Consider the following 144179-nt stretch of genomic DNA (forward strand, 5'->3'; position numbering starts at 1 on the left):
AGGTTTTTTCAGTTATTTATTTACATAATCATTCATTCAGAAAATATTGATGGAACTCATTAAATACTGGGCACCATTTCTGAATCCCAGCAAAAGTGAAGTCATGTTTTTGGTTTTCAAAAACATAACTAGCCGTCTAATGGTGTTAGTACAGGGTTACTTTTACAATGTAATAGGTGATCAAAGGAATTTATACAAGATTTTAGATGTAGACACAGAAGAGGCACTTAATGTGGAAGCATTTTGGAAACAGATAAGAGTTAGGCAGGCATGAGGAGAAAAGTAATGCTGGCATGGGGCAGGAGAGAGTGGGTGCAGGGGACTAGCACAGGCTGTTCAGTAAAGCTACAGAAGAGCTGCTAATGATGACAATGGGTTGATAGTGAAGGCCTTGCATATGTTGCTCAAGAACTTGGAATATTATTCTCAGGGCAATCACATACAATTGATAGTTTTAAGCAGGGAAATGACAGGGTAGTCTTGGTATAATCACGTTTTTTTAAAAGGGAAGGATGGATTGGTGATCATATTGAAGGCAGGGAAAGAGGCCAGTTAGGAGGCTTTGGCAAATAGCCAGGTAAAAGATGAAGATGGCAGTGATTATGGTGGCATAGCAGTGATTTTGATAGAAATTCTTCAAATAAAATATAGTCATTCCTCGGTACCCTTGGGGGATTGGTTCCAGAACTCCCCTGCAGATATAAAAATCCTTGCATACTTGAGTGTCCCATCATCCCTGTGGAACTCAAGCAAGTGAAAAGTCAGCCCTCCTTGTCTGAGGGTTTTGCATCTTGCAATACTCTATTTTGGATCCAGTTTGGTGGATACAGAAGGCTAACTGTATTTATTGAAAAAACATCTGAGTATAAGTGGACTGTGCAGTTCAACCTCGTGTTCAAGGTTCAACCATAAATTCTAATTAAGATATAAAGTAACATTTTTTGAGAAAATAATAATAATAAAGATGTAGAATTGATAAAAAATCTTAGAGTCCCTGTTTTAAAGAATTGAGGCCAAATACAGTCTTACAATCAATGGAAGGGTGAAAAGTACATGCATTAATTATTGTATTTATAACACACATATCCTGTAATTGATAGAAAATTCACTGATTAAAAAAAATGTTTTTGGATTGGACAACTTGGTTGGTTTTCATATACATAGCCAAGTCTTCATCCTACTGAAGTCACAGGAAACAATGAGATGGGAAGCTACTGAGAGACCATTTAGTTCAACTCTTTCATTAGAAAGAAAACCGAGAACCCAAGATTAAACCCTTTGCACGAGGGGATACACCTCAATAATGGCAATGCTGAGACTGGAATCAGTTGCTTGGCTTCTAGGGCAGGGCTTTTTTCACTACATTCCAATGATTTCCCAAGAAAGGCATCAAAATAAATTAATGGGATGTGGATGATTATCAAAAAGATGAATTTTTAAAAGTTCCTTGAAACTATAAGGAACATTTAAAAAAGCCAAGCACCTGCTTTATTATTGGAGGTTGATCATTTTTCCAGATGAACTGAAAAGAAAATGTGTGCCAACATCAGCAACTAGTCTTCACATACTCACTTTCCAAAAATAATTTTGGACTCTAGTCGAGCTTCATGGCACAGGTATCTAAGTACATGTGATTTATATTGTTACTTTCTTATTTAAAAAAAAATTGGAAACAGAAATTTCAGTTTATTTAGGATTAGCAAGAAAAGACTTTATAAAAAAGAGGAAATACGGTGAGTTTATGAATAGGCTATTTTATACTATTCATCAAATGATAGAAAATTTCTATGGAATCTCTTTTAGTGCTAGGAAAACAAAGAATTCAACTACTAATCTAATAATTAAAAAATACATTTCTGAATAAGCAATAACTCATGTATTATTTATTTAAAGTTTTTAATAAGGTAAAAGTAAGTTTGAAAAGGTTCTTATAGATCAGTTCCATATTTACTGTAATAAAAGCAATATATACATTTGTAGGTTTTTAGAAAATTTATTATGAATTCTGAGGCAGTCTGCTCATCATATACCTCCCCCAGCCCCAAATAAAAGAAACAACATATTTGTCCATAAAGCCTGGGTTTACTTGGTACAAAATGTGAGTCTTTGAAAAAAATAGTTAACGGAAAATCTCAATAAAAATTCATTTTGAAAGTAACCAGTACTGTTCAGAAATAATAAAATCACATGTTAGTTGTTAGAAGTCACACAGTTTTATTACAGAACTAGGTATACATGTTTTGCGTTTAAAACTTGCTATTTGAAAAGATAGAAGCTCATAATTTATTAAAATAGATATTTTATTAAAATATTTCTGGTTTATCCAAATGTTTAAAAAATGTTTTAAAATACAAGACATAACTATAAAGTCATGAGACTGATTGACCTTTTAAGCTAACATAATAAAATCTGTATGGTCAAAATGAGTGGTGATGCTTTAAGGTAATGATTATGTGTTCCACCTAAGGATGTTACAATGACTTAGGGCAGTTTTGAAATGTCTCTTTTGCAATTACCTTCAAAAGGATATGAGCTTCATAATTGAATCATTCATTTGATTTGGTCCCCAATAGTATTCCAGTTTAATCATCATTTATATTCACCAGTCCCATCAATTTTGAAAAATCTTATTAATCTTATTTGTCACTTATAAGGGTATTCAAAGAAAAGTCAATTCAAGTTCTGATGGCAATTCTGAAATTTAAGCATATATGCACTTTTAAGATGTGTAAAATTTAGTAACTACTCACATTATAGACTTTTTTTGGTATATGTCTATCATTTTGAAATGAGATTTTTCAAAGCAACAGTGATTCATCACACTGAAATAGGACTCTACAGCTCAAAATGCCAAGAACTATATCCTGTGTTATATATGCATATTAGAGAACATCTTAAAAGTTTGTAGCTGTTAGTTTTTAGTTTATGCATGTAGCTCAGTAGCCTAACAAGTTGACAACTTTCCTGTCTCTCTGTGTGAATCACTGTAGTTGAAATTGTACTAAAGTATCAGAAGTAGCCTTTACTGTAAAATGTTAAATAGCACCAATATTACTAGAAAGTAAAGTGAAACATTAATAGGAATGCAGACACAGGTTTAATTTCTAACTACTAGAAAGAAAGCATCTCCTAGACCAAATAATATTTAGATATGAATTATTTTAAAAGCACAACCAGATAAATGTCAGTCATAAATATTTCAGATTTTTCTCGGAAAATTTAGAAAAGAAAGCTTTGTGTATTGCTCTTTTATATTTTACTTTCAGAGAAGATATATAAATGCTTACATAATCAAAACAGTGCAATCTTACCAATGAAGTTTACCTTGTGGGAACTAAATTTACTTATTTCATATATTAGTTCAACAACATAAATATAATAAAAATGCTTTTAAGCAATCTGATGAGAGCAACATTTATATTAAGTACAAAATATACAGTAAAATGAAACATCTTGTTAAATAGGCCTGTAGAAAAACAATAAAGGAATACATTTTCAAGAATCTACTTTCACATTTATTTGTTTTATTGTATCTGATAGTTACTACAATCACGGTGTGCTTTTATTACTGCAATTTCCAGGATCATTGTATATTCTAAGTTTACTAGTGACTATATCTGTAAAGGTAATTTAAAAAGGTTTACTCCTAAAGTAAAAACAAACACACAAATAAGAAATCTCATTTTTTATGGGAAGTTGTGCATAAAACTATTGTAGTGTTTTGATAGCAATGTCCCTCAATTATTATAAATTCATCATTATAAAATGTGTACTATTGTACTAAAGCAAAAACTGTCTGCCTTTAAATCTAAGTGTTGTCAACTTACGGTATAATTCTGGTTACAAAGTTAGGTATGAAATCTTTGGCTATTAATTAGAAAAGCATTATTTGAAAAGATCTGCCAATAAACATTTCTAAATGTGGTTGCTCATCTTAATAGTTTTCTTAATTAGAACAGCTAGGAAATGAAGAGAACAGTGGTGCTTTTATGTTATAACAACAAAGAAGTATTACAGTATCCAAATCTCCAGACTTGGGGTCCAAGTATTCAGTCCTGGCTCAGTTGCAGGCTGACAGAAGAGAAGCTTCGTCCTATGCTCGTACACAATGGAGCAACGATAGCGTCTGTCACACTCTTCCATATTGTCTGCACCGAAGGCAGAACCATTAGGCAGGTCTTTACAAAAGGCATTATAATCCTGGAATGAAGGAAGTGAGATGTGTGAGGATTGTTGCTGTTACCAATTAAGGTCTCTGACTCTTTAAAATGTGTGAAAAGATACAATAATGACCCAATTCACTTAAATTTGGTTGAGTGTTTGAAACAAATAAATAAACAGTGATCACTGATAATGATTTGGAATTTTTGTCCCCCTGACTCTCATGTTGAAATGTAGTCCCCAGTGTTGGAGATGGCGCTGAGTGGGAATAATTGGATCATGGGGGTAGATCCCTTATGAATAGCTTAGTGCCATCCCCTTGGGAATGTGAGTTCTCACTCTGTTAGTTTGCATGAGATCTGGTTATTTAAAAGGGTCTGGGACCTCCCCACTTCTCTCTCTTGCTCCCTTTCTTGCCACGTGACGTGGCTGCTCCTCCTTCACCTTCCACCATGAGTGGAAGCTTCCTGAGGTCCTTGCCTAAAGTAGATGCTGGCACTGTGCTTCCTACACAGCCTGCAGAACTGTGAGCAAAAATAAAGCCCTTTTCTTTATAAATTACCCACTCTCGGGCATTCCTTCATAGTAATGCAAATGGACTAACACAACCAATTTAGTGATAAGATGCACAAAAGATATGTTGCTTAAAAAATATAGTCATGTAGATAATAAATACTAATATTCTTTCTATTGGTGGCATGCTATCTGAAACAGTAAAACAAACAGAAATAAAAGCATATCTTTATCTACCTGGTCTCTGCCAGTTAACATTAACCTGCTTAAGTCTTCACATTTCCCTGAGGTTTTACTTCCTGATTGCCTTTCCTGTTGCCTCAGTCTGCTTCCCTTTTCCTGGACCAGGCTGGATCGGATACTCCCTCATTGTATTTCTAAAGTGAAATACTGAAACAAACTTCTTAATCTTCACATGTATCAAAAGGTATCATAAATAGATGCTACATTTCTGTCTTTCCTACTAGAGTTTAAGTTTTTTTAAACAGTGAGGCCATCCTTGACCTTTAGTAAATGTTTGGGCTAACATAAATTTATCATTCTTTTATGCCTTATGTTATTAACTATGCTTTATATTTTTAATTTTTCACAGTAATCACACACATTGAAAAGGGCTGTATGATATAGTTGAAAGAGTGATGCAATTGATGTTAGAACTTATTTTATTTATTTATTTTTAATTTTTTTTCTTTCATAAAGATGGGGTTTCACCATGTTGGTCAGGCTGGTCTTGAACATCCGACCTCAGGTGATCCGCCTGCCTTGGCCTCCAGAGTGCTTGGATTACAGGTGTGAGCCACCACGCCCGGCTGATGTTAGAACTTTTACACAAGGAAACTAGTCTATCCTGAAATTGTCATTTTTTGTATGTTTGTTCCTAACATAGCTGTATATCCTTTTAGTCCCCAGGATGGTTAATTTTATATGTAATTCTCTAAATAATGTTCTCTATTGTAGTAATGTCCTCTGAGCACAGTAGCTGTGAGACTTTCAGGCACTGCTGCTAGCCTCAATGAAAGTTTTATTATTCCCTGGGTTGGCATAAGGGAGCAGGTTGATTTTGTTGGCTTGCTATTAAAATGTGACTTAAGTGAAAGTCTGCTGTACTTAGCCCAAAGTAAAGGAAATATTAGGTAGCTTTTGGATTGATATATTCATAGAATACAGAATTATTCATATTGACTGTCTCTACAAATTATATTTGTGTTATGTTTCAAGTGCTAAATACATGAAGCACTTTTATATAAGAAAATTACTGCATGTTTCAGAGATAAATAGCCGAATAGAAACCTAAATGATGGCAACTTTTGACTTCTTATTCCATTATATTTCTCACTTGATGTGTGGCCTTGGGCATGTTGCTACAAATTAAAGTGACAACAGGTCATCTCCCAGAACTGGCTATGAGGATTGACATTTATTATGCAACCCTGAAATGCCCATATGATGCTGTCATTATAATGTATAATAAATAGACCTATTTTGAAGCCAGAATATATAAGGAATATAACTATAACAAATAAACTCAAATTGGCCTACTAAAAGGCTGAAGTTAAGATCAGAAAGTTTCCTAACCAAATCCATTTCACTTAGAATACAATTCTTAGTTTTCTTTTCTTTTCTTTGTCTTTCTGTCTTTTTTTTTTTTTTTTTTTTTGAGACAAGGTCTCACTCTGTTTGTTGCCCAGGCTAGAGTGCAGTGATGTGATCTTGGCTCACTGCAACCTCTGCCTCCCAGGTTCAAGTGAGTCTCCTGCCTCAGCCTCCCTGAGTAGCTGGGATTACAGGCATTTGCCACTATGCTTGGCTAAATTTTTGTATTTTTAGTAGAGATAGAGTTTCACCAGTTGGCCAAGCTGGTCTCAAACTCTGACCTCAAGTGATCTGCTCACCTTGGCCTCCCAAAGTGCTGGGATTACAGGGGAAAGCCACTGCTCCCAGCCTGAATACAATGTACTTTCTATTCTTCCTTAGACCAATACATTTTCTATCTCTATGACTCCTTAGATCTCTGCGTTCTAAAAGGGAATTAAGCACATGTCAAAAGCAAATCTTCTTGTTCAGCAAAGCAGTTACCCTCATTCGAGGAGTTCAGTTTATAGGATGTGGTTAACTCACTTGGATTTTATTTTCGTTAACTTGTGTGCCCTCATTTGATCCTCTGATAAGTTTAATTAAGTTCGATCCTCTGATCAAACTTAAGTTGGGTTCTCAACATCTAACTTCTGAAACTAGTTTAACTTCTGAAACTCCAGGCAGTTCTCACTGACCCAAAATTTGGTTGAGGCTCAACGTGGCCAAACACTTCTTAAGTAAATTTTATAATCTATAAGAATATATATTCCTCCATTGTATAAAAGGCCATAGGACAGAGGCTTTTATTTAGTGCTTTATTAATTGTAGTGTCATGTAGATTGCAATCATAGCAATTTGCTGTATGAAAAATGTCTTCTAGAAATGAGATTGCTACTCTTGTATTTCCATTAGCTGGGCATTTGTTTGGTTTGCATCCCAGCAAAAATAAGGGATATGAGTGCTCCAGTCACATTTCTTTGGTTTATGATCCACTTATGACCAATAACCTGTGTTTAACAAATAGCAGCTATCTCTATCTGACTGTGTATGGAATCAAACTAATTCACTGATCCCTAATGGATGGTACTTCTGGTCTAGGATTCGACACCATGAGACTTCTGTGTTTTATTGTTGTTTTTTGTTTAAAGATCTAAAGTCAGACCTGTTTTAATATTGTGACTTGGTTCAAAGTTCCCTTTCTGCATATTTTCATAGCTTTGGTTACCACTAACTTTTTGGTAAAATGATACACAAGCCCCTGCTTTAAAATATATATATATATAAATATGAATAAAAAAAAAAGCTTGCCCAAATGTGTTTGCAATTCTGTAAGGCCTGTCCTTGATATGGTCTTATCATGTCATGGGAATGCAATCTGTTGATAATAAACCTATTTTATCAAGGCATAAGATAACTTTTAAGTATTCTTGTTTGAAATGACTCCTCTACTGGCAATCAATGCTGCCTGGTGACAAATGTCTGACAGTTAAATATTACTGCCCCACAAAAATATAATTAAAAAAAAAACAAGCTGAAGTTAAATAATACATTTTATGTGGTTAAAAAAAGGTGTGTTGATGATTCACCAAATGAAGCACTATACAAAAACACCTCCCATTCTCAGAAGAGCCAGTGACCGGGAGAGAGGCATTTCTTGGTTAATTGTAGTTTTACTCATATCTTTCCACCATTTAGTAATTGAGCAACTTTAAAAAAAAATTATTTCACAAAAGCTTTAGGAAGCCTAGCTTTATTGACTATAAATGTGGTACTTCACATTTCCTAACAGCTTCGTAGCCAGTATTTCACAATACGCTATGCGGTCATTCAGTTTTTCACATTTTTGAAAGTGAGAAAACTGACATAGAGTTTAGATGACTACTTTCAGTTAATTGAGAATCCCTAATCTTATGTGGCAACTTAGGCATCTTAAAAAAAATTCATGTGCAAATGTCAGAATATAACTATCCATTTGCCCTTCGTGAAGCTGATCACATACAAAAGCAAACGTTTTCATTTCTCTGGCAATCTTGTCATCTTTAACATAGCTTAATTGTTTACAGCCTTTAGTGATCAAATTAAATTGGTGTTCTTTGCGTATCCTTTACTTATGTGGTGAATTTTCATTTATCCTTTAAAAGTCTTTTGTGACTCCCCTCTTCAAAGCTTTGTCTATTCTCTCTTTGTCAGTTGACTGTGTTTTCTCAGTGTCCATCTCTGTACCTAGTCAGCTGCCCTGATAGGCTGAGTAAGCTGAAGGCAGACCCTATCTCTCATTCATCCTGGCCCAGTGCCCAGCACAAACTAAGCACTCAATAAATTTAGTTTGTTGAACTAACTAGCTAGCTACCCGACTAAAGAAATTAAGATTCAGATGGTGTAGAGGAATAAAGGATAATTGGGTAAATTCTAACAATGAACACGGAGCATGTATCAGGGTGGGGCAATATCATATAAACTGTAAGAGAGACACGGAGGTACCTTGGGTTATACCTTTCACCATGACTACCCTGAAGCACTAGCGTGACAACTGTTGTGATACTGGGGATGATCTGAATATCCTTCCTCTCAAAGTGGATATCTTCTTTTCCTATTTATTTATTTATTTATTTTTTGAGACGAAGTCTCACACTGTTGCCCGAGTGGGAGTGCAGTGGCACGATCATGGCTCACTGCAAACTCTGCCTCCTGGGTTCAAGCGATTCTCCTGCCTCAGCCTCCTGAGTAGCTGGGATTACAGGCGCGTGCCACTATTCCTGGCTTTTTTTTTTTTTTGTATTTTTAGTAGAGATGGGGTTTCACTATGTTGACTAGACTTGTCTCAAACTCCTGACCTCGTGATCTGCCCACTTTGGCCTCCCAAAGTGCTGGGATTACAGGTGTGAGCCACCGCACCCGGTCAAAGTGGTTATTTTCTAAAACAACAACATTTATTGGTAACATATGACATTTTCCTTAAAAAATTTCAAAAGATGTTTAAGAACGTTCTCTACAGTTTAGGACATATTTTGAGTGTGAATAAAGTTACTCAAAACATCCTATCGCTATCCAGTGGGCTTCCATATTTCTTTTCTCTTTAACTAGATGCCACTCCTATTTGTGTCTCATCAGTGAAAAAGTAGTTTGGAGGCCTTCTCATTCATTACCCTCAACTGGAGTTTTCATTTGTTTGTATTGGGGGATCCTCGCCTTAACTGCACACATCTCCCTTTCCTCTGAGTCCCAGCCTTGCCATCTACCAGGGGCAAAGTTGAAGCAGCCCCTCCACAGCACTGCTTAACCAGGTATGACAACCCCGTCCAATTCTGCTGTCAGCGGCATTCTGCTCAGAGATCACCCTTGTTTTACCCCAAGCACAGGTAGAGACTAAATAAAAGGCAATGAAAAAAAGAAGAGCCCTGCCCAGAACCGCAGGCACGAGTCACAACAGGGCCTTGAGAACAGCCTGTGGCAGGAAGCATGGGTTCCAGGTACCCGCCTCCACACTCAGCCCCAGCCTGTGTTTGTAAGGAAAATCACACCCCAGGAAAGACCGACATTCTTTCTCCTGTTGAAACTCCAAGCCCAAACTGTTACTCTAAAGGAAGCGCATTGCCTTTCAAGGCCTTCTAGTTCTTCCTACTAGATGCGGGTTCCTCCTCCAGCCGCCGGCTTGGGGGAAGGGGAGGGCAAGGGCAGGGTGCAGGTGGCAGAGAACATGCCCATGTTTCAGAAAGCCGATCCCACCCGGTGTGCCCCGTCTCACCAGATGTGCAGGCAGCTGAGGGTGGCAAAGAGAATTCCCGCAAGGAAGGCCAGGGGGATGGCCAGGAACACCGTCAGGAACTTGTACATTACGTATTTGCTGATTTCAAAGAGGGCATGGCTGCAGATCCACACTTTGTCAAAGGAGTGCGTAGTCACCGGCTCTGCGATCACATCCTCGAAGCCCAGCTGCGGAGACAGGATGCAGGGACCCCGAGCTGTCAGCCCACCTGCCGCCCCGGGAACCGGGAGCGCTCTGGGCGGGGGAAGCAGGAGGGAAGGACGAGCCAGGGCGTCCCCCTCATCTCTTAGGGTCACGGTGGGTGCACAGAAATCTGGCTAAGCATTCCTAGCTACGCAGGCGGCCCAGTGGCGGGTGGGACCGGGAAAGGGTATGGGTCTCAGACGCCGAGGGGCCGACGCGGTGGCGAATGTGGGGCGGGGCTGAGGGGCGCCCGCACCTCCCGGCCGCGGCGGGGTCTTGGGTTTGCCTGCCCCGGGCATCACCTTGAGATGGGAGTTGAGCTGGTGGGGATCCCGGTCCTGGCCAGAGTCCGCGAACTTCTCGGGGTCGGCGTACTCGAGGCCGCTGTGGTGGCTGTAGGAGTCGTCGTCCATGAAGAGCTGCACGTCCGTCTTCTCCGTCTCCAGCCCCATCGCGGCCTCGGTGCGCGGCCGCTGCAGCCCGGCTGGCGCGGTGCTGCTCCCGATCCGAGCGGCCTCCCCTTCCCGTCACGCCCGGCCCCGCCCCGCCTCGCCTCGCCCCGCGCGGCCCAGGCGGCAGCCGCTTCCCGCTGCGGACTCTAGCTCCCGGCGCGGCCGCCCCGAGCCCCGCCCCGGCGCCCTGCGGCCCCTCCCCGCCCGCCTCCCCGGCCGGGGTGCAGGGAACCGTCCTCACGAGTCACAGCCCAGGCCCTGCTGAGGGCGGAGACGCGCACGGCTGGGACAAGGAGGGCCTCCTGGTCACCCTGCTAGGCGCCCGGACGCTGTTGCCTTAGAGCTGGCTGGTCGTCCCGGGGATGACGACCGCCTTCTGGGAGGTGGGGAGCCTTGTGGTTAGGAGCGCGGGGTGCAGAAGCAGGTCTGGGCTCATCTCCGCTGTGTTTGCCCTGTGTGCTGCGGCTCACGGTGCTGGTATTGAGCCTCTGGGAACCTCAGCTGCCTCTTTTGCAAAATGGGAGCTGTGGCACCTGCTTCATAGGTGTCCTGCGAGTATTAAATGTTAATTTCATGTAAAATTCTAACACACATGGCCCATGGTCGTAACACACAGTAATAAACTTCCAGTCAACGTTGCTGCTGCTGCTGTAAAGAGAGGTAAGGAGCCACAACGTACCAGAGTGCCAGGTGACCTGCAAGCTCGTTGCTATCTCAGTGCCCTCAGCGGTGTGAGCTTGCTGGAGACACGGTGTGCATGTGGAGTTGGGTAGGCCAACGCCCTGGTCCTAGAGTTTGTGCCTTCAGGTCCCGAAGGATGAGGGAAAATCCGATTTTTTTTACTTCCTAAATTATACCTTTTTCTCTTTTCTTTTCTTTTCTTTTTTTGACGGAGTTTCGCTCTCGTGCAATGGAGCGATCTTGACTCATCGAAGCTTCCGCCTCCCGAGTTCAAGCGATTCTCTTGCCTCAGCCTCCCAGGTAGCTGGGATTGCAGGCATGCACCACCACACCCAGCTAAGTTTGTGTTTTTAGTAGAGACAGGGTTTCTCCATGTTGGTCAGGCTGGTCTCAAACTCCTGACCTCAGGTAATCCGCCTGCCTCAGCCTCCCAAAGTGCTGGGATTACAGGAATGACCTAACGCACCCGACCTACATCTTTTAATTATTCTTTGAACCAGACTCTGTTAACAAAGATTCAGGAACCTCTAAGATGCAGTCACATCTGTGATTATCTTGTAGGAAACAAGTAAACAGAATCCTAGCAAAAAGCCACATTGCAATGGATGAATCAGCCTGCTGACCACTCACGCAAAGGTTTTCAGAAGGGAGTGGTTTGCATGTTCATAAAGGGCTTTAGGGTCTGGTAGATTTATATGTGTGTTTGGGGAGGAAGGCCAGTTAGTGAAAATTTGCCAAAAGCAAAACAATGAGAACTAGGCTTCAGGTGCAGGTTGCTCAGAGCTCAAAGTAGGCATGTAGTAAGCGCTGCTGGATAAAGTGTATTTGGAGCTTGTTGAACATATCAAATCCCCTTATGTGAACGGGATTTGAAGAATTACTTCTTCTGAAAGAAAAAAGATCATTTTTGAAACAGTAAAAATTACAGAAATAAAAAAGAACAGGAACCGAATGAGAAAAATGTTTTAGGAGAGAAAAGTTCAATATTTTTAACAATTAAATAAAAGATTTCCCTGCTGCTACCTCAGTATATGAATAGAGGGTTAAAGGGTTGAATCTCATGGCTATGGAGCCCCTGCTCTCCCAGACACACCCTTCTTACCCATTCTTTTCTTTTTTACTTATTTTTCCCATTTTAATTTACGTTCAATCAATTACAAAGTGATGACTTAGACATGCTACTCATTACATTTTCTGCACTTATCCATCTTGTCCATTCTCCCAATGAGAATTGGAACTCTTCTAGAATTGTTGCCCAACTACTGTTTATTAAAGTGAATAGAAGACATGAATCATTATGGGAATTCATAATATCAACTGCGGAGAACTGGAATAAAAGAGAGAATTTACAGCCAGATACCATTTTATAAACATTAATTTTCTCAAAATTATAATCCCAGATTTCAAGGTCTCACCCAAAGAAGAAAGTCACTCCCATAGTACAAGAGTGGGCTTATATGGTGGGTAAAAAATCTGACACTAGCACATCTCACTTTGTTATTATTTGTCCTCTGATTACATTTACATTTCCCATAAGATTATTAGGACATTTGAAAGTTATCACAAATAATTGAGTTGTTTTCAGGAAGTGGCCAAGTGAATGATTTAGATGATAGATTCATTTGTAAAATGATAGATATTTAAGAAAGGTGTCTCTAAAACCCATCTAAATGAAACCGGTGTAGATTTGTTGTATGCAGCATAGAACTTGAAAGAGGAGGATTCATTCATTCATCCATTTGCAAATTTTTATTGAACAATCTCCTCCCCCATGGGTCAGATCTAGTGAGATTCTTATTTTGATGAAATTCTTGTCCATTTCATCATTTTAATACGTAAGTTGTTTTGAGAGAAGCTATAAAAATGATTTTGCTTATCCTGTTGGTCAGTGTTTAGATAATGCTTGTGCTATGGTTTGGATCTGTGTCCCTACTGGAATCTCATGTGGAACTGTAATCCCCAGTGTTGGAGGTGGGGCTTGGTGGGAGGTGATTGGATCATGGGGGCAGAGTTCTTAGGAATGGTTTAGCAACACTCTCCCCACTGCCAACCCCCACATCCCCATCCCTGCTGTCACACAGTTGGTGCTGTATAGTGAGTGAGTTCTCATGAGGTCTTGTCCTTCAAAAGTGTGGCACCTCCCCCTCACCTTTCTTTGGCTCCTTCTGCAACCATGTGAAGTGCTGCTCCCCGTTTGCCTTCCACCATGGTTGTAAGTAAGTTTCCTGAGGCTTCCCCAGAACCTGAGCAGATGCCATCATAATGCTTCCTATATAGGCAGTGGAACTGTGAGCCAACTAAATCTCTTTTCATTATAAATTACACAATCTCAGGTATTTTTTATAGCAATGTGAGAACAGACCAATATAGTTAGCTACTGTTTTTCTCAAGGGGCTTAAACCAGAGTGATTCCCACAGCAGTGGCATCTGTCCTTATGAACATAACGGAAAATTTACCAGGAAAGGGAAAACAAAAGGAGATGGGTGGGTGCTAAATGGCTGAGCACATTCTTGTATCTTCAGGACCACAGGAATACTCTCCAATAAGCACCTCCTACACACTTTAATTGCCCTGTAATCCAGAGAAATTAAAAAATTTATAATAAATTCATATTGGTGCATTTATCTTCTGTTATTACGTATCATAGCTTCTAATAAGAGGGCTGTTTTAGATGGTGTATATTTTAGAAATAACAATATGATACTAGATTAGAATTTGTGACAAGGATAATTTATAACCATTTTGTTCCTCGCTTCTTTCAGCATAGTGTCAATGGAAGAAGTTTATTTTTCTAGTGCACTAAAAATTGTATGGCAATGCTCTTATGAATAAAAATATCTAATTTTTTTCCCTTCAGCTTTTTTTCAAATCACAAATGTGTCATATTTTTTTCCCTGTATAACTCATATACAATTTTAGTCAGGGTCTGTTTTTCAAACTGCCTTTGAGTAAATTTGTATGAATGAAAATGCAGTAATAACTTCTTGATCCCACCATATGTTTTAATAATATTTAAAGCATTCCGATTAGACCAGGGTTTCTCAATCTTAACTCTATCGACATTTTGGGCCAGATCATTTTTCCTTGTGAGAGGCTGTCCAATGCATCGTAGGATGTTTAGCAATATCCCTGGCATCTACCCACTAGATACCAATAACACTTCAGTCATGACAACCAAAATGTTTCCACATGTTGCCAAATGTCCCCTGGGGGACAACATCACCTTTCCCCTTCTTTCCCAGGCTGAGAACCACTGAATAAGACAATGTTGAAACAGTGTTGTGTGAATTAGAAAAATTAAGTTCCAGCTCTTCACTTAAAAATCCATGCTTAAGAGAAATCTCAGAATTGTATTACCAATGTATTAGAAACTCCAGGGCTAGGCCTGGCACAGTGGCTAACACCTATAATCCCATCTCTCTAGGCAGCTGAGGAGGGAGAATCAGCCAGCCTGGGAAGCACCCGTGAGACCATTCTCTACAAAAAATAAAAAGAAACTAGCCAGGTGTAGAGACAGAGGCCTGTATTCCTAGCTACTACAAGAGGATTTCCTGAGCCCAGGAGTTTGAGGTTATAGACAGGAGTTTGAGGGCCTAGAACAAGGTCCTGTCTTAAAAAAAAAAAAGAAATAAACTCCATATCTTTTTGAAATTAAACTTAAGAATATTTGTTTGTCATCTAAAATGTTCAGAAGAATCCATTATCATTGAATAGTTGCAAATTTTTCAATATAATGTTGGTATTGATTAATGAATAGATATTAGCCCCCCACCCCTTTCCCCCAGAGATCAAAAGGAAGCAACTAGCAAGCCCTCAAGCCCTGTCTACCTTGCCTGGCCTCCTATACTTTTCACACAAAGGCTAGGATTGTTTAAATGATTATTATCTGGAAAAACATAGACTTGGGACTTCTTGACTTATAAGATTCCATCTTAAAGCTATAAAATTCAGTGATTTTTCCAACCTGACCAATATGATGAAACCCTGTTTCTACTAAAAATACAACAACAACAAAAATTAGCTGGGCATGGTGGTGCACACCTGTAATCCCAGCTACTCAGGAGGCTGAGGCAGGAGAATTGCTTGAACCCAGGAGGCGGAGGTTGCGGTAAGCTGAGGTTGCGCTACTGCACTCCAGGCTGGGAGACAGAGTGAGACTCTGTCTCAGAAAAAAAAAAAAAAATCAGTGATTTTTGACAATCTTCAGCAACTGAATAGCATTTGCAAGTTTTAAATGACCTTGACTTAGACATCCATGGGCTTGTTAGTGGGACAGTCAGGCAGTTGCTTACCAGGTTCTTTAAGCATTCCCTCCTAGGCTTGCTTACTGTTAGCAAGGACAAACCTGCAGAAGGACCTGCTGTTTCCTGCATAAGCCACTTTCTCTGTGGCTTTACAGAAACTATTCCTTGCGTAACTCCTGTCCCCTACTCCTTCTTTATCAATGCATCTTTTTTTTTTTTTTTTTTTTTTTTTTTGAGACGGAGTTTCGTTCTTGTTACCCAGGCTGGAGTGCAATGGCGCAATCTCGGTTCACCGCAACCTCCGCCTCCTGGGTTCAGGCAATTCTCCTGCCTCAGCCTCCCGAGTAGCTGGGACTACAGGCACGCGCCACCACGCCCAGCTAATTTTTTGTATTTTTAGTAGAGACGGGGTTTCACCATGTTGACCAGGATGGTCTTGATCTCTTGACCTCGTGATCCACCCGCCTCGGCCTCCCAAAGTGCTGGGATTACAGGCTTGAGCCACCGTGCCCGGCCTCAATGCATCTTTTAATTTCCTTCCTCTACCCTCCAACTCACCCTCCACCCTCCAACTATCTGCCCCCTCTTCCAGCTGTTCCCCCCACAACCCCCAATACAGAGGACATCTTCTCCATATAAAAGTTTAAAGAACAGATAAAAAATGTCTGCTGTTAAAGTTAGTCAATAATCAACTTTGAGGAGTGGTGCCAGATGGTTGCATGGTATTTAATAAAAGTTTCTTCACTTTTTTCCCCCGATTTACCACTTGTCTTTTCGTTCACAATTTGTGTAAAATAAGTCTTGCACCAGTGAACCAGGGAACTTTTAGCTTAATATTAAGACACAGTAGCTTGTCGGTAATTGTTGCAAGCTCGATCTCCTGACTGCTTCAAACAGCACTTTCTCTGGTCAAAACCTCTCTTCATACACAAGAATTTCCAGAATTAACTTTTGTTTTGGAATGCCTGGCTATTGGAAATAACTGAGGAAGAAGGTACTCTTGAAAAAATCTGTATTCACAATTAGAGCTGATAGGATAGGTCATTTCATTGTCATTCAAAACAATGTACGACAATTAATTTTAGATTTATTTTATCCTGTGTTCCATAGGTAAAGGATGTTCCTGTTTAATCTTTTGAGTATCCCATTGATTTCTGATATACTGTATATATAAATGTGACAACTCCATAGGACTTTGATATTTTATTTCTCCAGAACATGAAACGGGCACTAATTTTGTTGTGCACTAACTGTTAAGTTAAACTCTCAATAAGTACAACTTCCTCTATGTTCAGGTGGGAATATCATTTCTGCAAAGCTGCAGAGTTAAATATTTTCCATATACCAACTGAAATGTGCACAGCAAGATTATTAGTTGCTAAAACAACGGACCTAAAGGTTGTTTTATTGATTTGGGATTTGATTTCGGACAAAAAAAATTATTATAGCTCAGTTTGAAGCCTTTGTGTTCCCTAATCTTTTTTCCTTTTACAAATGTTATTCTATTTTCATTTAGAGTTAATGCAAATTTTAAAAAATAGCACAGCTAATCTACTACGTTAGCCAAGAGAAAAAAATGAGAAGACTTTTTTTAAAAAAAAAACAAAAACGAGTTTTACCCTCATTGCATATTTCCAATACAAAAAAAAGAACAAAAGTACCGAATGCCTTCCACCTGGGTCTTGTAAATTATGGCTTTGGTGTCTATCAGGTTACTTTTAATGCTTGAAAGAATCATTTATGAGTAAAGAGCAAAGGGAATCCAACTGCACAAAGCAGATGGAAGACTGGGATGCTGCCAAGGGGCTGGGCAGAAGAATTTTTAGATTAGATTTTCCTAACATTAAATATCTGGGAAGATTTTTGTTTCCAGAGAGTTTACTAAAAAAACAGTTAGTCTATTTCTGTTCTGTGGCTACACAAAACTGTAAGGCAGATTTCTACAATACATGAAGGCATCAAATAGGCAATTTAGATGTCTATATCTACTCTTTCTGGGCCACTGAAGCCCATTGAGACCCTCAGTGTCTGCCAACTGCTTATTAAATCTCGGTTTCTTGTTTAGAACAGCCTGAAGATTGGATCTACAGGTAATTAATAAAGAAGGTACTCTATTAAATACATTATAAACAAGACTGTTGACATTCTTGAGTGTCTGAATGAAGTAATTCTTCTCCAGTTAAACAATTAATAAATGGGTAAATGTCTTATTTCCAAAACAATTTTAGTAGATGTTCGCATTTTCTTTTAAAAAAATGAGGAAGAGTAGAATCCTTCATAGCATTTGGATAGTCTCATCATGCTAACCTTGAAAGAAATAATATTTTACTAAAATATGCACTATTTTCTATAACATCTGTATTTATGTTACCATTTCACTTTTGGGAAATGATAATTATTTGCCAAATAGACAGAATGATCCCCCCAGCCCCACTGCTTCATAAGTGAATGTATATAAAATTCTGCTTGTCACTTGTTGTCTATCTATATACATTCATATAATTACACATGGTACTAAAAAGTATGCCTTTTTACCTTTTAAAAAGTATTGCGGTCATTGGAAACTCTTGGATAAACAAGTCACTGGAAATAAACTTAGATAGTAAAACACTGTGGTCCTGAAAATCTGCACACTACTTTATTTGGAAATAGTAGAATTTGCAGAATGTTGCTATAAAGGGCATGCTACTCAAATTACTTGGTTCTGAAGACTTTTACTATGAAAGCAAACTATTTTCTGAAGGAGTAGAGCACAAATAGCTAAATGTTTGGAGCAAAAAATAGAGTTATTATATTATCATTTTGTAAAATCCTTTCCAATTTCACCGTGTGTATTGCACGTAATGTTTAAAAAATCATGTACCACGAAAAATGAGAGATGTCAAATGAGTGACTGATAGGTTTAAATTATTTATAACTATAGAATGTTGACTATTTTCTACAGTTGGGCTGTTCTTTAGAAAAAGAATAAAATTCAGGAAATTTTTTTCGCAATAGGGAGATGTTTCAGGATATTAAAATCTGCTTTAGAAGATGACGTTCCTGTTACAAATCTTATTTTCCCCTAAATTTCTTCAGTGTTTACTTGTTAGTTTGTCTTTTTCTGCCAGGGAAAGTGTCTGATGATATAAATGTTTCCCTTTCTTCCCCTTTCTCCTGCTCCTTCCTCTCTGCTTCTTGCATTTTTGTTTTCTTTCTTTTCAAAATAATTGCTTGTTCATTCATAACATCTCAGAGTTGGGAAGAACTTAGAGACTCTAGACCAATGATCCACTTGTCCATGAATCTTCCAAGTGGCCACACAGGCTCTGCTGGAATATTTTGGCAACAGAGAATTACTTTATTAAGCAACTCAAATATCATTGTTAGAAAATTCTGTGTTATTTTGTGTTAGGATTTATTTAACTGATTATCTATCTATCTATCTATCTATCTATCTATCTATCTATCTATCTATCTGCCTACCTACCTACCTACCTACCTACCTACCTGCCTATCTGCCTACCTACCTACCTATCATCTCAACTTAATTCTGCCTTTTGTAGTTTTCTTAAGAAAAAATGTTAAATGTCAGCCCTTGAAGTGTTTGAAGGTAGTTTTTAATCACCATTCGCTCTCCCCACTTTTTGTCTTTTCCAGCTAAGCAGCTCCATTTCTTTCAGTTGTTTTTCATGTGTCACTGTTTCCAAATGTTTCTTTTAATTTTCTTTTTCCCTGAACCTATTCCCATATCTTGTGACACTTGGTCTGGGGACAGAACAGTAAAGAATAAAATAAGAAAACTGTATTACCTTCTTTTTATTGATCTGTACACTGTTTTTTTTTTTTTTTCCTGCTGTATCTTATTGTTGAATCAAATGCATCTCATTTGAAATTAAATTTTTAAATCTTTTGTATTTTGGCTAGGTCGCACTGCTAGTATGAAGTAATTGATGATTTGAACCTAAGGTAATTAATTATTCCTACTATATTTTCTCATGCTTTGAGTTTCCTTTTACACTGTTTTCTGTGTATTACTTCACTGTTAATGTGTGGGTTTGTTTACACCTCTATTTATGGTCACTGATAAAATGTTGAAGGGTTGAAAACAGACTTATGAAGCATTCCAATTTAATGGCTATAAATACCATCTGTATACTGACAAGTTCTAAATTTATTGTTCTAACTGTGCCTGTTTTCAAGCTTTGAATTGGTATATCCTGCTGACAACTTTGATATTTCAAATTTCCTATGTCCCAAAACATGCCTCTGGATTTCCGTCCTCAAATCTGACAATTCTGTGATCACACAATCAGTCAACCTCAAACCCTACGTGTCAGCTTTAATTTCTCTATTTCCCTCATTACTTTTCCCATGAGGTCTGTTCTACCTTCAAAATCAGTGCTTTGACCCTCTCCCTTTTCACTGCTCCTCCCTGGTCTAAGTTCAGATCTCACTTGAGCAACCTCAACAGGATCCGTGTTTGGATGTTTATTCCCACTCTTCTCTCATACGTTACTTTATCTACAGAGTAGACAAAGAAGCTTTAAAGGATGCACAATTTAATAAATATTCTTGTTAGGGGGTAATACATATACATACACACAGAAAAGTGATAAATCATAAGTATACAACCCAATGATCACAAGGAAAGCATGCCTTATAAGTTTCACTCAGATCAAGAAATAGAACATTATCAGACCTCAGGAGCCTATCTCTGTCACCACCTGCATCCTCCTCCCCAAAAGTAACTACCGTCCTAAACTTTAACATCATGTATTAGATTTGCCTGTTTTAAATTTTTTTGTAAAGAGAATCATACATATTACTCTCTTATTGTGTCTAGTTCATTTTCGTAAACATGACTGTGAGATTCATCCAAGTTCTAAGTAGGAGTGGTTCTTTCATCTTCATTTCATCTTATTCTTGGTTTTTGGACATGGTGTTTTATTGTATGAGTAAGCCAAAATTTTTTCATTCATTCTAATGTTGATGGAATATGGACCATTTCCTGTTTGGGGCTGCTATGAATAATACTACTCTGAACACTTCTAAATATGTGTCTTGGGGTAGATGTATAAACGTTTCTGTTGAGTTTATATCTAAGAAAAGATTTGAGGCATTAAAGGGTAAATATACGTTGGGCAATAGTAGTTACTGCCATATTGGAAAGTGATTACATCAATTTACACTCCCACCAGCAGTGAATGAGAATTACAGTTGCATTTTCACTATGTGTATATAAAACTTTGATTTTGAATAGCAAAAACAAAAAAAATTATCTAAAAAATAGATATTCAACAAGAGTAGAAGAAAATGTTGAGGTTGGCAATGTCTACAGTAAAAGGTGACAAATCTCTGCTGTCATTTTAAAGTTATGAGTTAGTGAAAAGCATAATTGGGTACTGGTTTGAAACCGATATTCTTTCCAAGAGGTGGGTCCCTGGCAAACACACACTCATAGGAAAACACAAAGGCCGAAACAATCAAACTTGCTAAAATATCTCTTTGGGGAATGAAAAATGCACTCTTATCCACTCCACTTGTTTCCTAGGAAAAAACATCAAATGCTGGAGAAAATATCTTGTTTTTCCAAACTGCCTTTTTTTAAAAAAATTGTAATTTAGGTTCTGGGGTACATGTGCAGATCATGCAGGATTGTTGCATAGGTACCTACATGGCAAGGTGGTTTGCTGCCTTCATCCCCCCATCACCTATATCTGGCATTTCTCCTCTCATTATCCCTCCCCATCCTCCCCACCCAGCTGTCCCTCCCCTAACCCCCCAACTGACCACAGTGTGTGATGCTCCCCTCCCTGTGTGCACATGTTCTAGTTGTTCAACACCCACCTATGAGTGATAACATACGGTGTTGGTTTTCTGTTCTTGTGTCAGTTTGCTGAGAATGATGGTTTCCAGATTCATCCATGTCCCTATGAAGGACATGAACTCATCGCTTTTTATGGCTGCATAGTATTCCATAGTATACATATGCCACATTTTCTTTATCCAGTCTGTCGATGATGGACATTTGGGTTGGTTCCAGGTCTTTGCTATTGTAAACAGTACTGCAATGAACATACATGTGCATGTGTTTTTATAATAGAATGATTTATAATCCTTTGGGTATATACCCAGTAATTGAGTTGCTGGGTCAAATGGTGTTTCTATTTCTAGGTCCTTGAGGAATTGTCACATTGTCTTCCACAATGGTTGAACTAATTTGTACTCCCACCAACAGTGTAAAAGTGTTCCTATTTTTCCACATCCTCTTCAGCATCTGTTGTCTCCTGATTTTTTAATGATCGCCATTCTAACTGGTGTGAGATGGTATCTCAATGTGGTTTTGATTTGTATTTCTCTAATGACCAGTGATGATGAGCATTTTTTCATATGTTTTTTGACCTCATAGATGTCTTCTTTTGTAAAGTGTCTGTTCATATCCTTCGCCCACTTTTGAATGGGTTTGTTTTTTTCTTGCAAATCTGTTTTAGTTCTTTGTAGATTCTGGATATTAGCCCTTCGTCAGATGGGTAGATTGCAAAAATTTTTTCCCATTCTGTTGGTTACCAGTTCACTCTAATGAGTGTTTCCTTTGCTGTACAGAAGCTCTGAAGTTTAATTAGATCCTATTTGTCTGTTTTGGCTTTTGTTGCCATTGCTTTTGGTGTTTTAGCCATGAAGTCCTTACCTATGCCTATGTACTGAATGGTTTTGCCTAGGTTTTCTTCTAGTGTTTTTATGGTGTTAGGTATTATGTTTAAGTCTTTAATCCATCTGGAGTTAATTTTAGTGTAAGGTGTCAGGAAGGGGTCCAGTTTCTGCTTTCTGCGCATGGCTAGTCAGTTTTCCCAACACCATTTATTAAACAGGGAATCCTTTCCCCATTGCTTGTTTTTGTCAGGTTTGTCAAAGATCAGATGATTGTAGATGTGTGGTGTTGCTTCTGAGGCCTCTGTTCTGTTCCATTGGTCTATGTCTCTGTTTCGATACCAGTACCATGCTGTTTTGATTACTGTTGCCTTGTAGTATAGTTTGAAGTCAGGCAGCATGATGACTCCAGCTTTGTTCTTTTTGCTTAGGATTGTTTTGGCTATGTGGGCTCTCTTTTGGTTCCATATGAAGTTTGAAGTGGTTTTTTCCAGTTCTGTGAAGAAGGTCATTGGTAGCTTGATGGGGATAGTATTGAATCTATAAATTACTTTGGGCAGTATGGCCATTTTCACGATGTTGATTCTTCCCAACCATGAGCATAGGATGTTTGCCATCTGTTTGTATCCTATCTTATTTCATTCAGCAGTGGTTTGTAGTTCTCCTTGAAGAGGTCCTTTACATCCTTTGTTAGTTGTATTCCTAGGTATTTTATTCTCTTTGTAGCGATTGTGAATGGGAGTTCACTTTTGATTTGACTCTCTGTTTGTCTGTTATTGGTGTATAGAAATGCTTGTGATTTCTGCACATTGATTTTGTATCCTGAGACTATGCTGAAGTTGTTTATCAGTTTCAGGAGATTTTGGGCTGAGACGATGGGGTCATCTAGATAAACAATCATGTCATCTGTGAACATAGACAATTTGACTTCCTCTCTTCCTGTTTGAATACACTTTATTTTTTTCTCTCTAGTTAATATTAGAACTAGAACTTCCAATACTGTATTAAATAAGAGTGGTGTGAGAGGACATCCTTGTCTTGTGCCAGATCTCAAAGGGAATGCTTCCAGTTTTTGCCCAGTCAGTATGATATTGGCTGTGGGTTTGTCATAAATAGCTTTTATTATTTTGTGATACGTACCATCAATGCCTAATTTATTGAGGGTTTTTAGCATAAAGGGCTGTTGAATTTTGTCAAAGGCCTTTTCTGCATCTATTGAGATAATCATGTGGTTTTTGTCTTTGGTTCTGTTTATGTGATGGATTACATTTATAGACTTGTGTATGTTGAACCAGTCTTGCAACCCCGGGATGAAGCCTACTTGATCTTGATAAATAAGCTTTTTGATTTGCTGTTGCATTCTGTTTGCCAGTATTTTATTGAAGATTTCTGCATCAATGTTCATCATGGAAATTGGCCTGAAGTTTTCTTTTTTAGTTGCGTCTCTGCCCAGTTTTGGTATTAGGATGATATCGGTTTCAATAAATGAGTTGGGGAGGATTCCCTCCTTTTGTATCGTTTGGAATAGTTTCAGAAGGAATGGTACCAGTTCCTCTTTGTAAGTCTGGTAGAATTTGGCTGTAAACCCATCTGGACCTGGGCTTTTTTTAGTTGGTAGGCTATTAATTGCTGCCTCAACTTCAGCCCATGTTATTGGTCTATTCAGGGATTCAACTTCTTCCTGATTTAGTCTTGGGAAAGTGCAAGTGTCCGGGAATTTATCCATTTCTTCCAGATTTACTGGTTTGTGTGCATAGAGTTGTTTGTAGTAATCTCTGATGGTAGTTTGTATTTCTGTGGAATTGGTGGTGATGTCCCCTTTACCGTTTTTTATTGCATCTATTTGATTCTCTCTTTCCTTTTTTATTAGTCTGGCTGGTGGTCTATTTATTTTGTTATCTTTTCAAAAAACCAGCTCCTGGATTTGTTGATTTTTTTAAAGGTTTTTTTTTGTGTCTCTATCTCCTTCAGTTCTGCTCTGATCTTAGTTATTTCTTGTCTGCTGCTAGCTTTTGAGTTTTTTTTGATCTTGCTCCTCTAGCTCTTTCAATTTTGATGATAGGGTGTTGATTTTGGATCTTTCCTTGCTTCTCATGTGGGCATTTATTGCTATAAATTTTCCTCTAGACCCTGCTTTAAATGTGTCTCAGATATTCCCATATGTTGTGTCTTCATTCTCATTGGTTTCAAAGAACATCTTTATTTCTGCCTTCATTTAATTGTTTATCCAGTAAACATTCAAGAGCCAGTTGTTCAGTTTCTATGAAGTTGTGCAGTTCTGAGCTAGTTTCTTAATCCTGAGTTCTAATTTGATTGCACTGTGGTCTGAGAGACTGTTTGTTATGATTTCTGTTCTTTTGCATTTGCTGAGGAGTGATTTACTTCCAATTATGTGGTCAATTTTAGAGTAAGCGTGATGTAGTGCTGAGAAGAATGTATTTTCTGTGGATTTGGGGTTAAGAGTTCTGTAAATGTCTATTAAGTTCACTTGGTCCAGATCTGCATTCAAGTCCTGGATTTCCTTGTTGATTTTCTGTCTCGTTGATCTGTCTAATATTGACAGTGGAGTGTTGAAGTCTCCCACTATTATTGTGCGGAAGTCTAAGTCTCTCTGTAGAGCATTAAGGACTTGCATTATGTATCTAGATGCTCCTGTATCGGGTGCGTATATATTTAGGATCATTAGCTCTTCTTGTTGTATTGATCCTTTTACCATTATGTAATGCCCTTCTTTGTCTCTTTTGATTTTTGTTGGTTTAAAGTCTGTTTTATCAGAGACTAGGATTGCCACCCTTGCTTTTTTTTGCTCTCCATTTGCTTGGTAAATGTTCTTCCATCCCTTTATTTTGATTCTGTGTGTGTCTTTGCACATGAGATGGATTTCCTGAATACAGCACACTGATGGTTCTTGGCTTTTTATCCAATTTGCCAGTCTTCATCTTTTGATTGGGACATTTATTCCATTTACATTTAATGTTACTATTGCTATGTTTGAATTTGATCCTGCCATTTTATTACTGGTTGGTTGTTTTGCCCTTTGGTTGACATAATTTCTTCATTGCATCATTGGTCTTTACCATTTGGTTCTTTTTGGCAGTGGCTGGTACTGGTTTTTCCTTTCTGTGTTTAGTACTTCCTTCAGGAGCTCTTGCAGGGCAGGTCTGGTAGTGACAAAATCCCTCAGCAATTGCTTGTCCACAAAGGATTTCATTTCTCCTTCATTTATGAAGCTTAGTTTGGCTGGATATGAGATTCTAGGTTGAAAGTTCTTTTCTTTAAGGATGTTGAATATTGGCCCCCAATCTCTTCTGGCTTGTAGGGTTTCTGCCAAGAGATCCGCTGTGAGTCTGATGTGCTTCCCTTTGTGGTGACCCAAACTTTCTCTCTGGCTGTCCTTAGTATTTTTTCCTTCGTTTCAACCCTGGTGAACCTGACGATTATGTGCCTTGGGGTTGCTTTTCTAGAGGAGTATCATTGTGGTGTTCTCTGTATTTCCTGTATTTTATTGTTGGCCTGCCTTGCTGGGTTGGGGAAGTTCTTCTGGATAATATCCTGAAGAGTGTTTTCCAGCTTGGATTCATTCTCCTTGTCATTTTCCGGTACACCAATCAGGCATAGATTAGGTCTTTTCACGTAATCCTATATTTCTTGAAGGCTTTGTTCACTTCTTTTCACTCTTTGTTCTCTTTTCTTGCCTTCTCATTTTATGTCATTGATTTGATCTTCAATCTCTGATATCCTTTCTTCTGCTTGATCTATTCAGCTATTGAAACATGTGTATGCTTCATGAAGTTCTTGTGCTGTGTTTTTCAGCTCTATCAAGTCATTTATGTTCCTCTCTAAGTTTGTCATCCTAGTGAGTATTTAATCTAACCTTTTTTCAAGGTTTTTAGTTTCTTCGCATTGGGATAGAACATGTTCCTTTAACTCAGAGAAGTTTGTTATTACCCACCTTCTGAAGCCTGCTTCTGTCAATTCATCAAATTCACTCTCCTTCCTGCTTTGTTCCCTTGCTGGTGAGGAGTCTTGAACTCATGGTTGGGGAGAGACATTCTGGTTTTTGATGGTTTCATTCTTGCACTGGTTTCTCCCCGTCTCTTGGATTTATATAGTTTTGATCTCATGTAGCTGCTTAGGGAGGCAGCCTTTCCTTTGTCTGCCTGCGGAGGTGCTGCTGGGCTGCCACAGATTCAGTGGAGGTGCTGCATCTTTTATTTACTCAGGAAAATTAGACTGGCTTCTGTAATGGTTGCTTCCCTTCTGCCCGCCTAGCTGGAGCATTCCTGGTCACTCTCTAACTGATGTTCTGGGTGTCTAACTCTGAAGTGAGAGTTTTTTGGCCTGCTGGGTTTTGTGTGGTGGTGGGGGGACCATCCTGCCATTTGGGCTGTTTCCCTGCATTCTGTTCCCCTTCTTACTAGGTGTGGGTAGCTCTGTCCCACTAGCTTTTTGGCTTTCTCGGCGTCCACCGGTGCTTCCGCTTGCCGGTGCTTCCGCTTGGATCTATCTGACAGCCCCAGGGCCGAAGTTGCTGTTTTGCCCTGTTGAGGCAGCTCGCTGAGGCTTTTCAGCCTATTGAAGATCTCCTGTTCTGTGGGTTGTAGAGGGCTTGGGTAGAGCACTGTATCCAACCAAAGTCCCAGAGTGGGAGATCCCCCAGTTCTCCGGTCGGTTGCACACTCCTCCTGGGTGGGGCAATGCTCCACCTTGCTGCAACTTGCCCTATTTGGTTTATACCAACTGTCCAACCAGACCCAGTAATGAACCTGATACCTCGTCTGGAATTGTGGAGACCCTTCGGCTTCTGCATCTCTCTCGCTGGGAGCTGCTTTCTGGAACTGCCTCTTATTTGGCCATCTTGGGATCCTCCTCTGCCTTTTAACATATATTATTATGAGCCAGTAGATCATTTTTCTCTGAGTATGTTAACACATGCTGCCTCACAGTTCTTCATTTATGCACTTTCTATTTCTCTTGTCTTTCCTGTCTCTTCAGTCTAATTATTCACTAGGCCTTTATCTTCTCCAGACATGTATATAAAGCTTACCTTAACCACATAAACTTAAAATCTTTCTTTCTTTTTTTTTCTTTTGAGATGGAGTCTCGCTCTATCAACCAGGCTGGAGAGCAGTGGTGCAATCTCAGCTCACTGAAACCTCCACCTCCCGGGTTCAAGTGATTGTACCATGTCAGCCTCCCGAGTAGCTGGGCTTACAGGCGTGTGCCACCATGCCTGGCTAGTTTTTGTATTTTTTTTTTTTAAGTAGAGACAGGGTTTCACCATGTTGACCAGGCTGGTCTCAAACTCCTGACCTCAAGTGATTCACCTGCTTCAGCCTCCTAAAGTGCTGGGATTATAGGCATGAGCCATTGCACCCAGCTAAAGAAAATTTTTAGCACATTTTATCTATGATTTTGATATGTAGGATTGACAGGTGAGAAACACATATCTAATTACTTGGTGATTTGGGTTAACTTTCACAGTGTAGAGTCAGTGTTAGCACCTCAGATTCAAACCAAAACTTTTTTGAGAGTAAAAAGAGAGGGAGGCATTGTTGCTAATTATATCAAGACTTCATCATGATAATTACAATCAATCTACACAGGGACTGTCCTAGGCAAATTAGGACCTATTGCTGCCCTAGCTTGATAATTGTCTTCAGATCATTTTCTTCCCTTTCAGGAGCTCTGGACAGTGGATCCTCTATTTTGAATGTTTTAAAGAAATGGGGGTTGTTCAGGAGATTATGGAAAGGAGAATTTCCCCCAAAAGTATGGTGTGTAGAAAAAAATGTAAGTTTAGAGTTAGGTTTTAGTTTCTGGAAACTCAGGTATAATTTGGTTGTTAGTCAACCTCTCTTATCATTGGGTTCTTCATTGCCAAATGGTAAAAACCTAAGAATAAAACTATTTAGCTCTGTAATTTTCAGAAAAGATACTCAGTAAATTCTAGCCTACTTAGAGGGTCAGTGCTTACAAATAAGGCAACCAAAGGGAGGGGAGGGGGCTTCATATTGAGGAAGGTCCTATTGGCTTATCTGACTCATAATTCTCAATATTATACACATCTTTTACATTTTTCTGCAAGTACTTTTACACTGTCCCTATGAGCTATCTTGTGAGCAGACTGGGTCATTGCTATTACACCCCTGTTAGAGACAAAGAAACTGAGGCTCAGGGAAGTCCACAGATTTTACAAAGTTTCCATGGTTATTAAATGTTAAGTCCAGGATATAAACCCACATTTCTTTATACATCATCCTGTACTCATCCACCGAGATATCACACTTATTTGAAAGGAATTTTTCGATATTAAAATGTTTAAGGTGTGTGGTTGCGTAATATCGTTGGCTTTATTTATCTACACAAGTGAGGTGTTGATTATCATTCTGGAAGCTCAAAGATCAAATCATGAATCTTCTATTATCTGCATATGAATTGCACATTTTATGGTGATTCTTAAACAAACGTTCAATTCTGTAGTTGCCTTCCCCTGAATACTAGAAATGCCTCAGATAGTTTTCTTTCAACCCTCTTCAGTGAGAACATTCTGCAATGGGAGTGCTCATATTGTTTCCAAAATGGAATTAATAATTTAAATCTGTGATTAAAAGCACACAAATTATTTCAAAGGCAAATAAAAAGTTAGTTGTGGACCAATAATTGCTTAGAATTTTTCCCAAAAGACTTTTTTGATTGATAGCACCAGAAAGTTAGAATTAATCTGAGAAACTTGGATAGTCAGGACCTTGCTAGTTCTTCAACAACAAAGAAAAGTGGGGGACCAGGGAAAACAGGTGGATAATGTTCCAATTCCATGGGAGTGGCACATGCCTCTCCAATGGGAGTGGGCTGACCGTGGAGCACCAGTCAATAAGCGGTTATTTAAAAAGAGAAACATAAATATGTCTAAATGTTTTTCTGTATTGATTCCAACTTTCTTTTCTTTTCTTTCTTTCTTTTTTTTTTTGAGATGGAGTCTTGCTCTGTTGCCAGGCTGGAGAAACAGCCACCCACATAGTGGCAGGGTCTACCCAAACACTCTGAAATGCCTCAAAAAACACCAGGCTAAACTCATAGAAGGAAATGTATGTATGTTTTGGGAGAATAGACTAAGTGAAAGTTGGAATCAGAATAGGCAAATCTATACAGACAGAAAGTAGCTCAGTGGTTGCCTGGGACTGGAGGAGATAGAGAGCTCAGGTGATGCTAGCTAATGGGTCTGGATTTCTTTTGGATAATAAAAATGTTCTAAAATTTATTGTGGTCATTGATGGTTGTACAATTCTGTCAATATACTAAAAACTATTTTGGACACTTTAAATTTGTAAATTATATGTTAGATGAAGTATAGCTAAATAAGCTGTTAAAAAAGAAATATAAATATGTCTAAATGTTTTTCTGTATTGATTCCAACTTCCTTTTCTTTTTTTTTAATTTTTTTAATTTTTTTTTTTTTTGAGGCGGAGTCTCACTCTGTTGACAGGCTGGGGTACAGTGGAGTGATCTCAGCTGACTGCAACCTCCACCTTCTGGGTTCAAGTGATTCTCCTGACTCAGCCTCCTGAGTCGCTGGGATTACAGGCATGCATCATCATACCTGGCTAATTTTTTTGTATTTTAAGTAGAGATGGGCTTTCACCATGTTGGCCAGGATGGTCTCAATTTCCTGACCTCATGATCCACTGCCTTGGCCTCCCAAAGTGCCCGGATTACAGGTGTGAGTCACTGCGCCAGGGCCCCAGGCATTTTCTATAAATGGATTCATACAATATGTGGTGTCTATGAATGATGTCTTTCACGTGGCCTGATGTTTCCAAGGTGTATTCCTGAATAATACTCCTTTTAGCAATGCTATCTATTCATCAGTTAATGGACATTTGGTTATTTCCACTTTTGGGTTATAACAAATAAAAATGCTTTGAACATTTGTATATAAGTTTTTAGATACCCACTTGTTTTCATTTCTTTTGGATATATACCTAGGAGTGAATCATGTTAACTCTATGTTTACTCCTTTGAGGAACTGCCAGGCTGTTTTCCAAAGCGACTGCACCATTTTACATTCCCACTAGCATGTTTTCCATGTGCCCATCAATAGTTGTTATTATGTGTTTTTTATTATAGCCATCCTAGTGGATGTGAAATGGTATTTTATTGATTTACATTTTCCTAATCACTAACTATAAATTGCATTTTTGTACAAGATGTTAGCCAACATATATGCCATTTGAAGAGTAATATCAGACTTCTAAACTAAAAGTTGAATATTTTTTTCCTAAAACATTTTCTCCACTATGAAAATTCTTAGTTCATTTTATATACTTAATATTCCACAGTTATTTCTTTCCCCTGGATTTATCATGTGGAAATGAAGTTACAGTGTATCACAATATTAGTTATATCTTTTCTGGGGGCAAGATATTCTTTTCTCCAGAAAAACTGTAGGAGATAAGATCTATGCCTCTTATTTATTTTGAAACCTTATCAGGATCTAATACAAAATTGAACATGTAGTTTGGGCTCAATAAAGATTGGCTTATTGACTGGTTCAGTTAATTGCTCATTTTTGCTGAGCTGATTTAAATTATCTTAAAGTTAAAAAGAAAATAACAGAAGCAATATTGACAAAGAATAAACTTTATCAATATTTGAGTAATTAAGATTTTACCAAATTAATTTTTAATTCCTAGACTAACAGAGTCTGTTGATTAAATGAAACAGCATCTCTAAGATAAGGAATTGGCAATTCCCTGTGGTGGGGAGTATGTTGCATGAGGCCATGTGTTGCTGTTTCAGAGAGTTACATGGGGAGTTTTTCTTATGTCTGTCAACAGGACAAATAAAATAATATCTATAGATTCTATTGGGAGATATTTGGAGGCTAACCAAGGAGCATATGAGCAAAACTAGTAGTGTTTTTTTTTTGTTGTTGTTGTTTTTTGAGACAGAGTCTGGCTCTGTTGCCCAGGCTGGAGTGCAATGGCACAGTCTCGGCTCACTGCAAAGTAGTTTTAAGGGAGTCAGTGTTCATATTTTCATTTATTTGACTTCCCTATATACTCTTTACCAAAATTAATTTGCTAGATAAGTGATCTGTGTCTGTGCTTTTCTTTTATTAAAAGTTGCTCCTTTTAGCCAGGCACAGTGACTCATGCCTATAATTCGAGCACTTTGAAAGGCCAAGGTGGGAGGATTGCTTGAAGCCAGGAGTTTGAGACTAGCTTGGACAACATAGTGAGACTCCATTTCTCCAAAAATAAAAATGAAAGCTGGGCATGGTTGTGTGTACCCATACTTCCAGCTACCCAGGAGGCTGAGGTGGGAGGATGGCTTGAGCTTAGGAGGTCAGGGCTGCAGACTCCAGACTGAGAGAAGAACAAGACCCTGTCTCAAAAAAACAAAAAAAAAAACCAAAAACAGCATCAACAACAAAAAGCTTGCTTCTTTTCAATTTTATACAGAAATATAAAGAATTATAAAGAAATGCAGACCCATCCTGGACTTACCATGCTGCTATACTCAGTAGTATAAAAGTCTCCAGGAAGAAATGGGGAAAGGAGAAATTACAATAGGACTGTCAGCAAAATCTTTAATCAAAGTACATAAGCACTACCTCTAATCCAGCTCATTAAAATAAACATTTCCAATACGTTATTCTTTTCATGTTTAGCAGTTAGTCACCAAAATTTGTGAACTATTTATAATTTTTTGATCAATTATGTACTGTTATTACAGTTTAATATTTATTTTTAATTGATAAAATATACTACTCTTTGTAATAGTAATTACTATTATTTATTATTATATACTACTAATAATTAAAACAATACTCCAGAAGGAAACCTACAATTCTTAGGTGTTATTATCATAGGCAACAAATATTAATTTCATTTTATAGACATTTTTCTGGCAGAGAAATATGCTAAGTTGATCAAAATACTTTCAGCACTGCAAATAGATTGGATAAAGAAAATGTGGAACATATACACCATGGAATACTATGCAGCCATAAAAAAGAATGAGTTCATGTCCTTTGCAGGGACATGGATGAAGCTGGAAACCATCATTCTCAGCAAACTAACACAGGAACAGAAAACCAAACACTGCATGTTCTCACTCATAACTAAGAGTTGAACAATGAGAACACGTCAACGCAGGGAGAGAAACATCACACACCGGACCTGTTAGGGTGTGAGGAGCTAGGGAAGGGATAGCATTAGGACAAATACCTAAAGTAGATGACAGGGTGATGGAAACAGCAAACTGTGGCACATATATGCCTATGTAACAAACCTGCCTGTTCTGCACATGTATCCCAGAACTTAAAGTACAATAAAAAATTACTTTAAAATAACATTCTATTATAGATTGTATAGGAGAAATCACATAGAATAATTGTTTTGAGGAAAAAGGACCAAACCAATTTTTTGACATTTGAAGAGTTGATCATGTATTTGCTCATATGTTTATAAAATAGATGATGATGGCATCATATTGATGTAATATTTATATTCTATTGGCTATACCTAAAAGGGTAATGTTAGTATTTATAATATTCTGAAAATTTATTTCCGTGCAGCTATTTAAACTGTGGTGAAGAAGATATTTTATATGTCAGTCTAGAAATTTACAAACGTGCATGTTTTTCCAAACTCAGTGGATATTGAAAATAAAACAAGAACATTTCTATGGACAAAGATAGGGTACTTTCCAACCCCTCAGGTTTCTTTTTTGTTACTTACTTTTCCATTTTGTGCTGTCTATTATATTAATTTTTGACCTGATTTTATCTAAAAATCTTGGAGTTGGAGGAGAATGGGGGAGCAAGTAGAACCTGCAGCTGTTCAGTCTCTGAATACATTCTGCTTCTGGAAGTGATCCCAGAAGATGCTTCTCAATGATTCCAATGAGACTTGAACCAAGTCTGCTTTTCAGGACCTTCTTCGAGAGTCCTCGATTTCTCCCCCAGAGTGATTCTTATCATTTCTTAACTGTCTTGTAAATATATTAAAAGCAATTTAAAAACACATTTTTCAAGTTAAAAGAAAAACCTGGTTATGCCTAAATTATAGCAGGTAAAACTTCAGAGAAGTGATTACATTCTAACCTTATAAGAGTTGCAAGTTGGTAAGTATACTGCAATGTTTGTTTTGGCAGCTGAGAGGCAAAGCTTTAACTGTGGGTAAGATTTTCATATTTCAAGCCAAATATGGTCAGTTTTTAACTCTTAATAATGTCCATCCATATATAGATCTCTGTTTATCGTGTGACTTGAATTTATTACTCATACAAGCCACTTCTTCATGAGGCAGTGTGGGTGTTCCTGCCCTTGACCCTTCTTTGTGGCTTGGCACTTGCCCTTCCCCCTTTGGGGCCCAGGTTCATGACAAACTAAGCTAACAGAAGGAGATTTGGGGTGATATGGAGAAAGGAGACAGGGAATCTGTACACAAAGTCCTGAGTGAAAATGGGTGATGTCATTTAAGGGCTATTTTCAAGGATGTGGGACGGGTAAGAGGAAGCAGCAGCACCAGCTGGGGGCAGTTACCAACCATATGCCTGATGGGCAGAGTAAGGGCTGGTGACCTGAACCCAAAAGCCACCTGATAGTGTGGCCTTCATAAGAGGAATACAGATACTGGGGGGCCTCAAAGCAAAATCTAAGATTCATTCTCCTTCTTTACTCTGATCTTTGCAGGGCCTCTATTTGGCCAGACCCAGCTAGAAGACTATGGTCAGGGGCACTCTGAATGCAGCCCACAAGGCTAACTCACTGTGGCACAGAGCAAGGTAGGGAGGGATGGAGAGTGTATTTGCAGAGCACCTGGAGAATGTCCAGCATGGAGGATAACAAAACACGAGAGCTTTAAGAGGTGGCAGTGTAAGAGAAAGTAGTGTCTTGTAGCTGAATTGTTTTTAGGTTTCTAAAGGAATTGGAGCATATCATAAAAGGAATGTTTGTGTCTCCCCCAAATTCATATGTTGAAGCCCTAACCCCCAATGTAATGGAATTAGGAGGTGGGGCCATTGGGTGGTAATTAGGTTTAGATGAGATCATGAAGGCAGAGCCCCCATGATGGGATTAATGCCCTTATATAAGAAGAGGAAGAGACACAAAATATTCCTCTCTGCTTTTGCTGATACAGTAAGAAGGCAGCTAGCCATATAGGGGGCCAAGAGGAGAGCCGTCACCACTAACCCAATCATGTTTGCACTCTGATCTTGAACTTCACAGCTTCTAAAACTGTGAGAAAATAAGTGTCTGTTGTTTAAGCCACCTAGTCTATGACAGTTTGTTGTGGCAGTCCAAACTAAAAGAAGGAATCTGGAGGTCCCAGAGCTATCCTCTCTTCTTGTTGTCTGAGAGCCGGGACCCTGGGGGAAGTAACAGGGGCAAAAAAGCACTTTGAAGACAAACATAGTGGGAACTGATAAATGAATTGATAGAAAAGGAAATGAACTGTTTTGTTTCATTCTCTGAAGACTCTGCTCATCACCCAATAGTATCATTTTCTTTCTCAGAATGGATTCTTTCCCCTACCTTTCTAATTATTAGAGATGTAGCTAGGAAATTGCATATATGCATACATATATATGTATATGCATGTGTATGACTGCATTATCTGAATATTATTAACTTTATTGAATTTTAACTTAAAATTGTAGGTTTTGTTTTAAAGTATTATAAACGTTTTTATATTTATATCACTTCAAAATCTTATGCTGTGTTATCCAGACTATATCATTCAAAACTATATTTAACTTGTTTGATACTATGCATTTAATAGTGTCAGATTAAATATTACCACTATTTATTCTCACATATGTATACTTATAAATAGATAATTTAAAAGAAACAACAAGCAAGGAAATATAATTCCCATAGATATCATTGAAATAGAGTCAATAATAATATAATGAACATATTTATTCTTGAATAAATAAATGTTGTTATAATTTTTTTATTTACAAAACAGATTTAATAGAAGAGGAAGAAACAGTGTTAAGAAGCCTCTCCAATTATGATTATCTGAATATTCTCTCTTCATTGGAGAGAGAAACCAAAGTTATATTTGTGAGGATGTATGTTATAGACCTCTTATCTTGTAGGAAGCTATGAATAATAGTAGCACTAAGGCAAAACATAGTTGAGAAGCAGGAGCTTCAACTGTTTGGGCAGCTGGTGGAAGAGTTAGTCTACTAAAGCAGAGTATTTGCTGAAATTTTAATTCATAAGAAGAAAGTATATATATTGAGGGAAGCACTGTTCCGGTCTTCTTTCAAATTAATAAGAAAGAGCAGGTTCAAAACCTGGAAGGGAGTGAGAACATTAAGTGAACATCTCAGAATCATAAAAGTGAAGCAGTTGTTTACTTGGACAGCAGATTACAGAAAGGAGAAGCTAAGTGTGGTCAACTGACTAGAAACGATAGATCACAATGGAAGTGAAAAACAGGAGAAAACTAAATAAACCAATGTTTATTGCACATCAAATTACCATTCTAAGAGCACATGTGTATATTAAATGGAACAATACGAACATAACCAAAGACAAATGAAGCAAGAGTTAGGAAGATAGAGACTAAAAAATATGAAGCTTGAGAAAAGGATTGGGAACAAAATTTTAAAACTAGCAAAGGGTAAGTATTTAAAGCTGAATTTGGTGCCAGGTGATAAACAAAAGTGAAATCATCTGCCTGCTGGACTGCGGCATGTTAATGAATGCTGGAGAACAGGCTGAACTGCCAGGATCCTGTTTTACATCTATAAAATGCAAAAAATAGTTTAGAGGTTGTTGAAGCTTTTGATAAATGAAGAGAAAATACGGTTGTGAGAACAGGAGTTCAAAAACTTCTTTACTGTATTTTCAAGCCATAATCACATGTAGTAAAATGCACAGATCTCAAGTGTAGAGGTTGACGGATCCTGACAGATGTCTACAACTGGGTAGTCATCACTCTAATGAAGATACAGAACACTGCTATCATTCTAGAATGTTTCCTCCTACCGCCTTCTAGTCAATTACCATTCACTCTTCCCTGCTGAGGAAGTGACAGTTCTGAGTTCTATCATCATTGATTAGCATGGCTGATTGATTCTTGAACTACATATGAACAAAATATTATAGCATATACTCTTTGTCTGGCTTCATTGCTTAGCATAATGTTCCAAAGATTTACCCACGTTTCTGTAGGAAGAGCTGTTTTGATTCCTAGCTCAAATACTCTAGTCATGTGACCTCCACACAGCATGCAAGCTCCAAAAGCACAGGAAGTTTTATCTATTTTGTTCAATGCCTCAACCCCAGTGCCTACAATAGAACCTGACACATAGTAAGTGCTCACTCTCTCAACTATAAAATGAAAATAAAAGTAATAATCTATATACTATTCAAAGATGTTTGTAAGGCATAAATGAGGGAGAGTATCTTACTTTGCTTTCCAAAGGTAACCTTTTATTACAAACTGGGCATGAAGTCTTTGAGGACAGCAACCATTCCTTATGGATCTTTGACTCCTTCACATCTAGCACATTGATAGATATGCAGTGTGGGAGAGCAACACACATACTTTGAAAAAGCTTCAGTTTGTTCGGAGAATCTGAAGGTAGTCTGTGTAGTTTTGGGGGCAAATGAATAGGACTAATGTTCATTAAATGTCTGCTAGATGCTTTTAAATGTTAAGGTGTCACATGTGGGAAAATTGCTTATGTGATAACTATCTGGCATTAAGGAATTCTGAATGCTCATACTAGGCTAATGATGGACCCATTGAACTGGGTGGGGATGAGAGATAGGCTGGCTATAGAGATGGACGTGCAGCAGATTGAGTCTTCTGAGAAACAGACACCACGGAGGGATTAGACATTTGATGTGCAAGAGATTTATTGGGAAAACATCTGTAAGGGAAAAGGGAAGGAAGCTTGGAGGTGATGGGGAGAATCAGCAGACCACAATCAGTGAAAAGAGATGGAGAATGAAGGAGGGTGGGAGTTTCAGATGATAGCACAGTTGTAAGAAAGTTTGGGCAGGCCTTAGCATCCCTGCCAAGTCACTGGCTGGCATAGACTATGGGAAGAGTGGCCTCAGCAGAAATGGAGTGGTGGATTCTGAGAGCAATGGTGAAGACCATATGTCAGTGATGCTTCCCACAGTAGGAGATGTGAGTGGTGCATTTTCATGGCTACCACAGGGGGCTTTTGGTGTGGATGGGATTAGAAGCAGTATTCCAATTTGCATTGTCAATAGAATGAGTCAAACCTCCTTTAATCTAGCCAGTGGATCCTGAGGAGGAAGATAAAGGAAAAGTGAATTTTAAGGAAAAAGGATAATCTGGAAGTGTGGGTTAAGGAGACGATTTTCTGGGAGTTGAAATAAATGAAATAGGAAGTGGCTGGAAAAGACTCACATATGCTTTATGCTGAGTGATATTAACTAAACCATGAGATGAGGAATATACTTAATTACATAGAATTTGAAACTTTAGGATTTTTTCAATGTAACAAAACGAATGTGTGCTTAAAATGCTTGGCAGAATGTGCTTTCCTAGAATCTGGAGGTTATCAAAGAGAACTGTAAGAGGGAAAATTACAAATCTATTCCAGTTGTATGAGAAAAGCCTTAAGTGGAAGCTTGGTGAAGGAAAGTCTTGAAAAGTTCAAGGGAACTATTTGCCATTTCCTTCTCTCTTTCTCTTTTTTTTTAAGTATGTTTTTAAAAAGTTTTACTAGCATTCACCTGGACTTACTCAGCTACATTTTCTGAAGATTATTCTATATCTCATATATTTTGTTGGCATGTAAGTTTATTCTCCACTCCACAAAAGAAGTGTATCTTGAAATTATTTGCAAATGCAGATTTGGTCATGAACTGTTTATCGGTACATTTATGCATTTCAGGGTTGTGGTAAATGATTTTATGGGCAAGTTCATCTCAACGTGCCCAGGAACAAAGGATGTCCTGATTAAGCGCTTGTTTTCCCAGGTCTTTAGTGACCTTAGAGTAATTGTATTGATGGCTTTTTAAATTTCCAAAACATGATTCTTATCAATTAAATTATTTTGTTTTCTTAGTATGATTGTACTAAGTTTACTCGAATATAAGAGGAAATATATTGTTATAAATTTTCATTTTCTTGATGTACTTAAGTTTTAATCAATGACTTTAATTAAGTCATTTACTTGAAAAAATGACTTTAGCTTTTTGGAGCTTCTATTTACCAAATCATTACTAACATTAATTGGAGAGTATTATTGAAAATATTCTTATGGTTGGGTATGGTGGTGCATGCCTATAGTCCCATCTGCTTGGGAAGCTGAGGTGGGAAGATCGTTTGAGACCAGAAGTTTGCCTGTACAACATAGTGAGACCTCATCCCTAAATAAAACAAAAGATGATTATGAATTGTAAATATTCTATAAGCTGTGTAAATGCTTTGCAAACTAGATGTTAGATGCTCTTCTGCATATTTTACATAGCATGGTAGAGTTTGATATTTATGTACTTTAATTATTGGCATTGTAGAATTTACTATATGGTTCCCCAGGTTATTTTCTGCGGTATATTTTCTTGAGCATCTTTTTCACAATTTTTTTGTCTTCTAACTTGTGCATGCTATGACTCATTATACTCACTTATATTAAAACGACATCTTAGCATCTAAAATGCTTATTTGTTTGTTGTTACTTTTTGAGACAGAATCTTACTCTGTTACCCAGGCTGCAGTGCAGTGGTGTGATCTTGACTCACTGCAATCTCTGCCTCCTGGGTTCCAGCAATTCTCTCACTTTGGCCTCCTGAAGTGCTAGGATTACAGGGGTGAGCCACACCACACCTGGCCTAAATTGTTTACCTTAAGTGTCTTAAATGGTAGTTATTTTAAGATACTTAAGAATCCTTGGGATTTTGAAAATACTAAAGGAATTTTAAGGAGTAAAATGTATACATTGTAAACTATAAATTGTGTAGGCACAATTTTGATGGCTTCTGAAATTTCAGTGAGTTTAAGATGGCCTGTTAAAAGGTATCTTTCACTGTCTGGATTGTAATGCAGATATTTCTGGAATATAAAACATTCCATAGCCTCCCTTTCACACCCATTGAAAACACAGACATGTACACTTGTACATGAACACACACACACACACACAAATACGCACACACACCAGTGAGTCTATGTCCTGTTGGAAGCATGCAGCACCTGTTTTGCCACCAAGCTCTGAGTTTGGCTGAAGGCAGAGATCATAGAAAATGGATCAACCAGGAAGATGGAAGGGATGACATGGAATATATTCCCACCTTAGCTCTTTGGACTGGAATTAGACCTTTGGGGTAAGAACAGAAAAGCTAGAAGTTGGAAAACCTGTTTCCATAAAAGATTTTGTAATATTATGGATGTATTAGAGATACTTTGAGACCCATTCCTCCTTGACTCTTCATGGAGTCCAGTTTTTCTTTGGAATCCCAAAGTTTAATGGTTTTGAGATCTTCACGATTCAGCATGCATGGCATAGATTTTGGGTTGGTGTCACCATCAGTGGAGCAGGCGTTAGGTTCTTCAGTAAGGTTCAATGAAATGTGGAGAGAAGATGTTGGATGCCACTAGGTGACACAGTTGAATGTCAGATTGGCCAAATGAAAACATTGGTGGAATCCATTTGGGAGTATTAGAAACAATCAGAGAATACTTTAAACGGCTTAGCATTCTTAATAAAGCCATCACAATTTGACTATGTGTATACATATATACATACACTGGCGAAACAAAGTGACAATTTGGCTGTATTATGATAATAAATTTCATTTTGCATATGTAATCTAAAATTACAAATTTTTTTGCTAAATAAAATTATTATAAAATGGCTTTCAATTAAATTAAATTTAAATGGCTATATTTGTTGTCTCTGATATATGGTACTTTTGAGCTTAGTGTGGTCAGAGGTGATTCTCTACAATGAGTTATAACATAACAGTAAATGTTTTTGTTAAAATATTGAAGACATTGCGTCAGGTAGCAATTTCTTTTTCTTTAAATTTCAGTAGATTTTTAAAAAACAGGTGGTGTTTGGTTATATGAATAAGTTCTTTAGTGGTGATTTCTGAGATTTTGATGCACGCCTCACCTGATCAGTGTACACTCTACCCGATGTGTAGTCTTTTATCCCTCACCCCCTCCCACACTTTTCTCCAAGTCCCCAAAGTCCACAGTACCATTCTTATGCCTTTACGTCTGATAGCTTCGATTCCACTTATGAGTGAGAACATACATTTGGTATTCCATTCCTGAGTTACTTCACTTCAGATAATGGTCTCCAATTCCATCCAGCTTGCTGCAAATGCCTTATTTCATTTATTTTTATGGCTGAGTAGTATTCCATATTATATATCTCTCTCACATTTTCTTTATCCACTTGTTGATTGATGGGCATTTTGGCTGGTTCCGTATTTTTGCAATTACAAACTATGCTGCTATACACACGCATGTACAGGTATCTTTTTCGTATAATGACTTCTTTTCCTCTGGGTAGATACTCAATAGTGGAATTGCTGGATCAAATGGTAGATCTACTTTTAGTTATTTATGAAATCTTCACACTGTTTTCCATAGTGGTTGTACTAGTTTGCATTCCCACTAGCAGTGTAAAAGTGTTCCCTTTTCACTACATCCACACCAACACCTATTATTTTTTGATTTTTTTTTATTATGGCCATTCTTGCAGGAGTGAGATGGTATTACATTATAGTTTTGATTTGCATTTCTCTGATAATTAGTGATGTTGAGCATTTTTTTCATATGTTTTTTGGCCATTTGTATAACTTCTTTTGAGAATTGCCTATTTGTGTCCTTAGCCCACTTTTGGATGGGAACAAATCTCACTGATTTGTTTTAGTTACTTGTAGATTCTGCGTATTGGTCCTTTGTTGGATGTGTACATTGCTTAGATTTTCTCCTACTCTGTGGGTTGTCTGTTTACTCTGCTGATTATTTCGACTGCTGTGTAGAAGCTTTTCAGTTTAATTAAGTCCCATTTGCTTTTGGGTTCTTGGTCATGAAGTCTTTGCGTAAGCCAATGTCTAGAAGGTTTTTCCAATGTTATATTTCAGAATATTTATGGTTTCAGGTCTTAGATTTAAGTCTTTGATTTATTTTGAGTTGATTTTTTTTTATAGGGTGAGAGATGAGCATCAGTTTCATTCTTCTACATGTGATGATTTTAATTACATTAACTTTAAATGGCAATATTTGTTGTCTATGATATATGGTACTTTTGAGCTTAGTGTGGTCAGAGGTGATTGTCTACAATTAGTTACAACATAACAGTAGATGTCTTTGTTAAAATATTGAAGTTGTAATTATAAGACATTGCTTCAGGTAGCATTTAAAAGTTTTTTTCAATAGATTTTTTTCCATGGTGAAACCCCCATCTCTACTAAAAATACAAAAATTAGCCAGACATGGCATTGCACATCTGTAATCCCAGCTACTCAAGAGGCTGAGGCAGGAAAATTGAAGTGAGCCGAGATTGTGCTATTGCACTCCAGCCTGGGCAACAAGAGCAAAACTCTGTCTCAATAAATAAATAAATAGAAAAAAAAGTATTTGATTGCTTAAAGTAAAAATAATGGTGTGCTCTGGTGGTTTATAAAGACATGTAGAAGTAAAACATAAATGACAGCAATGGCGCCTAGGAGAGGAAGAAGTAAAATACAAATGGCCAATAAGCACAGGAAAGATGCTCCATAGCATTAGTCATCAGAGAAATACAAATTAAAACCATTGTGAAATACCAGTGCACACATATTAGATTATCTAAATTTATACAGTCATACTAAGTGCTTGCCAGGATGTAGAACAATTGGAACCATCATACATTGATTTTTGTCACGATACATGTACAATCACTTTGGAAAACAGTTTGACAGTTTCTAATAAGGTTGACATATCCTTTACATGTGATTTAGCAATTCTTCTAGATTTTTATCCAAGAGAAATGAAAAGTTAAGTTCACAGACTCTGATGCATGAATGTTCAAAGCGACTTTATTCACAATTGCTAGAAATGGAAATAACTCAGGTGTTCATCAAAAGGTGGTGGATAAACAAATAATGGTATATTTATAACATGGTGTGTTACTCATCAATAAAATAGAACATTGCACTGGTACATGCAACAACATAGATGAATCTCTAAAATATGCTGATTAAAAGGAGCTAGATTCTGAAGGGTACATACTGTACAATTTCATTTATAAGAAACTATAGAAAGAGACAACTCTAATGTGACAGAGTGAAGGTCAATGTTTGCCTGGGAACAGGGCTGGGAAGGGGGACAGCTCACTGATTTAGAAAGGACACAAGGGGCTTCAGGGGTGATGGGCATATAGTATATCTTGACTGTATAGTATATTACATTTGCAAAAACTCATTGAAATGTACACTTAACATGGGTATAGTTTATATGTGAAAATCACACTTCAATAAAGTTGATTAAAATATGTCATCAATAAAACAGAAGGGAAAATAACACACTCTATTTCACTGATGGATGGAAACATTTTGAAGAGTTCTATGGTAGACTTAGCCAGAAGTGCTTTAGGAATGAAAGTCTAAATTTTGTTTCATGACCAAAAAAGAAAAAGAAAAAGAGAGATGCTAAAAGTGAGGAGCAAAATTAGCAAGGGCCTGTGAGGTTGGAGAGAAATAGAAGGAAAGATTTAAACTGCTGCAGACCTAGAAAAAAAGGAGACATACGGGCTCTGCATGATGGCTCATGCCGGTAATCCCAGCACTTTGGGAGGCTGAGGCTGGAGAATTGCTTGAGGCTAGGAGTTCAAGGCCAACTGGGCAACATACAAGATCTTTTCTCTACAAATTTTTTTTCTTAAAGGGACATACATTATATAAAAAAGACCCATGCACATGCATGTCTATAGCAGCACAATTCGCAATCACGAAGACATAGAACCAACCTAAGTGCCCATCAACCAAGAGTGGATAAAAAAATGTGGGTATATACACCATGAAATACTACTCAGCCATAAAAAGGAATGAAATAATATCTTTTGCAGCAACTTAGATGGAACTGGAGGGTATTATTCTAAGTGAGGTAACTCAGGAATGGAACACCAGATATCATATGTTCTCTCTTATAAGTGGGAGCTAAGCTGTGAGGACATAAAGGCATAAGAATGATAAAATGGACTTTGGGGACTTTGGCGGGAGGGTGGGACGGGTGAGGGATAAAAGACTACATATTGAGTACACTATACACTGCTTGGGTGACGGGTGCACCAGAATTTCAGAAATCACCACAAAAGAACTTAATCATGTAACCAGAAGCTACCTGTACCCCTAAAACTATTCAAATACAAACATAAAAAAGGGACATGTACTCAAAGACAGTTTTAGGACATTTTCTCATGTAATATGTTATGCAAACACTACTTCAGTGAGCCACGGAAATCTTCAGTAAAGCCCAACTTATGTTTTTTTATACATCTTCTATTTTAAAAAACGTATTCTCTTATCAATGTTTTCTCCTTTTCTGAATTTTAGTTAATAGACTTATTTTTATATCAGTTTTAGGTTTGTAGAAAAATGAGTTGAAAATACAGACAGTTCCTGTATTACCCTCTCACCTCAGTTTTCACTGTTACTGAGACCTTGCATTAGTTATACAATTGTTTCAGTTGATAAGCCAGTATTAATATATTATCACTAGCTAAAATCCATAGCTTACATTAGATTTTACCCATTGTGGGTTTTGACAGATGTATAAGGGCACATATCTACCATTACAGTATCATACAGAACAATTTAATTGCCCTAAAAGTCCTCTATACTCTGACTATTCATCCTTCCCTCCCCTCAAACTCCCGGAAACCCCTGATCTTTTTACTCTCTCCACAGTTTCACCTTTTTCAAAATACCATGTGAAAGATCTGAGAAACATGAACTGGAAAACAAATTAAGTGAAAACAATTATCTGCCTCTAAGCCAAAGTTGACAGATGGATCCAGGAGGAAGTGAAGTGCAATGATTCTTATCTGTCTACTCTAAGTTTGCCCTACAACCAAAGGATTTTTTTTTTTTTTTTTGCAGGTTATACCAAATAGTAAGCAATCTCCTCTCTCTCTCTGTTTCTTTCTCTTTCTCTCTCTCTCTCTCACACACAAACACACATTAAATATTTCCTAGTATTCATATAGCATTATACTTACAGATATTATTATCTTAAGCTTATTTTGGTTTTGTATATGATGTTAGTGTCAAATAATAATTGAACATTACTTTCTTCTCTCATTTTCGCTAAGCAGTTGAAATCATGGCTCACCAAACAATTACATTCTGATAAGATATTTATGGTTTTCTCCATTTTTTCTATATAGAGGAAACTATATTCCTGTGTGAGTATAATAATTTTATTCAAATGTATGTTTTTAATATTTTTTCAAATTTTAGGAAGATTGACAATTTTAGGTGCTGGCAGGGGTCTTTCTTCAAATATCCATTGGGAAGAAAATTCCACTTTTTTAATGCATTTGGGTCAGTTCCGTCCCTCTAGAGTTAGGGAATTAGTGACTAAAGATGCTTATTGTGGAAAAAGAAGATAAAAAAAGGGTGGGGCACTTGTTAGGCTTTTGATTCAGCATTTTTGGTTCATAGGTGATGTCCCAAGACCTGAAAGCTTACTATAAATGAATAACTCAACTGACACATTTTTGGCTAATTTGAAATCTTTGAGCTTTTTAAAGTTACAATATCACTTTAGAAAATATTATATTAGCTATGGTTGTAGCTAGTAGTTATTCCACAAAATGATATTTTTCTCTTTCACACATTGTTATATCGTTGCTTAGCATATCTTTCTTTTTGTTAAACCTTAAAAATATAACGTTTTTTTCATTAAGACAATCTTATATTTTTTTCATGCATTTCATAGAAAACTTTTATAACTATTTTTAGAGCATTGGTTATGCACTAGGAAACTCTTCTAAAATAAGAGTCAAACAATAGAGATGTTACTTATAATGCCTTTTATCCACAAAAAGAATTAGTTCTGGTAATTTGAGAACTTTGAAATGAAATCTTCATTTTCTGATAATGCTTAAGACAGTATTAAGCAGAGGGCCAGTTGTTTGAGCTCAAAGTTGAAGGGAATGAGAGTTAAATTGTTCTGCATGAGAGATGCTGAGAGATAGAGAAAGGAATGAATAAAAAGAGGCCAGCAGAGAGACGGAGTGGCTGGTGGGAGAAATGAGTGGAGAGAGAGGGAGGATAGGTGATTGGGGGAGGAGGGAGGGGGCTTGATTCTGAGAGTGGAACTAGCCACTGAAAGTCCAAAGAACATAGGAAAAGAGATATGTTTAATGAGTAACATTTGAGTGAAGTGCTGTGCAATTCTGTGTCTCCTTATGAAATATTCCCTAAATGTACATTGGAATCTAAAGTTTTTAAACATGTCAGGTTGGTTTGTGAAGCAGTGAAGAGGAGGACATGAAGACAAATTGTGTTACATAAGTAAAAAGAATGCATAAATCTAGAAGTCTCCATAGTGTTCCCAGTTGTAATGAGGATCAAGGGCTATTTGAAATACTTAAAATATCTATAATGACATGAGATGCTGTCATACATGCCATACTATCTCATTTCTTAATTTGTTTAGCAAATAATTTAGAAAGACTAGCACATGAGAACATAACTTTGGGGTTCAATATAATTGAGTATGGAACATGTCAAGTAGTTATGAATCATCAACATGGAAATTTCTTCAACATAATTTAAGGGGCAGCATATTTTATAGCTCCCACTCTAGCAGGAATTATGCTTATTAAATGAGATTGAATTTACAGAAGTGTCCATGGAACATGAAAATCTCTCAGAAGTATTCTGTTGTATGCCATCATTTGTTTATCCATTCATTTATTTCACTTATCATTGATATAACTTATTGAAATAATGTGGGTTATTTCCAGTTTGGGGTTGTTATGAATCTAATTCCTATGAACCCCCATGTACAAGCCATTTTGCAGATATATGTTTTCATTTTCCTTGTGTAAAACAGGGAAGGAATTGTTAGGTTATATGATGAATAGATGTTTAACTTCATATGAAAGTGAAGAAAACTGAGTGGGTGCAGTGGCTGATGCCTGTAATCCCAGCAATTTGGGAGGCCAAGGCAGGAGGATCACTTCAGCTCAGGAGTTTTAGACCAGCCTGAGCAACATATGGAGACCTTGTCTCTACTAAAAAAAAAGAAAAAAAAATTAGCTGGGCATGCATCTGTAGTCCCTGCTACTCAGGAGGCTGAGGTGGGAGGATTGTTTGAGCCAGGGAGGTCAAGTGTGCAGTGAGTTATGATCATACCATTGCATTCCAGCCTGGGCAACCGAGCAAGATCCTGTCTCAAACAAACAAACAACAACAACAACAAACAAAGAAAATAAAAAACTGTTTTCCAGGTATTTGTACCATTTTATACTTTCAGCAACGGTGCACAAAAGTTTCAGTTGCTCCACTCGCTTGCCAGCATTTGGCATTCTAAGTCTTTGCATTTTGGCCATTCCAGTGGCTGTGTAGTGGTATCTTATTGTGGTTTTAATTTGCATTTTTGATATGGGTTGGCTCTGTGTTCCCACACAAATCTTATCTCTAATTGTAATCACCACTTACTGAGGGAGGGGCTTGGTAGGAGGTGACTGGATCAGGGCATGGTTTCCCCCATGCTGTTGTCATGATAGTGAGTGAGTTCTCATGAGATCCTATGGTTGAAAAAGTGGCACTTTCTCCTTCAGGCTTGCTCTCTCCCTTGCCACCTTGTGAAGAAGGTACTTGCTTCTCCTTCACCTTTAGCCATGATTGCAGTTTTCCTGAGGCCTCCCAGCCATGCAGAACTGTGAGTCAGTTAAAACTCTTTCCTTTATAAATTACCCAATCTCAGGTAATATCTTCATAGGAGTGTGAGAATGGACTAATGTAATTTTCCTTATGATTAATGATGAACATCTTTTTATATCCTTATTGTTGATTCATAAACTTTTTTTGTGTGTGAAATATCTGCTTAGGACTAGTCCTTTTTTAAAAAGTGGGTTGTTTATCTTCTAATTAAAACTTTAAAGTTCTAAATAAAATCTTGACACATGTATCTTTTCTGATAAAAGTATTATGACTATTTTCTTCTAGTCTGTGGCTTGCCATTTCGTTTTCTTAATAATGTCTTTCAGAGATCCAATGTTTTAAATTTTGTTCAACTTACCAATTTTCATTTATGGTGTATGCCTTTTGTATTCTTGATAAAAAGTCTTTGTCTACCCCAAAGTCCTGAATATTTTCTTATATATTTTCTTCTAGAAATTTTTTTAGTTTTGGATTTTGTGTTTTAGTTTATGGTCTATGTCAAGGTAATTATTATTTGTGGTGTAAGATAAGCACTGAGGTTCATATTTTTCCATGGGAATATGAAGTTAATTTAGCAGCATTTTTTAAAAGGAATTTTCTTTCCCATTGAGCTACCTTGGTGACTTTATTTAAAAAATAATTGCACATCTATGTGTGAGTCTCTTTCTGGGCACTCTTTACTGTTCCATTAATTTATACATATCTTCTTGCTTCACTATCTCAAGTAATGTAGTTTAAGTCCTGAAATTTGGTTACATAAGTACTTCAACTTGTTCTTTTTCAAAATGGTTTCAACCGTTTATATTCTTTGTATATGTATATACAAATATATGGATGTCTTGAACAAATATATATGTAATCTAAGATGTGTGTGTGTGTGTGTGTGAGAGAGAGAGAGAGGGAATCAGCTTGTCAGTTTATAAAAAAAAGGTCTATGGAATTCTTAATTGCAATTGTGTTGAATTTGTACATCAGTTTATGGAGAATGGACATCTTAATAACATGGAGTCTTCAAACCAAGATACATTATACATCTCCCCATTTAATTTGATCTTTAATTTTTTTCAGCAGTGTTTTACAGTTGGAAAGGTCCAGTGCATCTTTTGTTAAATTTGTTTCTAAATGTTTTATGGTTTTGATGATGTTATACACAATAATTTAAAATTTTTAATTTTCCAATTATTTGCTTTGAATATATAGAAATACAATTTATTTTTGTTAATTGACCTTCAATTAAGAGAACTTGATAAATTTTCTTTTTACCTCTAGAGTTGTTGTGTTGATTTCTTAGAGTATTCTACATACACAAGTACAACATTGGCAAACAGCAACAGTTCTATTCCTCTCTTTACAATCTGTGTGTATTTTATTTATTTTTCTTGCCTTATGGTACTTTCAATACTATACTAATAGGAGTAGTGTGAGTGAATGCATTTCTCTTATTCTTGATCCCAAGGAGAAGTTTTCAGTATTTCACTATTAACTACAAAGTCAGCTGTGGGTTTTCCTTAGAGGCCTCTTATTAAATTGAGAACATTCCCTTCTATTTCTAGTTTTCTGAGAGTTTGGGAATAGTGTTTAATTTTTGTTAAGTGTATTTTCTTCATCTTTTGAGATAATAATATGATTTTCTTCTTTATTCTGTTACTGTGGTTAGTTACATCAATTGATTTTAAAGTTTTGAGACAGTATTGCATCCCTGAGATAAATCCCACTTGGTCATAGTGTAATATCTTTATTACATTTTGCTGGATTCAACTGGCTAATGTTTGTTGAAAATTCTTGCTTCTTTATTCATAAGAGGTGTCATTCTGTTAATTTTGAGATTTCACAGTTTATTTCCTGTAGAATCCTCTGTTTTATTCTGCATAATCCATATGCTAATCTAGACCAGGATTTTTACTTTCTGTTTTAACTTATAATTTCTGTGCATTCTATGCTTCCCCCCCTAGTGTTTAATGACGGATGTTGTTTTTTTTTAATTGATTTTATCTTTCTTTATTACCACTTGCAGAAAATTCACAATCTCTATTAATGTATTTGCTCAAAGTTTACATTGCGAATTAAGATTTTCATTCTAAGAACTTCAACCTCTTCCCTATACATTTGAGCTAGGATTTCTTTAGATGTATTATACCTAATAATTTCATATCTGATACAAGGTATTTTCACTTGGTTTGATACACAATGACTTAACTTAAATGTTTCCCTCCTTTTCCTCAGACCCAATTATCTTTTTTTCCCCAGTATTTTCTGTTATTGGAAACTCCATAAATTTTATTACCCAAATCAGAAAAATGTGGTTTTCCTTCTCTGTCACTCTCTATTTTGGGTCCATGACTAGATCTTGCCAATTCTATACCTTAAAAACCTCTAAATCCGTCTCCTCTTCTTTCTCTTCTCTGTCATTGCATTCATATGCATAACATTTTTCTCCTGGATTTCTGGAATTATATTCTGACTGGTTGCATTTCTACTTTTCAACCTGCCCTTCACTTTGCCAGTTGGTTGACTTTTCTGAAAACCAAATTTACTTTTCTGCTTAAGACTTAATGTCACTTTTTGCCTTTAGAAAAAACATGAACTCTTTAGTACAATTCACAAATTCTTAAAGATCTGTTTCCTATTTAAAAAATATCCAAAATGGATTTGAGTTGAAAACAAATTTTACATAACTTAGCAAAGTGAAAAACTATAACAGCTTCTATGCAATAACCTGAGTCAACATTTCCCTGACTGTAGCATGACTGAGAGTTTTACACTTCCACACAACTAAGAAACCATCTTATTCCCACTTTTGTGTGAGCCAGTAATTATATACTTGATTTAAAAAAAAAAACAACTTTGTCAAGATATTCACATTTCTTTGTCTCTAAATCTGTTTTCATTTGTGTGAGGCAAAAGTCCCATGGCTCTAAGGGAAAACTTGTATTAATCATATTCATATAGAAAATTAGGCTTCATTTGATGAAATGGCAATGATTGGAATTAAACAATTGTTTTAGCTCAAATGTCTCTTCATTACTAGGGACTTACCTGGTTCTCAAGTCAGAAATGATCCACTCTTCTTTTGTGCTCTGAATGCCCCTTGAACCTCACATTGCTTTACTTTGCAGCTAATTTTTTCTATATCTGTTTTCACAAAAGTTTGAGTTTTTGAGGCAAAGATGTTTTGGTATTCGCCCACAATGTGTCATGCAGAGTCTGGCTCAAAGACAGAATTTCATAAATGTGACTCAAATTCGTGCCAAGACAAAAAAGTGTAAGAGTACAGACACAGAGTTGTTATAAACATGGACGTTACAGAATGCCAGCTTTGGAACCTCTGGAAGACAATTATTTGCCTCCTTGTTCCCCAAATTCAGAGTCTCACGGATCAAATTCATGTCATTATTAGAAATGCAAATGCAAGAATATAGAAATCAGCTTCCTAGATTAGTGTTTCTTAGATTTTGGTACTTGTTTATATTTAAGTCGTTTTTACTGCAGTTTCAGAGGGCAATGCTGATGTCTTGCCAGCAAAGCCAACACTCTTTTGCTGTTTCTATCATCTTAGACCCCAGGTATTTGATTTTCTTATGTTATCATTTTTTACTGTTTGCTATCATTGGCTTAATTGTGACAAAAGAAAATATTTTGTTTTTTCTTATTTTTCATTTCGTCTTGCAATAATTGTGTAAAATAAATTAAATCAAGTTTTTTTTTCATATGAGTGGAGAAAAATTTTAATGAGCAATTTGAAATACATTTTTGCATATGGCCAACATATTTAAAATCTTCATTTGCTTTTTACTTTAATCTTGGATATGAGAAAAAAGGCATCATAAAAGCAGAATCTTAACAGATGCATGATCCTCACATATGGTTTATGAGCACAGATCGAAAATGAGTAATACCAAGTTGTTTATTATTTCCATCCCTGTGGAAATTTTGATGAATAGAAAGTTAAATCATGAGACAATTGTAGCTTTCTCAAAAATAAGCAATTTATATTATGGCACAAACAATAAATATGCAAATGTATGTGAGGCATAGCACTACTCGTATTTGTCTGAAACTCTTTTCTACCTACATCAAGATCTTCTTTGATACATTTAATTGTTAAAGACAGTAAAATGGAACTTCCAGAACATGTTATTCAAGCATATTAATCTAGAGTAAAAGCATACAGATCAGGTAGGCTCTTATCTAGCATTAGGTAGGATCTTATCTAGTATCAAGATGAAACAATACGATTTAAACAAAACTATAATATTTGGGAAATTCTGCTTTTATTTATTTTTTTAAACACTTATTAACTGAACAACCTTGGACAAGTCTCCCCATTGTCTCTCTGAGTCTGCATTTTTATCTGTGAAATAAAAAATGTCTGCCTCACCCACCTTAATAAATCCAGTAAATATTTATTTAGCTATTTTATGGGACATACACTGTTCTAGGCAGTTATGTTTTATAACAGAAGGGATACAAATGTGTAAGGAGACATTAATAAACATAAATGAACATCACAATAAATAAGTGATGTGGGGGAAAACAGCAGGGTTAAGGAATAAAGTTTCTGGTGGGAAGAGAAGGCTTACTGCAGCTTAAAATAAAATTGTCAGGGAGGGCTCCACTGAGTAAGTGGCATCTGAGAAAAAATTAAAGAAATGTAAAGGACCAGCCACCAGCGAAGAGCACTCCAGGCTGAGGGAATCACCAGGGCAAAAGCCCTAGGGATTAATTGGTGTCAGCAGAGTAATGCGGAGGCCAGCATGTCTAGGATGGAGTCAAGGGGAAAGCCATGGAAATCAGAGAGGTAATGAGAACTCAGGTACAGACTAATCATGTAAAGTTTTAAAAGCCATGATAAGAAATTTGCATTTATTTCAGGGGGAGGTGTGAAGACTTGGAAGGGTTTGAGGAGGAGGGTTTTAAAAGGATGACTCTGACTACTATCTTGAGAGTTTATTATAGAGCAAAAGGGAAGAAAGAAGACCAGTTATGAGGCTACTGGAGTGATCTGAGAGAGATGATGTTGGTGAACAGACCAGGATACTAGGGTTGGGGGTCAGGTGAAGTTCTTGAATTGTAGATATTTTTGCAAGGGAGAGCCAACAGCATCCCTTGATAGACTGGAGGGATGTGAGAGGAATTGAAGAGTCAGAGGGGCTCAAATATTTTGACCTGAGCAACTAGAATGGGGGAGCTGATGTTAACTCCTATAGGGAAACTGCAGGTGGAGTAAGTTTTGAGGAGGAACATCAGAAACTCAGTGTTGGTCATGTGAAGGTTGAGACATCTGTTAGGCAAACTAAAATGATGTTATAGTTAAAAGTCCCAAATTGTGAGTGGCTTAACATAGCACAGGATTTCTTCTCACTGAGGATACATATCAAACATGAGCATTAGAAGCTCTGCTTTATGCATGTATTCAGGCATCAGAGCTGATGGAAACATCACCATATTGTAACTGTGTCTGAAACATATGGCTTGCAGGTTACACAGCAGGGAGATAAAAGAACTGGTGAGTCACACATTGGTTTCTAATGTATCAGTCCAGAAGTGACACCGATCACTTTCTCTCATAGCCCATTGATCAAAGCCAAAGGTATTCATGTGGTGCCACCTAACTGCAATGAGGAAGGAAATATGGACTGTGATACAGGAGAAGGCAAGGTGAGAGGCCTGTTTGTATCATATCAATTTGAGGGTGGTTGACCATGTGGATAGTATTTAAATCAAAGACATTGTGAAATCACCAGGGATTGAACAGAATTAAAGAAGTGGAAGGACGTTTGAACCATGGGGCACTCCAGTGTTGGGAGGTCTGGGAGAGGAAGAAAAAAACAGTAAAAAGGAGACTCGCAAAGGCCATCTGGTGAGGTAGAAAGAAAGTCAGGAGACCAGGGCACCTGGAATTCAACTGAAGAAAAGGCATCAAGGAGGAGAGATTGAAGGACTGTGACAAATTTTGCTGATATTTTCCAGTAAGATGAGAACTGAGAATTGACCGTTGCATCAGCCAGGGGGAGCTCATTGGTGTTCTCCACATTTTTGGAAGCATGATGATTGCAACCTAATTGATGAGGATTTAGGGGAGAATGAAAAGAGAGGAATTTGAAACAATTGGAGTAGCTTTAGGCAGCTCTTTCTGAGAACACTTGATATAAATGATAAGAGAAATAAGAATGGTTGCTAAAGAAAGAAGTGGGACCAAGAACAAGGTTTTAAGGTTTTTTTTTAGAATGGGAAAAATAGTAGCACATATGTATCTTAATGGATAGAGAGAGAAAAATAGATGCTACAGGAGAGAGAGGTGGAACTTGCTGAAATAATGTTCTTTAAATTAAAAAAAAAAAGTTTTTTAAAAGTTTTAAATTTGTGGGTACATTGTAAGTGTATATATTTATGGGGTACATTAGATATTTTGATAGAGGCATACATAACAATCGCATCATGAAGAATGGGATATCCATCCCTGAAATGATATTCTTGAGCAAGGGGGAGTAGATGTGTGTACAGCACATATGGAAGAATTGATTGGCTTTAGCTGGGAGCATGGAGAGCTCATCTCTAGTGGCAAGCAGGAAGGCAGAATTAAAATCTAGATGTGGAGATGGGAGTCTCTGTAAATATGGTGAAGCTTGTGTGCCATGTCTATGAGAGCTGTGCCTGAGATTTGGCATGAACACCAAGTGAAATGAATTCTAAATTAATAGACAGATATGTGTTATTATTAATTTTCTAATAGCTTTTAATAGCTTAGTATTAGCAAAAACTGAGGCTGGCAATAAAAAGTCCATAGAAAGCTGGCAGGCCAGGCTTATCTGGAAGAAGATACAGCCTATCTACCGGCTCTCAGCCACAGAAGAGTGTGCAGGCTTTCTGGACCAATCACATCTTCAGAGATGATGCTTACTAGAGGAACATGAGCAGAGTGAGGGAGAGTTATCCTCAATTATTTTATAGAAGGATGGATTTGGAATTGAAGTGGTGTAGTCCTACACACCTCCAATGCTGGGCTGCCTTTATGTGGCTATATTTGCCCATAAACTAACCTAGAGTCAATAGTTATAAGAATTTGTTAACTCAATCACTTGGGAATCACTTAGATGTGTCACTTGTAGGCAAGCTGCAGCCTTCTTATGGGCTGGTGCCTTGGGAATGTTAGAGCCACACTTAGGAGAACTGCATGTTCTAAATTATATCATTTACATTTTTACCTAATAAACAGAATGTTATGCAATAATAATTATATGACATTCTCTATAGGTTCAGTATATCAATTTTTAATATTATTCAGTATATTAATAATGTAATATTATTACATTCTGTTCTGTAGTAATAATTAATGTCTTCCTAATGTGGGGTGAATTTAACTCTCTGAGGCCCAGAGTGCTACCCAGGATTTGACAGGCTAGTGACATTTCTGTCGCTTTAGGGATTATTGTTTCCTTTTGGAACAAAACTGAACTATGCAGAGATTTGTTTTGTTGTGTGTGTATGTGTGTGTGTGTGCATGCATGTTCCTGATTAATTCAAATTGGCAGTAATTGACCAATTAACTCTATGAATCACTGGAGCTTTTCTGCCTTTTTGGATCTATGAACTGTTTTATCTTAAATTAGTAGATGTTATATCTTGAAGCTGCCATGTTCTGGAAAATCAAGCTATTTATGCTGCTATAGTTCTCAAATATGTCCAAGGAATATTACCAATCACAGAAGAACAGAACTATCCAGAGAATTTCTGTACTGTAGAGATTTGTACTCAGAGGTGTGAAGGAAAAGATTGCAGAGGCCATGTGGTTGCCCATTGCCATCATCTGTGTTGCCCAAAGAAGGGAAAGGACTGTGAAATAGAATTGCCAGTGGAGACTCTCTCTGGTCTTGTCAGCAAGCTTTTTATGAAAAACACAATCCATTCTTCCACTCCAGACCTTTTAACAGGATAACAGTTGACCAACTGCCAGGATTTATTGGCTGGAATACAAACACACATCACCATGTCATAACACAGTCCTAAACAGGAACTTCTACATTCTTTTTATGCAGGTTCTGAGTTTTTCAGGCATTTGTCTTACTTCCCCACCTTGCTTATCAAACATAAATTGATATGCTGAACCTATAGAGATGTTCGAAGGCTTTTATTTTTTCTAATATGCACTTAGAATTCTTGCAAACATAATACATGCCCTTTAAAAAAATAAAATATGGAGAAATTTATAACATTAGCTCCTCGCCCCATCTTCTACATGTAATTCTGTTTCCCAGAGACAACAGTTTTTTTTTCCCCTCTAAGTGTTTCTGTTTTAAACTTCTTTCATACCTAAACTTCATAAATCTACATGCTATGCATACTATGCTACTATTTCTTAATTTTGCACTTAGGTGTAATTTATTGACTTTCTGATAAAATAGATGGAGACTTAGCAGTGTTATATCCTCCACACCATTGCTACCCCCACCTTCACCCTCTAGCTTCGTTACAGCACTGTTCTCACAGTACTTTATGACTTCTTGGTTATTTGTGTTGTCTACTGATTATAGACTTCTAGGCTTCCCGGTCCATGAAAGGACACTAGTGATTTAAACTAATTTAAACTTTTGTTTTAAGCTATCTTCCTAGTTTTCATCTCCCAATTTACATCACTTATACTTTCACGTATACATGTCAAGTTTAAAAGCATTTGCATTCTGTTCTACACCCATAATTAACAGCCTTCTGATGTGTATGTAGTTGACTTTCAAGAGTTGAAAATGAACACATTCTGGGCTGTGACTTTTTTCTGAATAACTTCACTAGTTATCCCATCTCATTCTACTTTTGCCTCCTGTAACTTCATTTAAAACTCTTACTTGCTGGTAGTCCATCTCCAGTTCTTTCGTTTTTGTGATTCTGTGTTTTCTTTATTGCTTTACTTTTGGTAAAATCTAGAGAGAAAAAGAGGATAAACAAATGTGTGAAGTCCATCATCTTTCACCAGAAACTCCTTTTGAATTTGATTTTCTTCTCAGTACATGTGCAAAAGAAATATGTTGAACCAGTAATTATCTAGCTTGGCTTTCATGTTTTCAATAACGTACTACGTTATATATGTATATATATATAATGTAATTCCAGTAGCACATTATTGAAAATATGAAAACTTAACTATATATATTTCTGCAGTTTTCATTTCTGCAGTTTCACATTTTATTACTGCTTTAAATTTAGAAAGGAAAGTAGTTCTAACTCAAAGCTCTCTGAGATAGCAAATAGAAAAGGCAAGCACACAGTTTGGGAAATTTGAAGAAGCATGTAAAAACTGACCATTGATCTTAATTCAATCTTTTCTCTCTGATGATCTTAAAAATATTGAAAACAGAAACACTTTATTTTAAAGCATTGGCGTGATATCTTCATTCCTTATTTAGTCTCCTTTTCCAATCACAGTTTACAATACACCTGGCAGGCAATACCCCATTTTGATATCTTCATCTGCACTGCAGGATAAGATAGTAGCATGCTTTCCTCTTGCCTCTGTCTTCTGTAAAATCTTGTTTACAGTTTTAATAACTCCTTGGAACAAGTTACTGTACAACATAAACATATATTCCTGTTTATTCAGAGTGACAGTTTTGTTATCGTTGTATTATAAAAACAATTGTGATTCTAAATAAAATATATCCATAAATTAAACTCAGAGATCAACTTAACTATAATATGTACACAATTTTCATCTAGCTTGAAATAGTTGCTTACAACACAGGCAATGTCTGCATGATTCATTTTTTAAGTACATAAAAATTTATATCTCCCTGTTTTCTTACTCATCATTAGTAGGATGATTTTTTTGAATATTCTCATTACCCCTTTGTGAGCTCAGGGAATGCCCTGATGCACCAGCAGGTCTCACTGCTTTGTCTTGGACTGAAGGTGGCCTTTGGAAAAGGTGACTTCAAAAAAAGAGAGAGAATGCAGCTTAATGGTGAAATGGTTTGGCTTGGAGACGAGGTCGTGAGTGCCAGTCCTGGCTTTGTACCCTTCTGGCTGGGTGACCTAGGACACTTGACTTATTCTCTCAAAGCTTGTGAAATGGGAATAATAATAATAATAATAATAATAATACCTACCTCATACGGACATCAAGAGGCTAAAATAAATAATGCATGGAAAAACAGGAAAATGTCTGCACACTAAGTACACATTAAATACTGCTTATTTTTATTCTTACTAATTTGAATTGTTAATGATTCAAAAATATTAATCCTGTGTAAGCACACAGAAATACCTACACATGAATTTCTCCTTAAGTTTTTGAGGATCTAAAGTGCATTCTGAGGATAGCTTTTCAATATGAGGAACTTTTCCTTATTTCACTTTACAGGCATGATTTGTATTTTAGGAATTGTTTGCACAGTGTGTGGACGGAAATCCTAAGCCCAACTTTTACTTTTTCTTCAAGTAGGACGTCAAGTTTGTATATAGTTTATTAATATCTAAATCCCTGTTTTTATTAGGTTGCCTTTAGTGTCTCGACATAAAGATTAGTTTCAGAAAACTTGAGCTGTCAAGTTAAACCTGTTTAACATTTACTTTGCACAGCAAACAAATCCCTAAATTTCTAAGACGCAAGCTTGTGTGCCCCTAACTAGGCAAACAAGAAAAGATGAGTTAGGGGAGGGGAAATACTAAGGCTTGATTTTATTATCGCTGTATTATTTATTTAAAAATAGTTTAAAAATTTTGATAGCTTTTGGGGAACAAGTGATTTTTGGTTACATGGATGAATTGTATAGTGGTGAAGTCTGAGATTTTAGTGTACCTGTCACCTGAGCAGTGTACATGGTAATCAATATGTAATGTTTTTATCCCTTGCCCTCCTCCTACCCTCCCCCTTCTGAGTCTCCAATGCACATCATACCACTCTGTCTGCCTTTGCATACCCGTAGCTTAAAGACTTGATTTTAGTCCTGACTCTTCCGCTCACTTTCCTTTTTTTTTTGAGATGGAGTCTCACTCCATCACCAGGCTGGAGCGATCTCAGCCCATTGCAGCCTCCGCCTCCTAGGTTCAAGTGATCTCCTGCCTCAGCCTCCAAAGTAGCTGAGACTACAGGTGTGTGCCAACAGGCCTGGCTAATTTTTGTATTTTTAGTAGAGACGGGGTTTCACCATGCTGGCCAGTATAGTCTCGATCTCTTGACCTCATGATCGGCTCACCTTGGCCTCTCAAAGTTCTGGGATTACAGGGGTGAGCTACTGCAACCAGCCCTCTGCTAACTTTCTTAAGTCAATTCGTGAATTGACTTAAATCAATTCATGAATACTTATCCTGTACTACGTTTTAGGAACTGAAGTAGAGAGACAAATAAAATCCCTTTCCTTAGAAAACACACAGCTTGGTTTGGAAGGCTGATAAGTACAATCCAATGTCTGTGACAATATGTAAACAATGTGACAATACCACACATCACTGAAAGGGGGTCACAGACAGGATGCTCATGTCCTGGAGGAAGCGATATCCTACCTGTATATAGGATACCTTGGCAGAGGTGGATTCAAGTTTAGTGGAGTCTGAAGCTTATACAGTTTTGTTTTGTTTTGTTTTGTTTTGTTTTGTAGAGAGAGAGGGAGTGGTTTAAAATAAAATGAAAAAATTAAGTACATGATTTTGGAAGAGAATGGTGAAGCACCCTGCTGTTTTATCTTCCTTAGCTTCAGGGTATATCCCCATCATCTCCAGGGGAAAAAGGTAGAAAATGTTCTGGGAGTCAGAGTTTGAGAAAAAACTGCCATCTAGGAACTTTCTGGTACAGCTTGGAGTACAGAGTGTGGGTGCTGATGGGAGATGTCAGCAGACGGAGAGGTAAGGAGCCAGATCTTGAAGGGTTTAATGTAACTAGGACCTAGGCAGTCTTTCCTCCAGAATTCTATCTGAATAGTACAGGAAACAACTGAGGTACTTTTTTCTCTCTTTTAAAAGAAATTTAATTGTGATAAAATACACGTAATGAAACAGTTGCCATCTTAACCATTTTTAAACGTATCATTCAGTAGTCTTAAGTATATTCACATTGCTGTGCAGCCAATCTCCAGAACTCCTTTCATCTCGCAAAACTGAAACTCCATATCTATTAAACAACTCCCCTTTCCCGTTTCCTCCCAGACTCTGGAAACGACCATTTCTGTTTTCTGTTTCTATAAATTGACTCCTCTAGGTACCTCATGTAAGTGGAATCATATAGTATTGTCTATAAAGCCAACCTCTCCAAGCTGCCTGATCTCAGTGCATTCCATATGAACATTATGAAATCTTTCATGATTTGTCCTATACTAAATATAATTGATGTAAAGAAATGACTGAGTACCACTGATATCTATTCTATTCCAAATTTTAATTAGAAAGTGTTTGTGAGAGTTTAAACGGGATAGTTTGTTCCCAGAATTTTATCTCATTAGTTTGTTCCCAGAATTTTATCTCATTTCTGCCCTAGTGACAAACATGTAAGACTTGTTTCATTTATGACCTTGTATGGTAGCCCCTTTGGTATGGATTAATTTGTTTAATGGGCTGTTTAAGAAAGACAGCTGGTTAACAAATTATTTCCTCTAATGTATTTCCAAATTTGTGTTAAACGATGGCCTTGAGAAAAGGTCTTCATGAATGTAAGATTTTTCTAGTGAATGCCAAAAGAAGTCTTATTTATGGCCTGATTCTTCAAAGACACAGTATCTTTTTGTTTGGTATACATCATTTTCAATATGATTTTCATGACTGTGAAGGGGAAGCACATTATTTTCATGTACTAATACAGGCACTGAGATAGAAACTGTCTAAGAGAGGTGTAAGAATATCTGTTATGTTTCCTAGTATGAAATCTTAAGACTCACATTATTAGTTAAGCCTTTGTATAATAACAGAAACTCAGTTTTTGTCCAATTTATTTAATTATATATTGTTCATACCTTAATTATTTCATGAATAGATAAGGCTGACTACAGGCAGTACTGTGAAATGGAATTTTGGGAGACTCTTGCTTACTCTTCATGTGTCTTACCACTCAACTAGCATTCTTGTGACTTAATGCTTTTGCTTCCACCCAAGCACACTGTTCTCAGCTGTACCCCATGGCATACATTGTACCTACGATGGTACAATGCCATCAGCCCTTCCACTTTTGGGAAATTCCAGGCATTGTCTGATGCCTGGACAGAAATAGATATGTTGAATGTAAAAGATTGATAGTTGTTTAATGTTATTTCTCTAAATGTATTTATATTTTTGTATGATAATGCTTGGAAAGGAAATGCATACCTCATTCTAACAAGGAAATTGCTACCTGAAATGAGGATATATTTTTGGCTGGAAGCAATTTTACTTATACTATATAGTCAACAAATAATTGCATGTATAGGACTATGTGTGGTGCTTTAAGAAACCTGGTTAGATGACATTAGAAAGGGACTCAGAAATTAGTGTGTAATACATGTGCTTAGGACTAAAAAATAATTAGAAAGAAAAAATCAAGTCTATGGTCATACCACCCTGAACGCACCTGATCTCATTTGATCTCAGAAGCTAAGCAGGGTCCGGTCTAGTTAGTACTTGCATGGGAGAAAAAATTAAGTTACCAGTACTTCCATATATTCTCCCTCTGGCCACACCTGTAAATGAAGTCTAAATTTGTTAGCTTGGTCTTTGTAATTTCTAAGAGATATGTTGAATCTGTCATCTTGGTTCCTTGCTTTCTGTGCCACAAAATCAGAGAACAGGGAAAGGAGAAGCTAGGAAAGAGTATTTGCACTGGAAGGACTTATTCAAAGAGGAAAAAAGACTTGAGGAACAAGCAAAAGAATGGGAGAAAGGTGAGGAGCAATATAAATTTTGTTTGGAGGTTGAATTTAATGGGAATTGAGAGGAAAAGCGGGGAGAGCCTGAGATTTAAGACAGATGCAGGGTGCAAGAGTTATGGAAAGGAACGGGATAAATGTAATTTCAAGAAGTGTTGCTGTAGGCAACGATTGGACAACATTTAATATCTTTCAAAAATGCAAACAATTATTTAAATTTCTTTGTGCAACTGTATCATGTTTTGTTTTGTTTTTTGATTTTGTATTCTTCATCTCCAACTCGGAATCAGCCACATCTCCAAAAATTCATGTGTACTCTTAGTGAACAATGGTACTTTTGAAACTGAGATCTGGGTTTCAGATGTGCTTACGCTACTGGAATGTCCTTGCTTCTTGCCCCTGCAGCATATACCTATGCTGGGCATTGTAGATGCCATAATAAAAGGATGATGCAAGGTACTTAAACTTATCTTTTTGTTTTGGCATAATGTAGCATGGTGAAAGAAGTTGTTTTAAATATATGACTTCTGTATTCCATTTATTTGTATCTTTCTATAGTTGTGCTGTCCAAAATGTCAGCCACAGCCATATCTAGCTATCTTAATTTAAAACACAAGTTCAGTCCCTCCGTTATTCTAGCCATATTCCAAGTATTCAGTTATGACGTGTGGCAAGAGGATACTGTACTGGGTAGAGAGTAATAGAATATTTTCGTCATCAGAGAAAGCTCTGTTAGATAGCACACTTCAACAGAATGCAGCTCCGTAAAGCAGACAAGTATATTTATTGGGAATTGTGTTTGTTCAGCTGGTCATCAGAAATCCACAGATAAAGAATTATCACCAACCAGATCCTTACCTCAACAATGATGTGTATTCTCTTTTGTCACATTGCCTATCTTTCCCATTCATATGACATACTATGTAGACCACTGCTTTGTTCCTGTGAAATATCCCTGTAGTTTTTAAGACACTAATAGTTTGAATGACTTCCATTTATTGCAGACTTCACTATGTTCTAGGCACTGTGCTAACCACCTTATCTGCATTATCTCACTTAATCTTTATAACGACTTTATGTTTTAGATTCAATTAATTTAATCTTCATAACGACTTTATGTTTTAGATTCAATTAATTTAATCTTCACCTCATTTTAACAACTTATAACACCTTCATGTCATAGGTGCTATTAACATCTCAATTTTATACATGGGAAAACCAACACAGAGAAGTTAGGTCACTGATTCACAGTCCCACAATAGGTGAAGAGTGAAGCCAGAATTAATTGTGGAAGAGTAAGGGTAGTGGAAGAATATGTATTTTTGATATTCCCTATGTGAAGCTTTTCAAATGTTACAACTTGGAAAAGGCATTGTTTTACTTTCATAAACAGAAATGCACCACAAAAAATTACACAGAAATTAGTCACACCTTTTTAGATTTCAGTTATGTATCATGCCTTAGTCACACAAATTCCTGATCTAGGAGTGTTTGTGGAAAAATATGCTTCCCTCTGTCACCTCTCTCAGATGCCAAACTTCCTTTCAAATTACCGGCTTCTCAATAACAGAGTATCTTCCTAATTCTGGCCCTGCGTCACTTTCTGGACCTAGGACCTCATCACACATTCTTTATTCTTTTAACAGTATACTAAAAAAAAAAAAAAAAAACAAAAAAACCCACCTCTTTTTATTTAAAGATAACTTACATGTTAATATCTCATACTAAGTATGCATATCTATGTTTAAAAATTCTTTATTCTAAATAGAAGAATTTCTTGGACAAATGTATATTATTTCCTTCAGAAAGTTTCACATTTTTTATTGGCATGTATTGATTTTACTTTTTGCATTGACTGTTCCTCTATCATTACACTTTCTTGTACTCCTTAACATTATATGAAAAGTATTTCAATGGTTTCTGAGCTATTAAATTTAACAGTGGAGTAGAGGTTTTCTTTCCTAAAGAAGTGACCCATCCGTGAGGAAGCATGGTGATCAGAGTCCTGAAGCACAGTGCACAGAACCACTTTCTTGCTGCCTTTTACCCTTCAAATATTGCACACTCTCCCTGTCATAAAATCTGCCTTGGTGGCATCACTAGTTCAGGCTTCATCAGCCCCTTTGGAAACAGATTAGACTGAACTGACTGCCTAAAGCGCCTTCAGGTCTATATTTTTAATAAAGATTAACATCTGAAAAACACATTTTGCCCAGCAAAAGCAAGCATTACAATATTATTGTCACATACTTTTTTCTTAGATGTTGAAGAAAAATAGTTTGAAAAGATCCAGAAAGATATTTATAAAAAGAATTCAATAAAATTTCATAGAATACTAAAAAAGTTAGGTATGGTTAGAAATAAAAGTAGGAGAACAATGATTTTACTGTGGCCTTTGGCCTCAACTAAAGAAAGTGAACTTGTGCTCTTCAAAATGCTCTTCACTTATGACAGAGTCATCGTATAAAAGAAAAGAAAGTCTGCAGGGAGATTCTGTAGGTTCAAATCACAGAACTCTATTTATATTTAGAGACCTAAACAGGAGAACTCTCATAATTCCAACATGAACCAGAAGTACAATAGTTTTAGAAACACCCAAATTTCCTTTGATATTCAGCTACAAGGAGATCTGAAAGAATTTTCCAATCTTACTTATTTTGGAGCTGCAGCTGGATAATTATTCACATGTGGCAGAAACAGGAAGGCTTCATTTCCTCAACATTTTCCCACTCTGCTTTTTAAAGGGAATGTGAAAATATTTTTGTAAAAAAATGGGATTCCCTGGGTTCCCTAATAGTTGAAATGAGTTACTCTACACTAAAGTGTTACACTTTTCCCCTCTGGGTAGAGTACCTGTTTCTGTTAACTCAGTTTTTTTTTTAATTCAAAGAAATTATTGATAATTACTTACTGAGTAAGCATCTTAATATGTAAAATGTAGTAGATTATTGTTAGGCTCACAGTAGATCCGTTATTAGCTATTAAAAGACTCAAAGGAAAAAGTGACGTTAAACAGAAAAATTAATCAATCATTACCCTGTATTTAGAAGTGGATTTCTACTTCAAAGTAGCATCACCTAATTTAGGATAATTTGTGACTTAGTTGTTTTTCATTTTACTTCTTTCCATTATCAACTTTGCCAATGACAAATTTTTGATATTTGTGTGATAAAGAAGGAGGAAGAACAAGAAAATAAAGCATTTGCCTAATCCATTTTACTCATGAGTCAAGGAGGTCAGGAGCTAACACAAGGGGCTTCAGTCTGTTTTTCAACACATCATTCTCTCTCATAGATTTATTCTTGCCATTTTCTTCACCATCTAAATCGGTGTTGTCCAACAGAACTTTCTGTGATGATGGAGACATTCAGTATTTGTGCTGCCCAATACTCTACCCAGTAGCCAGCCACGCATGGCTATTGGCTATTGCACATTCTACAATGTAACTGATTTGACAAAGGAACTGAATTTTAAATTTACTGATTTTTAATTAAGATTTTTATAGTCATGTGTGGCTAGTGGCTTCCATATTGGGCAATGCAGACCTGAATTTATCCAAAACAAAAATCATCTAGAAAATATTGTACCACAATTTATGATCACACAAAACTGCATTTGTTATTTATGTATTTATTTAGACACTATAATAAGTAGATATTAAGATTCTTAGAGGATTTCACTGCATTACTCTTAATTTCTCCTTAACTAATAGTGTTGCAACACAGTTCTAGTTTACCTTTGACAAGTATGGACTTTTATTTTACATGCCTCAGTGTATTCATTTGTAAAATGAAGACTAAAATGGTGCATACTTCACAATGTTTTTATGAAAATTAAACGAGTGAACACATATCAAGCACTTCAGAAAGTGTCTGGTTCATGGTAAGTACTGTGTAAGTGTAAGCTAGTATTATTAAAACAACTAGGCATTTGAATTTATGAGTAGAGGCCCTTTAATCATTATTATTCTTTCTGGTAGGTACAGTGGGTTTTAAAAAATCATAAGACAAAGTCAGGGAGAGATAAGGGCTGAACACTGAGAAGTGGTTGAGGTCATGGGGAATGGACTAGGCTATGAATAGAATTCATGCTACTCCCAGAGGGACAGTGGACATTGTTCCAGGACATATTTTGATATATTTGGCTAGTAGGATGGTTTGCATTTTTTGATGTTAAGGAAAGGGGATTGGTGGTGACAGGAGAGAAATAGCAGTCTAAATTGCTAGTTGCCAATCAATTTTTTAAAGTAAGTTTTATGAAGAAAGAGAATGTATCATGTATTGTGTATCTCCGGCACCAAGTACAGCACCTTGTACATTGTTGGTACTCAATAAACATTCACTGGATGAATAAATAGAAAGGCTTTTTAAAAGAAGCAGGACATTGTAGAGAGGGTGGCCTCATGCGTTGGTCTGAACATTGTACTAGATGACCTTTAAGGTCTTCTAACTCTAAGATTAAAAGATTTCACATATAAACAACACTTGATATTTTAGTTCCAGCCAAAATATCTAGATATGAAGCTAATGTAATTTCTTAGGACTCTAAGCATTATTTGCTATAGCCACCTAAGAAGTAGTGTTTGATTTAAACAAAATTAACATCAACATGCTAGCTGACTTTAATATGGAATCACATTTCAGGATCAAAATGCATCGACAGATTCTGGTGTTAGGCAGTTCAGTGTTTTGCTTTTTCTTATCTTTTGGAACTGTCTAAAAAGTAAATTAGATGTCTCTAGTGATCTGAGTCAGTTAGCAGAAAATTGGTAAAGGAAATTTGCTTTGGGATACATTTCATGCTCTTTAATACATGCTTCCTTTATCCATTGCTTCCTGTCAGGAGACACCCAGGCCTCTCAAGTTTCCTCCACTACCCTCTGGGACCAACACTTATTTAACAAAAATCTTGTCCACAGTATTTATCATGGCAGGTCTGAATTTAACATGGCTCACGTGGCCTTCCAGGGCCTGAGCTCTGCCAGTCCCTGTGACTATGTGCACAAGCAGGGCTGTGCTGGGACACCTTGTGTTTTCTGAATCCCTGTTCCATGCTGGTCACAATTCTGTGGCTACCCTGTCGCAATTCCTGTTCTCTTCATTAAGAGCCATTTAATCCCCTCTGCCTAATACCAATATGCCTGACGAATTCCATATCTTCCTGGAACACATCTTTAACCTCCCCTTGTTTTATTGCTCCCATTTACCAGATGTTTCACGGTATGATAACACTTATCACAGTGTCTGGTAGTTGTACATTTTTTCCTGTATGGGACTCCAACTGTACTGCCAACCTGTGAATAACTTAATGGGAGGGGACATGACTTAGTTATGGAACTCAGATGGCCACTCCAATGAGGATGTCAAAAGGGTAGAGGTCGGGTCTCTTCTGTTTTCTACTGTAACCCAAGAGCTTTATAATAATATCTGGTTCACTGCAGTTATTATTAAATGAATCTATAAATACAATATCTTTCATATAAGAGGGATTTAATATTTGGTGAATTGACCAAGTGGTTCAGAAGTTCTAGGTTTAGTCTTAGATCTACTGGCAGTCAATTCTTGATTGTAAGAGTTAATCTGGCTATGAAGTTTGTACTGAAATTTGCAAGTGGAAATATTACATCATATGCTTTACATAACATAATTATAAATAATTGACTGACAGACTCTTCAGAACTAGAAGGACCTTAATAAAGGCTGCCTTTAATTGGGGGATTGACAATATGCTAAACACTGTTCTAAGTACTTTCTGTTATTAATCAATTTTTTAAAATTCGTTGTTACTAACTCATAGTATTGTGACATAAACATTATTATCCCTATTTTACAGATAATGAAACCAAGGCACAAGTCTAAATGACTCCCAAAGGTCCCAGGATGTTGAGCTGGGAGTTGTCCCAGGCTGTGTAGTTCCAAAGATCTCTTAATCTCCATCTTGGCTGTTCTTTTGTGATATCTTTAGCCATTTTCTATGTCAATCCCTTCTACCTAATGGAGATGGTTTCAGTTGTAAGTTACAGAAAACTCACTTCAAAATGGCTTCAACTTTGTAGAGAATTTTTTGGCTCATGTAACTAAAATGTCCAAAAGTGCATCTGACTCTAAGTAGAAGCTGAGCTGGGTTTTGGCTTGATTCCCTGTAATTCTCACAGTCCCCTTTTTCTCCAGATGCCACCCTCATCTTCAGTTGGATGGAGGATCTGGTAGGAAGTTGGCTGTATTGTTCTAGGTGTCACCATCCAGTGGAAGACATGGTGTCTTCAGTTGTTCTGCAGAGGAGAAAGCTTATTTCAAAGGAGAGCCTACTAATACCTCCTCCAGTTTCACAGAAGTCATATACACTAAAAATTTGGTGATATTCCCTTCAGTACCAATGGCCAATGGATGTGCTTATACAGATCTGTTTATGCCTGAGCTGCCTACATCCCCTCTAGATCCAGTGTTGGAGTCAGCTTTCCTTGGGGCACATGAACTCTTCGTGGTACATATGAACGAGAAAACAGAGGGTGATTGTTACCAAGAGATGGCAGAAATGGTGGTAGGCCAGGAATTCCAATGCTCACTATACTCATCACAAAGTTGGTTAGAAATCAGTTTATCTTTGAGTTATAAACTTCAGAATCAGATTCTAACAATCTATTCAAAGTATCTTTTAAAATCTTGTCTTATTGGAACTCTTAAGGGAAAACAGTAAGAATACTAAGAAATTGCAATATTTTCATTAATTGTGAAAGAGAAAATTATTTGAAAACAGAACTGATAATTATCTGTCATGTATTAATACTTCAAAATTATAAAAACAGTATAATAACTGCTATGTAAAATGGTCTGCAGCATGGCTTACTACTTTAGATTTAATTTTTAATTCCATTCTGAGTCCATATGCAACTTAATGTGATTGAAAATTTTTCTGAAAAGTAAGTGGCTAGGATATATCGCAGAATGTTGGAAAATTATCCCATTGCAATCTCAGCGATCTGTTTCATTAAAATTGCTTATGCCATGTTTAAAACTGATCTCAAAGTTAACTCCAATAGACATTCATTCATCTTGTCAATTATTTAGTAAGTCCTGAATTATTAAGGGACAAGCACTTGGGGATAGAGAAGTGGGTGTTTGTCAGTCTTTGTTGTTTTTGAATACTCTATAGGTTCTTAGGATTTCTTTATTTTTTTCTTTCAACATTAATTTTAGGTTCAAGGGGTACATGTGAAAGTTTGTTACGTGGGTAAATTACATGTTCAAAGAGGTTTGGTGTACAGGTAATTATGTCACCCAGGAAATCAGCATAATACCTTGATTGGTAGTTTTTGAATCCTCATCCTCACCCTCCAACAGACCCCAGTATCTATTATTCCCCTCTTTGTGTCCATGTGTATTTAATGTGTAGCTCCCTCTTATGAGTGAGATCATGAGATATTTGGTTTTCTGTTTCCATGTTAATTCACATAGGATAATGGCCCCCAGCTCCATCCATATTGCTGCAAAGGCCATGATCTCATGTATTTTATAGCTATGTAGTATTCTATGGTACACACACACACACACACACACACACACACACACACACAATCACATTTTCTTTATCCAGTCCACTGTTGATGGGCATCTTGGTTGATTTCATGTCTTTGCTCTTGTGAATAGTGTTGTGATGAATATATAAGTGCATGTGTCTTTTTGGTAGAACAATTTATTTTCCTTTGGGTATATACCCAGTAGTGGGATTGCTGAGTCTAATGGTAATTCTGTTTTAAGTTCTCTGAGAAATCTCCAAACTGCTTTCCACAGTGGCTGAACTTATTTACATTCCCAACAGCAGTGTATAAGCGTTCTCTTTTTTCCACAACCTTACCAGTATCTGTTATTTTTTGACTTTTTAATAATAGCTATTCTGACTGGTGTGAAATAGTATCTCATTGTGGTTTTGATTTGCATTTCCCTAATAATTGGTTATATTGAGCATTTTTTCATATGCTTGTTGGCCATATGTATGTCTTTTGAGAAGTGTCTGTTCTTGTTCTTTGCATACTTTTCAAGGGGTTGTTAGCTTTTTGTTTGTTTACTTGAGTTCCTTATAGATTCTGGATATTAGACCTTTGTCAGAGGCATAGTTTGCAAATATTTTCTCCCATTTGCTAAGATATCCATTTACTCTGTTGATAGTTTCTCTTGCTGTGCAGAAGCTTTTTGGCTTAAACAGGTCCCAGTCGTCAATTTTTGGTTTTGTTGCAACTGCTTTTGGAGTCTTCATCATGAAGTCTTTGCCTGGGCCAATGTCCAGAATGGTATTTCTAGGGTTTTATAGTTTTAGGTTTTACATTTAAGGAATCCTTTCCCTGTTGCTTGCTTTTGTCAGCTTTGTTGAAGATCAGATGGTTTTATGTGTGAGGCTTTATTTCTGCGTTATCTAACCTGTTCCATTGGTCTATGTTTTTGAACCAGTACCATGCTGTTTTAGTTACTATATCCCTGTAGTGTAATTTAAGGTTTATTAGCATGATGCCGCCAGTTTTTTTCTTTTTGTTTAGGATTGCTTTGGCTATTTAGGGTCATTTTTTGGTTCCAAATAAATCTTAGAATCCTTCTGATTCTGTAAAGAATGTAATTGGTAGTTTAATAGGAATAGCATTGAATCTATAAATTGCTGTGGGCATTTTAACAATTTGATTCTTCCTATTCACAGTATCCACAAAAAGAATAAAATATCTAAAAATATAGCTAACAGGGAGGTTAAAGGTGTCTGCAACAGGAATTAGAAAACATTACTGGCTAGGTGCAGTGGCTCACACCTGTAATCCCAGAACTTTGAGAGGCTGAGGCAGGCAGATCGCCTGAGGTCAAGAGTTCAAAACCAGCCTGGTCAACATGGTGAAAATCCCTCTCTACTAAAAAATACGAAGATTAGCTGGATGTGGTGGCATGTGCCTGTAATCCCAGCTACTCAGAAGGCTGAGGCAGGCTAATTGCTTGAACCTGGGAGGCAGAGGTTGCAGTGAGCAGCCGAGATTGTGCCACTGCACTCCTGCCTGGGCGACAGAGTGAGACTGTCTCAAAAAAAAAAAAAAAATCAGAGATGACACAAATAAATGGAAAACATTGCATGCTCATGAATTGAATTTCTTTCCTGGGAGTTTTTCTCCTAATTCTGCCCCTCTCTCCCTAACTGAGACTTCTTACTTCCTGCCAGCAGAGCAAATTTTATAAAACTCAAATTCAATTATATGCTATTTCTGCTTACATAACCTTAATAACTTCCTGATACCTATAGGAAAATATTCAAAATTCTTAGAATGTTTTAAAAATGCTTCCACAAGATGGTCTTGTCTTAACTTCCCAGCCACATCTTGGGATTCTTCTTCACATACACACTCCTGAACTTGCCGTACTGAACTTCTTTCTCACTGTGTGTTAAACAGGATTTTTTTTTAATGCCATGCCTTTGTACATTCTGCCCTTATTTCTGGGATATCCTTTTCTACACTTCTCCACCTACCTAAATTCTATTCACGCTTTAAGAACCAGCTCACACATTACTCACTCTGTGGCTACTTCTGTAAAACTGCTGGGCAGAGTTATTAATACTTGTCTTTATTATATCCCCATAAAATTTTATGTGACTCTATTTACCTACTTAACACATTGCTTTGTAATTTTTTACATGCCTCTCTCATGAAGAAAGAGATGCGATTTTTCTTTGTAATAGCTCAATCTAGGCACATGGTACCGAATAAATACTTTCTGAGTTATCATTTATCAATGTACCAATCTGGAACAATAAACTGACCACTGAGCATTTTCTTTTATTGTTTCAAAAAAAAGTTACTGAGTGCTTTCTCTGAGTTAGTATTTAGCCCCAGAATATGGCATAGAGGCTTTACTGTGAAATAATTCAGGGTTTTTTGGGAAAGTTTGATGTTTATTTTGGCTTTGGTGACCTTCTATGGCATATCAAAACTGTCATTGCCAGAAGTTGATTGTGTGCTATTATTTTTCTTCCTGTATATAGAAATTTCTTGATAAAGCAAATGTGATTTATGTCCTTCCAATATCACCATTAAGATGGTGGCAGTCCAGTACCAAAATATTTGACATTACCCTCTTCTCTCCCAGATAATTTCATGCCTTTTGTATAGCTAAATATAACAAACAAATAAAACAAAGTGATGTTTTAAAAGTTCATTGAAGCGCAAGCCTTGGGATCATAACCTCTAATTCTAAATCCATCAAGGCATGCTGCCTTGTTCACAAATATTCTTATTTTAAATATGCACAAAACATGAAAAACTTAAGTCATTTCCCCATCATAAAAAGAATTCATTATTAACATGACAGTGAAAAATTGTTAGGTGATATTTCAGAATTGATTCAATTATTTCCGGTTGCTATGGACTGTGTTCATCTTCCTTCTACTTAATAGTTTTAGAAGCAGAATTGGACCTTGTTTTTAAATTTCCAAGCAGTACTTTGTTGTGAGTGGCTTTCTCACAAAGAGGGTTTTGATTTTTCCTTCTTTATAGTTACTTGTTCTTTGTCTCAATGATGAATATATTTCATCCAAGCATAGAGAAATGCTGTTCTTACCAAATGATTATTCCATCAAATAAAATTAGGACATCACATACTATGCATTTAGAGAAACTGGAGTTTTGAAACAACCCAAAGCTAGGTTAATGCTGGATTGTCATTTCACAATAATGTGATATTGCTCTGAGCATTAGCAGGTCTAAGCAGGGTGGTCTGAATTTTGCTGTTAAGGAGGGAGAGTTTATCTTCCATTTCTTCAGTGAATAAATTTGAAGTACAGTGCATGTTGAGTTTTACATTTCTTAGTTTTGAACATTAGAGAACTGGGGTGTGACATTTTGTGGTCTGTCCCTTTCAAGTCCTGAGGAATGTAGTTTTACAGTACAAAGTGGAGAATTAGGCAATGAAAAACAGAATGCGACAGACATAATTGTTTTAATATGTCACTGCCAACTGTCATTGGCCCTAGTGGGAGGCCTCAGATGGCATGTCTGTCTCTAAGGATTGGCTGGGGATCTTCACACTTCATCCATCATTTCATCACAGATCATCTCAGCCTCTCCTGAACTGTGACCAACTGGCTTACTCAAGGGACTAGCTCTGCTGTCCTGACATGAAGGCAAGCTGTGGCACACCATGCAGACTGAAATTCAGCCTGCCTCAGACTCAAGATAAACACACATTTGGGACAGTCTCACCTAGCCTCATTGCAGAGACAAGAAATGTATGGCAAGATGGCATATGGAGTACTAACTGGTTCAAAATACTAACTGATGTGAACTTCCCATTTTCCTGTTGAACTGCCACCCTCTCCTTCATGGGTAACAAGGGAAGGGAGCCCCTGCTGCTGAGGAAGAGTCCACTGGTGACAACCAGGATCTGTATTCTTAGCTTGCTCAGTCAAAAGACATCTTGGTATGAGACCAAAAAGATTTTATGTAGGCCCACTACCAGAGAGAATAGGTGTGTCTTTCTACACTTGCTCTTTGGCAAAAGGCCAAGAAGCAGTAGGTTTCTCCTTCTGACTATCATACTAGATAAAAGGATTTCACAGGAATGGAGAGCTTAGAAAATAAGTAAGTTAGACACATTATAGGAACCATGTGTTTTACCAGTCTCTCACACTGGGAGTCTGGAGTGTGTGTGCGTGTGTATGTGTGTAGAACATGATACAACTAACTTTAAGTGGAAATATGCAAATCAGTCATCTCATGTCCTGCTACTCATCTAGAATCTTGGAGATCAGGAGCCTCATATGGCATAGGGAGAGTGGAATGGGAGAATCCACATCTGAGAGAAGTGGCAGTTTGGCCAAGAGGTCTTGGGACTGGGAAAGTAGTAGGCAGAGAAGTGAGTGGACTGTGCCAGCAATGCGTTAGGATTGGCACTATTGCAATCCAGGTGGGTGGCAAAAGAGAACCCACCCACTTCCAGTTGCCCTCTGAGAGGGTACCATATGCTTCACACATGCTATCTAGTTCCACATGAGTCAAGTCACATCATTACAAAGGATGTCTGCATAGAATGGAAAGAGAGGGAGACTAAAAGACTCCCTGCTCTACCACCACTGCAGAGGGGCGGTTCTTTAACTACCACCCACCCTCTGGATCCCAGGAGTGTGGGCTAGGGCTGAAACAGGAGTACATGTACCTTAGATGTGAATAAACACAAAATTAGGCTTGACTAAAAGGAATCAGTAAATTGAATGGAGAAAAATGGAAATGGATAAATTCAGATTTTAAAAATAATATGCAAAATGGGAGCTCATAATAGATAATGCATTTTTTGGAAGAAATAAAGTTTTATTTCGGCACCTCTAAGAATTTCATAAAATTCTCAGATTGTGACTAAAAAATACACAATTCACATGTGGAACACTAATTAGAAGAGAGCAAGATGGTAATTATGAGCATGGATACAGTCATGCGTTGCTTCATGGGAGGGTATGTTCTGAGAAATGCATCATTAGGTGACTTTGTCATGCAAAAATCATAGCACATACTTACACAAACCAAGACGTTATAGCCTACTACACGTCCAGGGCTACAAACCTGCACAGCATGTTACTGTGCTAATACTATAGGCAACTGTAACACGGTAGCAAGTATTTGTGTACTTAAACATATCGAAACATGGAAAAGGTACAGTACAAACATGGTATAAAAGATACAAAATGAGACATTTATATAGGGCTATACTACTGTAGACTATAAATTCTGTACAGTTAGGCTACAATAAAACTAAAAATTTTTTATCTTCAATAATAAATGAACTGTAGCTTACTATAACTTTTTTACTTTATAAATTTTTAAATGTTTAAAATTTGATTTTACTCTTTTGTAATAACACTTAGCTTTTAAAAAACACATTGTAAACCTGTACAAAAATTCTTTCTGCAAATCCTTATTCTATAAACTTTCTACTATTTCTAAAACTTTTAATTTTATTTTCACTTTTTAGACATTTTTGTTAAAGACATGAGCATACGCATTAAGCTAGGCCCAGACACAATCAGGATCATCTATATCATGGTCTTCCTCCTTCACATCTTGTCCCACTGGAAGGTCTTCAGGGCAATAACATGCATGGCTATAATGCCTTCTGGAATATCTCCTGAATGCCCCGATGGGCCTTTGATAATAGTGCCTTCTGGAATATCTCCTGAATGCCCCGATGGGCCTGTGATAATAGTGCCTTCTGGAATATCTGCTAAAGGACCTGAAGGACCTGCCTGAGGCTATTTTACAGTTAACTTAAAAAAAAAAATAATAAGTAGAAGGAGTACATTCTAAAACAATGATTGAAAAGCATAGTAAATATGTAAGCCATAGTAGTTTATTATCAAGATCAAGTATTACTACCTATGTAATTGTATGTGCTAGACTTTTATGACTGGCAGCACAGTAGGTTTGTTTACACCAGCGTCACTATATACACGTGAGTAATGTTTTGCATGATGACGTTACCACAGCTGTGATGTTACTAGGCAATAGTAATTTTCTAGCTCTATTATAATCTTATGGGACCATCATGTTACATGCCGTCTGTCATTGACAGGAATGTTATTATGTGGAACATGACTGTAAATTTATGCAGACATATACATATATATGCATATAAACATATACATACATATGCAGAGATGTATATATATTCAGAATAATCTGCTTTAGAATGCAAGAGTTTTGTGAAATTCATGAATTCATGTCAGAAATGTAGTCATGATCTGATTATATTGAGGACATTTTTAGGGTGCATATTTGTAAAACTCTATTTAATATAGTTGAGCCAGTTATAAGCCACTTCAGTCCCTTTCCTTTCCCATGCTTTTACTGAAATATGAGGTGTTTTTCTTTTTTTTTTAAGCAGTGTTTTTTCCTCCATGATGCAGGTTGGTAAGCATATGTGTTGGGACTTGGTGAGACAGAGAGAGGGAGAGAGAGAGACAGAGAGAAAAACAGAGAGAGAGAAAGAGAGAACCAGAGAGTCAGAGAGACATAGAGATAGAGAGGTCCCAGGAGCAGCAGAAGCCCTCAACCCGCAAAAAGAAGCCATTAACAGTCTCTGCTCTGCAGTCGGCCTGGTAGCATAGGCCACACTTCCTCCGTTATAACTGATCACAAACTCCTATAATAAAAGCCTATAACCACAGCGTTGCAAAATAGAGATTCTCAAACATACCAGGAATTACCAGATAACTGAGAAAAACCAAACTGAGGAAATAGAACTGATAGAGAAAACAGAAAACTTAAAAAATATGTATTATTAATATCCTTGAAAACACTCAATAGATTGCATGTTAATAAAATATGACCAAGAGATTCTAAGGAAGAAAATATGTCATAAAGTAAACATATATGAGAGTCAAAATACTTATCAATCAAGAGTAACAAAACAAAGTGTAGCAACATTATCAGTTAAAATATAATCTAAGGAATATTTTAACTTAATCTAGGATAATTATTGATAAAAAAGCATAATTCACCAAAATAATGATGGTCATTAAACTTAAATTTTAAATATGTAATACGAAGATTGATAGAATACAAGGAACAACTACAATTAAATGTAAAATATTACTACACTTTTCAAAATTCAATTGTTTGAGTAAATAAAAATAAGAATTGCTATAAAATTTTTTAAATGAACAAGTTTGATTATCTATCTCTATGAAAAAGAGAATGTATATATTTTTCAAACTTTCCAAACTAGATTAACCAGGTAGGAAATTTGAATTTGCAGCAAATTCTAAAGAACATGTCATATATGTTACACCTATTTTTTCTTTAAAAAAATTTTTATATCTGTCCTTGCCATCTGTTCCCATCTTTTTTCTTTTTTAAAATATTTTTAACATAACACAATAAATCTAAAAGTTAACAATTAAAATACAACTGAAATATCTTTTTATGGAAACTTAAAAACACTTCTTTAGAAAACTGTTGGTTAAAGACAAAATCAAAATGAAAATGATAGATATTATAAATGAACAATGAGAAAACAATACATCACAATATGTGTAATGTGGCCAAAGCTGTAGGCAGAGGGAAAATTTTAGCCTTAAGTGCATTTGTTAGAAAAGAGAATATACTGGGGGAAAAAGACCCTAAGCATTTATACCAAATGTGTAGGAGGAAGAGACAAAAAAAGAATTGTTCAGAATAAAAAGTAAGAGAAAGTGGAAATTTAGTAAATGTATAAACTGGTTTTGGTAAAATACAAAATCTGTGTGGATTGGGCAAGATTAAAAAGATAGTACAAGTACTTACTACAATATTAGAAATAAGAAAATGAATACAACTAATGGTAGAGGGAAGGTTTTAGAAAGAGAAAATAATAGCAAATACAACTTTGTACTATTTTATTTGTAACTTATATAAACTGTGTAGGCAAAAATAAATAATCAAATTGAGTACATCTTGTTGTTCAAATCGTGTTTGCCTAGGGCTACTGGTGACCATCTCTCTGGACACCTGGAGGAATCTTATTTGAAGAAAATAATCCTGTACCCAAAGAGAAGCAAAGCTAAGAGATATTGGTAGAAATAGAGATAGAGATGGCAGGAGAGAGAAATAGAGGAAGAGTGAGCCCTGGCCAGAGCCATTTTGTTTGGTATTTTGTGTGGCTCACTTCTTGGAGTTGTATTAGAGAACACAAATTAATTTAAACAGAACATAGCAAAAAAAAAAAAAAGGCTTCTGGAAATTCTCATGCTTGATGTCTAAAAGAATACCTTTATAGAATAAAGGTATTAAATCCCCACATGACCAATGGCCAATACATTCTTTCAGGGAAATAGGTGCATCATGCCCATATCTTATCTCCTACATTTAATTTGTTTCTGAAACATCTTGGGAGAGATAAATACTCTGCAAATTTTCATGAGAGTACTTATTTTTGGAATTGTACTTTTTTTTTCTCCAACTATTAAACACCTTAAAGTAGGGAATTAATGCCTATACACTGAAATAGAAAAGTGATTAACTTTAATGGAACCACATGTTGCTAAGGATGGAAATAGATTTAACTGGCTTTGGATCTTAACAAAGGAATTTTAGTCATGTCTTTAGCATTCTCTTTTTTAAGCTATGACCCAGGAAAAATGTTCCCAAGAACTATATTTCATCATACAGAACAGAAAATGGTTAATGCTAGGGCCTGATAGTAATTTTCAAATCTATTTATAAATGAAACATGAATGTGTGTGGTGCTTTGTGGAGGGAGAACAAGAACTTTTAAAGGAACCTATATATAGTGTCCGTCTTAAATTGGCACCTTTTAGGCAGTAGTTTCTTATCATCGTTTGACTTACAGGTTTTATGAGAAATGTTGTTTCCAGTTTCAACATAACATTGAAAAAAGACTTACTTGAAGTCTGATCCTTTAGTTCAGGTGCTGCCAGGAAAACTATTTAATATGAAAAGACCCTCCTTCATATGTCTGATAAACAAGTACAAGAAAGAAGGTCTAAAAAAATCAGATTACACTAAAAGTCATTAGGAAGTAACTCTAATGGGGGGGATGGCTTCAAACCAGGTTTCTTCTATATAGAATTTATTATATGGGGGAAAATCACCATCATATCGATCTTCTATGTAAAACTAAGGCTTCTATTCACCCCCATCATTTCACTAGTGATACAAGTTTGAATAATGGATTAAACATGAAGATCTCAAAAGGGAAAAAGTACCTAAAATTGGGTTTAAATCAAAATTCAACATCGAAATTGCCACCTCAAGTACAGGAGGTCCAGCTGGCCCTCGGGAGATGAGGCAGCAAGTGCCGGGGATTCAGCCACGAAGAGGGAACAGCACTGGAGATGGTCCTGAGGACCGTTCATCCTGAATGCTGCTGCTTCTATGCCAGGAGACTCTTCACCCTTCTTTTTCTTTTATTTCTTTTGGATGGTTCTTTCTTTTTCTGAGGGCTCCACTCTTAAATATTTGCTCTTTGGGTCCTGGACATTTTTTTCTTATCTACACCTTGGCTTCATTTATCAGGTCCAACAGTTGACACGTGCCATGTATGGCAACTTCATGCCACATTTTCAGTGTAAGGCTTCATCCGTATTTATTTACTTTATAATTGAGTGTCGGCAATCGCCTGGAATGCTGTTTTAAATTTATCTTTATGATTATACTCCTGAGATAATACAACTCACAGCTACACTGAGTCCATTAAAGTTATAGTGACATTGGCTTTAAGCCTAGCCAGAAAAAACGAAAAAGAAAAAAAAAAAGAGAGAGAGAAAATGCCTTGACTTCCAGTGAGTGGAATTTCTGAGTCACACATCCTCGTCCTAGTGTCATATACAGATGCATCCTCATAAGATCTGAGCCATTCTGAAGAGGCATTTCCATGTCTTAGTCAAGGCTCTCCAAAACAATTAGCTAATTATTTTATTTATTCAAAACATATTTTTGTCTTCATGTGGTGTCATAAAACATTCATTCCAGGAGACCTTGCTTGACATATTTATGACATAATTTTCTAATGAAGACAAAAGGTCCTTAAGGGACTATGATCCAGGATTTTAATTTCTATTCCCTGAGGAGCCAGGTACTAATTCTTGGTCATAATTTGAGACAAACAAGGTTATTCTTTTACCCAACTCTCATACACTGTTGGTGGAAATGTACAATGATATAACCACTTTGGAAAATAACTTAGCAGCTTATAAATAGTTGAACATAGACTTGCTATATGATCCAGTCATTCTATTCCTAGATATACCTCATATTCAGACAAAAACTTCTAGCTGCTTTACTTGTAAAAGTCAAAAACTGGAGACAACCCAAATATTCACCAACTGGTGGATGGATTAAACAAACTGTGATAGATCCTCACAGTGAAATACTACACAACAATAAGAATGAACCATTGATACATACTGCAACATGGACAAATTGTAAATGTTTATGTTGAGTGAAAGAAGCCAGAGAGAAAAGAGTATACACTACACGATGTCATTCATATAAACATCTATGACATGGAAACTAATATGCAGTATCAGAAAGCAGATCAGTAGTTCCTTGGGAAGTGGTGGGGAGTGGAAGAGAAAGGGAACAAAGATAAAGGAAAACTTTTGGAAGTATAGAAATGTTTATTATTTTGAGTAGGTAATGCTTTCACAGAGTAAGCATGTCAAAAATTTCCAAACTATATACTTTAGTATGTACAATTTATTGTATATCAATAATATATTAGTAAAACTGTAAAAAAATCTTACTTGGTTCCCAGTCAATGGCTACCTCAAAAATGCCATATTAAATTCCATAAATGAGAGTACAGACTTGTTTTCTCTATATGCAAACTTGCAATCCCTTAATTGATGTAGAAAGACGATACTTTTTGAAAATATAGTCTTTGCTCACAAGTCTTTTTTTAAAAAGTGAAAGATTCTCTTAAAGTGCACTGAGATTGGTACATTAGTCACTTTAAATAAAATTACAAGTAAAGGTCTTTTCCACTTGGGTTGTGTGGGGAGGGAGGCAGGATGAAAGTATGTGTCCTCTGCTCTTTTTTTTCCATCTCATTTTTCAAATGGCAATTTAGAAAGATTTGACATTTTCTTAAAGGATAGTAGATATATTGAAGTGGCTAAGAATGTGGGTTTTTAGGCTGGGTGTGGTGGCTGACTCCTGTAATCTCAGCACTTTGGGAGGCTGAGGTGGGCAGATCACATGAGGTCAGGAGTTTGAGACCAGCCTGGCCAACATGGTGAAACCCTGTCTCTACTAAAAATACAAAAATTAGCCTGCCATGATGGTACACAACTGTAATCCCATCTACTCAGGGGGCTGAGGCAGGAGAATTGCTTGAACTTGGGAGGCAGAGGTTTCATTGAGCCAAGATCTCACCACTGCACTCCAGCCTGGGCATCACAGTGAGACTTCATCTCAAAAAAGGAAGAGTGTAGTTTTTAGAATTAGACTTTTCTAGCTCAGATCCAGCTCTGCTCACCTTCGGTCAGTGAATTAATCTCTCTCAGCTTTAATTTCCTCATCTTAGAGATGGGGATAATAGAACAGCATATCTCATAGGGTTGTTTTACTGACCAAATAAGATAATGCATAAGAAACATTTAGCATAGTGCCAGTCATAACACACAAAATGTCAGCTATTATGCAAAATCCTTGATAAGTTCCCACTGACTGTGGGGAAACCTAGAACTGAGCAGCCTGAAATGGTAGAGGGCAAAGAAGGAGGCTAGTGGAGACCACTATAAAATTACACTTTGGTACGTTTCCTTTGTTTAGAGAAATAATACTACACTGCTGGTGTAAACCAGAGAAATAAACATGGAGGGAAGCTGCGATGGAAGAAATAATAAAGGGACTTTGCTAACACTCTGTGCAAATAAATAAACAATCTGAGAAAAAGACATCGGAAATATCATTCTCTGTGCCACCAGAGTACTACTTTCAACTGAAGTGAACTTTTTAGGGGGTGGTGGGGAGTGTTGTATTTTGATAATAGATGCAGCTGGTGGAGAGAAAAAGGGATGCATAAGGTGGTTAACTCCTCTCCAGTCCCTGGTTCTACTCTCAGCTGCCCACTCAACAGCAGTCGGAGTAGGGTCTGATACAAATCGGAGCAGCCACTTTCACGGTCCAGCGGGTAGCCAATGCCTGAACTCTGCATTAATGTTGTTTCTCTCCATATCCTGTGCTCAGTCACATTTGATTGCTTGAAATGCTACCCACCCACTCTTGAGTTAAGCTTCTTGTATTAATACATAAGTGTTTTCTTCGTGAAGCTGTTTCTCATGAAAACTTTTAAAAGGTGAGGCTGAATTCCTTGCATTTCTTTTGTCTACACCCTGATTTCTTTGGCACAGCAGCAGTTCTTAGGTTTTGGACATTAAAACATATGCTAATAATCACTGATTGAACTAATCTAGCACATATACCAAAAGGTGGCTGATTTCTCCGTGATGGAATGCTAATGAATAAATCTGGGAAATGTTCACCACCTGTGATCCTATTATGAAATGAAGTATGTTTTGATGGTTATTCTTACTGTCATTGTCATTGTCATCAATTGACAGTTATTCTCACTGTCATTGGGAAAGCTCAATTGATAGCTTTTTTTTGTTTGATTTTTCAATTCTTCCACTTCACCATACCCCCATTTCAAATTTGCAATGTTTAATGATTACGTGGATTTAGTTTGAGATTTTATTTTGGAAAATTTCATGACACCTTTCTAGATCCCTTCCTCTTTGGGTGTCATTTTGGATAACATTATTTATTCCCTGCTGATGGTACATTTCTTGTCTGCCTATGTCACAGTTGAATGTGGACAGTTCAGTTTAGCTTTCTTGTTTGAATATGGAGATTATGTTCTTTTCATGAGTACCTATAATGTGCCAGGCACCGGGGGAGTTACGTTAGCTTTTGAATTCTTTTTTCTTTGTAAATGTCTTTTTTATTTTCCATTATTCTTTCTGTGAGCTTGTCAGCTGCATCTGCTGTGGAGGAAATATTTTTAACATGGTTATTTCTTGCCAGGGATAACAGGCATTCTAGTTGCACTCTGCCCAAATCTCTGGGAATGATCAATCAGGCAATCCTACTGATAGGCTGTAGAAATGATTTGTGGAAAGAAACAGAAATGGATTGTGCAGTTAGAATTGGCTGGGGAATGTATTTTAAAAAATAGTTTTATTTGGCCTCCCATGGCTTGTGGCTTGAGGCATATTAGCAGTTTTTGCTGAAAGCATACTGGAAGACAAAACAAGATCTGGAATTTTTGTTAGATATATGTGTAATTGCATACATAATTTAATTTGTTCAGTTAATTTGTATGTAAACTAATTATGAATGTTAACTGCAGTAAAACATACTGTCCCTATTCCCCATCATTTGGTAGACTAGAATGTAAACTTATTAGCAACATATACAACAATTCTATATTACGTGACAGGGCAGCAATGTTTACAAGAGAAAGATCTGTTTTACATGGCACCCTAAGGTCCCCTGCAGATATATGCAGGACCTGCCGAATATAATTCTACTTCTCTAAGAGAGCTCCAAAGACCTAGGAGGAGGGCGGAGGGAGCAATCCAGGCATTGGTGCTACTCAGAGAATGACTATTACATGAGTAGATACTTATTTAATGTGATTAACACCTTTATTAGTATGTATATTATACTAATGGATTCTCTTTCTCTTTAATCTATTTTACTGAAGGTTGGGAGTGGGATTAGGATCGGGCAGATAAAAAAGACAGCAAAGTCCTGCCACATAATTAAGATACACAAAATACCTTTATCCAAGATGGTGAGGAATTGTTCTGAAGTTTACAGAGAGTATTAGTTAAGTCACCATTTTAACTCTGCCATTTATTTAAGTACTTTACTTATTTGTGAATAGATTTTACATAAAATGATGCATCCCATCCATTTTTTCATGGTCAATTCTTTTTTTTTTGAGACCAAGTCTTACTCTGTTTCCCAGGCTGGAGTGCAGTGGCATAATCTCAGCTCACTGCAACCTTCAACTCCCAGGTTCAAGGAATTCTCCTGCCTCAGCCTCCTGAGTAGCTGAGATTACAGGTGGGAACTACCAAGCCTGGATAATTTTTTATAGTTTTAGTAGACAGGATTTAACCATATTGGCCAGGCTGGTCTTGAACTCCTGACCTCAGGTAATCCTCCTGCCTCAGCCTCCCAAAATGCTGAGATTACAGGAATGCACTACTGCACCTGGCCCAGCCAATTCTTTTAAGAGTTTTTTGTTGTTGTTGATTTTAAATTCAGTAAGATTAGATTAATTTGTTTTCTAACATGAGACATTGTAATTGTTTGCTCTGAATACAAACACAGTAACTTATTTCAAGTTAGCAGAACAAGCATTCAAAAACATCTTAAAGAAGGATTTCATGTTTTCCAAGCCTCTACCACATGAAAAAAAAGCCATCTCATTGTTGTAAATATTGTCAGTGATTAAGTTGTTGGGTATATAGTAGGTAGTTCCTAAATCTGCTAACTATATGGATGAATGAATAAAAAAGAAGAAAAACTAAGGACAGAACTAAGTTAAAAAAGGGTTTTCTTTCAGAAAAAGCATACTTCCAAGGTGGATGCTAGCTATGTTGTTTGTACAAATGCTCTGAAAATGTTCTTCACTCAGGTGCTGTAGGAATGTTTTTCTTTCCATGACTGTACTCCATCACATTTTTTAACTAAAATTATCTGAAGCTCAATTGATCAACATGTTTTTAACCAACTGAGGAGTAAAGCAATGTGCTAACTACAACTAACCTTCCTCCCCTAGGCAACACTTGTCTACTTTTTTGTTTGTTTGTTTGAGACCGAGTCTTGCTTTGTCACCCAGGCTGGAGCACAGTGGTGTGATCTCGGCTCACTGCAACCTCTGCCTCCTGGGTTCAAGGAATTCTCCTGCCATAGCCTTCTGAGTAGCTGGGATTACAGGCATGGACCAACACACACAGCTAAGTTTTGTACTTTTAGTAGAAACGGAGCTTCACCACGTTGACCAGGCTAGTCTTGAATTCTGGCCCTCGTGATCCACCTGCCTTGGCCTCCCAAAGTGCTGGGATTACAGGCGTAAGTCACTGTGCCTGGCCTTTTTTGATACCGTGGGAGACCTGTCTTTGGAAGTGGTCATTTCTACCTTCTTTTAAACCTGCAACTTTTGCCCTGCCACCCTCACCCCAATCTGGCTCAGAGAATGTGGAGAATATGTGTGCCAGTGTCCCACTGTCCCAAGTTTAGCATATTTGCACTTTGTTTCATTCCTACTTCCTCTTTGTGTTCTTAGCCCATCACCCAATAGTTCCTGATATAGCCCTGCAAAGCACTGACTTCTGCCTCTTATCACATGAACTACCAGATCTGGGTATGGCATCTGTAGTTGCTTATCATAGGTGTGAGCACTTGAGATGGAGGTGATGGTGAAAACTGCCCTGAATTAGAAATCAGGAAACTGGTTTGCTACTCACAAATTGTGAACCCTTGGATGGGTTATTAAGCTTCTGTGGCTTCTGGAAAAAATGAGATTTAATTCCAGATAGGTCTTAAACTCTATGCTGGATCTAATATTCTCTGTTACATAAAATAAGCCATTTCAAGATAAAGAGATATAATTGGAAACTTTCAATGCATGGGCTGTGGAACATTTACTTGTGTTCCTTTTGCATAAATATTATGAAAACTGTTCTTTGAAAAAACAAGCTATTAAATGGTATCGTATCCTTGCTTTTAGAAACATTTTTAAAAGACAAATTTGGGATTTCTAACCTTCCCTGGTATATTCCATGGTTTTCGATAAAGGGGTTTTATAAACTTTGCATAATTAGCAAATCATTTTAAACAAATGAAAACTCACCTCAATATAAATTAGAAGCAATGAACGTTCTAACTTATTTTGTTTCAGACTAAAGACTGAAGTCTGAGGAATGCATAAATAAGCGAGCAAAATAGAATCTATTGGAAAAATCACATCTTTCCACTATCCTCACACAAAAAGGCACATTGTGTGGTCCTGAGAAAGATTACACAGTATCTAGAGGAGGAAGTGCTTTCTCTAAAAGAGAGGGAGAGATGAATAACTAAGGAAGCAAAGAGTTCTGTGAGAAAAATCAAAGACTGGGTGGGTAGAGTCGGAACTAGAGGAAGAATTTAGGCAAGAGGAAAACTCAAAGACAAATAGAGGATTTAACTGTTCAGGCTTACAGGCGCCATCTGAAATTGCAGAAGAAAGGAAAAATTGAGCCTGGGATATGATGAGGACAGTCATATTGTGCATGTTGAACAAAATATATTGGAAGAATGAACGTGATGGCTTATTTTTTAAATTCAGTTTTCCTACCTAGAATTCAGCATCTGAATTCTCAATACACGTATGCAACCTCTACAATAGCAGAATTGTAGACATCAGGGTGGCTGAGCCATCTAAAAACAACAAGCTATCTAAAGATAAAACTGCAGGCCCCCAAAACAGCACGCTCAAATTCTTTTTGTTCTTCTACTTTTGTTTTAACTTCTGGAGGTACACATGCAGGTTTGTTACATGGGTAAATTGGGTGCTGCTGAGGCTTGGCATATGAATGATCCTGTCACTCAGATAGTGAGTATAGTACTGATAGGTAGCCTTACCAACCCACAGCTCCCTCCCATCCTCCTTTCTCAAGCAGTGCCAAGTGCCTATTGTTCTCATCTTTGTGTCCATGTGTTTTCAATGTTTAGCTCTCATTTATCAGTGAGAACATGTGACATTTGGTTTTCTGTTCTTGTGTTCATTCACTTAGGATAATGGCCTCTAACTCCATCCATGTTGCTGCAAAGGACACAATTTCTTTTTGTGGCTGTCTAGTATTCCATGGTGTATATGTACCACATTTTCTTTATCCAGTCCATCATTAATGGGCATCTTGGTTAATTCCTTGTCTTTGCTGTTGTGAATAGTGCTGCAATGAACATATGAGCGTGTGTCTTTCTGGTAAAATAATTTATTTTCCTTTGGGTATATACCCAGTAGTGGGATTCCTGGCTCTCATAGGAGTTCTTTTTAAGTTCTTTAAGAACTCTTCACACTGCTTTTCACAGTGGTTGAACTAACATACATTCTTATCAGCAGTGTATAAGTGTTCCCCTTTCTCTGCAACCTCACTGCATCTGTTGTATTTTGACTTTTTAATAACAGCCATTGTGACTGTCATGAGATGGTCTCCCTTTGTGGTTTGGATTTGCATTTCTCTAATGATTAGTAATGATGAGCATTTTTTCGTCTATTTGTTGGCTGCAGGATGTCTTCTTTTGGGAAGTGACTGTTCATGTTATTTGCCCATTTTTTAAATGTGGTTATTTGTTTTTTGTTTGTTAAATTGTTTGCATATCCTATAAAGTGAGAAAGATTCTCCCTAACTTGAAAGTAAACAGTAATACTAACATTTGTAAAGCTAGTCAAATGTGGGCTATTCAACAGGTGTGATGTCTCATAGGTATTTCTAAGAAAAAGAAAAGGAAATGGATAAATTTGGGTATGGATTCTTTTTGTGGCAGACAGTGTGGATTGGCTTGCTCAGTACTTAACCTCAACCTTTTCTTCCTTTTCAACCTCAGTTATAGAGGTTGAAAATGTAAAATACTTGTGTTCCCCAGCCTCCTTCAAAACTGGAAAAGGCTGTGTGGCTAAGACACACGTAAGAGGTAAGCAGACATCTGTTGGGATCTTTCCTTGTTCTCCTGCTCTATCGGCTCTAAGAAGGACATGGGCTCTACAGCTGTGTGTCAGCTGCCTTGTGACCTCGAGAAAAAGGACAAATGAATTAGACAACAGTCATCACATCACTGAGCTACTGATCCAATGCTACCAGCTGCTTCAGAGTTTTACTATGTAATAAGAATTCTCCATTTGCTTAAACCTTTGTTAATGAGTTTTACTCTTATAGATGAAAAATTGGCTTCTTTCCAGAGAAGCCAATTCTATTATGTGCTTCCACAACATGCCTAGTAGCACTCTGATTCCACCAGATAAGACTTACTTTGCTTCAGGCATCTTATCCTGTTTTCCATGAACAAATACAGTCTCTTCCCAGAGCATCTTGGCAGATGGACACATGTATTTGCCAAGGTGAATCTGCCATTCTGTGTGATGGGAGGAGGAGGAGTAAAGGTTGGTTTCAGAAATGTAAGCTCTTTGCCCTTTTTTCTTTTCTTTTAAAGAAAAGGAAGTACAAAAAAAAAAAAAAGAGAGAGAGAGAATGGATACGCACGAATGCCGAACCACACTGGATATGTAGCTGTTCATAATGACATTACATGGAAGGCCTATCTAGCAGAGACAACAGGGTCATAGAACTTGGCCTGTTCCTTCCTCTGTATCTCCCTTCCTCCCCTCCCTTTTCTGTAGGACAAGCAGAAAGACAAAGATCTCCAGGTTTATCTCTGCCTAAGGAAGTGTGCTATGTGAGTGTGTGTGTGGGTGTGGGTGTATGTGTGTTTGGGGGTGGTGGAGGTGGTAGTCCCTATGTTTTCTCCACCCCCAGTAGAGATAAGACAGGTAAGGAAGGTGGCAGGGAGTCCAGCAACACAATCAGAAGGAAGGAAACTCATTTTAAGGTCAGCAGTAAAAAGCAGACTCCAAGCTTGCTGCAAACAGCAGTAGTGAAAGAAAAGGTTTGGTGTAGAAATAAATACAGAATGGCTTAAATGCCATGGGGAGGTGGACATAAAAAATTCAAGAAAATTTATACAGAATAATAATTTTGGGTGGGAAAATATGTAATGGTCACAGAAAAGGGAGAAGAAAGTGTGGAAAGGTTTTTCTGATGAGCTTACTTTCTCTTTTAGCTCTTAGATTATATTAGCCATTGAAGGTAACAGGTCATGAAAATGAAATGTGTGCATAATGGGTATGTTAATTTGCTTTACTATAGTAATCTTTTTACTATACATATTTAATTCATAACATCATGTTATATACTTTAAATATATATAATAACATCTGTTTTTAAGAAAAGAAAGTACAAAAAAAGGAGAATAGAATACTCATGAATGCTGAACCACACTGGATGTGTAGCTGTTCATGAAGCTATTCCATGGGAGAAGGCCTATCTTACAGAATCTCAAATCTATTTGAATAAAAATGGCATTGTCTTCTGTGATGTCTACACAAAGTCTTACCAGGGGCAAGAAAAACTTTGCCACAGCCTTTTGAGGTCTTAATAAAAATTATGAAATTTGTGACAGAGACTACTGTTGCTACAGAACAAGCAGAGACATTTAGGTATCAAGCCATTAATAATTAACAATATTAATATTATTATTAATTACATGTGACCTGACATCTTATTTGTACTGAAACAAGATGACATAAAAGAATACTAATGTAAAACAGTTAGTTTACTTCATTTAGCTCTCAAACACATTTAAGGTTAACTTTCTTAATCATGAAAGAAATCTCACTTCAGTTGTAAATATCTAAGAGTCCCTAAGATCTGAATCAGAGATGAGAATTCCTCTGTTAATCATGAAAATTTGAAACTAATTCACATCCTGTAGAATGAAAACAATTACTTACATGAATTTTGAGTTTATTCTATAAAAATTGTAGCCTGCTATTGGCATTTTCAAAACCATTTATAAATCATTTGTGCACCATCAATTTTCTCTTCTGAGAAAATTAAGTGCATTAATATAACTACTTATATTGGAAGTTAGAGTTGGGTACTCCTTATTTACATTTTGGTTACCTGTCTTCTTTACTAGGTCTTCTTGGCTATTATTGACTGCTGCTGAAGGAGGAGTTTATAAAGAAAAGAAGCCAAAATGTGAGGAACTCTGCTACTGAGGGCAACACACATATTTTCCCATAGTGCAAACATTGAGAAGAAGTACAAAGCTTTGTTAATATTCTGAACAGTACTGCTTAGTATGATATAATTGATGGATTGTCCATGGACTCCCTAGAGACTGAAAAAGGTTTGACTGTCAGGGAACTTCTTGTGTTTATTCTTTAATTTTCCTTTTCATACTTTCCAATCATCATTCCCTATAACACTCCTTGTTGGGTCACCTTAAGTGATTCTTTGTTTTAATGGCATTTATGCACTTTTTATATTTCCCTATTGGTTTCTATCCTGACAAAGTACACACTTTCTTAATCTTCACTCATAACATTAATTAATTTTTCCAACATTTTAAAGCTTATCTAACATTTCTTTACATATGCCTCTGTTTTTAAAATACCAGATCTCAATGTACTAGTATCACTAAAATTATCTACGGAGTTCTAATATGATGGAAATTGTGCTGCAAAAATTTGTTACATAATTTGCTTCAGCAGAATTCCTCCTGAACTAAATACTTAGTCTTTACATTCTTTAAAATAACTAGAATTTCCCAGAGGAACGTCTGAATTGTTCATTTAACCTTGTGTGATGTGTGTTGTCTGTATCTGAAACAGCAGAGTGGACACACCTTGCACCCTTAGCATTTTTTACATATTTTTTTATTGCTGCAGGCATATTGTTTTGGGGATTTCCTGCTGACTTATGCAAGGATAATTCTAGGGCAGTCTTTGGGGCACACTCATCATTCTTCTTTATAGCTGACTACAGGAATATTGTATACCAGAAAAGTCTCTATTGGAGGAAGATTTGGACTGGTCAAATGATAATTTATCATAGAAAGTATGGGGCTTCCAAAAAGTATCCAGCAGGGAGTCCCTTTAGTCATCAGTTATATTGAGCAAAACTGTGACTCTTTCTTTCTTTTCTTTTCCTTTCTTTCTTTCTTCCTTCCCTTCCCTTCCCTCCCCTCCCCTCTCCCCTCCCTTCCCTTCTTCCCTTCCCTTCTTCCCTTCCCTTCCCTTCCATTTCCTTCCCTTCTTCTCTTCCCTTCCCTTCCATTTCCTTCCCTTCTTCCCTTCCCTTCCCTTCCATTTCCTTCCCATCTTCCCTTCCCTTCCCTTCTTCCCTTCCCTTCCCTTCCTCTCTCTTTCTCTCTTTCTTTCTCTCTCTTTTGAGACAAAGTGTCATTTTTGTCACCCAGGCCGGAGTGCAGTGGCACAATCTCTGCCTGCTGCAACCTCTGCCTCCTGGATTTAAGCCATTCTCCTGCCTCAGCCTCCCAAGTAGCTGGAATTACAGGTGTGCATCACCACGCCAGGTTAATATTTGTATTTTTAGTAGAGACAGCATTTCGTCATGTTGGCCAGGCTGGTCGTGATCTCTTGAACTCAGGTGATTGGCCCACCTAGGCCTCCCAAAGTGCTGGGATTACAGTTGTGAGCCACAGTGCCTGGCCAACTGTAACTTATTTTTAAAGAGGTTTGGCAATAATACTATATATATATACATATATATATATGTGTATATATATATATGTGGTTTTGAATAAAATATACAACTATACATGGACTGTTATCTTCTTATTCTAGTCTTGTACTTTCATGTTTTAGGTTTAAAACATGAGATTTGGGGAGGAAAAATAGGATAAAATAGAATTCACTCATTTAAAGAAATGAAGAGTTAGTTTCCTTTGCAAGCATTTGCTCCCCTTCTTAGCCCACCAATGTGGTAAATGAGCCTTCTGGCCATGAGGCTGTTTGTAACTTTGTCTGGGAAGAGCCTTCTGGGTCTTTGGTAGCTGCTATTGACTGGGAGGGGTTTTGAAGGCTCCCTTGAAGATGTTACACATGACCTCTGGAACCCAGCCATCTTTCAAGAATCCTTATGAGATACTAACTCATTTGGATTATAATTGATGAAAACAGACCATGTATGGTAAAACCAGATAATGCCTAAGTTATATAACTCTAGAATTAATGGAAAAAATAAAGTAGCAGAGACCTTGAAAAAGACTGTAGTGTGGTATTTGTGGACTGTCTTGCTTCGTCTGGTAGTTCTCCAGAATTAAGCTTTATTATCCCAAAAAAAGAGAAATGATCACAGCTCCAGGAAAAGCTTCCTCTGGGTTCTAAGGATTTTACAATTCTAGAGAGTCTCTGTGTGAAGTATCACTTGCCTATTTATTGAGTGATTCTCTAAATGACTACTGTCATCTCCTAATGGTCATTAATATTTTTCTCCAAAGGTTCCATCTGTCAAAAATGGTGAAATGTGACTCAGGATAAATAGGATGAGGTATTTTCATTGGTTCTTGTGGTCTACCCTGGCTTGCTGCTGCTCCCAAGGGGAGACAGAAGTTCTGTTCAACACAGTTGGAAAGTTTCTTGACCCCAAGTGTCAAACCAGGAGTGGGGACACAACAGTTTTCAAAAGAAAACAAAACAAACAGCCGACATATCTATCTCCTTTTCTCTTCTAGTACATATTCGGTCACCTTCTCATTTAAATTGCACTCTCTCACTTTTGTTTGAACTAAAGCTTGTATTCATCTTGAGCCAATAAAAACTATAAAAAGGAAACATCTGCATTGTTAAGTAACTAATGCACTATGATAGCCCAGCAAAGTAAAAATCTAATTAAAGATCATATGGCCAAGGTTTTAAATAATCTTTTCAAGGCAGATTAAAATTTGTTACTATGTATAACTATTACATTTACACATATAAAAATTAGATTTGTATCTAATTTATTTTTGTATTGCCTTATACTTTTTAATATTTTAAATATGTCCTGTTACTATTCCATGACATTTGATCTTTGAAACAAATTGAAAGATGGGTATGTTTCACAGACTTAAAGACATATAAATAATTAGTAAAATTGCTGATGCAAGAGCCTAGCAAATTTCTTACAAAAGTTATCTATGTTAGAAAATATTGTTAAATTCTAATAAAATGAGTTATTTTGGAAATTTTCATTGACTTGCTGGTAGGGGTTTTAAATAACACAAAAGTTTTCTGAAAGGCAATTTCAAAAACTTTAAGTGTTCATACCCTTTGACCAGAAATTCTACTTCCAAGAACATATTCTAAGTAAATAATTAGGTATTTGCACAAACACTTAGCTACAAAGAGGTCCTCTGAAGCATTGCTCATGTATCATTTAGAGTAAATAACAATAGTACTAGCTTTTATAAAAAAAAAAACAATAGATTTTATGACTCAACATACAGAAAAGTATATTTTTTGCTCACAAAATTTCCAAAATGGATGTTCCTGATGAGTGTGCATTCACATAATTATTCAGAGACTCAAACTCCTTCCATTTAATGACTCCTCCATTTCTAGAGTACCAGGAATCCTCGTCAGGAGAGCCCCTGTCTGGCTGACCTGCATAAGAAAGAATATAGAGGTCATAAGGAAGACATTTCATGCTGAGCTTGTAAGTTACAAAGATCCCTCTGCTCACATTTCACCGGCCAGACAATGCATGGCCAGCCCACAGTATGGGAAGCTGGGACCCATACTCCAGTTCTGTGCTTAGACAATAGAGGAGAGAGATTTTGAACATGTAATAGTCTCTCTTCAACTTATAATTGCGAATACATTTTAAAATAAATTGTCATATATTCATATAGTAGAATAAAAACTTGATAGTTAACAACATTTTTTTTTTTTACCATTTAATACAATGCAAAGATGTTCTTGATATATTGAGTAAAAAGTGTTTGTTACAATGTTTTTGTCACAAGTTTCATAGTTATCCACACGACCATGCTATCATCTCAGTGATGTCATACTTCCTGCTTTCCCAAGGTTTCCTTCTTTTTCTTTTTCTTCTAAGTGCTTAGTAAAGAAATCATGATATGTAGAAAGATTTCACACTAGGGAACCTGATAGATGTAGGTTTGAATATGGATATTTGTCATTTATTAACTGAGTTAACTGAGCCCAATTAATCTAATATGAGGTTTATTTCCTTTTATTTTATTAAAAAAATCTACTGCATAAGATCATTAAAAAATATAGTATATATGTAATTTCATTCATATATTACATAACTAATGTCCTTAACAAAGTGTCTGGCATATAGAATGTATTTTTAAAATCCTGTAAATAATACAGTAATACCAATTATTATTTTTATGATATTATGGGCAGGTTATTCCAAGTACATATATAGCAATTTATTGAAAACATATTCAAATGGACTACAATTTTCACTGTTCTTTTCCTTAGCCTCTAATAGTTTAATATATTTCTTCTCAATGTTTTTCTTAAAATCCAGCATTTTCTCACAAACCTTCCAAAGTATATATCATAAGCTAGGAATATTTATTCCTATTTTTGAATAAATATTTAATTTTAATTATATTTGACACTGGGCAGTACTTCTGTTCTTGTCTAAATACTGTGAGCTGCCTTCTCAAATTGAGGCAAAAGATTGGCAGACACTATGGGTTGTCTACCACAGAGCCATTTTCTCCCTGTCCTCAACACTGGCAAAGTCTGCTTCTCACTGTGGAACTTGAAAATGTCAGACTCTGCCTATCTGAGTCCTTTTTCCTGCTAGAGCATAGGCATGTGATCCAATTCTGCCTGGTGGACCAGAGGAGAAATCTACTGAGGAAGTCTCAGAAAGGTCTTCTTCTGCTAGTGAATTGACTGTGTTCTCAATTACCTAAGTTTCCTTGCATCTAAACCCTTGGCAATGTGACTTTGTGATTCTTCCAATCTAGAGGTGGAGTCTCTTTTCCTACTTCTTGAATTTAGGCCGATCTTGTAAAAATATAGCAGAAGTGATGGTGCACCATTTTATAGCCTAGGCCCAAGAAACCTTGAGAGGTAAGACTTCCAGAATGACAGAATAAGGCACATGGTAGACTCTTTCCCTAGCACAAAAGCAGCGTAACTGGCAGAAATTTTAAAAACCAAACTGTTATTTAGAGTCTCTTGAAATTGCCCTAAGAGCCTACACCAAATGGAGAAACATTCATTCAAAAAACCTCCTAAATCAGACTGGGCTTAGTGGCTCATGCCTGTAATCCCAGAACCTTGGGAGGCAGAGGCAAGTGGATCATCTGAGGTCAGGAGTTTGAGACCAGCCTGGCCAACATGACAAAACCTGTCTATACTAAAAATACAAAAAAATAGCTGGGTGTGATGGTGGGTGCCTGTAATCTTAGCTACTTGGGAGGCTGAAGCAGGAGAATTGCTTGAACCTGGGAGGCTGAGGTTGCAGTGAGCCAAGATCGTGTCATTGCACGCAGCCTGAGTAACAAGAGTGAAATTCTGTCTCACAAAACAAAACAAAACAGAACCTCTCCTAAATCAGTAAAAACAGGAAGAGTTAGTGGAATTGCTGCAGTCATTTTAAAACTGTGAGGGGAAACATTGGCAACACCCTGAAGAGGGAAGAATGGAAATATAGAAAAGAGATCCTTCAGAACATCACTGAATCATGGAATTTGCTAACTCTTGAACTGACTACTTACTGCCTTCTAGTTCTGGAAGAAAATACATTTCCTATTGCTTAAGTAATTTTAGTCTGGATTTTATTTTTTCAAACTAATTGACATTCATATTATTCTGTGAATAGTACTGATCCATGGCAAAGTTGTGTAGCATGTAAAGTTTGCAGTGGGTGTGTTCTTTCTAAAGTGCTGTCCTTTATTCATCAACGTAATTCCACCTACTTACAGAGTGCTTTCCCCACCCAAATCTTGCTTTCCTGGTCTAGTAGTCCTTTGTGCTCCCATCGATAGTATTAATGACACATTCAGATTTGAGGTGTTGAATAACTAGCCTTTGCTAATTCAAACAGGAGTACTTGTCCTTAGCATGTTCATTTTAACTCTTGCCTTTTGGGTTCTACTAAAATGTGTAGTCAGGTATTTAAGCCAAACATAGGGCTTATTAGGGTTGTTAGGTAAGTTTTAAGGACATTAGAGTTCTTAGATAAACACCAAATGCTGGCTTGTTTTTGGAGTTTGTTTTTAATCGACTTAAGGTATGTGCACGATAACTCTCTCTGCAGAAGACTCTTGAAGACATAACATAGCATATACAAAACCAGACAATCTAAAAGAATAATCCAGTTGTCTTACTCCGAAATGAGTATGGTCTTCACTAGATGCAGATGTAAGTTGTATATTAGCCACCTAGAACCCTCTTGGACTCCATCCTGGTGGGGAAGCCACTTCTAGGGAGCATTTTTAAATTATTGCCTTCAAATTTAATTACTTCAAAATTTATTATGTTTTACTATGTTTTCTTTTTGGCAGGAGAAATTACCATCAAAAGAATATGAATGGCAATGGATGAATACATATTTGATAACTGTGTTTTTTATCTTTAGTATTGGGAATTTATCAGTCTATTTTTGATATTTGAAATATAGATGAAAAGAAATTCTATAGGAAAGATAAAACTGCTTCTTCCTTGAAAAAGAAACAATGACATACTGGCTTTCCTTTCTGGTGAATTTAGTTTTCCAAGGTGCTATTTTAGTTTGCTCCTCAATTAATAACCAAAATAGCAAATAAAGCTCATGATTATATGCGGTACCAAATCAGGCACTGGAAAGAAAAGAGAGCCTCCTACTAATGCAATCAGGTAAGTTTGAAAATCCATTTCCATTTGTATTCTTCCAAGTTGCTCATAGTTGGTCACTTTGCCTGTATTGAGTCTTTTGTAGTATTTAGTTTTGAATCTGCCTCTTGAAGACCTTGTTCTTGGCTGTTGGCCTTTCATTGAATAGCAGTGCAGCAGCTCTTTGTGGCTGACCTCAGATTTAGGCAATCTTAAATTATATTTGCTATTGTTTCCTGTGGGAATTTGCTCTTCATGGGTTATATTTCACTAATAAGAGTATGCTGACAGCAAAGGCTTTGTGGGATAAGAGAAAACTAGGAGCTAGAAATTTCACAAGCATGTCATGAAATGGAGTTGGGGTGTGACACTTCACATACGTGTATTTATAGGAAAAGAGATCATTTGCAAACTGAAAATGCCTGGTGTTTGCCTGTGTGCTGTTATTCCTGTAGCTGTGTCTAGATGCCTGGCACACAGTCTATAAAATATCCTAAAAATCAATGCTAAACTTGGGTCAGAAAAACTCAGGCTCAAATTTTTTCTGCCTTTGGGGTGCTGTAGGGGTTGATTAGAAAATGCAGGCTAAGTGATTGAGAAATAGCTTTTGAGGTGAATGGGAGTTTTATTCAATAAAGAGTTGTCTTTTATAATTTTTCTCTATGTCTTTGGAGAAATTACCAATATTTAGTAAGAGTCAACTAATATGAAGGAGAACTAGTAAACTGATGCACAAAGCAGTTGCTTCATGTTAGCAACTATTTTTACCTTTTGGATGATGAGGCTTCTAACTCTGGAACATAAACTTGTATTTTATCACCATAATGAAAAAAAAAGGCTGAGATTATTCTTTCACTTAACCAAAGTGAATCTGTGTGGCACACAGAGGCTGGCCCTGGCTTGAACAAGCTGCTGTTGTTTGGAACTTAATCTTACTGTAAGAATGTCAGTTCACAAGGATGAAGGACATTTATGAATGGCTAAGAAAGCATTTAATGTCCCAGTATCTGGTCTTGCCATAGGAACAAATTGCAAGAAAGGAGCAAGTTCCTGGCTATTCTTTGCATGGGGAGGAGCAGGCATCATTAAAGGCAAAGCATAAGGTCTTGCTTCACATAATTTCATCTGTAGATGCATTCCTTATAACTTCATAAAGATTTAAAAATTTTGACCTCATTAATTATTAATATATTTAGAGAACAATGTTGAACTAAAGGCATTTTTAGACTAAACATAGCAGGCAAACATGAGGTAATAAATCTTGGACAAAATGAAGGTTTTTAATCCAACAGTAACAAAAATCAGGTTGCCAGTGAGTGCTAGATGACTAGATGTATAAAAATTCAAAGAAAATAAAAGGAAATAGAGAAATGGAAGTTGGGTTTCAAAACAGCAGAGTGCACACAGGATTTTGAAATGTCTCCTTTGCTACTGTATTGAGTAGCCAAATGGTACAGGTTTGTATCATGAGAGAAACTCTGTCCTCTTCAATGTAGACACCTTTGTTCACATCTTCCCAAATGTGAGGTAAACATTGAAGATGACTGGTAAAAGTTTACAGAAAGACTGGTTTCATTGGAAAGGCATTGCTCCATTTTTTTCTTTTTTTATTGTGCTTTAGGTTCTGGGATACATGTGCAGATCATGCAGGATTCTTGCATAGGTACACACATGGCAATGTGATTTGCTGCCTCCATCCCCCCATCACCTATATCTGTCATTTCTACCCATGTTATCCCTCCCCAACCTCCCCATCCACCGCTGTCCCTCTCCTAGCTGCCCTCAACAGACCCCTGTGTGTGAAGCTCCCCTCCCTGTGTCCATGTGTTCTCACTGTTCCACACCAGCCTATGAGTGAGAACATGTGGTGTTTGATTTTCTGTTCTTGTGTCAGTTTGCTGAGAATGATGGTTTCTAGATTCATCCACGTCCCTGCAAAGGACATGAACTCATCATTCCTTATGGCTGCATAGTGTTCCATGGTGTATATGTGCCACGTTTTCTTTGTCCAGTCTATCATCGATGGGCGTTTGGGTTGGTTCCAGGTCTTTGCTATTGTAAATGCTGCTGTAGTGAACATACATGTGCATGTGTCTTTATAATAGAATGATTTATAATCTTTTGCATATATACCCAGTAATGGGATTGTTGGGTCAAATGGAATTTCTATTTCTAGGTCCTTGAGGAATTGCCACACTGTCTTCCACAGTGATTGAACTAATTTACACTCCCACCAGCAGTGTAAGAGTGTTCCTATTTCTCCACATCCTCTCCAGCATCTGTTGTCTCCAGATTTTTTAATGATCATCATTTTAACTGGTATGAGATGGTATCTCAATGTGGTTTTGATTTGCGTTTCTCTAATGACCAGTGATGATGATTGCTCCATTCTTTAATAAGAAAAAAGAACAGCTGGTTCTGGCACTAATCCAATGGTCCTTTTTTCTTTTAATCTGTAAGAAGCCATCAGAACTTTTTAGAGAAGCAGTCTACAGTATTATTTTCTTTAATGAAGTGCTTTGATCTGCTATTAAGAAGATTATCCATGAGGTTTTTGTGAAAATTATATTATTTAGGAGAGATCAAAATTTGTGGCAACTTGGAGAACTTCCTCCTATTCTTTAGGGCTGATCTCACAGCAAACTCTGGAACCATCAGACATTTTGAAGAAACTAAAGCCATTTGAAGGCAATACAATGTGAATTTGGAAAACACAGTGTATTTAGCAACACTGGGAATTTTATAGTTCCAGGAAAACAAAATAGGAAAATATAACTAGAGAGTTTCATCTTGTTTACCATAAAGAAAAAAATGTTTCTGCTTTTAGTTATTTATTTATTTCCTTCACAGCATGTGGCTTCAGGCAATCAAATAGATTATTTGTATCCATGTCTATGGCATACTAATTTATTTCATTACAGTGTCATGTTAATGAGCCCAAGTTTCAGATTAATCTCCAAGTGAGTCAATAAATTTACTCTTGGAACCAAAAACTCTATACCATTCAGCCAGCCATCTTGTAAAAATGTTCCTTCAGGCTAGTTGAGTATTAGTGGATGGATCAGTGCAAATTCATTCTCACCACTCCCTGGAAAATTCACTGATATCCAAGGATGTGTCAAGAATGGTTCCTTCATAAAGGAGGGACAACCTTCTTGGAATAAATGTTGCAAAGCCCTTTAATTGAGCACACAAACTCTTTAGACAAGCTATCTGAGTTTATAGCCTATCTCCAGTTCAGTCATGTGACTGTTGGCACATCACTTAAACCTTCTGCCTCGACTTTGCCACTGAAACTAGCATTGCAAAATTGTAAATGAGACAGTGAAAGAGATCTGACCTAACTAACTCCATCTTGCTTTTAACCTCCAAGCTGTCTTTGTTCATTCCTCAGCATAGGCTGAACTAATTTTGGGAGGAACTTAGTTTATAGTTTATAATTTTTAAAAAAGATGATAACAAGCCTTTCCCAAGGCAAATCCCTTTCTTGCCTGGGGGACTAGACTGCCTATGTAGGTCTAACAAATTAGCTACAAGATTAGAAATTATGGTTTAGGAGTCATGCAGCTGGAGGCTATAAGATTCTCACCCTCCCTAAACTTTTCTAAGATCAGTGCTTGAGATATTTTGCAGACCTTTCATTTGTTGGATCAGTAGGTACCACCCAGAGAGATAAATTGGCTCATCTGATCTTGTGGCTCCCACCCAGGAACTGACTCAGCACAACAAGACATCTTCAACTCCCTATGATTTCATTTCTGAACTGACCAATCAGCACTCCCAGCTCACTGGCTTCCCCCAACCCACCAAGTTGTCCCTAAACACTTTGATACTGGAATGCTTGGGAGACTGATCTGAGTAATAATAAAACTCTGGTCTCCCACACAGCTGACTCTGCATGAATTACTCTTTCTCTATTGCAATTCCCCTGTCTTTATAAATTGGCTCTGTCTAGGCAGTGGGAAAGGTGAACCCATTGGGCAGTTACACCATCTGAAAAGTAGGTTGGATAATAGAATATAATTCATGGAGTAGTTTCGAGGGTTAACTAAGAAAACATATTTGAAGTTCTTAGTGTAGTCTCTGACACTTTAATTATACTAAATGTTACTACAGAGGGTCTCTTGTTTTAGAAAGCAACTTCTCAAACATCATAAAGGTTGTGGAACTCAGAGAATTGTACACAATTTTCTTGTGACACTGTTTGTTTGGTTTCAACACCAAGGGTAATTACTATGGATTATACATGGACAGTGTTCTCTGGCAGACATGGAAATCCATTCTTTATGGAATGTACTAAGTTGGATATGGCCTGCCACCAGCTAATTGCAATTTAAATGAATGCAAATGGAAGCCCAGACTTCTATCCCACAGCTGGATGAGTCAGGGCTTCCAACACAGTAAACTGCCTGTTTATGGAATAAATAATTGAAAACTCTCTCTGTGTGGCATTTTTCAGTTTTACCTGAAATCTGTTACTGAAGCCAGTAGTGCTTTGAGAGAGAGGGTGTGTATGTGAGGAATTTAACCACAAAAAAATCTTATCTTAATCTTTTTCACAAGTATCCCATGTCTTGACAATCTCAGGGATTGATTTGGCGGGTTGTCACAAGCCTTCTGTTGCAGAGACTGGAATGCACTACTGAATGAGGCAAACAGATGGTGTGGATCAGAGATTTTCCACTTTCCACTGAGAAATTTGAAAAGGGGGAGGTGGAATTAGAATCACTGTTGAAGGAGGGTAAACTTTCAGATTCCTTGTCAGTTAAAACTATTACCTGAGCAAAAGTTGCTCTCCAAATGCTCAATTATGTTTTATTTAAATATTCAAATAGTTCTGCTCAGAATAAAAGTGCAAAATTGTATGGGATATAGAATAGCTACAATTTTGTGATGTAGACTGTAGCAACCTCCTTAGAATACTCATTTTTCACCATTAGGTCTATTTCTAAATAGTTTGTGTTTGAGATATCATCACATGTGAGAAATACAGTATTGAGATGTAGTATATTTAATTATACTTGCAAACTTCTCTGAACAACACTATTAAAAAGGCTTGAAGCCCCAGTACAGCTTTTGTCAAACCACTTGAGTGCCACAAATGAGAGGACTTTTTCTTTTTCCATTCTGTATCATAGAAATGGTCTATTAAGGGAAAAAGGAAAGTATATGATTACATTTATTATTTTATTTAAAGTTTATTCGCTAGAAATCCAGCATCACTGTTCTTCAGAACAGTATCTTTCAGGGACCTTCTGTTTTGGTGAGTGGATGGCCATTGCTCAGAGCTAGGTGCAATGCTTTTCAAGTTGAATACTTGATCAAGTGGGGACTGATAAGGGTTGTATGGTGTGGTAGGTAAAATAATGGCCCTTTAAAGATGCCCATGTCCTAAGACCTGAAATATGCTAGTATGTTACCTTCACAGCAAAAGAAATTTTGCTGTTGTGATTTAGTTAAAGATTTTGAGATGGGGCAATTGCCTTGTGAATTAGGGTTTCCAAGAGGTGGAACGAACTCTGTGTGTGTGTGTGTGTGTGTGTGTGTGTGTATGCGTGTGTGTGTGTGTGTGTGTGTGTGTGTATACAGAGAGAGATACAGAGGGGAAAAGAGGCCAGGGGAGGTGGGGGAGAAAGAAAAAGAGAGAGAGAGAGAGATTTATTTTAAGAAGCTGGCTCAGGTGGTTGTGGAGGCTTGATAAGTCTAAAATCTGATAGTGTAGGCCCATAAGCTAAAGACTTAGGGAAGAGTTGCCATTCAAATCCAAAAGCATTCCCCTGGCAAGATTCCTTCTTTCTTGGGAGAGGTTAGCTTTGTTCTATTAAGGCTTTCAACTAATTGGATGGAGCTTACCCACATTATGGAGAGCAATCTGCCCTATTCAAAATCCACCAATTTAATTGTTAGTCTCATTCAAGACACAGCTTCACAGAAACAGACAGAATAATATTTGATTAAATATCTAGGCACTGCGGCCCAGTCAAGTTGATGGATAAGAGTAGCACTCCTCCATTATCCAGATGAATCCAGTGTAATCACAATGGCCCTTATAAATAATAGAGGGAGGTGGGAGTGACAGAGTCAGTCAGGGAAGGAGAGGTAACGACCTATAGAAGCAGAGGTTGTAGTGATGCATTTTTGAAGAGAGAAGGATGCTACTAGCCAAGGAATGTGGGCAACCTCTATAGGCTGGAAAAGGTAAGAAAAGGATTTTCCCTTAGAAACTCCAAAAGGAGCACAACCCTGCTGGCACTTTAAATTTAGCCCTATAAGAGCTGTTCTGGACATTTGTATTAGTCTGTTCTCATATTGCTATAAATAAATACTTGAGACTGTGTAATTTATAAAGAAAGGTTTAATTGGCTTATGGTTCTGCAGGCTGAACAGGTAGCATGGTGCTGACATCTGCTTAGCTTCTGGCGAAGCCTCAGGAAACTTACAATCATGGTGGAAAGCAAAGTGGGGGGCAGCACATCACCTGGCTGGAACAGGAGCAAGTGAGAGACAGAGAGAGCAGGGAAGTGCTACACACCTTTAGACAACCATATCCGTGAACTAACGATTGTGAGAACAGCACCAGGGGGATGGTGCTAAATCATCCATGAGAAAACCACTCCCATGATTCAGTCACCTTCCAGCAGGCCCCATCTCCAACACTGGGGATTAGAATTCCACCTGAGATTTGGGTGGGGACACAGATCCAAACCATGTCAACATCTGACCTCTAGAACGTAAGATAATAAATCTGTATTGTTTTAAGCTGCCAACTTTGTGGTAATTTGCCATAACAGCAATAGGAATCTAATACATGTAGAAACCAGTTCACAAACTATACTTGAGGGTTCAGAGTTTTAGAACTCACTTGTTCTGGTGACTATAGAAGCATCCAGCATCTGCTGCCACTCTAATGGATATTAATGTTCCCAGACAACTGGGTCTACTCCCTCATCTCCCAAGTGCATCCCCCAAGTCTGCCTGCATCTGCACAAATGCTTTTACTGTTCCCTCCTTGTGAAATGACCTCTTGTTATTCTGTTCAGATTCCTTTCCAGCTAGCAGGTTCACTTTTTTTTATAGGTGCATGATTGCCTCTTTGTTCTGTATTACAGTCACTTGGCTGAGAGATGTCACCTATCTTGGTTTAGTTATAGAAAACTACATACTCCTGTGAGCAAATATTTTAAATGTAAATGAATCCCAAATCTAGGTATAGCCCAGAGTTGAGAGGAGAAAGTTCAATTTCAACTCAATAAACACTTAGTGAATAGCAGCTGTTTTCATGGCAGGGGGATTATTGAGAGAAGAATGTGGCTTCCTCCTGGGGAGCTCACAACCCTGTGGATAAGACAGGTGAGGACATAATATTAGGCAGTATGATAAGGGCTATAAATGACATTAGATGGAATGAATAGAGCTTTGGTATCAGAAGGATCTAATTATTGATATCACATATATACCAATCTATATGTTAATTTTATAATATTCTTTATTTCCTCATATTGATGAAAAACTATTTTCATCTGAAACAATGTGAAAATTCATAACTACTTCATAAATTGCTTTGAGGATTAAATGAAAAGACTGATGTGTGGATTTCCTGATTAATTCAACAAATATATGCTGAGTGCCTACTACGTGTTGGACACTGTTCAAAATTCTGGGAATAGGCCAGACGTGGTAGTTCACGCCTCTAATCCCAGCACTTTGGGAGGCTGAGGCGGGCAGATCACCTGAGGTTGGGAGTTTGAGACCAGCCTGCCCAATATGGGGAAACCCTGTCTCTACTAAAAATACACACACACACAAAAAAAAGCCAGGTGTGGTGGCAAGCACCTGTAATCCCAGCTACTTGGGAAACTGAGGCAGGAGTATCATTTGAACCTGGGAGGCAGACGTTGCAGTGATCCGAGACTGCGCCACTGCACCCCAGCCTGGGCGCCTCAGAGCAAGACTCTGTCTCAACAACAACAACAAAACAGAAAGTTCTGGGATTATATTTATGAATGAAACAAAGTCACAGTGTTTCTGCATCTTATAGCAAGAAGAGACATACGATATACAACCAAATGAATATATATAATATCAGTCAATGAAAAATGCTATAAAGTAAAAATAAAAAGCGAGGTATCGGGTCACAGAGTGACTGAGGGAGAGAGGATAGAGGCAGAGGAGAACTAGTTCCAACATCAGTGCAAGATTCCTGACATCAAGGGCTTACTATAAAGATGTAAGTTCCTATCATTTTAGAAAAGAATTCCACTTTGTGGATTTCAAAAAATGGAATGGAGGAGGTAGGGATTGGGTTTTAAGGTTTAAGGTTTTAAGGTTGAGGAAGATTTCAGCAGGAAAGGAAAAAGGAATGGCAAGGAAAGGTCTTAAAACTAGAGGAGAAAAGGCACATAGACATGAAGATCCCCACATATGTATATGTGTGATTTCTGAGAAAGTGCCTTATTGTTCACATTTGTCAGACCGTATTTGGATTCCATTTTTGAGTAAAGGGTTGTTAATATCACTTAGAGCTTTGGCCTAAACCTTGGAAGCATTCTCTCCAGTGACCGAGCAGATTGCCTCTGTATCTTTTTATACTTCAACCAGCCCTGAATGTTTGGGCCAAACTGTTGACCCAGGAATCTGGACCACCAGGCAGGCTCTCAATAATCAAGTTTTATCTGTATTTCCTCTGTAACTTTCCTTTTCTCTCTTTGAAAAAAAAAATTTTGGCTGCTCTTCCAGCAGAATGAAGCCCTCCTTGATTGCCAGAGATATTTGCCTAGCTTGTTTTAATAAAATTAATTTGCTAGGTTAGAATTTCCAACACAAACTCAGCTTGAGAAAAAAACGGGAGAAGGGGAGGAAGGGGAGCAAGGAGGGAAGAGAGGGCAGGAGAGGGCAGGGATGCCTTTGGCTTGCCACAGGATGTGCAGACTCTCTCACCAAAGGAAAAGCAAACAAACAGGCCCACTGCCTGAATCATGGGTCTAAACCATGGCTGTTTCAGATGGCAAGGAATTCCTAAATGCTGACTGATGTGGCTAACCTACATGAGTGTGCTAACTAGCACCTCGAATCTTAATTTTCAGTTCCTTTACATTTTATTTTTTCTTATGGATTTTTTGTTTGTTTCCTTAAAGACAAAGAGCAGAATTGTTGTCTTATCCCTGGCCTTCCCCTTCGCTGTGCAAATGTCAAATTTCCACTGTTTAAACTTTCCATTTTTAGGGGCAAGAAGCTGTTCTTCAACTTTCTTCCCACTCAAACTTCTGTCTCTTCCTGCCCCCATTACTTTTTTGAAAGAATTATCTATTCATATTTCCTCCGTCGCCTTATCGCTTATCATTTGCAATCCAGCTCTTCTAGCAATCTGTTTTCTGCTTTCATTAGTCTACTGAAATTGTTTTCTCCAAATATCAAAGCTTTGCCAACTTGCTAATTTGTTTGGATTCCTTACTCAGGGTTCCTTTCCTTTTAGACCTTTGCATCATCTGAGACCTATCCATCTCTCTACCTCTAGGTGTATTATATTCCTTTGATTTTTAAAAATCTAGGTATGCGTTTAGTAAAATTACTTGTTTTTTTCTCTTTCTCCAAAATAAACTTCTTTTTAAGACTTCATTTTTGACCTTCTTATATTTTCTCCTTTGGCATTTTTCCCCCTGTCTTAGTATCTTAACTTTTTCTAGAATTGTAGGTCCAAATCTCCAACTACCTGATGGATATTTTCATCTGCATTGTCTCATCAGTTCCTCAATTTTAGCACATCAAGGGTGTAGTTCATCATCTTCCTCTGATGCTGTCCATCAGAGTATCTAAACAGAAGTTTCACAATTAATGTATTTCTTTCAAGCAATATAGATGAAAAATGATACATGAAAACAAGATATTCGGGGCACTTCAATTGCTAGTGCTTTTCTCCGGTAATATTTTAACGACTGTTTGGTACACTTTTAATAATGAATTGGCATATTTTATAACTGAACATAAGAATTCAAGAGAGTTTGGAACATAATTCTAGCAGATCCTTTAGAAGAGCTAATCTATTTTCATATAGTTCTCATTCTCTTATGGAATCTTACCACACTTCTTCACATGCTAAATTTCTAAGTTCCAAGTTGTCTTAACCTGCGAAGTATTTTATTTTTTCTTGTACGTTCTTTTGTGAGTATCACAATTCTGTATCCAGTTGGGATAATGCTGCATTTAAATAATGAATATATATATATTTTTAAATCCCCATTAGCTTTCCAATCTCACCATCCACCTGATACTCTATTGCACAAATACCAGGATTAGAAATTGTTTTTCCTTCCAGGTCTCCAGCTGCTGTCCCGCCAGGCACTGAGTGAGGCTTGTGCAGCTCGTCACAGGCAGAGTTTCCTGTCAATAGCAAAAAGGAAGCGGTGCTTTTGGATGAACCTTCATTGTCCGGAGCTGGAACAGTGATCACGAGGCAGTGATAAGAGCCCTTTTTAATCTACAGGATCTGCATGAATCTAACTAACTTTGTTAGGGAGAAGAGGAAAGAAAGGGTGGTCACAAATTGTGTTGGGAACACTCTTTCCTCAGCCACTCACATCCCAGCAACCAAAAGAATCTAAAACACACTAAGATTATTTTTTACATAGTGAGAATGTTTATCTTGCCAAGGCTTTAGATCTGGCTGCTTTGCAAGGTGAAAATAAAATTACATCATGTCATCAATTACTAAAAAAAAAGAGTAATGCATATACTCTTAATTTTTAATTAAAATTAGGGTTGTAATGTGTCTTAGGCTGTGTTTGATTTATTCTTATTCTTTTATTTTGGAGTAATTTATGAATTTGGCATCTTCCACTTATGAAGGCCATACCATAGACTCTCCTTCCATTTCACCTTTAGGTAGCCCTCATGCTTTCCATTTCATTCATGTTTTCTTCTAGGAGCCTAACATCCAAAATATGCTCCTGGAATATTTGTTGAACAAATGCTTGATACAATGAAAGACATATCATCAGCTTGTCTTTCCTTTATCCCAAACTTGTTATAACTATAATATGTATTTTCCCAGTTGTTTTAAAATTTACTTTAACTATGCTAAACAAAAACCATCATTCCCATTTTTCAGACTACAAAAGCCAAGCGATTGTGTGTGTGTGTGTGTGTGTGTGTGTGCACGTGTGTGGTGTGATGTTGTGTCAGGGAGCTGAGAAGGGAATTGGCTTGTAGATAACAAGAACATTAAGAATAGCCTCTGACTTTGGCTGTTGTTTCCGCTGGCCTATGATCCTACAATGCAATGAAAAGATTTCCATTGTTTAAACAACTTTCTGTGAAAGGAATATTAACTCAGTGCTAAAGCTGAGAGGAAAACTGAGGGACAGCTAAAAGATGATTTGAGTGTGTTTGCCTTGTCTAGAGGTTGACAGTGGCATAGTTTCAACATTCAGCAGCATTTACATTGAACATGACATCTTGAGAAGTTACATCTAAAATGCTCCCTGTCAAAAAATTCTATTTAAAATTAATAAGGGCTAAGATGGGCTCCAAAATTCAGGTGAAATGGAATTGAGAAATATTTTCTAGACAAATATCAGAAAGCAAACCAAAGCAAAGAAAAACCCAAGCAAATGTTTTATTTATTTCTTATAATCACTATTTTTGTTATTGTTTTTTAAGTCACTAAATATTGGGATGGTTTGTTAAGCAGCAATAAATATCTGGTATAAACGTCTTCCCATTCAAGTTCAGTTCTTCCACTTGTGATCTGAATTCTTTCCTTTTCTCCCCTTGTAAGATTTTATGCCATTAGTCATTCTTCTTCTTTTTTTTTTCAAATTTTACTTTAAGTTCTGGGATACATGTGCAGAAGGTGCAGGTTTGTTACATAGGTATACATGTGCCATGGTGGTTTGCTGCATCTATCAACCCATCATCTAGATTTTAAGCCATGCATGCATTAGGTATTTGTCCTAATGCTGTCCCTCCCATTGCCCCCCACCCCTGATAGGCCCTGGTGTATGATGTTCCCCTCTCTGTGTCCATGTGTTCTCATTGTTCAACTCCCACTTAAGAGTGAGAACATGTGATGTTTGGTTTTCTGTTTCTTAGTTAGTTTGTTGAGAACGATGGTTTCTAGCTTCATCCATGTCCCTGCAAAGGACATGGACTCACTCTTTTTTATGGCTGCATAGTATTCCATGGTGTATATGTGCCACATTTTCTTTATCTAGTCTATCATTGATGGGCATTTGGGTTGGTTCCAAGTCTTTGCTATTGTAAATAGTGCTGCTATAAACATATGAGTACATGTCTTTATTGTAGAATGATTTATACTCCTTTGCGTATATACCCAGTAATGGGATTGCTGGGTCAAATGGTATTTCTAGTTCTGTATCCTTGAGGAATCTCCACATTGTCTTCTACAATGGTTGAACTAATTTACACTCCCATCAACAGTGTAGAAGTGTTCCTATTTCTCCACATCCTCTCCAGCATCTATTATTTCCTGACTTTTTAATAATTGCCATTCTAACTGGTGATAATCAGTATTTTTTAAGGGTTTTTTTTTTTTTTTTTTTTTTGAGATAGAGGGTCTTACTTTGTTGCCCAGGCTGGAGTGCAGTGGTGTGATCATGACTCACTGTAATCTTGACCTCTTGTCCTTAAGTGATCCTCCCACCTCAGCCTCCTGAGTAGTTGAAACCACAGGTGCATGCCACCATGCCTTGCTTAATTTTTGTATTTTTTGTAGGAAGGGGTTTCATCATGTTGCCGAGGCCTGTCTCAAACTCCTGAGCTCAAGCAATCTGCGCCCATCTTGGTCTTCCCAAGTTAGGATTACAGGCATGAACCACTGTGCCTGGCTATGAAATATTTTTAACACTTTCCAGAGACAGTATGGTACATATTTGAAGGATTTAGATTTAGATAATCTGGGTTTCAGTCTCAAGTACAGTATCTTGAAATTTTATTTAATCTTTTGAGCTAATATGGCATCATTTTTACAATGTCAAAACACAAATGAGCAATAATGCTCTATAAAGTCTCAAGCACAATGGAAGTAATGTCTAAAAGTAATACTTACAATTATTTATAATTAAATCATTTTTTGCTATAATTATTAATGTAAATATGTATGCTCTTAGTTTGTCACTAAGTACAAACCCTTTTTTGATTGATGAATGTCATGCCCTATAAATTAATATGCCATCAGCCATTCATATTGACTATATGTGGGAATAGGGCCTAGTTGCAAAAGAACACTTTTCTGTTATTGATAAACCATAGAATGTATAAAAGATATGCAATATTATTTACTTCTGTCATTGATTGAGCATTCTTCACTTGAATGTACACCATAAAATAGCATATTACTTTATAGAATTTAAGATGTGTGTGTATGTGTTTGTGTGTATTTTGCGGGTAAACTAAACAGATACGTGTCCTTGTCGGTGATGGAAATGACAGTATTTTAAAATGACAGTGTTTTACTTGTTTAAGCAAGATATGTTTGATTTGACTCTCAGAATTTTCAGAACTACATATATGTAATCAATGTGGCGTTATAGAAGCATGACAGATTTCTTTAAAGCCAAAAACTTTCTTAAAATTAGTTACAAGTTATAAGTAGAACAGCATGTGAAGCAGAATTTGCAGTATGCATTTGGAGAACATTCTGAATATGTTCTATAGCTGTGTCACACTTCAGCGGCATGTATTTTCAGATTCATTTGAACCTAAGAAATTCAAATGTTCAGATCTAATCCTTTAGTTTTACATGATTTTTTAAATGATGCTAACACAATGCTATGCAAAATGACACAAAGTGGTAAGAATGACATCTGGGAGTGTATGTTTAAAAACCCTGCCAGGTGCCTACATATATTTCCAAATCGCTTTTGGGGCTATAGACATCTGGTTTAGTTCCAGATTATATGCTCAGATCAGGGATGCTGGGTTATGTGTGTCTATTGGCCTTCCTCCCCTCACAAGCCATCCTAGCCTTCCTAATAACCTCTCCCTATGTCACTCCTTCTTCACTCTCTTACACACAGTCTAGGACTACTATGTTATGCAACTCCAAAATGTGACAATTATATTGCCGTCTATGTGAGTAAATGGTACCCCCATGGAGCTACACAGCACTTAGCCTGTTGGCCCTAGGCAGTGCCCCTGTTCAAAAACTGGCCAAAATACACATCTAAAAAAAAAACCAACTGAAAAGTCCAAAGTGATGATGCAAATATTGTCTTTCTAACAAGTTCATGTTTATGTTTGGTAGAATATACCATTATTAACCCTTATGCACTACTCCCAGCTTGTTCAACCTACCTTCACCTCCAGGTGTAAGTCTAGGCGGTTTCACTACTGACCACTTAATTTCTTCAGCAACTGCCTTATTATTTTGTGGCATATAGTTTTGGAGGCCTATTTAGTATAGATAGGTTTAAAAAATTTTTTTTTATCTAGATGGAAAAAAGTTTTATTATTTGTAGAAATCCAGTGCTAAAAAACACATTTCAAGATCATTTAGTCCAATCTTCCTGATTTTTTTTTACTATTTCTCTTTGATTTTGGAATAATGAGGAATATCCCACCTGAACCTCTACATATATGTCATCACTGAAGATTACTTACTATATAATCAAAATAATTACCATTTTCTTACTGGTTCAGCCAAGACCATGTTCTGTACTGACAATAGAACTGGGGGTCATTAGAAGGGCTTGAATAAACTCCATGGCATCAATCTCAAAAGCTAAATGATACATGCTAATATGTTTTGGTATCTGTTAGTAGCCCAATTATCACTTATTACTTATGAGTTGCCTAAAATCTTCTTATATTGGTGTTTATTTTTCAAAATGTACAACCAACATAAAAATTCTATAACTTTGGATTCATCACAGAATACAGACTAATAATATAATCATCTTGTAGGGGAAAAGCTATAAAACCGATTTTCTGATTTTTCTTTTTTTATTTGAGACAGGGTCTCACTCTGTGGCTCAGGATAGGGTACAGTGGTATGATCATGGCTCACTGCAGCCTCAAGCTCCTGAGCTCATGCCATCCTTCTGCCTCAGCCCCCTGAGTAGCTGGGACTACAGGCCTGCATGTCACCACACTTGGCTAATTTTTTAATTTTAATTTTAATTTTTGTAGAGACAGCTGTCTTGCTATGTTGTGAGAGCTGGTCTTAAACTTCTAGCCTCAAGTGATCCTCCTGCCTTGGCTTCCCAAAGTGCTGGGATTACAAGCAGGATTCACTGTACTTGGCCTGATTTTCTTATACTTACCATATCATGAAACGTATCAGCAGAATATTTATTCTTCCAATGGAAGCTGCCTATTTTTGGCTATGACCTACTTGAGGTCAGGGAGTCTGCCTTTGTTATCTCAGTTTCCTTAATGCCTAGCACTGTATTTTGTATATAGTAGTACTCAATTTTTGTTGAAGTTCAGTATCATTTTCTGGCTTTATCCTAGTTCCACTGTGTCTTTGAGATAGAACAAGGAGAAGCACAGAAAAGTTTTCAATTGTATTTGCTTATTTTTTTTCCAGGAGTATGTCAATTCTTTTTGTTTTGTAGTCTATTAGATTATGATAAGCTGGCATTATTTTTATTTTTATTTTTTTTGAGCTATAGAAGTAAATTTGGCTAAAGCATTAGTTCAAGTACATATTAAAATTTAAATAGGATAATATTGTGTTGCTTTTAATATTGTTATTTGAAATAGTACACATTGTATATAGGCTTGAAAATCTAATAGTTTCCACAGGCAGGAGCCAAGAAAAAATATCTAATTTTATAGTAATATAGAAGTAACAATGTAGCAATGCTTCTATTTGGATGGTACTTTAAAATTTCATGTCTAGTATCTCATTTTATCCAGACAGCAATCCAGTGGGATTTGTTCTTTTATCTCTCTTTTACTTCAGAAGAAATTGAGATGTGGAGAAAGTAAGCCACTTGCTCCTGGTTACACAGCTGACAAGGTTAGGAATCAGATTGTCTGCTTTCAAATTCAGTTCTCCTTCCTAGACTTAGGGAGGTCATTCATCTTCCTGCATGTCCATTTTTGCATTTATAAAACAGAAATAATAATATCCACATTCCAGAGTTGTTATAGGAAATAAATAATAGTGAATGTTAAATTCTTGGCACTTGATAAATGATGGCTATGATCTTAATTTGACCATAAAGGGTATATCTAGTTCCGTTGATGTAATAATGCCAGTCAATCAGTTGTGCCTTTGTCAGCACTGAATCCTGAAGACAGGTACCACACCACTGTCACCTGAAGAGTAAAAGCACCTGAAGAGTAAAAAGGGATTGCCCTGGACACCTTTAAAGCCCCTCAGAGAGTGAGATAGCAGGACACAGTGGATATTCAATAGATATCCATGGAATGAACAAAATAATACACTCCACTGTGGCTCCTTTCATCATGCTGTCGTGTGTTGGATTGATGACACAGTTTTGTCTTTATAAAACTTTTTCTATGTTGATGTTTTGTCTTCCCATGTACTTTGTAGGTGCTTACACCCATAAGATGCTAAACCTATTCCCATGAGCACAAAAGATGCTCAGTAAGTATAATCTGCTTGAGTGACTGTCAAGAAATGTGGCAGTTGTGCATTTGCTTCTCTTGCGTTGGACCACCCTTTATCAAGTTAGGTTACCTGGCACGTGGAAGTAGCTTTCAGCTGCCCACGTTTGCATTCATTCTACATTCATTCAGTGTAGGTGCTTTCATCACGGAATGTAGAAATATTGGTCCACACCTCCACTAGGTAGACATATCTTCCATTGGTCTGATTCTTGGGAAAGTACTTAATTGGCCCATTGTTTTACTAATGTCCCATTATATTTCTAGATCTGCCCTGCTGTGGGCAGGGCACTGACCAACACAAGGTCTGAGGATGATGCTACGTGGGAAAATGGAGATGGGAGTGGTGGTCCAAATGGCTGGACATTTAACTCTGTTTTTTTTTTCCTCTGGAAATAGATAAGAAAACGAGTTTCTATGCTCTGTTTTTTGCCATAATTATGATTAATTACAAAACATTAGTTAATTTAAACATTAGTTGAATTAAAAAGATTGTCTTTTTCATTAGAAAGACTAAGATTAAAAAAATAGTTTTGAGCTATTTATTCATAATTGCTGTCTAAAACTGGAAGAGATTGGCTGATATGGAAGCAGTGAGTCTCTTGTCAACAGAAGCATTCAGACACTTCAAAGATGGAATTCAGAAAAGAGATAAGGGTTATTTCTAGAGTCAAGTGTCTGTGATTCTGTCCCCCTAAGTCTAAGCACAATCTCCTACTTTATGTTTCTATGAAATAATTTACCCAAAGTCTTTATTTAGGATGTTATGGGACATTGACCCCAAAAGAAAATCTCATGAGAATTAGAACACTGCTACTTACATTTTTAAAAAAGCTTTGTCAAGATCAAGATGCTGGAGAATGAACAACTGCAATCTAGCTTAAGCCATACATGGCTTTTCTCATTGGTGAAATGGGTGGTGCTAATTCTCAGAGATTTAATTTTAATTCATTGTGGCTGGGAGAGATTATTTTGTTTTTCAAAGCAAGGCCTTTGGAGTGTCTCATTTTTTTCCCTATTTGGCAAAAGTCATAGGATTAATGTTTATATTTTTTAAGACGACAATTTGACAGATCTTGTGCATTAGAATCTTTGACTTTTACAACTATGACCCTTGCTATGAGTTTCAAAAACATATTTGCAGCTAAAGCCAAGAACTTGTCTCTGACTCTCCATATAGTTGTGTTAGTCATGTCTCAAGGCAACATGTGTCACCCATTTAATACAGTGAGGATCACAAGGAATAGTGTGCGTTAAGGGGTGGGGTCCTGGGGGAGAGTCAGGGTGGCACTGGTATTGGTGAATAGGGTGGTGATGTGAAGGAGCAGAGAACATAGGTTAATTTATGAAATTCTTATCCTTTAACACATTTATGAAATATATGAAACTGAAATCTTTGTTAATCTTAAAGAAAGCTTCCCTTTGACTCCTCTTATGAAGAAGTTTTAAAGGACCTGGGGCCTTTTAGCGTAGAAAATATTAGTCTCTGGGAGTGACTGGCTGGTGTTTCTTAATGTCTGCTGAGCTGTCATTGGGCAGGGGAGCCACCAAAAAGAAGGTGGAAGGGAAATTTCATATTGAGTCCCTGTTTTGTGCCAGTACTTTTAGGCATTTTACTTCTGTTATTGAATTTGTTCTTTAAACAACCACGTGAAAGTATTATCACCCTATTTCAGCAATACAGAAACAGGCTCAGAAAAGTTCAGCAACAGCTCCTTAAAGAAGCAGAAAAGCAAAGTGATTGTAAACACAGATTCTGGAACTGAACTGCCAGCTGTTAAACTCTGGATCTGTCACTTATTAACTGACCTTAGACAATTACTTAACCTCTCTGTGCCTTGGTTTTCCTGCCTGTAAAATGGAGAAAATGATAAGACACACTCTTAGGGTTGTTGTGAGGATTAATATCCTAAAATGTGTGAAGTCATTAGAAGGGCACCTAACATATATATTAACATGTAATTTATACGAATGCAAATGGTGTATGCGTATGGTATACAATATGGTATTTCATATATAATGCAATATTATATATTTCTATGTGTTAAATTTTATAATTTCTCCAAGAATTTAGAGAAAAGGAAATCAGAATTTAGAATCCAATTTAGAATTGCCTATAATTTTTATGGATTTAATGGGACATGAGATGGGACTTGAAGATGGGTAGATGTTTTTATGTAATAAGCATGCTTTATTTTTGTAAATAGAAAAATAAAAAATAAAAGATAAGTGAGCAGATTCAGAAAAGACTTTCCATCTTAAGGAGCAATTTAAGCCAAAGGCACTAAAAAAAATCAGTATGATGTATATAGCAGATAGTGTGAGAAACACTGATTGGTCAACCTAACACCCATTCCCACCCCTTTATCCCTTTCACTATAGAATTTGGCAGGTCAGATACTCTCGTTCACAGCCTCACTTGCAGATAGCGTGGTCAGTCAACTTAATTATGACCACTGAGATAGGAGGAAGTAAAAGGATTTTCTAGGGAGGCTTTTGTTTTCCTGATTAAAAGATATGACTGAAGTCACCTTTTCCCCTTTTCTTTCTTACTTGTACACAGAAATGATGCTTGGAACTGTGGTAACCCTCTTAAGGACAAAAAGATAAAAATCTAAAGAGGTCAAAGCAGAAAGATAGAGAGCACCTGAGTTCTTGAGAGCATCATTGACCTGCTAAACCACAGCCAGCTGGCTTTTACCGCTCACCTTACTGTGATGTGAAAAATATACTTCCCCTTTGCTTCACTTACGTCAGTAGGGTTTTATGGTACTTGAAGTTAACACATTCTACCTACTACAGACAGCTCCTTATACATATGATTCCTATATTTTTTAGAGCTTTCTTTACTTCTTACTAGTCAATAAATACTCTAATTTCCTATTGTCGTTAATAATTATTCATGTGAAATGTTACTTGCTCAAATTATTATGTGATTTCTTTCTTCCGATTGGACTCACAGTGATACAACCTAACTGGAGCAAGGCATTCAAATTGGTGAGTATATGTTGAATAAAAACAGTCAGGTGAAAATTGTGATGATGGTCATGGTGAAGTTGAAAGCCAGGACGGATTTTTTTTTTTTTAATTTTTTTTGGCTGACCTTCTCTCCTCTTTTTTCTTCTCTCTTCCTCCTCCATCACCTCTCCTCTCCTCCTCATTCCCCTGTCTCTTTCTCATTTCCTTCTTTCCCTAAGTATTTATTAAGCTTTTCCTATGTGCTAGACACTGTGCTACATAGCATCGAGGAAATGGTCTGTATATATAAAATTACATGTTGAGTGCTACCACATCAGGAGAATTAACTGAATGGATTGCCCTAAATTTGGATGTTATGCTTTAGATGGGCTGACTTAATACATGGGCTACATCAGTGGTCCTGGGAGAAGATCTTGGAGTTGTTCATTTCTCCTCACAAGAAGCTACAATTGCCACTTGGGAGAAATACCCCAAACATATTTTTAACCTTGTAGAATAATCCTAGATCAAAAGTCACATGAGTACAGCCTCTAGAATGCAAGGGTTGACAATTCACCTCTTACATGGGTAATGTCATATAATAGAATAGATTGATTTATTTAATGATTGTGCTATAGAGCCAAATACACATGCAATAAAAGTCAGATATACAAAAAGAATTGTATTTTTTAATCTTCTGTAATTGAGGTAATGTTGCCCTCAAGCCTTGATCATCTGGTTAGTGGTGGGTTAGTGATGGATTGAGTGGGGAGTGAAGGAAGTGAGACAGGTAAACTTGTTAATTTGCATTGTCTCAGTTTCTTCTGGTTTTAAATAATATTACTTGGGATTAACACAGTTTCTTTTTGGTAAATGTCTACTCTTTTACTGTTTACCCGCTTCTCTTTCACATAGTAGCATCCTATTTCAGGGGAGCCTACGTGTATTTATGCCATGAAGGTTGGATCCCTGGTTCATGTGCTGTCCCTTGGGATAACAAATCTCATTTTCAAGTTATCAAAATCAGGAAAATAATGCTGTGTAAAATTAATATCTAAAGTTGCATGTCCACAAGAGCTTTGAAAAGTACTAATACATTATTCTGAGACTCTTGAGATTCTACATTGTGGCTGCTGCTTCATTTATAAGGCCCTAAATTATAACAAAAAATCTCCTGGTCTATGTTAATAACATTGACAGGGACATCAGGATCACTGTTCACATGTCTCATTGTTTTACATACATTATTAAACCTAAATACTTTTACTTACTAATCACCTTTGGAAAAGCAAAGAAAATGTTTAAGTATTTTGTAACCCATAAGAAAATGTCAAGGCAATGCTCATAGCAGGGTTTTGCTGATATTAAGGCAATTAAATGCAAAGCACTCTAGAAAAGTAGAGTTTTTTGGTCTCTATTTTTAAATTTGAGTTTATGGATGCCTCAAATGAGACATTCCATTTATAAATTACCCAGTCTTATGGTGAGTGATGAGGAATGACCTCAACTTACAGCATTCTAGAAGAAAATTTTTAAAATGCTGCCTAATTTCTTTAGTTATCTGCAAAAGCAAATAATTTTTTCAGAGGATCTTTTTCAATGAGAAAAAAGTCCCTCTGTGGTAGAATTTCCTCTTTTACTTTATATTTGAAGGTGAAATGTATATTATCCAGATGATCATAAAATGTTTTAACTGTTTAAATATCAATTTAGAAAAAAAAATCTATTTAGAAATATATATTTTTTTACTGTCTGAATTTAAAGAAAATGAACTGAATAAAGAAAATGAATTTAAATTGTGTCTTTTAGAAACCAGAAGAAAATGCAAATGTACTTTGGGAAGAAAGGGGTTAAATTAGCAGGTCTGAGACTTCAATTCTTCAAAAAACCTACTTGCTAGGTGGCTGATGTCTGAGTATTTGAATTTTGGGGGCGTTCTCACTAATTCCCTTAGTGATAAAGTTGATTTGCTGTGCCTAGACTGAAACACAGTGTGGTGTATGCTAAACACCTGCTTTCGTTCTGGGGGTCCATAGTAAGCAGGGGCTGTCTACATGACAAGCTCTGAATAAAAACCTTGGGTACTGACATGGTTAAGCTTTGCATCCTCACCTAAATCTCATCTTGAATAGTAATCCCCATAATCCCTGTGCGCCAAAGGAGAGACCAGGTGGACTTAATTGAATCATGGGGGCGGTTCCCTCATGCTGTTCTCGTGATAGTGAGTGAAGTCTCACGAGATCTGATGGTTTTATAAGGGACTCTTCCTTACTTTACTGGGTACGTCTCTCTCTTGCCGTGTTGGAGGAAGGTGTCTGCCTCCCCTCGCCTTCCACCATAAATCTAAGTTTCCTGAGGCCTTCCCACCCACACAGAACCGTGAGTTAATTAAGCTCTTTCCTTTGTAAATTACCCAGTCTCGGGTATTTTCTTCATAGCAATGTGAGAAAGGACTAATACAGGTACGGAGTCTCTAGTGGGCCTCTCTGGACAGAAACATCACACAGGTGCTGCATTTTGTTTACTGTGGAAGAGCATGCTCAGTGTGACCTCTCATGAGAAGGGGTGAACATAGGAAGCCTGCACGTGGATTCCTCTGGACTTTCTTGTGCTATTTTCCTTATGCCGTGCAGTATATTCTCACCACATCATCCTTATAAGACTTAGCTGTGAGTACAACTACATGCTGGCTCCCATGGATCCTTTTAGGGAATGTCCAAGCGAGGGATGGTCTCAGGAACTCTGGTACACCCCTACAATATTTTACAGATTTTTTTTAAAAAACGTGAAGCTTGACATAAAAATAGAAAAGTGCAAATGTGCCATTAGTTGCTAATGCATAGGTTTCTCGCCACAAAGATTAAATTTTATCTCATTGTTGTGATAAATAGGTCAAACTTTCTGCAGGGTAACATGGTAGCATTTTATAGTTACAAAAATGTGGCAGGACATCACAGCTACCTAGTTTCAGTATAAATAATACAGAAAATGAACATGCAAGTTTTTAAAAGAAATTGTGCTGTGTGAATGGTATAAATTTTAATCCAAATAAGGTTAATATTGGCCTTTTATAACTATGCAGCCCAGAGGGAGGAAAAATGTAGCTGGGCTGATAAATGTGCAACAGCTGGCAAGCTTCTGTTACCAGCTCTTATTTTAGATTATTCCCAGTACTGGCTCTATGAAATGTAGTTCAGAATCTCAAAGAAATGTCAGAGGGGATTTTCGAAACTTCATTTCTTTTTCATTTTCTTGGGCTCATTAAATTAGTAAATGTGGAAGGAAGTGTGACTGAAAAGAACCTATGGTAGGTAGGATGATGAATAACAAGTCGGAAAAGCAGAAAGCTGTAGCTTGTAATGAGTTTTAAGCTGATGCCTTCATGTTGCCAGTTAAGCTATTGTGAAAACTTGCCATTGACTAATTGAAAGTTGGCTTATTTAGAAGGAAAACCTGAAAGCCAATTAAATACATCCAAAATGGTTATAGTCCCTGAGCTGTCTCAAAGTACCTATTTATAAGGATTCTGGGGCTTGGGATACATTTTAAAAATGTGAGTAACAGATTTCAGAATCCTAAGGATTTTATTACTATCTCATTGAAGGGAATAAAATGCAGCATAGATTTTGCTGTAATAGAAAATAGAAATAAAAGATAAAAATTCAGTTTGTGTAATGCAAAGAGTTGTCCCAGACTGCTCTCCGAGGCCTCATGCCTGGTATCTATTCCATTCTGCATTGACATGATTGTGGCATCCTTTAATGGATTGGTGGAATGAGAGTGCTCATCTAATGTAATGTGATTGAGTGTAAATGAGAAAGTTACTGTCTTGTGTAGTATAAAGGATTATATATGTTTTTTGTGTGTGCTTGGAAGTGCTATGTATAAGAACCTACTTTATTATCCTTAGTGCACAAATAATCAATGAAAATGTACCCACTGTTTATTATGGGCAGGAGGAGAGGCCTCATGGCTCTTTCATATTATACCAGAGAAGGTACACTTACTTTTATTTGTGAACTGTTAAGCTTCATGTTCAATACATAGAGCAATAGAATATTTTTTTCTGAATGTAAAAAGTTACATCATATAATTTCTACATGTTCCATTCCACTCATACTGTTTTTCCCTATTCACTTTTTAGTTCATGTAGCTAATTAAGATTTTCCATAAGTTGAAACCTCTGTTTTTCCTCCCTCATCTTCCAGTTAAAGCATTTATGTAATTCAATCTTTAATCACATGACTGGTTTCTAGACACTCATGAGAAAATCAGTGTTCATATATATGTGCGTATGTGTTTATGTGCACATGTATTATGTATGTGTCTATACACATACATATATATGTATATGTACATTTTCATACATTACTTGGAAGGTGAAGACCACCAGATATAATCACTCTTCTACTTACTTCCATTCTCTCATTCTCTTCAGAAGACTCAAAAGAGGAAGCTAGTCTAACCATTTATGATCAATAATTTCCCCACTGATGCACAAGATTCCACACATTTTTCCCTAATTGAGAGATCTCACTTTTGTTTTTATGCTGTGATGGTACATTTTATGTGTCAATTTGACTGGGCTAAGGAATGCTCAGATTGTTGATAAAACACTGTTTCTGAGTGTGTCTGTAAGGGTGTTTCTGGATGAGATGAGCATTTGAATTGGTAGACTGAATGAGGAAGATTGCCCTCCCCAATGTCGGTGAGTATAATCTCATCTTTTCAGGGCTTGAATAGAACAAAAGGCACCCTCCACCTAACACCCTCCATTTAACCCCAAACAAAGGGCTTTAATCCCCATATGGCATGTGTTCCGAGGAATGGGGCAGGGGTTCAGATATCCTTCATAGGTAAGGAGTGTATCTCCTGGTTGGCCATTCCTGGATTCCTTAGCTCGAAACTTGGAACCAACACTCTTCTTAGATTATAGGATCATTCTCAGGGTGTGCTTCAATTGTGCCTGTCTACTGCCTTTGCCATACACCCACTGCATCTGATTCCCTCCCTTCTATTCATTGGCAGGAGAATGCTATTTATGCTTTCAGTGACTTCAGAATCTCTTCTTAACTTGGCTCCTTTCTCAGCTGGTAATATATACACCTACCTTGCTGCAAGAATTATTTCACATAAAAATGCATTCGGTTTTTCCTGCTCAGAAGCTAAGAAAATCAAAACCAAATAGCATAGATGTACATATTCTCTAACAATTCAGATCCATCTTCCTCATTTTATTATTCATAGTACTTTAGACAAGGCCTAATATTAGTTGCACTGCAATAAAGCCCAATCTTTGGTCATGTAAGTATAGACTTTATGACAGCTGCTTTATCTGTACTCCTCCTTTACTGTTATTTACTTAATGATTTTATTAAATCTAGATGGTGTGGTTTCTTTCTAATTTAAATAAGCTCACTACCTCTTATAGCCTTTGTCTAATAATATTGGTATAATTATGAAGTTAATGTCCTAGTTATAATTTTCTAACATATATTAAAAAGCATTTGGAATATATTAATAAAGCCATCTTACACAGCTTTGGCAACACTGGAGTTTATTAAACCTTCCTCCTATTAAACTTGGAGCAAGGTTTAATAAACTTTCCAAATTTTGGTCTCCCAATGTTTCCAATGTTTTATTTCCTTTATTAGAACTTTTCATTCCCGTCTTCCCATCACAGGTGCCCATTCATGTTCCTCTGGGCCTTAATGATCTGGCTAGGTTATTGCGTGTCCCTACTCTGTTGGCTCTTTCAGTATTTGCCCTTATGCACTTCATGTTTGCATATCATAATATTCACTTATTTATATTTTTCAGCAGATATATAGGTTTTACACAAGTATTCATGGATTTTCTCTCCTCTCTTTAGGGTACTATGGTTATTTAGTTTTATCTTTTAGTATCTTTTAATATTAGTTAGGGAAATTGAATCATTTCTATGGCAAACAAATTAAGATCCTCTAATTTTTCAGGCCAGAATAAGAGGAAATGTAAAGGCCTAAAGGCAAGGGAAAATATGGAATGTAGGGAAATTGAAAGAAGCTCAGAGTATTTGGAGCACAAATGTGAGAGGGAAATAAGAGAAGATGTCACTGGGAGGTCAGCAGAGACCAGATCAGGTAGAGCCTTGGAAGCTTTACTAGAGTCTGGATTTGATCCTAAGAGTCAGATCAAGTTTTTTGTTTTAGAAAGACAATTCTATCTGTTGTATAGGGAGATGGATGGAAGTGGCCATATAGAAGAGAGACTAAGAATCCAGTTAAGAGCCTCTACAACCATTCAAGCAAGAGATGAGTTAGAATAATGGCCCTGGAGAGAAATGCTGTGGATGAATTTGAGAACTGTTTAGGAGGTTGAATCAACAGGACTTGCTGATTAGCTACATGTGTCCTATGAGGAAGTTGGAGGAGTCTCAGGAAACCACCAGGTTCTTGGTTTTGGCAATGGGTAGGCTGTTGTATCATACACTGAGCAGGGAACACAGGAAGAACTGAGATTTGGAGAGGAAAGTAATGAGTTCGATATTGGATATGTCAAAGTTGACTTGCCAGTACTACATACAGAGTGAATTATCCATCAGCGGTTTAATGTATGAACTGGCAGCTCAGAAGAGACATCTAGGCTTGAGATAAATATTCAGAAATTGTCAACATGGAGAGGCATTCCTAAGGTGCAGGAATAAATTTTCTTGGGTGAGTGTGTAGGAGACGTGTGGAGAGGGCCTCTGCTGGGCATGGAGGATCCCCACATTGAAGGACAGGCAGAAGGAGGATGCAACAAAGGTAGAGCAACAGAGCCAGAGGATCAAGGGTACGAGAAGAGCATGGCGAGCGTGGAATCAGAACCCAGGGTTTAGATGAAATCATCGACAGTGACAATCACAGCAGAAGGCTCAAGTAACAGAGGGACTCTGAAGAGACTCTTGGACCTGGCCCCATTGCCGTTGTTAGTAACTGGCAAGAACAGCTTCTGTGGGCATTAGGCCATAGCATGGGGCAAGACTTTATCCCAGGATAATGTCACGGAAGGACGGCTTCCTTGCTTTTATCATGGCCTCACTGTAGTGAGCACTTAGGGGAACACTGGAAACAGCTAGGAGGCTTAAGTTCACCGTATTAGTTTCCTAGGACTACCATAACAAACTACCTCTAACACGGTGGCTTAAAACAACACAAATTTATTCTCACAATTCTGGAGGCTGGAAGTCTGAAATCAAGGTTTTGGCAGGACCATGCTCCCTCTCAATGCTCTAGGAAAAAAAACGCTTCCTTAAGTCTTCTAGCTTCTGTTGATTAGTGGCAATCCTTGGCATTCTTTGGCTGGCAGCTGCATCACTCCAACCTCTGCCTCTATTTTTCATGGGCTTCTTCCCTGTGAGTCTATGTGTGTACTCTCTTCTTCTTATAAAGACATCAGTCATTGAATTTGAGCCCATCCTAGTTCAGTATAACCTTAACTAATTATATTTGCAAAACCCCATTTACAAATAAGGATGCATTCTGAGGTTCAGGGTGGATGTGACTTTTAGGGGCAGGACACTATTGCATACACTACAGCCACCAAATAAGCATCTCTAATAAATATTGCAGTGGATTACAAGGTAGCTGGTTCATAGATCACACTTCAGGAAACACTGAGCCTACCCAAACTGCTTTTAATGTAAAGATGGGAGTGGGGTTCAGTAAGGTGGGCAGAGAGGTTCCCTGGAAGCTTCAATCCCAGCGTAATTGATCCTAAGAGCTAGGCATCACTAAAGGCATACTTTAATTGGATTTTAAACAGCATTAGCTCTTTAATCTCAAGGAATGTTAAAAAAAGAAAGATTCCAACCTGATTGAGAGTTCAGCATTGTTGCCAGAATTGAAAACCGATAGCAACAAAACAGACCTTCATTGTCCTGAGCCCTGAGAAGGCATCTAGGCTTTATAACAAAGGATCCAACATATACAACTCCTTTAGTTAGAAACTGAAAGGAAAGATCATCAGAAAATTAAACTAAAAGCACTGAGGTTGCTCCTTTCATCTCAGTTCTGTCAGAAATATCTGGTAGTCAGGGAAATACATCTGTATAGAGAATTTTGTCATATTTGTAAGATACATTATATGCCAAAATATCTCAGATAAGGCACTAATATTACAGAAAAAGAAAAAACTGTTTTTATTACATTTTAGTATTAAAATAATGTGCAACAAGTTGTTTAAAAGAAAACATATCAAAGAACAAAGTGCTTTTTGTGTCTATTCAGAAACTGAGTTATTAAAAAAGAAAACAGAAAGGCTATCTACAAAAGAAGAGTGAAAATATGTTGATTAAAAGATAGTCCCTAATGTAGCTGCGATAATGTTTCATAGCAGTATGACAGTTTTATTTGGAAAGCATTTATGGCAAGTTTATGGAGATGCTCATGATAAATTGATAATTCATAGAGAACGAACATTTCTATTATTGCAAAAACCTTATCACATAAATCGCTATATACAGCTGTGTATAATTTTATTAATCATAAACATAAAAATATAGGTTAGATACCCTTTTGAGATCTCTCCTAGATGTAGGATCTTATGATATTTATAAAAATAATGATTTTTATGACTGTAGAACAGAGATAGTGTGGTATTAGCACATTATACTAAAGAAAAAAAAAAGGCAAAGCAGAAGAGGAAGGATGGAGAGGGGAGGCCCTAGAGGCTATGCTGTTATTAGCATTTTATCCTTGGCCATGTGCTATTACACTAGCGGGAATGTAAAGGCTGAAGTCAGGGACCAGGAAGCCTTCCTTTGCCAGCAGGCACAAGGCTGAAGATAGCTGTGACCTTTCTAACCACAGAATCAAAAAGGTGTCCCTGTTTTGTGCCTGAAGAGAGCTATTTGTTAACCTTGCATTCATAACAGCAAAGGATTCTCATTGTTTTGCTCATAATCTTGTATTATCTCACTCAGTATGAGGTTTTAAAATGAGCACATCCTGAAAAAGTTAAATATGTTCAAAAGTACTAACAATGTTTTATTAAATGAAAACTAAAAAAAAGACCAGACTACCCAGGAAAATACAAAATCATCAAGCTACTTTCCTAATTGAATACCCTTAATTTCTTCTTCTTGCCTAATTGCTCTGGCTAGAACTTTCAATACTACATTGAATAGAAGTGGTAAGAGAGGGCATCCTTGTCTAGTGCCAGGGAATTCTTCTAGCTTTTGCCCATTCAGTATAATATTGGCTGTAGGTTTGTCATATATAGCTTTTATCATTTTATGATATGTTCCATCAATACCTACTTTACTGAGAGTTTTTAGGATGAAGGCTGTCAAAGGCCCTCTCTGCATCTATTGAGATAATCATGTAGTTTTTGTCTTTGGTTCCGTTTATGAGATGGATTACATTTATGGATTTGTGTATGTTGAACCAGACTTGCATCCCCGGGATGAAGCCTAATTGATCGTGATGCATAAGCTTCTTGATGTGCTGTTGCAATCTGTTTGCCAGTATTTTATTGAAGATTTTTGTGTCGATGTTCATCATGGATATTGGCCTGAAGTTTTCTTTTTTAGTTGAGTCTCTGCCTGGTTTTGGTATCAGGATGATGTTGGTGTCATAAAATGAGTTAGGGAGGATTCCCTCCTTTTGTATTTTTTGATAAGAGGAGCTGGTTCCATTCCTTCTGAAACTGTATCAAACAAGTGATATTTTTAATAGCAGTTGTTTCCTGATCAGTGGTTCTCATGTATCTGAATTAAAATAAAACCTACACTGTAAAACATAGATTCACTGCAAAAATTCTCTTAAGTGTTAGAAACAATAAGCAGGTCAAAATATAATCTCTGTTAATGGATACATTTATTTCTAAATAATTGCAATGAAAAATACCTTTTTAATCTGTTTCATTTAATAAGATTTTTAGATACAATTATTTTAAATAATTTAATTTTATTGCGAAGTTTTATCCTTCTAGCTAATATAATTCACCAACAAGATAAAAAGAGATTATACTGTTGTAGCAATGGAGATTTCAGAAATAGACTAATTTTTAAATGATAGATACAAAGTGTACTTTATTCTGTAACTGCATTTTTATTTGTAAGGTAAATTATTTTCCCAATCCAGTTTCAATTGCATTCAAAAAGGCAGAATCAATGAAGCACCAAATGGGTTTTGTTATATAAGCCCATGATCCCTTATGTACAATTCCAAAATTCAAACAGGTTATGAAAACCAACTTTTCATAGGTTTGTGACAAACTCATTTGGTGGCAAAACCTACTCTGAATTGATGAGGACTTTGTGTTGTTATTTATTTTTCTTGAGGGTGAATTCATATTTATGTCATAAAGATATTAATGCATCTTATTTTCAGATGCTGACTCAGGCCATGGCAGAAATATTAAATAATGTATAGTTTATAGACTTACATTTTAAAATTCATTAAAAATTTTGAATTTTGAAATATATCTATCCCCAAGAGTGTCAGAAGAGGAATTATGGACCTAATTCTCTCTCTCTCTCTCTCTCTCTGTGTGTGTGCGTGTGTGTGTGTGTGTTGCTTATTTAAATGTTTTGGTGGTAGGGGCACAGAATGTTACTCTCTCTTTATTAAAATTTAACTTTATTTACTTGGACTTAATTCTCTCTCTCTCTCTCTCTCTCTCTCTCTCTCTCTCTCTCTCTCTCTCTGTGTGTGTGTGTGTGTGTGTGTGTGTGTGTTGCTTATTTAAATGTTTTGGTGGTAGGGGCACAAAATGTTACTCTCTCTTGATTAAAATTTAATTTTATTTACTAAATTAAATATTTTAACTTTAAAAGTATTCAATTTTAAATTGACTCCTAAATTTAATTAAAAATTAATTTGAAGGAGTACGATAAAGACATTGGACCAATAGTTCGAGGCACTTCTTGATGATTCTCTATGGAAGGCGGTACAGTGAGGGATATACTTGTGATTATTGAAATAACTTGACATATTCTGATTCTTGACAATGATCAAGTTCATCTCATTAGTATCGCTCTGTCAGCGGTGACAGACATTTTTAGCTTTTTAACATCAATAGAAGCTCCTGAAAAAAAAAGTAGCTCAGCTTCTGGTATGTCATTGTGTTGAAGCACAATATAGTGCTATTTGCAGGATTTAATAAAATGTCAGTACAGTGTAGATGCCATCCCCTGTCAAGCACCAGATAGCTCTGTCTGAACATGACAGATCCTTGGACAGAATGACTGCAAGACACTAAATGCATCCTACTCATCCATAAAATCATATTAGTGATAAATAAAGAGCTTTCTTTCCTATAAATGTATACCATTTGCTTGTGGTGATGTGGTATTTAAAACTTAGGTTAGAATTGACAGCGGTGAAGTTCAAGCTGGTATTTTCAAATGGTTATCTACAAGAAGTGCCAACAGCAAAGATATGATCTGTTGGGTCTTTTCAAGGAAGGAAGATGACAATGTGGTTTTAAGCAACGATGCAAGAGGAAAAGGTTACAGGCAAAAAAACCCCAACCAACCAAACAAAAAAACTCCACTTCCATTTTCTTTCTGTTAAGCTATATTATAAGAGAAGCTTTCACATTGTTACTAATGGTTTTCCTAATTTTGCAGCTGAACCTCTTTTCACTTTGCAGCCTGGCTAACACAAATCATTGAGAATCACTGTATAATAAATCATTTGAAAAATATATAGAGGCAATGAGCCAAGAAAGATGTTTAGCAGTTAATCAAAGATGACCTAATGTTTTCTACCTGTCCTTTATAAAATGAAACATATTACTCAATTTAATCACCAAACAATGTCAAATTAGAGGGAAGAAATGTTGAACCTTGCAACAAGGATGCAGTTAGTATTTAGTTTAAAAGAAAAACTAGTAGGCAGAGTTTAGGGGCCTAATTTCTTGTTGGAATTCTTTAATATCTTAGCTGGTACCCTAGTTGATTTATGCTCACTACTAATAATCCTAGATTACTAAGTGCAAAATCTAGGAGGTTAGACCATATGGATTCTAAGATCTCTTTTATTTTTAAAATTCTGAGATACCATTTTGTACTGTATGCTCTTGCTATGTATGAACCTAATGGTGTTAATACTTGGCCTTTAAACTGGATTATCTTGCCCCATAGCTTCATTCTTTATGTAATAATTATAAAGTAATTTGCTAATAGCTAATGTTTCATAAATAATACCATTTAATACAGATGGCATACACAATCATCCCAATTCTTTACAGTTTCTGAGAATGTGGGCCTAGCTTTCTGCCAGACTGAATTAATTACCTAAAGATAACCGTATAATACATTGTATATAAAAAGAAACTATTATGATTTTAAAATGTCAAGCCCATACATTTTATACATTGTTTGATAAATGATTACAGTGGTCTAAAAAAGTCTTTGGTAGTTGTCTATTTATCATCCATCCTATGTCTCTTAGAAAATTCTCTGAAATCAATCCTGTGAAACATGAATAGGCATTGCAATCTGTGTCAGAGTCTAATGCATCATGCAATACATTTCTATACAAAGACTAGGTGAACCAAAGGCTGAAACTGTCAGCACTACACACCTGGTTTTATCTTTGCCAGTTTTAGATAATAGATTTCATTGTTTTATTGTTAATTCATGCTCCTAAATAAGAGTTGCCCATTCACCAAACCCTCTGGCATCATATTTTCTTCCTGGTTCCTACATGACACTCGTTAATGTGCTTGAAGTTGCTTTAAGTGTGGTTTCACGTCTGTTTAATTCTCATACCGCCTTTTGAGGTAGGACTATAATTACCCCCAGCTTATATCTGAGAAAACTCAAAATGGAGATATCTGAAGTCACTTGTACTGGAACACACAGCTAGAAAGTTTTTGAGCTGTAATTCCTGTCCAGGGTGCCTGGAGGACAGCATAAACTTAACCTACATGCTGCACTGCTGTGATAAAGAAGGGCTGCTTAGATAGGTTTCTATCTGGTTTGCAGTCTCATGTATGAGTGTAGAACTGTCCTAGTTTTCCTACACATACCGTATCTTCTGCTGTAGATTATCTTAGACTTCTGATAAGTTTTAAAAATAAAAATTGTAGTAAAATGGAATCATGGAATTTAAGTTTGAAGTCTTTAAGTTCTACAATATGGCTTGGTTAGATGTATTAGTAAGCAAATGCAACATAAGTTAAAAGAAGCATTGGTTTCCTAATCACCCCAAAGACATTGTCTCCAAGAAACAGTGAAATTGAACATTCTTACTGTTGTATCCCTGTATGAACTTCAACACATTTAAAAATATTGTTCAGTGTGATTTCATTTCAGGGTCATTGTAAAGCAATAGGTATGACTAAGCAATACAAACAGCATAATGAAATACAACAAGACTTTCAGCCTTTCATATACATGAGAAGATTATGGAAAAAATATTTCTTAGAATTTTTTTGAATCCATTTGTTACTCTGAGCAGAAATGTCTCTTTAGAGTCCATGTGTTAGGTCCTAAGACGTGTGAACCTCAACAAGATACTGACCAATGGTAAGCAAGTCAGACAGTCCATAATTCATTATTTACTTGAGTTTATTTGCAAAGGACATGTCAAATACTTAGTGGAAAACAATAATAGGTATATTACCACTAGAAAGAAGTACCATTACATTTATTTCATGCAAACACATTTTCAGATGCCTATTTGGCATACTTGAAAAACATGGAAAGTCATAAAGACATGTTATCAATATGAATGTTTGTTTTTAGCCCAAATTTGAGTGGGAACTCCCGTGAAGAGCATCTTCACATGTGTCATATGTTGGTTTGTGGAAATGGATTATTAAGATGACTGTTAGCTAATTTTCCAAGTGAATTCCCTCTTCTTTCTCTACATAAAAAATAATTTTAATGTAACAGACATGTTGAGGCATAGTAGGGGGTGGTTTGAAAGAATAAATTTTTGCCCATAAAATAAAATATTATAAATACATTGATATGGAAAATAGTGATTTCAGTTTTATTATATAATACCCTAAGCCACAGCTCAATACTGAAAAAAACAAAACAAAGCCAAAAAAAACTGTAGTGTCTACCAGTTTTCCCAGATAATCCCATTCTGAAGAGCAGACTTGGAAACCTCTAAGGCTTAGAGCTGCACATTGCTATTTTCTTGACTGTTTCTCAAAAAGTACGCAGATTCTAACTTTTGGGTTGTGTTATTCCCTCAATTACACAAAACATATAACTGATCTTTGGCAAAAAACAGAAACATTCACGGCATTTATTCAATCCTTAGCCACCTGGCATGTGTGAATTGTAAAAACAAAGTTCTCTATTTTGATGTGAAAATGCTTTATTGATAATGTTACATGCCACCCAAAATTATACCAAGTTGGATTTTGAAAGAGTTATAATTACGAGTAATACTATAATTACTACTACTATTAATGATTGTAGGGAAAATTATAACTACAATAGTATTTTTGAAAGTACAGAATATAGTATTCTGGATGAAGCTTTATTTAGGATATAAATTTATATACTCAATACTTAGCATGAAGTCTTCCCAGATTTAAGAGCACTGAACTGTTTAAACTTCTTTGTTGATCCAAGTAAAAAAAGAAGAATATGTATTTTATATGCATAATATCTATAAATGAACAACACTTCTAAGGTTATGTAAATGAGCTCAGAAACAAAAAGCCAATTATAGTCAAAGATAGCCAATGCTTGTTGGGTATCCTATTACATTCCCTCCCATACTCGTGACAGACATTATTTGTTGATTAGGGCCAGAGGCAGCTTCAGACTTCTCTCCAAACAATGCTCTAGGAAGCCACAGTCAGCTAGTAATGGCAAAGGGGCCAACCAATTCATTATGAATGGATCAATATAGATAGAACATGACATCTTCTCATCCAGAAATCTCTCATTGTAACTGTATCTATAACCAAAAAGGTTCTACTACTCTGTATAAAATAAGTTGAAGGAAATGAGCCCTTAGCTTGTAAGAAAGAAAATAGAGGAACAAGATCAACTCAGAGTTGTTCATCGTAATGTTTCTATATCCTTTGGACCTATAGAAGCAAAGAAAACATGTCCCTATATGAAGCAATTAGTTTTGGAAAAGGAAGTTAGCAAAGATTTCTGCATCAGGAATTCCATCCCACAGGAAATGTAGCCTTGGAGGCTGATGGGTGACCTGCTCAAAGGAAGTTGGCTGCAGTGTTTCCATGTCAGGGAAGCAAACCCTGACCTAGAGGGTGCTCTTCTGTGGAAGACCCAGCCTGGCTAAGAATAGAAATGGGCTGTGTGACAGTGAAGTGGAAAATGATTTCCCCTTGTCTTTATTTTTTCAGTTTTAAAGATACTTTTTGTAATTTATATATATTCATGTACTTTGCTGGTGGTCTTTTGCCAAGCAATGAAAATGGCTGTTAAATTTGAGAATTCTTTTTTTGTATGTATATGAGAGAAGCAGAAAAACCTACTAGAAAAAGAATATAGTACTTCACCTATACAAAAAACAAAAATCCAAACCAAACGAGCATCTGTATTAGTCTGTTCTCACACTGCTGTAAAGAAATACCTGAGACTGGGTAAGTTATAAAGAAAAGGGGTTTAATTGACTGATGGTTCCACAGGCTGTACAGGAAACATGGCTTGGGAGGCCTCAGGAAACTTACAATCATGGCAAAAGGTAAAGAGGAAGGAGGCACATCTTACATGGCCAGGGCAGGAGGAAGAGTGAAAGGGGAGGTGCTACACTCCTTTAAACAGCCAGATCTCATGAGAACTCACTATCATGAGAACAGCAAGGAGGGAATATGCCCCCATGATACAGTCACCTCCCACCAAGCCCCTCCTCTTATATTGGGGATTACAGTTTGACATGAGATTTGGATGGGGACACAAATCAAAACCATATCACAAACCGCATGTCAAAATGTAAAGAATAAGTTTCACAAACAAAAGTTACATGTTTTCCCTTGGGGTCCCAGTGGTACCCTAATGTTTTTAGCATTATGTAAGCTCTCAAAGGATGGCTGTTGGTCTATCTTTTTAAAAAAATTTATTATTATTTAACTTCTGGTGTACACGTGCAGAATGTGATGTTTGTTACATACAAATACACGTGCCATGGTAGTTTGCCGCATCCATCCCCTCATCATCTACATTAGGTATTTCTTCTAATGCAATCCCTCCCCAGTCTTTTCACCCCCTTCTATCCCTCCCCTATCCCCCTACCCCCTGACAGGCCCTGGTGTTCCCCTCCCTGTGATCATGTGTTCTCATTGTTCAACTCCCACTTACGAGTGAGAACATGCGGTATTTGCTTTTCTGTTCTTGTGTCAGTTTGCTGAGAATGATGGTTTCCAGATTCATCCATGTCCTTGCAAAGGACACTAACTCATCATTTTTTATGGCTGCATAGTATTTCATGGTGTATATGTGCCACATTTTCTTTATCCAGTCTATCATTGATGGGTATTTGGGTTAGTTCCAAGTCTTTGCTATTGTGAACAGTGCTGCAATAAACATACGTGTGCATGTGTATTTATAGTAGAATGGTTTATACTCCTTTGGGTGTATACCCAGTAATGGGATTTCTGGGTCGAATGGAATTTCTATTTCTAGATCCTTGAGAAATCACCACATTGTCTTCCACAATGGTTGAACTAATTTACACTCCCACCAACAGTGTAAAAGTGTTCCTATTTCTCCACATCCTCTCCATCATCTGTTGTCTCCTGATTTTTTAATAATTACTATTCTAACTGGCATGAGATGATATCTCAATGTGGTTTTGATTTGCATTTCTCTAATGACCAGTGATGATGAGCTTTTTTCCATATATTTGTTGGCAGCATAAATGTCTTCTTTTGAAAAGTGTCTGTTAATGTACTTTGCCCACTTTTTGATGGTTTGTTTATTTATAAAGTTGGTTAAGTTCTCTGTAGATTCTGCATATTAGCCCTTTATCAAATGGGTAAATTGCAAAATTTTTTTCCCATTCCATTGGTTGCCGGTTCACTCTAATGATAGTTTCTTTTACTGTGCAGAAGCTCTTAAGTTTAATTAGATTCCATTTGTCTATTTTGGCTTTTGTTGCCATTGCTTTTGCTGTTTTAGTCATGAAGTCCTTGCCCATGCCTATGTCCTGAATGGTATGGCCTAGATTTTCTTCTAGGGTTTTTATGGTGTTAGGTCTTATGTTTAATTCTTTAATCCATATGGAATTAATTTTTGTATAAGGTGTCAGGAAGGGATCCAGTTTCAGCTTTCTGCATATTGCTAGCTAATTTTCCCAAACCATTTATTAAATATGGAATCCTTTCCCCATTTCTTGTTTTTTGTCAGGCTTGTCAAAGATCAGATGCTTGTAGATGTGTGGCATTATTTCTGAGGCCTCTGTTCTGTTCCATTGGTCTATATCTCTGTTTTGGTACCAGTACCTTGCTGTTTTGATTACTCCTTAAAACATTTCAAAATTGAAGTTCTGCTAAAATCCCAACAATGAATTATGGAAATATATACAGTTTTTCTATCATAAAAATCAGGATAAAAAAGATTAGAATTTAAGAGGGCATATTAAGAGCATAGTAAGGTGATCAGACATAATAGTCAATATACAAAACTTAGCACCTTTTTAACATTAGCAGTAATCACTTAGAGAACATAATGGTAGGAGAAGTCTCATTCACAATAGCAATGTAACACATTTTATACTTGGGAAGAAACAGAAAATGTACAGGACTTTTATAAAAAGGGTATTTAAAAACCTGTACAAATGAAGTTCTATTCCATATTTTTCAGTGGGAAGACTCAATATTATAAAGATGTTGACAAGCTGGCTCTCAAATGTATATGAAGAAAAGAATAACAATGATTGGCAAATTAACTTTTTATAAAGGAAAATGACAATGGGATATGACCTACTAATAACCAGAATATAGTATAAAACAAAGCATAGGGATGAAAAAATACATAAGAGAAAAAAATAGAACAGAAACCCAGACATGTACAAGAATATTGTTCATAGTAAAGGTAGCATCTCAAATTAATAAAATTATTCAAGACTTCTCAGTAAATTGCATTGTGACAATTGGCTAACCTCCTAGGATAAAAACTCAGTTTATAACATAAGCAAAAGTATATTCAGAGATTAAAGAGAATAACTGTTAAAAACAAATTATAAAAGTATTTGAAGAAATTATTTTTTTTAAATTTATAATTCTGGGGATAGAGAAAGCTTTCCAACATAAAACTCATAAATCACATAAGTACCACTTTGACACCCACAAAAATGAAAAAATAAACTTCTGTGAGATAATCATAAAAACGAAGTTAAATCATAAGCTACAGACAAGGAGAAATAGTTACATATAAAATATTCATAGTATATAGAATGCTTACATATGAATAAGAAAAATACAAATAACTGAGGAAAAGGTTCAAAGAGGATACAAAGACTCATTTACAGAGGAAATACCAAACTGTATATGAAATAGACGATATTTACCAAAATGTGAAGTAAGCCTACTCTTTGATCTTGCAATATACTTCTAGGAATCTATTCTGCAGAAATACTCACTCATAGGCACTAAGACATATTTACGAACATATTTGCTATTTAAAATAGGTATTATAATAGCAAATAAGTAGAAACAAGCTATATGGTTAACAAAGGTCGGTGTAACTACGTTACAGAACATTCCATTATAAGAAAGAGCTAGATCTTTACATATTTAAAAGTGTTCTGAGACCCAAATATTTTTTATTTTATTTTATTTTATTTTGAGATGGAATCTTGCTCTGTCACCCAGGCCATAGTGCAGAGATGTGATCTCGGCTCACTGCAACCTCCGCCTCCCAGGTTCAAGCGATTCTCCTGTTTCAGCCTCCCAGGTAGCTGGGATTACAGGTGCCTACCACCACACCCAGCTAATTTTTGTATTTGTGGTAGAGACGGGGTTTCATCATGTTGGCCAGGCTGGTCTTGAACTCCTGACCTCAGGTGATCCACCTGCCTTGCTCTCGCAAAGTGCTGAGATTACAGGCGTGAGCCATTGTACCCTGCCTTAAGATCCAAATAAAAAGAGGTTGTCACAGCATAGCAGAATCATATGTAATATTGTGACCCTGTATTCATTTATTTTTCACCTCATTGCTTTTGTGTACTTTTCATTAAGCACCTTTTCCTTTCCTTTCAATAGAAGTTGTGTAGATTTAACGTGTACAATGTGCTGTTTCTATATAATTTTCCACAGTGAAAAAATTACCACAGCAAAGCAAATTAACATATTCTTTTCCTTACATAGATACAACTTTTTGTGTGTGTATGGGAAAAGCACATGAAATTTACTTTCTTTAGTTATGCAGGATGAATTAATCTAGTGACCTAATGGATTGACTCTTTTACTGTGTGAGAGCATATTCATGTGGTTCTTATTGTTTAACTAAAATAATTTTTTGTTGTTAAATCAAAGAGGAATATTCAGGGAAGGTCAGGTCTGGTAGCTCAAGCTCTTCCTCACGTGATCGAGAACTGCTTTGAGGAGGCTGTGAGAATCACATGTCTGTTGGTAACTTGACTTCAGCTGTCTCTGTACTTATGTATTCTCTTGACCTTAGGCTGTGCTGTCATTTTTTTCTTTTCTGAGGGTTTTCTGAAATGAACATAAAATGAAATCCTTTAAGATTGTTCAGATCCTTGCTGTGCAAAAATTAACATTGTTGAAAGAGATCTTCAATATTATCTAATGCAATTCCCAAACTTTATATGGAATTCTGACTTCTGAGATGGCCAGGACACTTTATTTTTATTTTCAAGACAGTCTTGCTCTGTTGCTCAGGCTGGAATGTATGAAGTTATTATAGCTCACTGAAGCCTGGACTTCCCAGGCTCGAGCAATCCTCCCACTTCAGCTTCCCAGGAAGCTGGGACTACAGGTATATGCCAGCAAGCTGGCTAATTTTTTGTATTTTTTATAGAAACCATGTTTTATCATGTTGCCCAGGCTGGTCTCAAACTCCTGGGCACAAGCAGTCTGCCAACCTCAGCCTCTCAAAGTTCTAGGATTATGAGCATGAGCCATTGGGCCCGGCCAACTAGGACAGTTGAATGGGAATTTTATATTTCTCCTGCTTGAGTCATATCCCCTTACCCAGAAACTGGGAAAACATACCACTGAAAACCCAAATAGGTGGTATTACTTTCCCAATTTTTTAAGCCAACACAACAAAAAAGGTAATTTCATTCAAAGGAGTTACAGTTAATAAATATGTATTTTTCAGCAGACAAATTAATTCTGTGATGCCATTTGATGACCTACAAAAATGTGTCCCGGTGTTACTTCAGTGTTCTATATTAGGACCCTTTCATACACAAATTCTGCAGTATTCCTTTCCACCAACTCTGCCAAGCACTGACCTGGTTGGTTCATCTCTATTTGTCAAATCACTATTTGGGTGTAGTTGGTCATGTTAGTGTATTTAAACCATGTCACATTATTCTGATAGTCAGGTCCTATGTGTCCGAAGAGCCCTTCAAGAAATTTGCTTGTCTCTATAAATATTGTCAAGGAAAGATAAGAAATTTCTCCTTCCAGTTTGGTGATTGTACTTCTTATGGAATGCCTGCTTTGGCAATAAGGTGCCAGATACTGCTACTCAGAGCTTATTCGATTTGCATGCAGCTAAGCTGCTTCTGTGTATTCAGATGCATGTGCCTGTAGAAAAACCACCTTACCGCTTTTAAAACTCTACTGTTCATTGTCCTATTCTGATATAGACAGTAGCTCTAACTATGAGTTAAAACGGGTTACATTAAACCCTCCTGGGCTCTTGCATTGCTCTTGTAGGGTCCTTGACTGACAAATTACCATATGCAAAGGGGGCAAGCCATGACTCTTCTCTGGAGCTGCAAGCTGGCTGCCCCTGGGGACCTATGTTCCCATGGCAAAGGGGGCAAGCCATGACTCTTCTCTGGAGCTGCAAGCTGGCTGCCCCTGGGGACCTATGTTCCACTCTCCTAACTGGGCTTAGCAAGCCACAATTCCTTGATTAAAGCACAGACCCCTTGAGAGACAAGGAGGTTGGAAGAGTGCTGATGCTCAGGTCCCCAGCCATCTACATATTTGTATGAGAGCCTTGGACTCCTGGACCCGAAGCCAGTGTAATTACTTTATAACTTAAAAATCATCGTTTTCAATTTTAAAAATTCACATAAAAATGGAATTCACTGTACTGGAAACAGGTCTTTCCTTTCTAAATTCTGTAATGTTATATTATCTTTATATGTTCACGGTAGAAGGAAATGGTCCTACTGGCTGCCAGTGAGTGAAGTAGCAGAGTGGAACTGCATTCTAAAATCAGTGCTATATTCAGCACTAGCTTTCATGGTCTTGTGTCTTGACATGCTGGCTATTGGGCCTACAGAAATACATCTTCTGTTTATGCTTCCAAGTGTTCCTTTTATCTCTAGATAAAAGTGTACAGGGGAAGTTGCCAAAATTAGTTCCTTTTTGGCCCAGGCCACAGTTAAACTTAGATGTAAAAGGGATCAAAGAGTTCCATTCTGATCCAAATAGCTGCAGCCCAGCAGTGTGGCTGGTGGCAGTATGAAGTGGGTGAACACCTGATTTGGAACATCTGAGCAATACTTTCTGGGTTGCAAGGCACAAAAAGACGCAGCATGCATGTATGCTTTTGAAATGACTGTCTGCCTTCCAGGATTTGACAGAGGAGCACTTGTTTTGACTTGGGTGTATAATCCAGTGGGAAGCTCCCAGGTATTCCTAAAAGCTGCCTCAGGGGATCTCTGTGAAGGGGAGCACTCTCCTCTCCTCAATATACACAGTTAATTTTGTTCACAGTCCTTCCATGCTTCCTTTAGGTGAAGCCAAACTGTTGAGGTTTCTTCTTTGCAAGGTGGTAGCAACTCCCCACCCCACTCTCTCTTTCATTTTGCATTTAGGTTCTGATCTTTACAGAGTCTTAGACTGATGTCCCCGGGTAAAGTAGGAGCAGACAGAAGACTCTTGGGCTCTTGTGAATCAATAGGGTCACCAGATTATTTACTGTCCAAACCAGAACACTTTTGACAGTGAAAGAGGCACTGTTGGTAATTAAATCTGGACACTTAGAGTCAACTGAGACTCTCCTGGCAATCTCTATGGCCATCCTCTGCATAGAGAATGGGGTGATTTCTGGCTCTAGAGACTCAAGTAGAATGCTACTTTTCCTGTGCCTTATTGGACATTTTTAGTCGCTCCTCTAAATAATTATAAATGATCATTTTCTTCTCTTTATAGCAAATATAGCAATCAGAAAAAAATTGGATAATAAATTTTCATATGATTCAAAACACAGCCCCCTTGTTAAATAATATTGCTTCAGAATAGATTTTCTTGCAAAGAAAATGTTCTGTACAAATTCTTTAAAGAAGTCTTTCAAGTGGATTTTTTAAAAAATGATGCCACCACCCACTACTTACAAAGAAAGTCTTGAAGAGGAGCGGCAACCCCCTCAGGCCATTTCTAGCAAAGAGATGTACAATCAGTACCAGCAACACAAAAATGCTCCTGTGACTGCACCCAAACTATTTTTTGTCCCTAACAAATTTTTGCCTTCAAACTGCAGTTGTATGGCTGTGTTTCCTTTCTGTTTGTTTTACCATATCCCTTCTAAATATTTTGGATCATCCTGGAGATTTTCCCAAGTTGTGGTCTGCTGGCTGGAGGGCCGCGCTCCTCTGATTTGCAGCATGAAGTTGTGTTGCCATGGCAGGGGTTGTTTACCATCGGGGAACACTTGACAGGATGGGCACCTCCCACAGCCATTCCAACCTCCTTTTCTCCTCTTCTCCACTCGCTCAAATATTCTGAGACAGCAGCCCAGATACAGCTTTCTCTAATCGTAAACTACATTCCCGGAGCGTGAACTTGACTTTGCTTTCGAGATAGGGAAATGTTTGGCTCTGTTTATTCCTCTCAAACTGGGCAGTGTCCTCTTGACTGTTATGACTCATCCACTTGTCAGGGCTGGAATCTCCTAACAATCCTTTCTCTCAGGTAAATCACATTGCTCAGACTTGGGAATCAAAAATGGCACCGAGGCCAAAGGGTAACCTTGTCGTGGTCGCAGCCCGTTCACCTGACAGAGGTCTCTGTTGCCCAGAAGGATTTTTTTTCCAAGAAGAGGAAAGCTTAGTCAGAACCTGACGAGTATTGCTCTCTCACATTCCTGCAGAGGAACCAGCCTAGGGAGAGATAAGAGCCGTGGGTTGACACCGTGATTATGCTTACCTTTTTATTTGTTAAATGTGGAAATTGACTTCATCCAATTAATAAGAGCAGGAAACAGTTTTTGTTTTGTCTTTGTAGGAAAACATGAAGTAACGGTTTTATCTCAATTTGTCAGGCATTGCCCAAGAGACTACAGCCATGTGGGCCGGTGGCCAAAAAATTGCTCTAAGGCCGAAGTATTAACATCCACATATAAAAAGAATGCTAATTGGTTTTCCAGCTGAAAAATAATAAGAGATTTGCTGCCAAAAAATGCTGTATGGCCTGGAAACCCCAAGTTTATACAATAGGGCCTGATTACAATCTGGGGGCTCTATTTGTGCTCCTATGAAGAGCTAAACAAAGGGAGGTGTTTCACTCCTCTGTCTTTGTAGAAAGCTCTGCTCCAGATCTCAGCCTGGTGCAGCACCAGGCTTCCCACAGTCTTCCTGCCAAATCCCCAAGTTTTTTCCTGGCTGCCATTCAGGAAAGTACAGCTTCGTCTGTAGGATGGAAAGTTAAAAAGGCCTTGCTTGGATACGCTGAAATATATACAAACACTGCCTGACGTATGGAGTAGGCTGCTGCCACTGGCATCCTAGCAGAAAGAATGTAAAACTTTTAAAAGTCATTTTCAGTAAGTGATTGAGAAAATTGAGATGAAGAAGAAACATATATATATATATATATTTAAATTCAGCATTCCCCTTGATTACTGGGTATCTATCCAAAGGATTATAAATCGTTCTATTATAAAGACACATGCCCATGTATGTTCACTGCGGCACTGTTTATAATAGCAAAGACCTGGAACCAACCCAAATGCCCATCGATGATAGATTGGACACGAAAATTGTGTTACATATACACCATGGACTACTACGCAGCCGTAAAAAATGATGAGTTCGTGTCCTTTGTAGGAACATGGTTGAATCTGGAAACCATCATTCTCAGTAAACTGATACAAGAACAGAAAATCAAAAACTGCATGTTCTCACTCATAGGTGGGTGTTGAACAGTGGGAGCACATGGATACAGGGAGGGGAGCATCACACACTGGGGTCAGTTGAGGGAGGACTAGGGGAGGGACAGCAGGGGATGGGGAGGTTGAGGAGGAATAACATGGGGAGAAATGCCAGATATAGGTGACAGGGGGATGGAGGCAGCAAACTGCATTGCCATGTATGTACCTGTGCAACAGTCCTGCATGTTCTGCATATGTACCCCAGAACCTAAAGTATGATTAAAAAAAGAAAATTCAGCATTCCCTTTGATCTTAACAGTTATCTACCTTAGTTTTCTCATTGGTAAAATGTCAGTTATTCTCCCAGATCCCATTCAGCTTGGGCTGTCTCTAAATTGAGGACTGGGTATAGCATATGTAGAAAATACTGGCCATCTATTGAATATCTTTGAAAAGGTCCCTGAAAGTTAGTTGGGATGAAAGTCAATGTCTGGAGCACTGGCATGGCACAGCCCCAGGCTGGTGCTCTGATGTGTATGGCTGGGTGCCAGCCTACCAGTGACTTCACACCATCACTCCAGGTCTATATTACTTATGGGAATGTGCCCGAATTAAAATAATTGCATAATACTTACAACTCTGTTTTCATTATTTCCAGTGGATGGTAAATATCATAACAAAATTCACAGCATTTAATTAATCTTACCCATAATGCTTTTAAGTTGTAGTTAAATAAAATACACTAATTATTCTTTCACCAATCATGGTCATAGACTATTATCCTAGTCATGTATATAAAGATGCAACTAAGTTAAAGACTTTTTTTTTTTTAAATAATTACTTTGAAAAACGAAGTAAAATGTGTTCTAAACAACCAACTTCTGCCAAAACATGCAGAAAATAAGCCATAAGAATCCACTAATGTGTATAAAATTATTTTTTTGACAGAAACAGGCAAGCAACCATGTTTGTTGCTATCAGTGCTTTTTTCCTGTTTATTACTTTTTTTTTGTTTGTTATTAATGAATTTTCCCTTAAAGTAATAAGGCAACATGGAATGTATTTAAGAGTTTAGGGGCAGGGTGGGGTGGCTTATGCCTGTAATTCCAGCATTTTGGGAGGCCGAGGTGAGCAGATCATTTGAGGTCAGGAGTTTGAGACCAGCCTGGAAAACATAATGAAACCCTGTCTTTACTGAAAATACAGAAATTAGCTGGGCAAAGTTGCCGGCACCTGTAATCCTAGCTACTTGGGAGGCTGAGGCAGGTGAATTGCTTGAACCTAGGAGGCAGAGCTGCAGTGAACTGAGATCGTGCCATTACACTCAAGTCTGGGCCATAAGAGCAAAACTCCATCTCAAAAAAAAAAAAAAAAAAAAAATTTAGGAAGCATTTCTTAAAATCTGCCAGGCATCAGAACTTTTTACCTGTAGGAGACACCAAGAAGTAGAAGGAGCATGGAGCTAATATTGCTGACCTTTCGTTAGGTTCACTCCATCAGGTTAAATTAATTTCCTAGCATCCCACATCTTTCCATGTAGACTCAAGTCTCCTTGGGCACTTACTTCCTCTGTGATTTTGTACTTAACTCTTTCCCTCACCTGGAGTGAGGGAGCTCCCTTGTCTCCATCTTTTGGGATTCAGGTCAGCCCCCACATGATTTGTGAAGCCTCTTCAGACCACTCCAGCGCTCTTTGGTTTCCCACTTGAACTCTCATCTCTTATCATTTTCAGAAACAAGGTAACCACATGGAAGATTCAAGTGAGAATTGAAGAGGATACCCTTTTTTATTGCAAGGAGCAGAGACCCACTCAATTGTCTCAAACTAAGGAGAAGGTCTTGTAAACCTACAAAGTCCAAGAAATTGGCCTTTCGTGTTATAAACTGAAAACCTGCTGGAAGCCTAGGCAGCTCTCTCCAACTCTCAGGATGACACAGTACCCCTCTGACTCTTGCATGTCTACTTTCATTTTCTTCCCTTTTCTCTCTTCCAAATTTCTGATTTCTTCCAATTTCTTGATCATTTCTGCTTTTATGCTTCAGCTCAACTTCCCCCAAATATCTGAATTAGACTTAAGATCTTTGTTCTGAATTTAAAGAGATTGGATCATCTTGTCTTGTGTTGTGTATCCAGCCTTCTGTTCAATCAGTGTTGTGGGCAGGGCAGGGCAGTGTGATACAAACAGCTGCCTAAACCAGCCCTACTGCAGCCTGTAGATGGAGGAGTAGAGAGCTACTCCAGAAGATATCCACTGCCTACAGAGATGTATTATTCACTTAAGGCAAATTTCTTAAGGGCAAGGAATAGATTTCCCTTTGCTTACTTCTATCACTGTATTTGGCACAGGCCTGTTCGACTGTCCCAGTGATTCTCAACCCTGGTTGCACGTTAGAATCACCTGGAAAATTTTAGGTGCATTTAAGTGTCTAGTCCTCTCCTTGTCCCCACCACAAGAAATGCTGATTTTATTGTTTTGGGGGTATGGCCAGGACATCAAACATCAAGAGCTGGGCTTTCCAGATAGCAATCTTGTTCATACGGAGGTCAGGGCCACAAAAAGCGTTATTGCTTTCGTGAAGAAGTGATTACCTTTGTAATGGAAAACATGGTGGAAATTGAAGAGCTGTCAAAGAGGTTACAATTCTTGCTTGGCATTTGTAGTAGGGTAACTATATATTACATTCATGGTGTTTTAGATAGATTGGATACCAGTAATAATGGTAACTTTAGAAATATTAAGTTTTTAACTTTTGCATTTTTCCCTTTTCTCCATTTCCATAACTGGTTTAGGTGTGATAGTAAATGAATGTTTCCCAAAGACTTTTTCTTTATTACATAATCAATGAATACATCTTCAAAATGTAGAACTATTCCAATATTCTTTGAAAATGTTGTTTCATATGACTACGAACATTTAAGATTTGACAGTAAAGATGACAATGCAGAGTGCTAATTGGATGATAATTGTTTTAGCTTTTTCAGTGGTAACTCTAAAATCAGCATTTGATCAATTTGAACTGTGTTGTTTGCCTCCAGAATTGCAAGAAGTTGATTTACTGCAGGCACCACATAGAGATGCTCCTTCAGTGTATCCTTTACAGTGTCCTGGTGGTTGCCAAGGTTTGCCTTAGGTGTTAAAACCAATGGATGTCATTCACTGGTTGGAGAATTTCTGAGAGTAATTTCTGGAGTTCTTCAATATGGCCTGTGAAACCAAGGGGTTTCAATTGAATTGGCTCAATTTTTGATTCTTGAAAGAAAAACACCAGCTTTTCTGACAAGTGCCTCTGTGACCACCTTGGGTCATTTGTTAACAACCTCTGAAAGTCAAGTCACCCTTATCTAATGATCACTTTGGTCATGATTTTGGTATAGAGTGTGAATCATGGACTTTTACATTCCCTACCCAAATATTCTCTCTCTGATGAGAACCTAGTTTGCCAAATTACCTGCAATTACTCCTATGGAAGGCCTAGTAGCAGTGACCTCTTTGACAAAGGGCCTTGAGAGAGAATACCGTGGAAGACATCATCATAGATTTTTGATACAGCATATCCAGACTCAGTTTCCTTCTGGTGTTACAGCACAGAACAGTTATAACACTAGTACCTAATTATCCCAGAGCATCTTGTCCTGGACTGTTTGGCTATGAGGATCTCTTAAATTTACCATGTGTCCAACCATCACTTAATAGTCAATAATGTAAGTTGCAATGCTAGTTCTTAAGAATCCTTTGGGGATGGTGCCGATGGCTTATCCTTTCTCTAGCATGATATCAGCTTTGCCTGGGCAGAAGAAGCAGAGATTCCACCCCTGCAGGCTGACCAGGGGTTGGTGTATCTTCACTGACTGGAAGGTGCTCTAAAGTATGCAGTCCTGTACAGCGGACTCTGGTAAGAAAGTTGTGCTTGTTGGATGGGCACAGCAGTTAAACAAGAGGATGGCTCCTTACTTACTATGACCTCTGAAATCTTGCCTCATTTGGCAAAGTTGATTCTAGGAACTTCGCATATGTCAGATATGATCCTAAACAAAATGACTGAAACAAGATTCATTGAAAATTTTATTGTAAATCTGCCGTAACATTATTCTGTTGCACATTATCAGAGAAGTGCTTTGCGTAGTAAAGTACAGAGATGGCACAACTTAGCACTGTGTAAATTTTGCTAGTTCTGTGTTGAAAATCTAAATCTGAAAACTTTGACCATTATTTATGAGAAGTCTACTTCTACTGTCTCACAAGACCGTCAGGTGTGCTCATGAAGCAGCAACAGAATAGCTGGATGAAAAGTCCATTGTGGGATCTTCAAACGTTCAGAAGCATAGCATGCTTTTTCTTTTACAGACTATTGATTTTGTTGCCATGAGGCAGCATGTAATCTCATCATGTAAATCCTAGGGAGCAAACTTCCTGGCAGAAATCTTTCAGTGTGCCCCAGAGCAGCACTTTAAATGTAGGGTCTACTTGGGTATTAGAGTGGAGGTTACCTCAGTTGCTTTCTAGAATTTCTTGTTATCCAGCTGAATTTTAAAGAGGAGCTCCTCATCATTTCCTTTCTTCCTCACTCTATTCCTCTTTCCTCTTTTCTTCTCGCCTTAAACAAATTTTGAGTTACCTCAAAACTGTATGGTGACCTTCTGGTGAAGATAAGAGTATTAAATATGATCCTTACCCTAACAAAACTTTCTTCCTGTGGGGAGAGAATATAGAAGAAGCATATCACAACCATGCTGGCTGGTAAAAATTATATCCGGAGTGTTGTAGAAAACATAATTGGACATCTGACCAATCCTGGATGGAATGGGTCAGTTGAGTGAGAAGGTGTAATGTTAGGTGTGGTGTCTGGAAGAGATGATCCCAAGTGGTGTTGGGAAGGTGGGAGAGAGCCTGTTTAAAGATGCGGGGGTAGAAAATAGAGGTAGATGAACACTGGGCATAAAGTCAAAGGATTAGGTGGCATCAAGGAAGTGGAAAATAGTTCTGTGTTACTGGAAAGTAAATAGGTGGGTTGGGGAGGTTGGAGTATAAGAAGTGACTCTAGTGAGGTAGGCAGACTGAGTCAGGAATAATGTTATATTTGTTTATGTTAAAGACTTTGGAATTTTGCTGAAGAAGTATGGAGATAATAAAGAATTTTAATGATCATTTCCCTATTACCCAGATTATTCTAGTGATGTGTAGAGTGTAGACTGGGGATGGCATGTCTGGAGGTGAGAACACCTATTAGAAGCTAGGGCAGTCGTCCAAGGGAGAAATGATGAGGGTCTGATCTTAGGCAACAACAGTGTGATGGAGATGAGAATAGGCTAGAGAGAATTTGAAAGAGTGTAATTGACAGGACTTGTGCTCAAATAGATTTAGTGAAAAAGAAAGCACAAACAAGGCTTTGTTGATTAGGTCTTTATTGCTGTAAAGGCCATCTATTCCAACCGTGTCTAAAGTCCCTAGAGATCTAACCAGAGGAATTAAAACTGAACAACTGCAACCACTGTGACTACTAAACTCGTAACTCCACAGTACACATATTGCACGCTCCGTGCTGTGTCAAATGCTTGCTAAGGT

The 144179-nt window shown here is 37.1% G+C and overlaps 1 protein-coding gene and 1 long non-coding RNA gene across 3 annotated transcripts; one reads left to right on the forward strand and one right to left on the reverse strand.

Moving 5' to 3' along the window:
• Window positions 1–1877: 1877 nt before the first annotated feature.
• Window positions 1878–10684, reverse strand: CAV2 (caveolin 2). 2 transcript variants are annotated; one of them, XM_012456988.2, is made up of 3 exons: window positions 10501–10684; window positions 9995–10182; window positions 1878–4200 (listed from the first exon to the last, which is right to left on the reverse strand). In XM_012456988.2, exons 1-3 carry the CDS (start codon window positions 10648–10650, stop codon window positions 4050–4052), a joined length of 489 nt encoding a protein of 162 aa, XP_012312411.1. In that variant the 5' UTR covers window positions 10651–10684; the 3' UTR covers window positions 1878–4049. The 2 variants fall into 2 exon arrangements, with proteins under 2 accessions (XP_012312411.1, XP_012312412.2); XM_012456989.3 differs by lacking the exon at window positions 9995–10182.
• Window positions 10685–51791: 41107 nt separating this feature from the next.
• Window positions 51792–88617, forward strand: LOC135269658 (uncharacterized). The gene is made up of 3 exons (XR_010337897.1): window positions 51792–51902; window positions 52675–52762; window positions 88187–88617. It is a non-coding gene; the product is annotated as an uncharacterized LOC135269658 (long non-coding RNA).
• Window positions 88618–144179: the final 55562 nt, after the last annotated feature.

This window comes from Aotus nancymaae, unplaced genomic scaffold (genome assembly GCF_030222135.1).
Source record: "Aotus nancymaae isolate 86718 unplaced genomic scaffold, 86718_ANA_hifiasm-v0.15.2.pri h1tg000002l, whole genome shotgun sequence".
Taxonomy (NCBI): Eukaryota; Metazoa; Chordata; class Mammalia; order Primates; family Aotidae; genus Aotus; species Aotus nancymaae.

Excerpts from the sequence above, each read along its gene's own strand:
- CAV2 (XM_012456988.2), bottom strand. The coding sequence starts at position 10,650 with ATGGGGCTGGAGACGGAGAAGACGGACGTGCAGCTCTTCATGGACGAC. Across the intron at positions 10,183-10,500 it reads AGCTCAACTCCCATCTCAAG|CTGGGCTTCGAGGATGTGAT; the intron begins GTGATGCCCGGG and ends CTGTCTCCGCAG. Across the intron at positions 4,201-9,994 it reads CTCAGCTGCCTGCACATCTG|GATTATAATGCCTTTTGTAA; the intron begins GTGAGACGGGGC and ends CCTTCATTCCAG.